The 130,203-nt window shown below is 33.9% G+C and overlaps 8 protein-coding genes and 1 long non-coding RNA gene across 12 annotated transcripts; 6 read left to right on the top strand and 3 right to left on the bottom strand.

Moving 5' to 3' along the window:
* The first annotated feature begins 2,579 nt into the window (after positions 1-2,579).
* Positions 2,580-4,588, top strand: LOC143913186 (uncharacterized). Its single transcript, XM_077432831.1, has 7 exons — positions 2,580-3,173; positions 3,259-3,326; positions 3,410-3,575; positions 3,653-3,783; positions 3,872-3,932; positions 4,019-4,121; positions 4,245-4,588. Exons 2-7 carry the CDS (start codon positions 3,266-3,268, stop codon positions 4,488-4,490), a joined length of 768 nt encoding a protein of 255 aa, XP_077288957.1. The 5' UTR covers positions 2,580-3,173; positions 3,259-3,265; the 3' UTR covers positions 4,491-4,588.
* Positions 4,589-7,923: 3,335 nt separating this feature from the next.
* Positions 7,924-10,595, bottom strand: LOC143913187 (uncharacterized). 3 transcript variants are annotated; one of them, XM_077432835.1, is made up of 6 exons: positions 10,554-10,595; positions 9,027-9,110; positions 8,823-8,949; positions 8,587-8,739; positions 8,361-8,512; positions 7,924-8,268 (listed from the first exon to the last, which is right to left on the bottom strand). In XM_077432835.1, the coding sequence occupies exons 2-6, from the start codon at positions 9,080-9,082 to the stop codon at positions 8,004-8,006; spliced, it is 753 nt and encodes a 250-aa protein (XP_077288961.1). In that variant the 5' UTR covers positions 9,083-9,110; positions 10,554-10,595; the 3' UTR covers positions 7,924-8,003. The 3 variants fall into 3 exon arrangements, with proteins under 3 accessions (XP_077288961.1, XP_077288959.1, XP_077288958.1); XM_077432833.1 differs by having other exon boundaries at positions 10,470-10,595; XM_077432832.1 differs by having other exon boundaries at positions 10,515-10,587.
* Positions 10,596-12,114: 1,519 nt separating this feature from the next.
* On the top strand, positions 12,115-14,287 carry Hacd1 (3-hydroxyacyl-CoA dehydratase 1). Its single transcript, XM_077432836.1, has 4 exons — positions 12,115-12,287; positions 13,395-13,518; positions 13,610-13,839; positions 13,917-14,287. The coding sequence occupies exons 1-4, from the start codon at positions 12,199-12,201 to the stop codon at positions 14,185-14,187; spliced, it is 714 nt and encodes a 237-aa protein (XP_077288962.1). The 5' UTR covers positions 12,115-12,198; the 3' UTR covers positions 14,188-14,287.
* A 2,171-nt stretch (positions 14,288-16,458) lies between these two features.
* Positions 16,459-19,041, top strand: LOC143913189 (uncharacterized). The gene is made up of 7 exons (XM_077432837.1): positions 16,459-16,592; positions 16,958-17,130; positions 17,207-17,378; positions 17,469-17,629; positions 17,708-17,876; positions 17,960-18,117; positions 18,191-19,041. Exons 1-7 carry the CDS (start codon positions 16,559-16,561, stop codon positions 18,722-18,724), a joined length of 1,401 nt encoding a protein of 466 aa, XP_077288963.1. The 5' UTR covers positions 16,459-16,558; the 3' UTR covers positions 18,725-19,041.
* Positions 19,042-19,826: 785 nt separating this feature from the next.
* On the top strand, positions 19,827-28,362 carry Gnf1 (germ line transcription factor 1). Its single transcript, XM_077432825.1, has 18 exons — positions 19,827-19,951; positions 20,121-20,264; positions 20,335-21,148; positions 21,221-21,330; positions 21,403-21,531; positions 21,612-22,032; positions 22,106-22,229; positions 22,357-22,481; positions 22,562-22,708; positions 22,786-22,869; positions 23,792-23,940; positions 24,007-24,201; positions 24,277-24,428; positions 24,504-24,612; positions 24,738-24,883; positions 26,480-26,690; positions 26,767-26,958; positions 28,017-28,362. The coding sequence occupies exons 1-18, from the start codon at positions 19,943-19,945 to the stop codon at positions 28,122-28,124; spliced, it is 3,369 nt and encodes a 1,122-aa protein (XP_077288951.1). The 5' UTR covers positions 19,827-19,942; the 3' UTR covers positions 28,125-28,362.
* LOC143913179 (uncharacterized) lies at positions 28,117-29,105 on the bottom strand. Its single transcript, XR_013260692.1, has 2 exons — positions 28,779-29,105; positions 28,117-28,700 (listed from the first exon to the last, which is right to left on the bottom strand). It is a non-coding gene; the product is annotated as an uncharacterized LOC143913179 (long non-coding RNA).
* Positions 29,106-30,773: 1,668 nt separating this feature from the next.
* LOC143912810 (uncharacterized) lies at positions 30,774-37,193 on the top strand. 2 transcript variants are annotated; one of them, XM_077432200.1, is made up of 3 exons: positions 30,774-31,796; positions 34,824-34,957; positions 35,234-37,193. In XM_077432200.1, the coding sequence occupies exons 2-3, from the start codon at positions 34,907-34,909 to the stop codon at positions 36,128-36,130; spliced, it is 948 nt and encodes a 315-aa protein (XP_077288326.1). In that variant the 5' UTR covers positions 30,774-31,796; positions 34,824-34,906; the 3' UTR covers positions 36,131-37,193. The 2 variants fall into 2 exon arrangements, with proteins under 2 accessions (XP_077288326.1, XP_077288327.1); XM_077432201.1 differs by having other exon boundaries at positions 30,778-31,796; positions 34,778-34,957.
* On the top strand, positions 30,971-31,795 carry LOC143912575 (uncharacterized). The gene has a single exon (XM_077431863.1). The coding sequence runs from the start codon at positions 30,971-30,973 to the stop codon at positions 31,793-31,795; it is 825 nt and encodes a 274-aa protein (XP_077287989.1).
* A 778-nt stretch (positions 37,194-37,971) lies between the features above and the next one.
* On the bottom strand, positions 37,972-118,877 carry Sulf1 (Extracellular sulfatase Sulf1). Its single transcript, XM_077432202.1, has 18 exons — positions 118,740-118,877; positions 118,388-118,504; positions 86,059-86,828; positions 84,210-84,349; positions 58,353-58,504; positions 55,348-55,517; positions 45,129-45,267; positions 44,845-45,032; positions 44,599-44,766; positions 44,239-44,515; positions 43,526-43,679; positions 43,279-43,451; positions 41,663-43,203; positions 41,139-41,247; positions 40,836-41,055; positions 40,491-40,754; positions 38,571-38,640; positions 37,972-38,460 (listed from the first exon to the last, which is right to left on the bottom strand). Exons 3-18 carry the CDS (start codon positions 86,712-86,714, stop codon positions 38,373-38,375), a joined length of 4,509 nt encoding a protein of 1,502 aa, XP_077288328.1. The 5' UTR covers positions 86,715-86,828; positions 118,388-118,504; positions 118,740-118,877; the 3' UTR covers positions 37,972-38,372.
* Between the last annotated feature and the right edge of the window lie 11,326 nt (positions 118,878-130,203).

Consider the following 130,203-nt stretch of genomic DNA (forward strand, 5'->3'; position numbering starts at 1 on the left):
AGTATGATTGCTAACATTCGATAAGTGGATATGGCAACAAGAAGAAGATTGTAGCTAGCATAGTGAAACGAGTGAAGAAATTTGACAATGGGTGCTTCATATGTCTAGAATAATTGACAAATGGGTCAAGAGAAGTACTCAAATGATATCCTAAAAAGTGTAAGCGGATACTTAAAAGCCTCATATGAGATTGGTTGACGATATGAAGAAAATGTATGGTAATAGGTGGATGAGTTTTATTCAAATTTTAGATTTCGCCCTAAGGGCGAAAAAAACAAACAGCGCTGCACGTGGCACGTGATTTTTTTTAGATGCTTTTAAACATGCAAAAAAATGGTCCGTGCCTTGCACATATTCATGGATCGCCCTGCACGCCCGGTCCCAAAATGAACCTCTAGGTTGTTTTCGGTAAAATTAAAATTGTATTAAAACAGTGATTGATAACGGTGTATCCCATATTTAAAGAAATTTAGGAGACCACCCATAGCGGAGAGCTATGCACACGATGGGCCGTTCATCGCTGTGTGTTTTCGCCCTTATAGAGGTCTTCGTCCAGCAATGGATGGTAAACGGCTAAAATAATAATGATGACCAAATAAATACAAAATTTCTGATGAAATTTTTTATCATCTAAGATTTAAATAAATTGATATTTTGTTCATTTCCTTGAAATCAAATATCATAAGATACATATCTTATGTATATCGTAAGACGCAAACATTCAACAGGTGTCAATTTTCAATCCGCAGTGCACACCTGTTCCCTTCACATCTAAATCTCTTATAATGAAACAATTCGTCATATCAACAGGTGCGAATTACGTGTTACAAAATATGGTTCTCCTGTTAGTATCGTCCGTGAAATGTACCTAAGTGTTGCACCTGCAGGCTAGCGTATTAATTTAAACTGATTAATCTTGTCGGCGCGTATCGCTTAATTGACTTTTATCAGCAATTCAACAACTTATTTAACAATCAAAATTAATGATAGCATCTGAAATGCGTACAATCGTACGATTTGTGACAGTGGAATTCATGACGTTAAAACGAAATAATTACCCAAATTTTAACCTCAGCTGGTGAAATTTTTATTCTTGCATATCTAATAAAGTCCTAATTGACTTCTAGTTAGAAATTTTGTACATATTTATATATTTTGTAGCAGACCAAACTATAGTGATGTCAAGCTATCTACTGAACTAGTGTGTTTTATAGGGGTGACCATAAAAAAAGTCGAAAATGTTCGTTTACCATGCATACATATGAAAAACGGTTAGTATATATATCAGTGGCGTGCGGTAAAACTCTCTCACCCTCCGTCGTACATCCTCACTTAATTTGCGCGAGCAGGATACAACAGGAACAAGAGAAACAGGCTTTTCCTCCCGTATCCAGCGCGCGCACATCAAACAAGGCTGTATGACAAAAAGAGAGATAATTTCACCGCATGCCACTGATATATATTATATATACATAGTACCGTTTACCATGCACCCTTTTTTATTGATCTTTCCACTCAAGATCTTTCGATTTTCGATCTTTGCAATCCAATATTTGGTTTTTCGATCTTTTCACTTTCGGTGCCGTGAGGTAGACCCGTTTTATAGATACTATAGATCTAGTGAATCTACTGAAAAAGTATGTATTATAGCACAAGGGTATCTAACCTTTTTGAGGATAGGAGCTACTTTTCACCTAAATTTTCATGGTGATCGACTTTTAAAAGAATCTTATAAGGATTTTGGTTTTTTTTTAGTTTTAAAAATTAAAAATATTCATAAATTTTCTTTTGAAGTATTTTTCTAGATTCAATTAATTTCAATTGTGTCAATGCAACGTTTTCGATTGGAAATTAAATCAACTGTTGTCCAAAATTTCCTATATCCATTGAAAAATCATTGCGATGGTTATTGCATTGAATATTATTTTCATTCATATTTATAAAGTTGAACATTATTTTCATTCATATTTTTTAAGTTTATAAGTTGATGATAAAAAGCTGCAAAATTAGTGGAAGTCATTAAAGCTAGTAAAGCTTTGTTAAATTGATTCAACATTTCTTGTTTTTAAAGCCATTTCTTGTTTTTAAAGCCATTTCTTGTTTTTAAAGCCATTTCTTGTTTTTTAAAGCCATTTCTTGTTTTTAAAGCCATTTCTTGTTTTGAAGATAGGTTGCATTATAATCCTTTCTATCAAATATAAATGTTCTTATTTCAGACAAAAATTCTCAAACCTAACAAAAATAAAGTAACTAATCTATTTCATTGTGAATCACCAAACACATCTATGTCTTAACTTCTTCCAAAATAATTAAAATATTTCTTCTCTGAAACGCTTTAAATCTTATTAACAAATTTAAATATTTCTTCACATTGCTATGTACGAAAAAAAATCTGAAACTTTATCGCACGTACCTTAAACGCCATTACTATAACGTCTCCAGTCCATTGTCGATGTTCTTTAAAAATCACTTCTAATGTCTACTATTTACTAATAATGTTATTATTTTGAAAAGATTTTATATATAGTTTTTATTAATTAATTTATTTTTTTAATTGTCAGACCATTGTGGCATTACAGGAATTCCTAATGCGCCACAATGGTCAAAAAATATAACACAAAAAAAACAAAATTTTGGCTTAAGGAGTATTTCCCAGATATTCCAAATCCAGTTTCATAGAGTAAAATACAAATTTCTTGCCGTCGTCATACATAAGCATAATTCACATATACATACATACATAGAATTTCAGATTTGTTCTGCTTTAAAAATATGTTGAAACTTCTACGATTAATGTGATTTTTATTTACTGAATTAAATCACTATGAAATTTTATTTGCCAATTCAATCACTATGAACAAATTGTTAAGATAAAAAAAGTTGGTTTCATCTAAATATGTACATTATATTAGTCTTTATATGCGTACAACTTCATAGATATTATCTTTTTTGACATACAAGTTCACTTTACATTCATCAGTGTTGATAACGTTAACTCTAATGATATGGTACTGACGACACATGTTTTTGTTACAATTGTACATAAATAATACAATTTTTCCTGATTTTTATCCTTATCAATAAAGGGTATATATATTTGACTAAATTCGATAGAACGTTACAGTAGATCGTTTGATTTCATTGCTAAGTGTTGTCGACAATCAAAACAAAAGGTTTGCCAATATTTTATTTTTATTTTCTTTTGTTTAATATATCTATGTGTTTTCCAATAAAAAACCACATTATAATCATTTTCAGAAAGAAAATGAAGTTCATCATACTTTTATGCTGCCTTGTGGCAGTATCGTCTGCCATGAATGTCCAACGTTAGTATTAACTTTATAGAATTTCATCATTAATTATAAAAATAAATTTCCATTAATTAATTGAGATGTTTGTATCTTTAAAGAATTGGTCACAAAGCAGGAGAGAGCTTTTGAAGCTGAATTGATGGCCGCCGCTGAAAAGTTCAGAGATATTATAATCAACGGTGATCCTGAAAATGACATTCCAATCATGGACCCGTACACAAATGACACAGCGAGCTTTGAATTATCCGTACCAGAAACAGCAGAGTAATTGAATTTTAATTTTAAAATATTAACAAGAACATTAATTTCCATTGTTAATTTAATCAAATTTATATTTTCAGAATTGTAGCCAAGCTTTTCGGAGTAAAAATGGTAGGCTTAAAAGATTTTGTAGTGCACAAACTCAGTATCAACGTTCTTAGATTTAGATTGGACTTCAACTTCACTCTTCCAATCTTGGAAATGTCTGCAGGTATACTTGTTTTCAATTTATCAATTTATTGCAAACACTATTGCATACTAGAGTTTGTAATATAATTTCTTTGTATTTTTTTTAACAGATGATTATGATCTTGATGGAAATATTGCAGGCACACCACTTTTCGGTAAAGGAAAAGCAAGGTAAAATTTACAATCAATATTATTATAATATTATGAACCGTAAAAATATCATTGTTTCTAATGCAAATATACTATTTATTCTATAGAGTGGCAATAACAGGCATTAAAGCTTCTGGATATGCAGTTGTTTCAGTCTCACAAATGACTTTGAAAGAATTCAAATTGGTTCTTGGTATCAAAGAATTCCAGGTATTTCTCTTTCCATATTATATGTAATTTATAAGGATAATTTAAAAATATTTCTCCATAGTTAAATCAACATAAGATATGATAAAATTACAGTATGAAATTCGAATTATTGAATTATTTCAGTCTGACATACAAGGATTGCTCGGTGGTGGGGATGTGAGTATCTTCATCAATGAAGTTCTACAAACCTTAGTTCCATCTCTGATCAACGATAATCAAGAGAAAATTACCAACTTCATCGAGAAGAAAGTTTTAGAAAGGGCCAATAGCATGCTATCAGGACCGTCGAATGACATCGATATTTCACACATGATAAAAAATTTCCATAGCATGACCGGTCTGTTCCTAAAAAATCTAATGAATTATTAATTCAAAATTAATAATTATAATTTTATTTAATCAATGACAATAATTAACTATAAGAATATAAATTATTTTGTTTTAAAAATAAAAACGTATCTACAAATATGAAATCTTTTATTTACCTATATAATATACATTAATATAAATTTTAACACATACATATTTGACCAGTCTCCGTGACGGGCCCGAATGTGAAACGCTCGAAAACGCAAATATCGGAAGGCAAAGATCGAAAATCGAATGATCTTAAGTCGAAAGATAAAAAAGGGTGCATGGTAAATGGTACATACTCACTTAATTTTCGAGAGCAGGGTACAACAGGAACAAGAGGAACAGGTTTTTCCTCCCGTATTCTGCGCGCGCACATTAATATTTTGCATGCGCCAAAAGGGAGACCAGTATAAAGCGTGAGGGCAGATCTATGTATTATACATCTATGGGCTTTAGGTGTTCTTTTGTTGTCGAGTGACATTCTGTCCACGGACAGATCTAAATAATTTTAGTATCAGTCGTATTTGACGCTTGGTGCTCGACGTATGTCCGATAAAAACTTATCTGTTTGTTTATATTACTCGCAATATGGGCAAGCATCGGTAAAAATAGCACAATACATTCAAAAACACACAATAAACAACATGGGATACATTTTTATAAGTAAATTGATCCGATCGTATTCCGTGCGATGTAGCGTATTTTTAGAGACGTACCGCGTAAAATTGACAACAATTATTTATTCGTAAGGGCCCATCTATTCTTATTACATCTCTCTGTTTATAGTAATATACGTTTAAAATTAATTAATTATTTTGTTTTAGAAATATTAAAATAAAACATTCAAATTAATTTTAACAAACCGTACAAATAGGCATTTTAATAGGCATAGAAAAGTTTTTTTGAAAAATTTTATTTTACACATTCTATTTCTTCTTCTTGGCACTTTTCTTTTTTGATTCCTTTGCAAGCTTAGCGGCTAATCTACGTCTCACCATAAGACCTCTCCACCACGCTTGCAATACAATTGCACTCCGTTGAAGAAGTAACTCACGCTCCAGTCTCTTATTACGTTCTTCGACAAACGTTAACCAATTATCAATATCTGTTTTATGATCTTCAAGCTATAATATAAAAAATACGAAATCAAAAATCTAAATCATTTGATTAATATTCCAAATGACTAAACAACAGAAACTATTTTCATCCAAACATTTTGATTGTATCAGTCAATTGTAATAAATAAAAACAACACATTGTAATCAAATGCGATAGCAAAATGACAATAATAAAAAAATATTTATCACAAAACAATGTTTCAATAATAACAAGTATTAATTATTATTTTACACAATATCATATGTTTAGTATTACTATAATTGGGAATACATACCAACTTTTGCAATGCCTTCGTTTTCTGACTTTGTATTTCTCGCATTGTTTTCATCTCACTAATTTCATTATCAATTTGTTCCGATTCTTCTTTGTATTTAATTTTCCAATGTTCAATTTTATTCGACAGTTCCTGTAATTTAAATACCCAATACAAAACTATTTTTTGAAGCATAAAACACTTAGAAATTTTACTCACCTCGATGGTCTTATTCATATATTTTTCAATTTCTTTGTTAATTTTTGTGTCTTGTTCAATTTTCTCTTTCATTTCGGTCAAACTGTCCGATAATGATTTTTCCGTTTGATCAATTTTCAATTTGTGCTGATCCATTCGAGCATTTTGCCATTCTATCACATAATTCTTTTTAATTTTGCAATTCCACTTCTCATCCTACAATGAGATTTTTTCAACAATAAAATTCAAAAAAAATCTACATAAATATTACAAAGCATTGAAAGCTATAAATTACAGCGAGTTCATCTCGCAGTTTATGAATCTGTAGATCACAATTTTGCAATGTGGTTTTATTAAGACGTGCCTCGGTACGTATTTGATCCTGAAGATTTTTTAACGAACTGTAAAAATTTAATCCAAAAGTTTCATTTTTGCACATATGTATTACTAATCATCAAAATTATCATTAAATTAAACCTCCTATTTTCATTGTGTTGTAAATCTAATGCCAAAGAATGATATGCTTTAGCAGCAATATCAGACAATTCAGCTAGTAGCGATGCAAAATTTGTATTCTTGTTCAAATCCAAATATACCTTAATTATCACCTCAGTGAGATAGTCTCTAAAAAATTTTAAATATTATATATGTAATAAATTATGTTACATTTATTTCTTATAATATTTATCTTTTTAATAGTACCTATCGCCGTTTACTTTTGCAATTTTATGATTGTCACTGGCCAGTTCTGCATAGTTGATTTTCTCCAGTTGATCATCAGGTGATTTAACATCACATTCATTTGACATTTTCAACTTTAAGTCTTTATTGCATGACCCTAAAGTAAATAACAACATAAAATTATCAACAATATCTCTACATACCGGATCAATCTTTCACAATTACATAGTATTAATTTTTGCAAATTGTTATGAAATAATTGTGTAATAAATAGCAAATAACATTCACTTTTTCATAAGATTTAATCTACTTACACAATATAAGCATTTGTCTAATACCATCTTCGAGTGCACATGCTAAATATCTGCTGTCTTTTTGTGTTAATCTGGAAAGAATTACATATAAATATTGAATCATATTCAATACCTTCATAATTTTTTGCATTATTGACAGTATTTATACATATGTACATACTTAGATCTCTCTACTTTCGATAAAAACTCATTTCTCTCGTGATCCAATTGAATATCTACATCGGAATGTAGAAAGTTATCGAAAGAACCAAAACTAGAAACCTATGTATTTTAATTTAAAAATAATTAATAAATATATCAATTAAAGCCTATAATACAACATGAATTCAATGTGTATACATACATTTGTACTACATTCGTCTGTGTTATTATAATCATCTTTTGATTTTTCCTGCGAACATTTGTCTTTTTCATTGTTCATCTTTTTATATTGATTTTTTTGACGATAAAACTTTTTTCTATACGATTTTATATCTTAAAAATATTATAAATTGACTCACAATAATCAAAGATACTGTATATCTGTATTTATTTATATACGTGTTTGTTTTAATTTGATGTACATGACGATTTCATTTATCAGACAGTATTTGTGTATACTATATAAAAATTTCATGTAAAAAAAAGTAAATTACCTTGATCACTAATAACTATTCCAGTATTGATTAAATATCTAAACTCGCTAATATCCTAGCAACTCAAATAGCTACATATTTGTTATTGACTAGTTTCCATAGTTATTACGTTCTATATACATATATCAACAAATAAATTTAATATTATATGTATGTCAGAGAAATGTAATATTTCTCTGTTATATGTATACTTACATAGTACATCCTTATATTACTACATTAAAGTTATATGCAATAAGAAAAATTTTCAATTAATAAAATTGATTTTGGTTTTAAAATTTATTCAGATTTTATCATACAAAAAAGTCAGCATATTATAAATAAACAATCAATATTGAGGAATAGCATAAATTTCTTGTTGCTGTTTAGCTTGCAGCCTCATATACTCGAGGGCCATCATTTCAAACTTCAGGGTATTGTGGAAACCAGACATGCTATTGTTAATTTCATCAATCTTATCTTGAAGAGCACTCTTCAAATTGTTTTCGATCACCTTCACAATGACGTTCTTGAACAATAAAGTGACAGTGTTGACGATGGAATTAGCCAACCAATCAGTCAAAATGTTTCCTGTCAATTTTACAGTTATCCTTCTGCAAATGGAAATGTTAATATAAATTCATAGTTTGATCATTATAACAATATTACTAAAAAAAAAATAATTGAATTCCATTTGAAAACATACCCAACATCGTGTAAATAAAATGCTTGCAAGTGGATTTCATTATTATTGAAGTCAATTATGAAATCGGCTACTCCTCCGAGTTTGGTAACTTTACCGACGACCCCACCTGTCGGTCCAATATTCATTACTTTTGCCAAGTAATTATAAGTGAACTGCAGAAGAAAATTGATGTGAACAAAACTCAGATGTAATTCAAGCCTAATTTCTAAAAGTTGATTTAACTCACTCCCAAATCTTTGAAGCCAAAGTCTCCTTTGATCCTAATAATCTTGTTTATGTATGCTACTGTGAAATCTCCGGCTCTGGCAAGAGATGATAAACCTGTCAGTTTACCTTTGGTCAACTCTAATTCACCATGGTATGTGATAAGCAACGGTCTCTATAGAACAAATATTAAACCATCTCATTGAAATTAATGATTACTACAAATGTACATTTTAAACTTAGTGTAAAAAAATTTACCACACTGAATCCGTCCTGTAGGTCGGGTATATCCATTGGCTCGAAGCCATTGTTCTTCAGGAAATCAACTATGTCAGGTATTATGTGGTCTATATATTCATTTAAGTTTGCTGTAACGAGTGCTCTTCTGAAAAAACATTAAAAATCAAAAATATGAGTAACGAAAAAATTGTTTTAAAACATATATTATGAAATTAAACTTACTCGCTAGCTTCTCCAAAGGCTGCTCCAACGAATAGGAACAGTAATAACAATTTCATTTTGACTTTTTTCAACAATCACGCTAGACTGCCAAATAAGAACAACATAAATTTTTAATTTCTTAATCCATATATAACAATATTTGAACTTTATCAATGTTGATTTTAATCAGTATTTTATCTCAATAACAATTAGAATGTACTGACTACTGTTGATTGATTAATTTTAAGGGTTTTGACACAAATGTAAGTTTAATTTTAAACATTTTCAGTTAAGTCAAAACATACCTAAGATTACATTTACATACATATGTTGTTACGTTAAACTATTAATGAAATAAAACACTTAAAATTTATAGTAATTACATGTTTATATTAATCGTATTATCGAGCGAATAATCTTAATAATCTCAAATCTTGGAACCATTTCCCTTATATTATAGCGAAAACTTGCCAAAAACCCAACTTCGCAATAGAATTTAAATTTTATTACTTTATTTCTATTCAGACCTTTATTACTAGATAGTGAATCTCATACTGCATAGTATCCGAGACTAGTTAGACAAGTTAGTTTTCATTAAATTACTAGCTGAACCCCGGCATGCGTTGCAATGCCATAATAACGCATGCAATTCCCGTTCATGTTCCCGTTCCCGTTCTCGTTCCCGTTCCCGTTCTCGTTCCCATTCCCATTTGTCGGAAAAAGCAGGTAGCGAACACATTTGAAATTATTGCGTTGCAATGACACTCATTCCCGTTTTTCCCGTTTCCGTTCCCGTTTTTTCCCGAATTTTTTTTCACAGTAATCTTCCCGGACATGCATGCAATAAATCCTGAAAGTTCCATCGTAATTGGCTGAGTGGTTTAGGAGCCTATTCGAGACACACACACACACACACACACACACACACACACACACACACACACACACACACACACACACACAGACATTAATTTATATATATATAGATTATATTAAGTTTAATCATTTTTCGTTTATTAGTTAAATTTTGTTTTCAGTATTAATTAAATTCGTATTAATTAAACGTTTTTGTGCAGAAGTAAATTTATAGTTTTTTTTCTATATGAGCCTGATTTGAAATATTAAATATATACATATATATTTGCGATAAATAAAATTAATACAACTGTTTATGTTTATGCATCTAATAAATAATATTGTTACTAACTTAAAAGTGACCGATAAAAAATTCCATTGCGAATTATTATATAAATAAGAGTCCTTGTGTATGTATAATAAATTCATAAAATAAACTTAATATTGATATTTAAAATACATATACATATATAAAAATAATCTTGACAACCTTGAAAATTTTAATTAATTTCGAAACAAATCCACATACAATAAAAAGATTGTATTGTATTATATTGCTTATGATATAATTATTTACTATGGATATGATATCAAATAAATTCATCTCACTGTCAAAAGGTTAAAGTAGTAAATAATAAGATAAATCTTACATACCAATATAGGCAGTATCTAATTATAAAATAAGAAAGTTACCCATAAGCGTGAATGATTAACGATTATACGACTGCATAAACCTAATTGATTCTAAAATTGAAATAGATAAACACAAAATACATGTAATATTAATTTGTGCCCACATGCATGTTGACAAGGCCATTGATTTTAGAGTGCGGTATTGTTTCATTACATTATTATTTTACAAAATGTACAATAAACATGCAATTGGCACTTTTTAACTGCTTTCAATTATATGTATAATTTTAATTGTAACTAGACGGAATTCTGAACTTACATATGCAATTAGTCCGAAAATTTGATCATATAAATCCTTTTTAAATGGGGGAACCGCTTTAACTATTAACCAGTGCACCCCAATATTCCCATAAAACATTTTATAAAAAAGTTTCTTTCCTATTTTTATTTTTTTACTTTCACTCACCTTGAAACCCTCAGATAATTATAATAGATATCGTTACCTTACTTTGAAAAAGTTCTAACTAACAGTTAAAGCAAGTGCAGTTAGAACCCCTTTAAAATTAGGTAACGATTAGTTAAAAGCAAATGTGAATTGTCAAAACTTTTTATGAAACTCAAGGTGACTACATATTTATACAATTTTTCGACTGTCAAATTTATAATTTTACAAAATTTAATTTACATTTTTCTCTCTTTACAATTTCTATCGTTATAAAAAAATAATTTTAACATAAATGGTGATTTTGGTTCAGTGATTCCCGTCGCACAGGAAAATTGCCGTACAGAAAATTGCTCAGCAAATGCTTTTTTACATTATCGACTACATATATGAAATTAGCATATTGATATTTATTTATTATTATTACAATAATAACAATACTAAAGACCGCTGTGACCTGACAGGTTACCCCAATGCGTCACAGCGGTTATATAATAAATTATACAAAAATAAAATTGTAGAAAATAAAATTAATAAAATAAAATTATACAAAAATAAAATTATGTAAAATACATTCATACATCTCATTCAAACAAACCAGTGTTGAATCTCATGAAGCTGACCAATTCATCAACACGACAATTAAACAAGTCAAGATGTTCCCCTATCACGTTGAGGAACCGGACAGCCTCCACAAGTAACGAGTTTCTGAAAGCAGACGTTCTTGTTACAATAAGTTGAAAGATTCGTCGATTACGCAGCGCTCTACCGGTCTCAGGAGCCCAAAACTTAAGCTCAGATAAAATCGAAGAATTGTCAACAACTCCATTTAAAACTCCAAAAAAGTATTTGGAAATGGCAACAATCCTTCTAAAAGCCAGAGAATCAAAGGCCAAGGTACCCTGCAGAAATGCTGTGGGAAATAAATATGGATAATACCCATACTTTCTCAAGTATAGGTAACGTAGATATTTCTTCTGAACTCTTTCAATCAATAGAGAGAATTTCGCCTCCTTGGGATTCTAATGACAGCGCCAAACTCCAAAATGCTTCTAATGAGAGAACAATAGAGTCCGTAACTTTATTTTAGATTTGATAATTATAAAAATCTCATGCCATGAAATACATTTTTTACGGCCAACTGATATGGGAGGGAGTGGCGCGCTCAATTATATCAACGTCACAAACGTCAGTTGCGGGTGGGCGGTCGGTGGTGTAGGTTGTGCTGTGTATTGATTATACATACAAAAAAAATATTTATCAATGGGTGGCAACGGCTCTAGTCGGTCGCGTGGTCCTCGACCTCTCATAAAAGCATATCTACTGGCATACAACCTCGCACAAACAGCAGGGTAAACTACCCCCTCTCACCCACACTCTTATTTTAATTCAACCCCTAACGTGTACCCTTTTCATACAAAAACTGGTGAAAAATCACCAACCGTTATTATGAATAAAAGGTTTGCCCTACCATAATTTTCACTTTTCTTAATCAGCTTTCACTACTTTCTATTCAATCTCGAGACCAGTTTATCAGTGGAGGGGATATCGTTCATACTAATAAGACTGTTTCATTATTTTTGCAATGCATAATTAATTTTCTACATGCCTATAATTATATATAGAACAAATTATTCAGTAACCGCATTTATAATAATATTTGTACATGTGTATGCATTTAAAATACATATATGTAGGTTTGGGTCAGTAAAAGAAAGCATACGTTTTACATATAAATTATATACTATTAACTTACTTAGATACTACCATGTATCAGATTGTATTATTGTACAGATTCAGCCTAGTAAGTCGAATAATTTCAGTGAAAATGTTTATGCTAATATTACAAACGTGTATTGCATTATCGAAGTGTCTCATCATCTTGTTTGAGAAATTGGAATTACTTAATCTTTTTTGTATTCAATAAAGCTATGAATATAATTGATAGCATTTTCCTTAGCGGTAACGATATATTATGCAAAGCGTATGCAAACTGTACACTTATATTTGAACCTTGGACTTGGTATTTTTTGTATGTATTTGCATACAATTATTTTCTAAATCGAAGAGGAAAAATAGTGAAGGTCAACCTTTTCAAAATCGCTTAAAAAGAAAAAAAAACACAAGTAATACATTTTGTATTTTGTATTAGTGAATTTCATTTTTTTTTGTTTTCATAGCAAATTTTATGTATCAATAATATATTATTATTATTTTGCCATCAATTTTGTATATTTTCTTATGCTAAACGTTTCAATTTCATATGATAATGTAATGCATATAGTATACTGATTTTTTGACCTTTAAAAATCGACATGTATAATTTATTGAAAAGGACAAATATTTCTCACCTTAATACAAAGTTCTCTTTTATTTCCATAGTATTCATGATATGCAGTCAAAATTTAAATTTATAACGTGATACTTCGACTGATAATACTTTCATATCTATATTTCAGATGGTCGTATATGCTATATCAATTAGTGTCATATTATTTAGTTAAAGATTTTGCTTCAAAATCAAGTTTATGGGACACAGTATGGTGGACATTGATGATTTTCCAAAATGCTGCAATTTTTGAGGTAATCCACTAATACCAACTAAATCCTACAATATGACTATGTATCTTAATCTTCATGATTATTTGATTCATTTCTTAATTTTCTTCTTTAGGTTATTCATGCCATAACTGGAATGGTCCCGTCGAATGTTGCAATCACACTGATGCAAGTTTACTCTCGAGTATTTGTTGTTTGTGGTGTTTTGCAAGCAACCAAAGCAGCACCTGCTGGTGCCGGACTACCTTTATCATTGCTTGCATGGTGCACCACTGAAATCATCCGATACGGATACTATTTCATGAATCTAGTCGGCGGAGTTCCCAAATTTCTAGTCTATCTCAGGTGTGATTCATTCAAATCAAAAAAAATTCAATTCATGTCATTTAAAATGTAACGTAATTGTGATTTTTCTTTTTTAGATATACTCTGTTCATCGCTTTGTATCCGTTGGGTATCACAGGTGAACTTCTCTGTATGTATCATGCTCAACGGGAAGTCGCCACCACTAAACAGTGGACAGTCTCGATGCCAAACACTTATAACTTCATATTCAACTATCAATACTTCCTGATAGGATATATGCTAACATACATACCTTTTTTCCCAATGTTATATGGCCATATGTTTGCACAAAGAAAGAAGATACTCGGTGGCGGTGGTGCAGTATCGCAATCCAAAAAGTCGAAATAAAATAAGTGTTACCATTTTTTTTTTGTTATGTGTGTATTTAATGTTAATAACGTATTTAAAAATAAAGTGAAAAATATTTTAATAAAATTTTCAATGAATGATTGTGGTTTTATTTAATGAATACCAAACGAGATTTGTAGATTTTGAAAATTTACAATTCATGATAATCGTTTTTGTGAGAGTTTTAATGCTCGTATCGGTGTGCAGATATTAGTATAATTTGCTGTCTTCCAATTAGAATCAGTGGCGTGCCGTGAAATTCTCCCTGTTTTTACAAGGGGAACAGATGACGTCATATCGAGTCCCCTTGTATCCTGCTCGCGCACACGTAAGTAAGGATGTGTGACAAAAACAGGAAGAATTTCACCGCACGCCACTGATTAGAATGTAACCCACGATAACAATACAAGTTCAAGTTCTTATGACCTTTCAACAATGTATTAAATTTAGACCTTGTATTGACATTGACAATTGTACCTACATATGTATGTATCAAACTGCATTAAATAATTGAATAGAATAATATGAAGTAGCAAAGTACATATTCAGTTGATATACAACTGATTATGTTTTCAAAATAAAATCTGTTTACTGAATCCATATTATATGTTAATTTGATTATTAATAGTCGTACGTAGGTAAGAATAATATGGTAAACGGATTATTGCCCAAATTGCGATCGCGCTCACGGCAATCGTTACCACAAAAATCGCGAATACGGAATAGTTAGCACTGGAGTTCTCGTTAGTACAATATTTTGATTGGTGGAGTTTTCCGATGCCAGATGTTCCGTGGTCGAGATTTTAGTAACGTGTGCGAGATCGCATTTTTCTGAATAATAATCGAACCAACTTTATGATGCTTAAGAAGCCTGTACACCCGAAACCTTAATTTTGTTGCCGTTCCTTTCTTCGATATATATATTGAGTGAATGCGACTGTTGCGCTTCGACCAGATGATACGTATTTTAAATCAAGGTTTCGTATTGTACAATTTTCTCCTCCAAAACTGGACCAATTTTTAAAAAAATTTCATCATCGGTATGAGAAAGATATTTTCTATGCAACTGTGCGCGTATTTTTTTTTTAAATCGACCGTTCAATAAGCACGCTGTACTCTTTTCGTGGGTGTAAAAAAGAGGCGATTTTATAGATGTTTGGCGGCTCCTAGCTCTTATAAAAAATAACTAATCAAATAAAAGCACAGATGCATGCCAATGGTGGATATCCATAGCATATTAAAAAATATTTTCTCTAGTGCCATAATTGAGGAAGGGAGAAGTGTAATACGTTTGTATGTACAAGGCGCTGGTGTCCAGCCCTCTTAATCGCTAGACGACGGTTCGGTGATTACTGGTCACAAATTACTCGTCACAAAGTCACTAAAATCTCTATAACGGAACATCTGGCAGCCGAAAAGTCCATCATACTAACGATAACTATCATAGTAACGAGAACTTGAGTGCCAAATATTGTGTATTCGCGATTTTCATGGCAAAAATTGTCTTTGTGACCACCCCAATGTGACGAATAGTCCAATTACCCTAGACGACATACTCGGCCTTTGTACATATACATACTTTGTTTTCAAAGGTACCTATGAAATGTTTCGTAAAAATCTACTTAATAAAAATGTGGATTTGATGAAAGTCAAGTAATAATAATTAATTAATAAATTGAGCAAACTTTTTCAAATCAAACTTACCAAAATGAAAAAGAAAACTATGATTTGTCTTGAAAAAAAATTCAACACCAAGTATATTATGCACAAGATTTATAAATATTTTTATTCTATAATAATTCGAAACATAAGATTTTTTGTTATAAGCAAATTAAACACGATCAAATCGTAACTACAGTGGGATAATAACTAAATATGAACTGAGAGAGAAATTCATATATATTTTATTCGAAAAGTTTATTACTCCAAAATTGTTTTCAAAATAATAAATTGATGTTTAACAAAAAAAATAAATATATTGTGTAAATATTGAACGACTCAAAGGGTGATAAAAGTATTATAAACATAATAATGCACTGTATATAGTTCCGACAGTTGGTCGGATAGTATAGTCGCATAGCATAGTCCGACAGTTAGTCGGGTACATATAGATATAAAAAAATTGTAAATTTATTTAATTATTCAATAAGCATTTTTATGAAGGCGAAAACGTTAAATTAGCAAAATTGTTTCGTTTTTAACATTTTTTGACGTTCATTAGCACGCTGGTAGTTGGTTGTGGTATGAGGTGCTACGGCCAACGTACCAGTAACAGTTCGTTACGTTTGAAATCAGAGGCTTGTCATATTTCTGTAACTGTCAGAGGAAAGTCGTCGAGTTTGTAGAGTAAAAACGAGGCATTGGCGCAAAGATGCAACCAAAACCGCAATTGCAACGAATTAACCGTTAGTTTAATTGAATTACATACACATTCTTATCATTGCATGCCCTAATTAAATTGCTAAATACCCGTCCGACGAGCGGTTTGTCAACTTCGTATTATTTTTTGCATGCGATTTATCAATGCCATGTTCAGTCTTAGAGTGAAAATATCACCTCAATCATTTTATTGTACAATAAAAAAAATTTGCGTACTGTGATAATTTTTATTTTGTAATTTTTATGATTGGTTTCAAATTATTACGTTTGTTTGTCATACATGTATAACATAAATAAAAATCTATGACACATCACTTACGTTATTCTTTTTTTTTATTGTGAATATTCAGTTGAATTCTCAAAATTTATTTATTTACATACATTTCAAAAGATGGCGATTCTCAAATGGAGGAACTGTTGACCGACCAAGGGAAGCTTATCAAATATCAGGAACAACTAGAAGCGCAATGTTTTCAGTTGAAGAAAAGTTGCCTCAAACAGCCGCAACAATTCAAATCAAAAAAATCAAATGCTATCAACATGCAAGCGACTTCCCTCGGAAATGTTAGTGCATATTTACATAATAGTTACCTTGTTTGTTCTAATTAAATTAATTCCTTGCTCACCTGCACTAATTTAGATAAGATTTCAAGCCAAAAGAATAAAATTGGAAAACATTTTGGCCCATCATTTACGTTACACTGGATATCAAGTCAAGCATTATTCATCAGACACTTGTCTTGTCGTATACGATGTTAGTGTGGTTGGAGAATCTGTCGCTCAATTTGCGATCAAAATGTGTAAAGTTCAAGGTAAAAAATTCATACTCTAATTCACTATGTATTATATTTTTTCAATTTAAAATCATTTCAATCACATTTTTATCATATTTTTTTTTACAGAACCGGATGATTGGGCTTTGAAGAAGTATCATCTCCCAATAGGTTTTTCCTTGGCTGCCATCAGTAACAAATATGCACCGATGACTAAAGAATATTTATGTTCAATACACCAAGCTTTGACTGCCCATTTCAACAGACTTTGGCAAATCAAATTGCTCAAAGTATGCAATTTTATTTAATTATTTTATTATTTGTATAGTTAGTGTTTATATCTATTGAATTAATGGATTAACTTTCAGGAAACGCTTCCAAAGTATGGTGATTTACAGCATTCCTTAGATGGTACTTATGTAGAACTCAGCCTCAAATTGAAACCTCAGAATAGTTCTGAACTATTAGATGTATCATTTAAACTTCAATATGATCCTTTTAAAACGAGGCCGTCAGATATCGAGATTACGAAATTTGGTATTGTTCATTACTCATTAACATTAATAGAGATGTATTTATTATACTTTTTGTATTTAATATAATGTTACGTTATTTTATAGGAATCACTGATACAAATAGTATGATTTTATTAAAAACTCAATTAAAACCGTTTCAATTGGCGACATTGCAAAGTGCATTCATATTAAGCTTTCAAAATGTAAATGATCCGTATACTTGCCTCACTGATCAGGATCTGACATACCACGATAGAAATATGGTAATTAAATAACTAATGATTTGATTCAATTTATTTGGCTATGTATGTATCATGTATTTTATTTCATTTACAGATGCCTTTTGATACTGAAAACATCAGATATCCAAATAGTTGGTCGGATAATGATGATGTTGAAGTGATTCAACATCACAGTAAAAAGAATGATAACTATTCAAATAATAAAGAATTCAAGAACGCATTTTCGAATGTGAACAACAAAAAAAGTCACCCAAAAAATAGAGACAGTTCTAGTGATGAAAGCAGTGATGGTTCAGAAAGTGACGAATCTGTTGAAGTTCAAAATAATAAAAATCGCAAAGAAAAAAAACAAAAAGTACGCAATAACTCAAAAAAAAATTCACCTCAAGAAAGTACTACAAGCAAAAATAAGAGAAGTGGAAATCGTGTTGCGAAAAATTCGAAAGTTGAAAAAGGTAAAACATCCAGAAAGGGCAAAAATTTGTCAACAACTTCTATGAGTACTTCGATCAATACTACTTTGGAAACTGATAAAGAAAATTCTCAATCTAAAAAGCAACGTGGAATTTCTAAAAATAATAAACGGCCTAATAAAGAAACAAAGAGGAAAACTCAAAAAGGCAAATAATATCAAAAGATATGCATTTACTAACTGGAATAGTATTACGCTTATTAATTAATAAAACAATCTATATGAAATAAATTCTTGAAATGAAGTGAAACTCACGTAATTTCAAGAATTTCAAGAAACAGCCAACAAACTGTCTACAATGTGTCAAATGTCAATATGTCGAACTTTCAAACTGTCAACAATGTGTTTTTTATACAAATTTAAAAAAAATAGGTGGCTGTTATATCGGGTTTTTATATATTTTTTTCATCAGCAATACATTTGATATTTTTTTTTTTCTATTTTATGTAACTTTAAAATATATTTTATTTTGTAAATACATTATTGGACTTTAATTTTTTCTACCCTCTTCTTATTTCGCTTTTTCGTCTGACGAAATTTTTTAAAATTAATGCCTCACCGCTTTAAACCTAATACTATGCATAATATCAGGAATTTTATTATTGTAATAATCGTACTTCATTAATAGTCATAATTTAGTCAATAAAGGCAAACTGAAATTCTTTTTATATATGTAGTTTTAAAATGGTATAATTTGGGAGCAACTTTGGTAGTACAATATTAGATTTAAGTTGTCATTAAACTGAAATGGTTAATAGCCTTCATAGTAGATAAATTGATTCAAAAAGAACTTCCTGAAAAATACAGAGGTAGTTAAAACAGTAAAATTAATTATTACTATACTTTTTTAAAGAAAAGCCTGTTCCTCTTGTTCCTGTTGTATCCTGCTCACGCAAATTAAGTGAGTATGTACCGTTTACCAGTTTACCGTTTACCATGCACCTTTTTTTTATCTTTCGATTTTTGATCTTCGCCTTCCGATATTTGCGTTTTCGGGCGTTTCACATTCGGGCCCGTGAGGTAGACCTTTGGGTTTTCGGGCGTTTCACTTTCGGGCCCGTGAGGGAGACCCCCAAAAAACAACTACAAAATGATCAACTCAACTATAAATCGCATTCTCATATTTTAAAAGAGTATGAAAAATATTAAATTAATTAGCTCGTCATTTTCACAGAGTTTACTAGTGAAATATTATTATTTGATTTCAAATATTGCATTTTTGTAATATAAGCTAACAGAGTCGGATTCTGATGTGCTACGACCAAAATACAAAATAGCGCGCTACTTTAGTTGTCAGATTGACAACTAGGCTGGTGTGTGAGGGATTTGCGTACAAAATTTTATTGCATTTTTGGTCCAGATCAGCTCTTCAAAATGTCCAAGGTCAGAATAATCGATTCAGTTTTTACCATTGTTAAATATTCATACATCGGAAATATTTTGCATTGACGATATATTTTATTTATGCAATCATGTTATCACTAAGTATTCCACACGATCGATAAGAAATGATTAATCAACTCTATAATATAAATATATTTTCCATTTCTAGGACATACGATCGTATTTCAGCATGGGTGCTAAAAGTAAAACCCAACAGACTCCTCAGACTTCTGTTGCCAAAAGAAAAAATTCTTCACTATCAGACGATGATGATGTCATTCCCCCAACACCGACTCCCAAGAAAGATGATCAGGTATGTCAGTGTTGTATAGTAATTAATTTTGTTTTGTATATTTGTGCAATTACAAATTCAAATATTTTAGGGGAAAAAGAAGAAGAGGAGGATGATTGTTGCTTCTGATTCTGATTCAGAAGAAGCGTTTGAATCAACCAAAAAATCAGATAAAACGAATCATGATGTTAAAAAAAACGGTACAGGTAAAGAAAAGTCTAAGGATGTGCCGAAACCAAAGATAAAAGAAGTCAAAGCCGCAGATATTTTTGGCAGTGCTCCCATACAACGAAAAGTTCCTCCGAAAAAATCAAACGATACTGATGAAAGATCCTTGAAAAGTGTGGGTAAAACTGAGGTCGAAGTACACTCTGACGATAATTTCAATAATACACTAATGCAATTGGATGACAAAAATAATAAAAAGGAAGAAAAAAAAGAAATAAAAATTAGTCCTATCAAAAAGCTACCTGAAAAACATACCCCAAAAGAAAACATTAAAAGTAGAGAAACTCCTAAGAAGAATAAACATTCATCAAATAGTACAATGAATAAAATTGACAATTTTGTTATTAAGTCTCCTGTTAAAACCCCACCTAAATCAAACGACGTAAATAGTTCTAGCAAAATTAGTCCAAATGATAAAATAAAATCAACAAAGGTAGAAGCATCAACACCTACAACTTCCAAAAAATCGTTTTTGGATCGAAAGAAAGACCTAAATGATAAAAATAAAGCTAAAAAAGATTTCTCAGATTTCATTAACGATGATGATGATAATCAATTAGCAAAGTTAGATGAAACACATATTGCCACAGATGAAAAACCAAATTTGCCACCGACAACTCCAGAAGTCAATAAGAAATCGAGAAAGCGAAAGATTTCTGAAAATGAAAAAACTCCTGGTATTTAATCATTTTATTTTTTTTGCAATTCATATTCAATCATCATCTAGTAATGTCTTTATGCAATTGCAGATGTCTTAGACGAGGAACGATTCGAGAAGAAGAGATACTCTGCCATGTTATATAAAAACTATCTCAATAGAAGCGGTCCAAAAAATCACGGAGCCAAGGAAATTCCACAGGTAAATTACTTTTAGATATTTTAAGCCATAAATTGGTAGTATTTTTTTAAATCAAAATTCTAATGTTTTTAGGGAAGTCCTGATTGCTTTAAAGGCTTGGCATTTTTGGTAACAGGAGTTTTAGAATCTTTTGAACGAGACGAAATAACCGATATCGTTCAGCGCTTCGGTGGCGAAATTAAATCAACCCTCAGTGGAAAAGTGTGTAATCATTTTCATTGATCTATTCGAATGTAAACGAAGAATAATTTTTATTTATAAATGTTTTTTTTTTTGTTCAGGTGACTCATCTTTTGTGTGGCGAAGATGCCGGCCCTGCTAAAATAGCAAAGGCTGAAAAACTTGGTACAAAAATCTTAACTGAAGATGATTTCTTAAGTTTAATCACACAAAGATCCGAATCTTCTGTAAAAAATGACAATAGCTCTAAAAAGAATGCGGTAGCATCATCAAAAAAGACACCTAAAGCTTCCGAAAAGAAGGCAAACATCAACAGTAACCATAGTAAATCACCAACTCCAAAAAAAGCATCCATTGTAGACTTAAAAAATAAATTCAGCAAGGATGCATGCAATAAAAAGATAAACAAACACACAAACGGAGAAGCGGAGACTGTTAATAATGCAAAGGGAAAGTCTGTCGAATTAAAAAAGGAACCTTCGATAAAAGTTGAAGAAAAAGAATGTACCAAAACCTCTAAAGGTATACAAATATTTTATTCAAACACCGAATGGTATAATTTTTTAAATGTAAATGTTATAATTTTAATTTATAGAAGCTCCAGAAGTGATTAGTATTAAAACAACCAATAGTTTAAATATGTCGTGGGTAGACAAATATCGACCCACAACAATGAAGCAAATAATCGGCCAACACGGAGATGCCAGTTGTGCTGCCAAGTATTAGTTTTATATATTTTCCTTCTTGTAAAGTGTGAATCTATATAAGCATAGTTACATGCATAAATATATGGACTCAGTTATATCGTTTATAAGCAAATTGAATCCTTATGTTTTCTAATTACAGACTAAACAAATGGCTAACAAAGTGGTATCAAAATAGACGTTTGAAATTAGCCCAACCGAATCCTTGGGCAAAAGGCGACGGTGGATATTATAAGGCAGCTCTTTTGAGCGGGTCTCCTGGAGTCGGTGAGAAAATGATAAATGTATCATTTCTTTTATGTATTATAGTGTATTTTTTACATTGAATTGGATCGATCTGTGTACAGGTAAAACGACGACAGTTTCCGTGGTCTGCAAAGAACTGGGCTTCGACACGGTCGAATTCAACGCGTCGGATACTAGAAGTAAAAATTTGATCAAAGAAAAGATCGCAGAACTCACTTGTACAAACTCGCTAGCGGGTTTTGTCAAAGGTGCATTATGATGACGCTAATTTTATTGTAATGTATTTATAATTTATTTTATACTTATATATTATTACATATTTAAGGCAAAGTTGGTAAAGGTGCCGTTTCTAAAAAGCATGTAATCATAATGGATGAAGTAGACGGAATGGCCGGAAATGAAGATAGAGGTATTGCATTGAATTCATTGCAATTTGATTTTAATACAACAGCTACAATAAAAGTTAACGGAATGGACTATTAAATCTTCAATAAATTTAACCTATTTAATTCGAATATGACAATATTTTTTGTTGCTTTTTTCTTGTTTATGAGATATGAGCATTTAAAAATTACGATTTTTGACTTTTACAGCCTCTAACTCAAAATCTAGTTTTGTTGTGCCAAAAGTGAGTATTAAAATCAATAGTCAGGTGTTTTTTCTATTGATTTTGATTTTTTATTCCTTTAAAATATTTCTAATTAATTATCTAGCGAATTTTAAAACTCAAAAATATACTTTTTTCTTACACATTTTTTTTCCGCCAATTTTTCAACCGACCAAATTTATAAGGATTGTTTTTTTATCGCGATATTTTATTTGTATTATCTTAACGTATCAATTCGAGTAGAAATGATTTAAAAAATGCTGTTGTATGTCTGATGCAAGAGCGAGATGAAGAATGAAGAATGCATCACTCCATCTTACTTGCTTACTCTCACTTATGAGCGATTCATATTGTAATTTAAAATCATTTACTACTCGAATTAGTACATTTAGATAAAATAAAAAAAAAATTAAGATTGAAAACCAACCCTTGTAAATGTAGTGAAATATATAACTAGTCCAATAAATGGATGATAGCATGAGAAACTTCTTATTTTATTTATTTAAGAATACTTGGGAAAGGTGGTTTGATAATAATACAGTAGTACATAAATACAAATATTAAATAAGATTTTATAAATAAGAAGAAACTAATAAAAAAATATTGTCATACTCGAATTCAGTGGGTAAAATTTAATAAAGATTGATCAGTCTACGCTCCGGTAAGTAAAAAACGTGTTTTTTTGTTCCGTGTAATTTATTAATTGACTTTTTTTTATATTTAGGTGGTATGCAAGAATTGATAACTTTAATAAAAACCACAGAAGTACCTATAATTTGTATTTGCAACGACAAGTCTTCAACAAAGATGAGATCTTTGGTCAATTACTGTTTTGATATATCGTTCGCCAAGCCAAAAGTTGAACAGATAAAGGTAATGCCGATTCTACATCAATCAAATGGTTAATATATACAGTTGAGTAATTTATTTGTTTTGTAGGCGGCCATGATGTCGATCTGCTTCAAAGAAGGTGTGAAAATATCGCCGAATTCGCTCTCGGAGCTCATTATTGGCGCCTCGCAAGACGTCAGACAAATATTGAACTTGCTGTCGATGTGGTCTGCCGATGAGAAGATAATGTCTGCAGATTCAGTGTCGAACGATTCCAAACATTCAAAAAAAGATATTAAATTGGTATGTACTGCATATACTGCGTTAATATTTGTTTTGATTTATTTAATACAATATTTAATGTATATTTACGTTCAGGGTCCGTGGACTGTTTGTCGTTCCGTATTCTCCGAAGAGGAACACAAAAACATGAGCATACACGACAAAAGTGACCTGTTCTTCCATGACTATAGTTTAGCTCCATTATTTGTTCAGCAAAACTATTTGAAAGTATCACCACACTGTCCCAAGTAAAATTCATTTATGTGTACATCTTAGTCAATTTAAATTATCATCGTAGATATTGATTCGACGCTTACTTTCAGGAACGAAGTTCTCGCTCGTTTCGCCGAAGCTGCTGATTCTATCAGTGCCGGAGACTTGGTTGATGCTAAAATAAGGAGAAGTATGGCTTGGGGTCTTCTTCCAACACAAGTAATATTAACATTATATTGTAGACTTTTCTGTAATGTTTATGTGTTATTTTTAAAGACTGATCTAAATCTTATGTTAACATTTCAACGTGGATACTAGAAGTCTTAGAACTGAATCTATTTCAGGCAATGTTCAGCTCTGTAATACCTGGTACGCTTCTCTCTGGACACATGCAAGGTCAGATAGATTTTCCCGCCTGGTTAGGACAGAACTCTCGTACGAGCAAAATGAATCGTCTTGCACAAGAAATACATTCTCATACAAGATTAAGGTAAATGTTTTGTGTATAAAATGTACAAGATGGGACAGAAACAATTATTTTAGGTAGTAATTTGAAAATGAACACTATAATTGAAAAGTTATCATTATTTAGCTAATTAAAAGCTAACCACATAAGTCTTTTTTGGAAGATAATGCCACTCAGTTAATATCCAGTGGACATAATTAAACCTATAATCCACAATTTTCCTCAGCTTAATATCTCAATTTTTTAAATTCTGGTATTCTGGAATGTTTTGGTTCCAACAATGGGCTATATGTGGATGGACTACAAATTTCCTTGCAATTCATCCAAAAAAAGTTTCCATATATCATATCTCTTTCTGAAAGACACTTGATTTATCAGTTTGCAATATCTTTCTATGGGCTATCTAGAGGAAGTGAATACTCATCGATCTAAAATTATCCAAGAGTTGAAGAATAGCTACAAATAATGAGTATTTTGAAATGTGGTGTTATCGGAGAATGTTGAAGATCTCCTGGAAGGAACATGTGAAGAACTAAAAAGTCCTCCAGCTGCTCCACAAAAATAGAGAGCTTCTTGTTACCGTAAAGCTTCGATAACTGGAATATTTTGGTCACAATTCATAACCCCGAGTATCGCCTTCTACAGATAATAATGGAAGGAAAAGTAGAGGGCAAATGGTGGCTTGGAAAAAAGAGGCTATCATGGCTTTGGAACATCAGAACGTAGATTGGGCTCGAAAAATTGTTTCAGCTTGCCCAAGATAGGGAAGAGTTTGCACAGGCTGTAAAAAATGTCTGCCCATGGTAGTCGCTTATGTCCGAATACGGTACAAAAAGTGTAAATCCAACAAATTTGAATGATTATGCTGGGAAATGTGTGCAACGTTCAACAAAATGCTGAGCCTTCTTGACTGACATTATTTTCAAAAGATTACTTTGTGGCATAATACTATTGTAACGTGGGAACACGAGAGAGAGTATCAGCTAAGTGCATTCGGGGATGAATAATGGAGACCCCCGAATTGGCTTAACGAGACTCAGCAAGTGCCCGCTAGAATTCTCAGAACCCAGGCGAGAGCGTGAGACTCACTTAAAACTGTATGTGCCCAGACAATAGATACATAAATGGATCGGGGAAGCTTTGGTGAGCAACTTGTTCTTTATATGCCAAATAAGATTATTCTGGAGCAATCGCTGGTTACGTGTGGAACTCCTGAATCATTCAATAGATGCTGTGAAGCGACTTTGGCCTTTCATTTGGATCCTGAACTCACCCCCTACGCAACACTATTATGGAGGCGAAAGGAATGAAATGCACGCTGTTTAATATGACGGCCAGGAAGGAAGTAAAGTGAGATGCACCAACATGGTCGAATCGGTCCCAACTTGCAGGATGGTGACCCAAACTCAACCATGTCGTAAACCACTATCTTATTTATTTATTTATTTAATAACAAGTTGCTAAAATCTTATGTGGTAAACTTTAATTTGACTAATGAATATTTAGTTGTCAATTAGTGTTCATTATCAAGATTGTTCACGAGATTGCTTCCGCTGAATTCTTTAATATGTATAGAGGTTACTTTCAATTTAGTTTAAATTAATTATATTTACTTTTTAGTACATCAGGTTCAAAGGAGTCTATACGTTTAGATTATGCCGCTCACATTAGAGACGCCGTTTTAAATCCGTTAATCCAAGGCGCCGATGGTGTCCAAGATGCAGTCGACACATTGCAAGCATATCATTTGCTAAGGGAAGATCTCGATTCGCTGATAGAGCTTAGCAAATGGCCTAGACAAAATGATAAAAGCGCTCTGATCGATTCTAAGGTTGTCGTCGTGTACTTAAAAATATTTTTGTTTATGTTTTTTTCAGGTGATGATATTTTTTATGTGCGGTTTTCAGGTAAAGTCTGCTATGACTCGGAAGTATAATAAAGAGGCTACGCCGCTGCCATATTCTCAAGTGAGCTTTAAGAAAAGTCAGTCAGTGTTGAGTAAAGATTCGGATATTGATGAATTCGTGGAATCTGAAAACACAGAACCAGCTGATGACGATAATGAAGATAGTGATTTGGAGAATGATGCCATGGTCAAGGTAATTAGTTTTTATTATGTTGTACTAGCCATATATACGCTTTTGATGTTCCTATGTGAAATAAAACACACCGCTAATTCTGTATTGATTTAAAACAAACTAATAGTCGTTTGTTCTTATATTACAGTTGTAATATATTTTGGCTAGTTGGAATATATTCCATCTAACCTGGTACCAGAGAATTTTTATATTAATAGAATTGGCTTTAGGCGTCATATTGTTGTCAAGTGACGATTGTCCACAGACAATTCTAAATAATTTTAGCATCAGTCGTTTTTGATGCTTGGTGCTCGACGTACGTACGATAAAAACTTCTCTGCTTGTTTATATTACTCGCAAGATGGGCAAGCATCGGTAAAAATTGCACAATGAATTCAAAAACACAATAAACAACATGGGATACATTTTTATAAGTAAATTGATCTGATTGTATTCCGTGCGTTGTAGCGTATTTATAGAGACGTACCGCAACAATTATTTGTTCGTAAGGACCCTTCTATTATTATTACATTTCTCTGGCTGGTATCAACTATAGGTATATTTGAAGTGTATTTTCATTTGTAATATATTGACTAGTTGAAATATATTCCAATATGACCTAGAACGCCAGTTGTAATATATTACAACTGAAAATACACTTTGACTGTAACATCTAAAATATAATTTCGAAAGAAGAGTAAGGTTGTCAGGTTTGATTGGGAGCTTCAAAAATAAATCAAAGTTTCTATGACGATGGTTGAATATAATTTTTTTTTTCGATTCAAATAAATTTAATAAAAAAACTAATGAATGTTTACTATTAGATTAATCATGTTTAAGCGGTTTATATAACAAATACCGAGTGAAGCCGGGTGACAACACTAGTATACATATATTTGCGTTATAAAAAAATGAGAAAGGGCAAAAAAATCATATTCATATTAAATGCAAGAGATTTTTTAAGTTGTGGGAGATAGTTTTTATGGCCAAATCGCACCATCGTATTTATCGTATAAAATTTTAATGTTCTTTTGTTTCAGAATTGAATAAATGTGTAATAATTTTATTTTATTTTCTAGAAAACGAAAAGAGTTAATACCACAAGTAAACCTGAAAAAGCAACTACTTCAAAAAATCCCAGCAAACAAAAGGAAAAGAAAGATAAAGGAAAATCAAAAAAAAAATAGAATAACATTTAATCACTCGTATTGAATCAGTATTTTATTTTATAATTCATTATTTATTTATTTGATAAAATGTTTAATCAGTTGTGAATCAACCCACTCTGAAAATCATGCACGAAGAAAATTTTGAATCGATAACTTACACATATTTTTATACCATTGTTTTGGTCATACGACTTTATAAATTTTTGAATGTAATGACACGTATTTGTAAATATTGCAACATTAAAAATATTCCGCCAAATGCATCGCATTATTTCAATATAACAGAAACACAAAATACATTTCAAACTTTTATTGAACGCAAATCTTAAGAGCTACACAATTATTTACAAAACTTCGTGTTCGAATGGGTAGGCGGGCTAATTCTTGTGGATGTATGCAACTCGCGGATCGTCTGATCTCATGATGACGATGGATTGTTTGTAGCGCCTGTTGTCGCCGTCGTTTTTTACGTATTTGTAGACACCGTAACATCCAAGCGGTACAGATACAACGGCAGCGCTGAAGGCTAACATAACTTCGGGAATTTCATTCCAACCTTGTCTCCACAGTGGGCCGATCTTCGAAATTAAAGACCTGCAAACGTCAAGAACAAAATTAATGTTTGATATTATCTACAGTTTAAATTTGAATGGACAAGGCCAAAATAAATACATTTCGACAAACTATTGATTGACTCAATAACACTAGGGAACGAAGCTGTCCACTCTTCTTATGCAACCAGAAATTGAACTGACAGGTGGTGGCCGTAAGTGATCCCAATACGACCATGCTGTAGGTAAGTTTTGTTGGTAAACGGACTACTAGTCATATGTGAACCAGTCACAGGACAATCGGTCACACGTGATCACCCGTCACACTAAAACTGGTCACGAGAAAACTGGTGACACCCTAAAATCGGTCACGAAAAGACTGGTTGATCGATTTTAGGGTGTGACGGGTGATCATGTGTGACCGATCTAGAGTGACCAGTTGTCCTGTGACCGGTTTACATTTGACTAGTAATCACCGAACCGTTTTGCTGTCATGCAGGAAATCATTTATATTTATTTATTTATTATTTATTATATAGCAAATTGCTAATGAATTATTTCACAATTTTACAACAATTGCAAACTTAAACTAACAACTATACTCTAACATATGTACTTGACAAAATTATCAAAACTATAATTAATAAATCTAAAATAATACAATAAAATTCAACATAGCATTTTATCAAACTTATTATACATATAGAATTACGTTTTCTTCCACAGATGTATGCATTAACACCCTTCAAGAAAGCACCAATGTTATAAGCATCTCTAATGCTCTCAGGAAGGGCATTGTATATTTGAACACCTCTGTTGAAAACACCTCCTGCAGTTCTTGCTTTCTCAACTTTTCCTATAATTAATTTATTCCTATTTCTAGTGTTATAGCTATGCAAATCTCTATTCCTGACTATGTAATTATTAAAATACTTGGTTAAATAATATGGTTCGGTGATTATTCCGCACAAAAGGATCTCACGTGCACGTCACTAGAATCTTGACCAGGGATCATCTGGCACCCGAAAATTCCATCCATTATGATATTTTACCCACGTGAAATATCATACTAACGAGAACTCTAGTGCCATATTTTTATTTTTATTTTTTACATATTCTAGTGTATGGATTTATTTTTTCATAGTCCTGCGTTAATTGAAGTATTGAGAAATATTTTTTTGGAAAAAAATTCCTGGTTTTAAATTTGAAAAAATAATGATCTCCTTAGTTATATTTATTTATTTTATTATATGTACACATACAAATTTACCAGGAAGGCTTAACAGGTAAACCCCAATGCGCCTTCCTCGTCAATTACAAACAATGCAGCATTTTTATTACATAAGTCGGTGAATTACGAGACACTGAAAACTCTAAACTAACGAGACATCTATGAATTTGAACATAAATTTTATTGTATATGAATCATACTTAAATAGTGGTGACATAGTAAGTAGGAAGGTTTTTAGCCAATTTAATCAGGAACCGTTTCAACAATGAAATCAGAAAAATTGGCAAACTCTAATAGGAAACGATTGACCTGGAGTCACAAATATCCAAGTCTGACCAGCAGCATTACAGAAAATACTCGGAATAAATTCTTTTCAATCGAGGTCGATCGGGATCGAACCCGGCGTCCTCTCGGTGCTAAGCAAAAGCCAAAGAGCCATACTGCTGGCTAATCCGTATTCGCGATTTTCGTCGCAAATATCGTCGTTTGCGCGATCGCAATGTGCGATAACGTCCATTTACCCATTTATATACGTATGTAAAGGAAAAAAATTGTTGTGTATCGGGTGATTATTCCGTACACGAATACTGCCGACAGATTTTTCCAGACACAGTGATTCTTAACACTCCCGATTATTTATTATTGTTGTGTATTAAAATCCATACGACCAAACATGATTAACGTATACAACGATTTTGTATTTTTTGGTATATATATAAATTATATATAAAAACTGGTTTGGGGATTATTCCGCACAAAGCGTTCTCGCAAAAGTCACTAAATTTAGTGTGACGGGTGATCACGTGTGACCGATCTAGAGCGACCGGTTGTCCTGTGACCGGTTCACATTTGACTCGTAATCACCGAACCATTGTTTTTAGAGTGGTAGTAAACGTGAGTCAAGTGCAGACACAACGTCAACAGATGGCGCAGTCTCACCACTGACGTTAAGCGTGCGTTTGTTGACAGCTCGGTACTAGTGCGTTTGCCAATAATTGTAGATGTCAATAGTGCGTTTCAGTACGATTGTAAATTTAACTTAATTGTTGACATTATTGGCCAATTGTATGGTTCTGGGAATAATGGCGTACATGAGCCTTAAATCAATATTTCGTTTAGTGTACGACGATGAAACGGCTGTAGCTTTTCTACAAATGCAAAACATACTACCGCGGGAACGACTGTGTGCAAACGGACATCTGATGAAATTGTTGTTTAACAATGAAGGCCAACTCTGGCGCTGCTATAAACGAGATTGCCGGAACAAAAAAGGAATTCGAAAAGATACATGGCTTCAAAATTCCAGATTACCCTTGGACACGGTTGTGCATTTCATCTATTGCTGGGCTAACGAACTGACGAGCATAAAATTTTGCGCAAGAGAATTGGAAATGTCACAATCAACAGTCGTCGATTGGAACAATTATTTACGTGAGGTGTGTGTGTGGCGAGTAGAGCAAGCATTCACCGAAATCGGTGGAGAAGGAATGGTTGTCGAAATTGACGAAAGTCAATTCGTTCGTCGAGGGACTCTCCCTCGACAGTGGATTTTTGCAGGACTCTGTCGGGAAACGAAAGAGTGTTTCGTCGTCAAAGTCCCCGATTGTTCGATCGAGACTCTCGTGCCGATTATCAGGGAACGAATAAGGGCCGGTTCTAATATCGTCTCAGATTGCTGGCAAGCGTACAAGGATATCTCGATGAATGAGTATTATTTCGTCGATCCTAAGAAGTTCGCCAACACCCAACAGATTTGGGGTCCTGTCAAATGGGGAGATAACCGGAGGCGAGGAACCCACAAGGACTTTACGGACTCGTATCTGGCTGAGTTTATCTGGCGATCGAAGCTGAATGGACGCGACCCCTTCGAGACTATTCTACAAGACATATCTTCGTTTCCACTATGAGGTAATAATATGTCAGTACGCTTACGCTTACGCCATCTGTTGACAGCGAATGCGTAACGTAACGAATGGTATTTGAGCGCGGAGCCAAGCTGCTAAACAAGTACCGTATTATGGTGCTTACGGACTAAACCAACGACGATTTTGGGCCAACTTTTTAACCAGCAGTAGCGTACAAAATATCGAAATAAAAATTAAATTTTAAAATTGAAATTAAATATCAAAATCAAGCTAAAGAGCGAGATTGAGCTAAAATTAGATCATCGTTGATGTTTTGAATTACAACAATGTTTTGAATTACGACGATACCGCATTTAAAACCAGAGAAATATTATAATTTCTCTGCGTACGAGCGAAAAAAAATAGTGTTAAAGTCGTCACGAGATGTTACTGTATTTCCACTTGGATGATCGATAAAAAAATAACAATTCATAAAAAAACGCGGTGTCGGATGTCGGTGATTTGTCAAAGGGTTTTTTTTCTTTCGTCGAAATAAAATTAATAATCACACATTATCCGATAAATTTTAACTCTGAAATTATTTAATTACTTGATTTATTTCGACGAGAGAAACAATTGAAGAATAAAAAAATCCGTTTGATGTGACTGACAACACCCCGGGTTAGCAAAAATCGTTGGATCACCCATACTAATACATGATATATTCTCAGTAACTGCGCATTACGGGGAAGTAAAAATAATAATTCTTTGATTTTTTTTCGATCTTAGTGCGTATCTTCGTAAGTCAAACAAAAGTCGAGGATTACCTGTATGTGATTGTTGATGATCTAATTTTAGGTCAATCTCGAAAATTTATTTAAATTGTGCATGTTCTGTTTTAACTTTCAATATTTAATTTTAATTTTAATATAATGATTATAATTTTATTTTGATACTTGAATTTAATTTTAATATAATAATAATAGTTTTAATTTTGATATTTAATTTCAATTTTTAAATTTAATTTTTATTTCGATATTTTGTACGCTACTGGTTTTTAAAGTTGGCCTGTGGGCCGTTCGTTGGCTTGGTGCGTACGCACCATCAAATGTATATATAGACCAGGGATTGCCAATCTCTGTGCCCGTGAGCGCATGTGCGACCGCGGAGCTATTTGTAACTACATAGCTCGATTAATAAACAGCTTTTTAAGAGCATTCAAGGCTAAGATACAGTTTTAGATAAATGATTTTTCATTTTCATTGTTTCTTTATAAATATGAAGAAATCGAAAATTCGGTACTTATTGGTTGTATGAGCGTAACCGAATATCAACACTTAACTTCTGATTATTGGCGAGCCTACCAAACAACTGAACCCAAGAAAGAAGGTTTTAGCTAATACAAAGTGAACTATAGCTACAATTTCGTTGACGTGCATGCGCAAAATATACTTACATAGAGGTAGAAAGATTATAGGGGTCTACAAAATGGCGTATCAAAAAATATCGCGATACGGCTCGTCAACACAATGTGTTGACGAGCCGTATCGCGATATTTTCCATGTCATGGAAAGTTATTTTGCAGAGTTTATGTGGTGGGATATACAAGTGTGTATACTGGATGCTCAGTTGCGCCCATATAACCGATAAGTACCGAAATTGTTAATGATAAAGTTTGTATTACTTAATGAATAAATTTTGATTAGATTGGCTTATTTAAACGTTCATGGGTAATGCGCTCACCGACATAATGTTTCCGATAAAAGGCTCACGCGGCAGTACGTTCACGGATGAAATTTTCATACGAAATAACGTTCACGCGACAGAACAAATACCCAAAAAACGTTCATATATTAAAAACCAAAAGAATTCAGTGAAACGTGTGGTGACGAAGATTTAAACGTTATCCTTTCACATCTGTAATTCGATTGAAAATTCTTATGATAAAGTTTGTATTTGCCAAAAAACTTTCGATTAGACTGGCTTATTTAATATACAAATGTCTATTAATCTGTGAAATAATAACGTGTAAATCTTTGTTACTACACTTTCATTGAATTCTTGAACTTTTTCTTTTTGTAAAAAAAATCGTTTTTTAATGTAAGAACGTTTTGTGAATGAATACTTTGTCGCGTGAACGTTTTGTGAGTGTTCGTTTTGTCACGTGAACGTTCTTTCGAGTGAACGGTTTCTCTGTGAATCTTTTATCGGGTATATTATGCCGGTGAGTGTTTTGTCCGGGAACGTTTTTTCGCGGAACCACTACCTTGTTAAAAATATACTAAAAAAAAGTTTGTTGACCGTTCATTATTATTTATAATTCGGTGATTATTTCGCAAAAAGCGATCTCGCGCACGTCACTAATATCTCGATCACGAAACATCTGGCACTCAAAAACTCCATCAATCGAAAGCTGTACACGCGAAATATTGTACTAACGAGAACTCGAGTACCAGATATTCCGTATTCGCGATTTTTGTGGGAACGATTGTCGTGTGCGCGATCAAAATTTGCAGAATAATTCGTTTACCATTATTTATATAGTACACCGTTTTTTTGAATCTTTATTTAGTTTTTTTTTAACTACTGATATAAATATACAATTTTTTATTTTCAAGTATTTTTCATAGAAGAAATTTTTTATTTGTATAACTGATAAGCATAGAAGTAGAATGCATAGAATGGTCATTGTTAACAAAAGTATCGTCTAAAAGCGAGCCTTCGAAGAGAGAGACGGAAAGTCAGAAGAGATACAAAAGAGAGAGAGAGACGAAGTTTAGCAAACAATGAACAAACTCTACCGCGCAGAGTTTTTGTAGCAACATTTTTGGAGGCTGAGAGCGATTCTATGCATTCTACTTCTATGCTGATAAGTAATGTTTATCAACCATTCATATACATACTTGATATTTTGGTAAGTTAACATATTTTTTTTATATTATAGTCCAAAGACCTAAACTGTACATAAACAACTGACAATTAACCAGATCGATGTCTAAAAAACCGTCAACGAATATAGTGTTTTTCTTAATCCTTTTATTGCAGAATGAAATTGATTGAACATGGCCGTATTTAAAGATGTTTCAATCAGTTTTAGCGCCAATGATAGCAAGCAGTTCAACTTTCATTTGACACTGACAGGTCAATCTGACATTTCGATTGAATTTGAACGCGATGGTGCAAGAGTTTTGTATTCTGCGATGTTTCAGATGCGAGACATTTCAGGTATTTTTTCAGACAGCAATTTAGAAATTTTGGAAATGCCATATCCAACCATAAATATAACAATTTAAATATCTTATTATGTCTTTCTGCTACTTACCGAGTACTTCTTAAAATTTTTTATCTTTATCCTTGAGCCGAAACCTAACCTATGAATTATTCAAGGATTCAAAACCAAGAAGGAGACTATGGCATTTACTTACCTTTGTAATATAATAGCTACTTATAATATGGTATTAATCTTATTTATTTTTACGCGTTCATTTGTCATTGTTACAGGTTCAAATTGTAAAAAAATCCAACAAATGGGAGTGCAAAATGTGCGGAATTAAGCAATCGCTCAAGCAAGTATATGGCAAGGGTACTAGCAAAGATTGTCGGCACCACGCACAGAAATTAAATGAACTTAGAATAATAGGAGAATTTCCTATCGCCAATTCTATCGATTCTGAAATAACTGTGGATTCGAATAACGTCACTGTTGATGATGCAAATAATAGTTCCGAAATTGGCATATCGAATCCTAAAGTACCCAATAAATGGAGTAAGTATATCGATGAAGAAATTGCAGAAAAAGCCAATGATGATGACGGTGATGTTGTAGATGGTGTTCGATATGTTTTAAATATACCGCAAAAAGATAGGAAAAGGAAAAGTAAGTCTGATGATAATATTGTTAAAAAAGTGTGTTTGAATCCAGAAAGTAATAATTACCAGAATTGCAATACAGATGATAACACCGAACAATCTCTAAATGAAAATTACATACAAACCAATTCTCAAACTGTGATGTGTGATGATGAATCTCCGGCAGATTTCAAACAGAGTGTAATTCAACATGAGAAAAATGTGTCTTTTGAAGAACCAAAGTGCCCTTCGACGTTTAAAGAGAAACCCATCGATAAAAATAATAAATGGGCCAAATATATTGAAGAATCAGACGATTCAGGTGCGGAAACGTTCGAAGACATCTCAATTCGTAACGGATATCAAGCAGGAAAAATCAATTCCGATGCTGACGTCGGTTCCCCAAAGTATCCTTTGCAACAAACTAATACGTATCCTCAAGATACATCGCTGATTAATAATGATATCCCGAAGAGCAGTGGCAGCAAATTATTCGACGTGTTTAACAATGATGATGATTTAAACTTGGATGAAATCTTCAATATTTAATTTTCGCTAACGAAAATTCGTTTTATGAAAATAAATTATATTTAATTTTTACGTTTCAATAAACAAATGAATATTTTTTGATTTTGCGGTTCATTTATATAAATATGTTTATGTATACTCGGCTTCGCTCAGTATTTATAACATGTATTTTGTTTTTTTTTTATTATATGAATTAAAAAAAATGAATATTTAACGAATTACACACACACAACGGTCTTTGTTTTATATATAAGATACAGGGGTGCCTATTGGTCAAACGGGCGCATTCGAGAATCGATTATACACACTTACTCTAACACATGTAAATACACAACAGTTACATGAATGACCTTAAGATGTCGCAAACAGTTTTAGTAAAGTGACAGTATTAACAGTATTAAATTATTAAAGTATTAATTGACAGTACGCAACCAGTGATTGTCGTTACATAAAATAATGTCGATAAAATTTGCAAACGCATTTCCTAAATTATTTTATTATACAACTTATCAGTGGCAGCGATGAATCGGATTGTGATAAAGCTCGTTGACCGAATGCAAACAAAAATATATCGTGAAGTTCAGTATTGTCTTATTGCAGGGAGAATCTCTTCAAATGAATCTTGATTTTGTATTAAGTATATGCCACCACATATATACATACATGGGTCCGTTACCGAAAGTTGACGCAATCAAATGCGCTTGTGTACTGTATGAATAGGTGTATAGCATGCTGTCACACTGCATTCAATAATAACAAAAAGACGTTCTGTTTCTTTCGCACGCATGTGCAGAGTATGAGAACGCGCCAACTCTCGGTAACAGGCCGTTACTGCAAAATAACTTTTCATGTGTTGACGAGACGTACCAGGATGCTTTACATGATTTTACTAAAACTGTTTGCGACACCTAGATGTCATTCTTGTAACTGCCGTGTATTTATATAAACCGGGCCGCACTCTGTGACTTTGTTGTTCACTCATCCGTCACCCCACTCGGGCAAATACATAGAAGCGATAAAGAATCTGCTCACTAATACCTATAAGAGTTTTCAATACTCAATAATACAGACACACATGTTCATAGTTTTTTCACTATGTGGTCGCCAGCAACTAATAATAATCGAGTGTTGCACCCCCCCCAATACAATGATGTACATTTTGAGGGACTGAGCTGGTCACTCAAGCAATACAATTTGACAATCAAGATTTTGAAAATTTTTTGAAAATTTGACAATCAATTAGACAATCAAGATTTCATTGCTTGGGCAACTAGTGAGTTGCCTTGTGTGCCATGTTCCATACAACTGCTTACATTTGATCTGGTCGCGTAACATTTGTGTGGCCGTGCTCTTAGTATATTCCATGCTCGGATGCGTCCGTATAACCAACAGATATCGATACGGGAAATATGTATGTATGTATATATAATATAAAAAAATATACTACAATCGTTCAACATTTATTTCTACAAGAATCAATTCAAAATCACCCATCGATAAAAAAAAAACATTATTTTTTTTTCTATACGTCAATTCAATTTAAATATTTTCTAAATTCATTTGCAACACGCACAACATTCACATTTTTTTTATAAATAATAATTTACATGGCTTAATAATATTAGATAACTATTATTATAATTAATAATAATACGTTTATATCTGACAATTTTGACCTTCTAGAAGAGAGACTTTGCTACGTAAAGCATCACTACGAGAAGTATCTAACGATATAGATAAATTTTCAAATCGATCATTCGCCTCATATTATGTATTATATATTCAAATACTCACACAAACACGCTTACAATTCGGCATATTATATGCATATTCGAGTGATCCTCATTTTTTCGAAAATTTTTGATTCAGGATTGCATCCTTTTAGGAGCGAGACACTTATCCCATATCTCTAAAAGAAAAGAAATCAAAATGTGAGACTCTCACCGATAGACTAGCACTCATATATGTATTTTCGCCAAAATAAGGACCTCTCTGCTATACACATACATATATATACAACAATACAACACTGCGTATAAATTAATTTTCTATACAATTAATAAAAGTCATTGAAACACCTCGTCAGACAAGCCGTTCCAATGAACACATTATATATCACATCACATCAACAAGACACCTCGTTGTAATACTGTAAACGTCGACGTCGGAAAAATCACATTTATTTATTTATTATATTTTATGTCTCGTCGATTCGTTTTAACGATTTAAATAGATTGTTCTCTGTTTTTATTGACGGGCTGCTTCAGTACTCCTCGCGCGTCTTGTGTCGATGCCTCAATCTCTCCTTCTCCCGTCTGCTGAGTTTCCACTGTTTGCGTTTGCGCCAAGGTCTGGAAAGTGCACATTTTTGATTAATACGATTGAAAATTTCGACTCATTAAGTACGGGACAATATTCCTATTGTATTTTGCACGAAACGAATGGAGTTGTTATGACTTACTTGACGATCTTTCCTCTTGAATTGACAGCTTTGTTTTCAGCGGCCACAAGCCTTAGAGCGGAAGGCGAAGCTAGTTTGTTAGTAACATAATGTTTTATTAGTCATAAAGAAAAAAAATGTAAACCAATCTATTTTTACTAATGCAAAAGAATTCATAAACGGTACAATCCAATGTAGAAAATTTAATTCGAGACTACTTTCAATGCATCTTATCAATATACAGTCGACTATTAAGATTTTTAAGCTGAAAAATATAGTTCAATATGTATAAAGATTCATTTATACTAACACAGCGCAGACTGGCAACTGCACGTAATCGCAGTATAGTATAGACATATTTTTATGTTCCGTAACAGCAGTAACCGACATGATCTATTCATACTATACAGCAGTACATGCATGGCCGACGAGAGGGAGGGGGGGTAAAGTTTCAGGGCCCTGACTACTCGAAGGACCCCGTGTCGGAAATCATACTTTCTTATTCAATTATTTAAAAAATAGCAACCAACATATAGGTATTTTTCTAATATTTCTAAATATATATTTAAAAGATTTTTTTTTAGTTTGTCATAGGGCCAGAAATTGTTTTTCCCAGGGCCCATGATTCCTCTCTGAAGCCCTGACATGTACATGTCACCGAAACGTATCAAGTAGAAGCGGTTTTCTTTGGCCACTGCAGTCGTGACGTGACGTAAAAGTGGCGAGTGCACCCGTACTAACGAAAGTGCTGCCATACGCATATGAATTTTTTTGGCAACGTCATATTGTGACAATATTTACTCACAATACGGTGCAAGCAATATTGCGCTGTATTGTCCGCTCTGTTATGTATAGGTAAGTCGATTTTGCTTTGAAATCGTCTAAAACAAGTATGAATGTGCCGAAAACAAGCGGTGCCGTATAGTTTGAATAGTAGTATTTTCCGTGCAGTGCTGTGCCAAGCTGTTGACATTTAGTGCTGGATAATACAAATAAACCTTAAGACTATGTCTCTAATACGAAGACTATGTCTCTAATACGGTAATTACTGTGCTAACTATTTATATAATTATCATGGATTTATAGTACCGAATATAGAGTAAAGCAAGGCCAATATACATAGTTAGACAGGTCTGATTGTAGACGTAAACATATGGTTACGTTTTTCAATACATAGTCAAATCATATGGTAAGTGAAGAGGCCTGAAGGCGTGTACTAAGTGATCCAATGTCTTCAATTGCTATATAGTACATATGTAATAATCAGTGGATTCAATTTACTATATGATCATAAATCAGACCTGATTAATCAGGTAAAGCCATTCAATAATAAAAATACGAACTTAAAAATTTGCAATTAGTTGTTAATTTAAATATTCAAAAAAGCGCTGAAGCAACATCTATATAAATGTATTTAAAAATGAAATTTAAATTTTGGATGTCGAAAGCATCGATGTCATGAAAATAATATAAGGCAAATAATAAGCTAAGGCAAAAATATATGGCGAAACATTGAACAGATACATATGTATGTGAAAATAAAGTTCAAATATACTCATTAAGCTACATTAGTCCGCTCTATAGTATAGTCGATCGTTTGCTAGCAGGTTTAAAAACATAAGATCGATTGCTAGAAATTAATTATTTATGTAGTTACGAGTTTGGCAGGTCTAACTAGTACTACATAAATATTTATCAAATGTTTTTAAACCTGCTAGTAAATGATCCGACTATACTCTAAAACAGACCCAAACTGTATAAATCATAATTACTCTATATAAAATATAAAAAAGCAACACTAAATAATATAACATATTTCAGTCGTTGGTATTGGTATGGTTGCTAGTGTGAAAATCAAATAACTACATATGTAAGAATTGCACATAGACTAAATATCTAATGAGCGTGTGTATAAAAGTGAGTTAAATGGTTAATATATACCCATTGCGACTGCAGCAGCAGCAGCTGCTGAAATAGGACTGACTTGTCCGACGACCGACGTATCTCTATACGGATTATTCATAGAATGGCTTCTTCCATTAGTCTTCCAACCGTTGCCTCTAGCGTTGACAGTCGTCGGAGCTTGATTGGGACCCTCGGAACACGAGCGGCCTTTGCATCTTTTCAATTCCTCTAACTGGTCATGCAGGAACGACTTCTCCTCTGTCGTTAGATATTTCTCTCTGTTCTGAGTCTCGAATGGATCTAAAATATAACACAACGTTGCAATGGACTTTTTCTTATTTATATATGTAGATATAACGCTCGATGTGAACCATAGCACACCTATTCTTAAGTTGTAGAATGTAACTAAGCCGGTGACGAATTCGCAGTAGAGGAAGTTGTGGGTTGAATTTATCGTACGCAGACAATAATATGTATTGTTGTTAGCGTTCATGCAGAAGCAGAATGGTTCTAAAGTCCAACGTGGTTCTGTTCTCCAATGGTCTTTGTCGTGACTGAAGCAGTTCATTTTCTCCGATAAGCATTCCTTAACAAGTTTTTCCTATAAAATTTAATTTTGTCTTTAATTTTACTGCATATAGTTCGATTCAATCGTAAATTTTGAATCACAGATTGTTATAATACCTTCCTACGAGCCTTTTTCTGCCTCTTCCGTATTCTTTCTTCTTTAAGACGACGTCTTTCTTCTCGTGCAACTTCTTCAGCCCTACTGATACTACCTCTTCCTCTTGGTCTAATAAAATATAACGTGATAAGTATTGATAATGTATAGTAAAATCCAACACATATGAGAAATATTTTGAGATGTATAACTAATAAACTTTTATATAAACAACAATATATGTACATAAATTTCTACAAAAAATATGCATAGAGATAAAATGGTAATATTATTCATGTGGTTTAGATCCTTTTTGCAAAAATACATACAAATATTGAAGTCTTATCGATAATATTAGAGAAAGGAAAATGTATTATTTTTTTCATTTTAAAAAGTAAATTTAAATTTTATATGAAAACAAAAGAAGTGTGCATTAATATTCGTATGCAACATTGAGTATTGAAACAAAAATGAACTTTATTGCCATACATTTTATATAAACAATAACATATTTTGCCATACACGATAAAGAATATATAAAAATTACCTGTCTGGTTCACAATAGCACATATGTTGATCTTCATTATGAATATAAAATGGCGGCAGCCTCTCATGTACCTCTTCGTTCCTATTAATTCCCAATTTGTTTCTATCGTTTCCCCGTATGTACGATTCCCGATAAGTAGTAATATCCAAACGAGCCGGTCCCAAAGACGAAATCCTATTGGAACTATCAGGATATCTAGCAGTACTGGCAGTAGTAAAAATATTATTACTAGGAGCTGTAGTGTGTGGCAACGGAGTCACGATTTTCTTATCTACGTATACCTTCACGGTCAGAGTCAGATTTGAAATATTAGTTTCGTTTGAATTGAACCGCGTGGCGTTGATCGAATCCCCGTCAAACAGCTCATCCCTTCCGTAACTTTGTCCAGTCTCGTTCTGAACAATCACAGCACCGAGCTTTTCATAGTCATAATCAGTGAAATTCTTATGATCAGCATTACTATCGTATGTAGGCGTTGATGTTGAATCGTTCGTCAACCAATAGTTGGGATTGTTATCGGGATAATATTGCTGTTGACTCTCACGCACTACGGGCAATCCTATAGAAAACTCACTGTCTATACTAGTAGTTGTACTTTGTAATATTATATCCCTATTTGTTACACTGTCATTGAAATTGCGTTGAATTGTATCAAAGTCATCAAAGGTTGCATTTACATTGTCAGTTCGATGCGTAACAGTTTGAACGTCATCGGCATCATCAAATCTTGAATAAACAGTCGAGGTTTCATTTGTTGCATATTCCCTTTCTAATTCATTCGAGTTAGGAAAAGATGATTCGCTATCATTTTTAAGCCCATCTGGTATTTTAGTATTGATTTCCAAATCGATTGATTTATCCAAATCTGAATTTGCACCCTCCGGACGAGATTCCTTCAAATGCTTCCGAATCTCTTTCAAATCCTCAAGTTTAATTTTCAAACGCCTAATCTGATCTTCTATAGATAGCCTATTAGCGTGCCAAGTCTTCAAATCTTTATATACGGCGTTGGAACAATTCACCTTACCGCTCAATTCAACTTTACACTCGAGATTACCAGTTTTGTTATTAAAAACAACACGTCTCCTATCGGAATATACATCAGTAGACCTCGACAACATTTTCCTAGCACTTCTGCGTATTCTTTTTACACGTTCATTGATCTTATCTCGATTCAAACTGTACTCGAATAGCTGAAGAGAATCTTGAGTCTCTGCGATGGTGTCATCTATGCTTTTTAGCGTGTCGTCGATGTTTTTTATGTCAGGATCGTCTCCTTCTACATCGTCATCGTAAAATTGAGTCAGATGCGGCGCACGAGGATGCTCTTTTAAGAAATCTTCTAATGAAACAGAATCGTCTTCGATATCGTTGCTCACGTCTTGTATTGAACGTTTGACTCGGGTGAAAGCGCTGGATCCAAAACTGTGCCTATTCTGCGATGGACTGTTCACGTAATGCCCATCAGTTTCCAAACGAGTATAAACAACACCTCCAGGAGTGAAGCAAGCACACTTCTTAGTGCTCAATTTAATTTCAGCCTGAAATTACAATAAAAAATGTTTAATTGGTACATTTATGTATAATGAAATATTCTTAACATGAGTTGGTCTTACTTCATATTTACACTTGTGCCGTCTCCAACGGCCATTCAAAAGGACACAACGCCAGCGTTGACCTTTTGTACAAGGACGACGAAGTGCCGGAGATGCGCAGACTTGAGCCAGACGAGCTGCACGTCCACCTCCAACGACACGTGGCAAAACATTATCCAATTGTTCACCAGCACCTATGTAAATACGAGCAAAATTAAACACACAAAGTGAATATGTAACACTTAAGAGTCTTTTTACAACAACAAACCTAAAGATAGACCATCAGACGTAGGACTAGACGAACCTTCAACGATGTTCACAAAGTTTACATCCGAATTCTCATCACCATGATTTAATTCTTCATGCTCCAACGTATCATCATCATCGTTATCGTCATCTGGATCTGCCACTTCTTCATCGATCTGGAAATTAAATTATCAATATCAAATAAATATCTTTTAAAATTTATATTTTCCCATGATGCCATTACGGATTGTCCCTGAGCGACACCTATGGTATTAAACTTGTACATTTATAAATTTATAGATTATAAATTTGAAATCATATTCAAATAGTGGTGACATAGCGGGTAGAATGGTTTTGCCAATTTGATGAGGAACCATTTCAACAATGAAATCGGATAAATCGACAAACTCAGATAGGACCAGCAGTATTACAGAAATACTTCTAAATAAATTATTTTCAATCGAGGTCAATCCAGAGCTTGAACCCTGGAACCTATTGGTGGTTAGCATTAGCGCAACTACCGGCTGAAGTGAAATAGGAAAGAAACCTTACTAGTGACATATCAATCAAGAATTGCAACTAAGCATCAGGTCTAATATAACAAACAAACAATCTAGTTTATACATAATTTATATGAATTTTAACTGCTAAAATTTATTTAACTGCAAACCAAGTCAATCAATGTGGTGCTTCCCCTATATAGAAAAAAATAATCTTAAGAAAAACTTCAATAACCTCAATTTCACCATCATCTCCTTCGGTGAAGATTTCATCATCTTCTTCATTAGAATCTTGGGTACCAGTAACGGAATCTTCATTATCTAAGCTTGTAATATTTACATTGTGCGTAGTAGTAGTAGTAGTTTTTAAATTAGTAATTGGGTTCGACGTTGATGTAAATTGGTCTTGTGCTGGATTCGGAGTAGCATTGTTCATCTGTTGGGAGTATTTGCGAGCTGCAGCTCTCGCTCTAGCCTCTGCCGCTTGCTCTGGAGTTTCACGACGGCCTGAACTAAAAAGGTATAATACCATACGAGCTAATTTCTAGATCTATAATTGTTACTTGACGTATAATATAATACAATAAAAAAATACCTTTCAATGAGGAACGTGTCTGATCTTGGAACACGCGATCTAGGGTTCCGATGAGATGCTGACAGTAAAGGTAAGAACGACCTGCCATCCATATGTGGCGGTGGGGTTACACCAGCCATATCTAAAAATGTCGGTGCCATGTCAATATTCAAAACGATATCATCCACACTGAAAATTACAAACGCATCATGAATAGTTTTGTTAACAAAATTATCAATTTAATAAATGTATTTAAATAATACAAACACAGTGCCGGGTTCGACTCCTGGTCCTCTCACCAGAAAAGGAACTCTAACGTCAAATTCAAATGGGAAACTTTTTCCTTTGATGAGCCCGAACTGTCCAAGATGGTATCCGTGATCCGAAGTGTATATTATGTATGTGTTGTCCAGTTCACCGAGTTGCTTTAATTCATGGTACACTCTCTCCACGGCCTATTATTTATTGTACAATATAAAATTTTTATAAATATATACATATATATATATTTTTTTTAATGCACACTTGTACATATGTACTTAATTAATTACCTGATCGACACTCTGCAGTGTCTGGAGTCTTTTTGTCATCAGAATATCAGTGAACTTTTTGTGTATCGGTTGCATTTTGTTGGTGACTTGGAGTATCCATTGCTTGTCAGGGTTTGGCGCATGATCGTACGTTGGAGTACTGTAATATGCAATTGTAAATATTAAAATCATTTTTTATAGAAGAGCTTCATATACATATATTACCGGTAGGGGCGCTACTTTCCAACAATATGGAAGCTTTTCAGATTTGCCAACGTTATTTTCTAATAGATAATTTCGGAAGAGACTTTGTAAATATGTAAGGTTTGTTGGGAGCATCGCAAACAAATCAAAGTTCCTATGACGATTTTTGAATATTATTTTTTTTTTCGATTCAAATAAATTTAATGAAAAAACAAATTGACGTTTACTATTAGATTAACCATATTTAAGCGGTTTATATTACAAATACCGAGCGAAACCGGGTAAAACCACTAGTAGTCTATAAAAAGGGTTTTTGAAAATCGATAACATGTTCAATAGCACTTTTGAAAAGCGACAAAAAATGCGAAGTGAAATTACATTTTAAGATAATGATCAGATTTAATTATTTTAAAAAGAAAAAAAAACAATGAGAAGGAATAAAAATACACTCAGGTCACTTTTTACGCGATAGATGCGTTCCATGATATAAAAAAATAGACGGCTTACGTAGAAAAAGTAGTAATGAGTTTTATTAATTTTAAGAAAAATTGGGGATGCATTCCAATGTTCTGGTCATTAACAGACTACACGTGGATTTCGCTACACGCTCTATTGCCAACACTATGTACAATTTTTGGCGCTCTTGCTTTAAATGCTGATGATTTTTCTAATAAAGTTACCATTTAGTCATCAAGGTTCGGAAATGAGAGAGGATATCTCCCAGGCACGCCCAATCTCGTCTGGTTTGGGCCGTATTGTACTGGCCGCGACCTGAGTTTGCATAAAACAAGACCGGTTGGGCTTACCTTCCATCTTCCTGAACACAGACACGGATACGTGACAATATCTTATTGCGACAAAACGCGGGGAATAAACAACTAAAACGATGCAACGCTATAGTAATACCGTCCGAAATAAGCATTTTTTTTTTTAGAATTAACATTAGATATGAACCACATAACTTCAAAACCGTATAATAATAGCCCTAAGTGTATTCGAAGGTATTAAAGTTGACTTTCCAGGTCAATATTATGTATATGTATTACTAGCTGAACCCAGCATGCGTTGCAATGCCACAATAACGCATGCTATTCCCGTTCCCGTTCCCGTTCCGGTTCTCGTTCACGTTCCTATTTGTCGGAAAAATGCAGACAGTGAACACATATGAAATTATTGCGTTGCAATGACACTCATTCCCGTTTCCGTTCCCGTTTTTGGGCGATTTTTTTTCACAGTAATCTTCCCGGACATGCATACAACCAATCCTGAAAATTCCATCGTAATCGGTTCAGTGGCTTAGGAGCCTATTTGAGACACACATACAGACAGACATTCATGTTTACAAACCTCCTTTACGTTTCACTTATTATATACATATATAGATATGTAGTTATGATATAAATGTATTATCAGAAAGTCCTTCATCTAATGAAAGTTCCTTATTTCCTGTCATATTGCATCTGTCACGTCAATTGTACAGAGAAAATGTGCAATCTTCATTGAGATAAATAAAAATGTCAATGGGTTATCCGTATACACAAACAAAGGTCCGAATTGGCTGTCTGTTTTACAGTACTTGTAACAAGACTGAATATAAACATTTAAATTTAACTGAAGAAACATTCACCGTTATCATCGATTGTTCGACGATTAGGTAAGTAACCAATTACTATGCGCATATATAAAGAGACGAGAGTTTACAAAGGAGTTTTGATCTTGATAACGGTTTCAGGGATGGCGCATATAGGAATGTCTTCCTTCCGGACGAACGAAAAATGGCATTGTGCGAGGTCGAGTGTTGTTGACCTCAAAATGGCCACGTGAGGGGAGACGAACCGTATACCTCTATCTGAGGAGAACACTCTGAATGCTAGATTTGCACCCCCCCGGACCCGCCAGGTCAAGCACCCTTGTCCTACTCGGTGTCACTACCACCCACGACAACCACCACGTACGGAAAAATTTACGTATTCTTTATACAATAGAATAAGCAATCATATCTATATATAATACAGTTCAATTTGATTAATAATCTCCATGTATGTATATATAATGGTATTGTGCAGTCAAGATGGCGGACGCTCTTGGCATTTGACGAATGAGTGTATTCGAAGCGCCATCAATCGACACAACATCTCTCTAATATATAATTTGGAAAGAGACTTTGTATGTATGTATGTAACCTTCGTTCGTTGGGTAGTAAATCTGTAACGTCATCGAATAAATAATTAAATTCAAAGGATTCGAAGTCTCCGCGGACAAAGGCACCGAGGGCGAAGCTGCCTTCGCGCCGAGGGCCAAGCCCTAGGGGGCGCAGGTGCCAGATCCTGGTATAAATATATTTTTTATAAGAGACTTATTATATATGTTTGTTTGTTCGTGACAGTCAATTTAACAAAAAAACAAATGAGTATTCAAATAAATTTATATAAAATAAAACTATTCAAATAAATTTAATAAAATGTTTACTATTAGATTGATTAGTCATGTTTAATCGGTTTATATTACAAATACAGAGCGAAGCCGGGTAATACAGCTGGTATGAAATAAAATTAAGACAACATTTTTTTATTGTACATGGACTTAACATTTAATTTTAAAAATCGTTGATCTGTGATATGGATTCAAAACTATCTGACAGCTTATTTTTAAACGCCGAGTCTTTTTTTTATTTTTTAAAAACATTTTTTTATTAAAAATGATTTCATCAAAATCGATAGGACTGTTTGAATTTACTTGTAGACTGTTTTACGACTAGTCTTTTCATGATATTGGCAAGTATGACGAACTTTATAATAGAATTTCAAGGCACTAAATGCAACTGATTGTAACAGCCAATAAACTTAATAAGGTGAATGCTTGTACATATATAACTGTTGATTCTAAGTAATTAATTCTCGTCGGGGAAATTTTGAACGTGTATACATACATACGTACGTATTATACGAGTATGTACTGTGTTTATTACTCAGACATTACATCGACTATTAAATGTCGTAAAGATGTGAACGTTCGTGGCGTTTAACAGCGTCACCATTGCCAACGTTACAACGAGAAATTCGAAGAAAATCATAAACAGAGAAATTGGCATCATTGTAAAACAGATACGATCGCTAATCACAGTCATTTTTGGACACAATAACCGAACCCATAGTACTATTATGCAAAATGGTAAAGGTATAGAGAAAAAAACTTGCTCCGAAAATATATTATTACATGTCAATTATTTACATGACTTATTATTTTTCTTTTTATTTATGAACATTTTAAATGCATACATACAAACATTAGGCGAAAAGTAAAAAAATCGATTATAAAAAAAATCGTAGTAGACTCAGTCTTAGCATGTCATCAACTTTGGCAATAAATTAAATGACCAATAACTTGTACGAAAATTTAGTGATAATTAAAGCCCGGATAACCAGCGTGCCGTTCATTGTTCAAATGTTGTAAATGCAATGTTAAAGGTTTGCCGAACCTTTTTTACAAAGCATTTACAACAATTGAACAATGAGCGGCGCGCTTTGGGTCCAGTGACCGATAATATAACTCACTGATCATCTATTTAGTGAAATCCAAGATTGTTGAAAACTCGGGATTTTGCGAGAAAATGGGTAGGGTTGCCAATTTGTTGAAACCGTTTCAATGAAAATCAGAAAAATTGGCAAGCTTTGATAGGAAATGATCGACCTGGAGTCACAAATCTAAGGTCTGGCCGGCAGAAACCAGTGGGATTTGAACCCGTGACCACTTTGTTCAATGCATTATATGCCAATCGGTAGTCTATGCTGCTGGTTATGCACACAAAAATCGATATTTTCTATATTATGATGATAGGAAAATACGCAACTTTGAAAAAAATACGTAACTTTCTAATCTACGAAATCTCCATTTAGAACGATTATCAACCATCCTTTACAGATTTAAAAATTCTATCTGTTACCGAATGAGGAAAAAAGCCGTGCTTAATATATTTTCAATATTGACTTTGATTATTTATTATTCACTGTGATTGTTTTGGTGACCGGAAAAATACACTCTCGAACATCAAGACTTTTAAAGATGCTCAAGGAGAACTAACGCAATAGAATTCCACAAAAAAGCGGCAAGGGGTATTTGTATGTTATCCGAGGGTGCTAACCTTTTTTGTAAAATTCTATTACGTAACTTATTTTTGAGCACCTTTGAAAATTAGGCTTCTCGAAACTGCGCTACTACTCAGTGCAATTTAGTGCATCTTTCCGGGAACCGAATTTTTTGTGCTCTTGGCAGTTGTGCATGTGCATGTGCAGTTGTGCTAGTGCTATATTGCTAGACAGCTTTTCGTTCTCCGACGAAAGGTATCTCAGACTGTATTCGTGGGAGGGGGGGGGGTTGATGGCCTCATGTAGGGGGCTTTATTGCTCGACTTCACTGACCTTTAAAGTGGGCTTATCTAATATATAATTTCGAAAGAGACTTTGTAAGTATTGTTGGTTGGTAATCGAAAACAAATCAATTAGTATGACGAATCGATATATATTTTTTTCGATTCAAATAAATTTAATAAAAAAACAAATGAATATTTACTATTTGATTCGCCATGTTTAAGCTGTTTATATTACAAATACTGAGCGAAGCCGGGTAAAACAACCAGTATTACAATAAAAGTAAAAATTTCTTTACACATCAAGTACTTGAAAGAAGTTCCTGCTATGAACAAGTTCGGTCTCTCTCACGGGCCCGAAAATGAAACGCTCGAAAACGCAAATATCAAGATAGCAAATATATAGGCAAAGATCGAAAATCGAAAGATCTTAAGTCGAAAGATAAAAAAATGATGCATGGTAAACAGTACTATGTATATATAATATATATGAGTGGCATGCGGTGAAATTATCTCTCTTTTTGTCGTACAGCCTTGTTTAATGCGCGCGCGCAGAATACGGGAGGAAAAGCCTGTTCCTCTTGTTCCTGTTGTATCCTGCTCGCGCAAATTAAGTGAGTATGTACGACGGGGGGGAGAGACCCTATTTTTTTATCTTTCGACTTAAGATCTTTCAATTTTCGATCTTTGCCTTCCGATATTTGCGTTTTCGAGCGTTTCACTTTCGGGCCCGTGAGGTATACCCGAATAAGTTCTGGCAAATGTGGAACTTCTAGGAAATGTGATGCATTTAATAAAATAATAAACGATTTTTTATCTTTCTGAAGATGTCCTCCCTCTTCTCCGCATGTGCATAAATACGGTCTGGGTCACTGCATCGAAAGTGACTTGAACGAAAGTCGAAAGATCGAAAAGAATGTATGCACGGTAAATGGACTATTTCACACATAGTCATAAAAATCGCAAAAAAAATTCGATCTTTCACCTTTCGCCACCGGTATAAATTCGTCACTGCTGGTGATGTATCGACAGTTGTTAGGAATGATTTTCAGAAATTAATACATTGATGTTAAGTTGAAAGAAAAATTTTAACTATTAAGTTATTTTGAATCACGAAAATGCTAAGCGTCACACTTCCGCCATTGAAGTATGCTTCCGGTGAAACCACCAAATCAATTAATTTTTGAATATTTTTTCATAAATTTAATATCAATACGCTAAACTACCTATGTATGTATGTATTTATATATTTACACCGGTTGTAAATAAAAGGTCTCGGTCTATTTGCCGGCATGCAACGAGAGCGCTGACATTTATAATGTAAAAATATAGAGCCTCATTGACGGCAAAATTGTATGCAAACAACCGACGGTCACGAATCTGACATGCCGAACGCAATTCTACAGATCGTTCGCCGGATAAAAACAGAGACCTATGTATCATATAACTGCGAGCGGAAACATTAAAAAAGTTTTATATTAAATTACTCGGCGCGTCACTGAAACTGAAATAATCAAACGTTACTCGCACGATAAACGCTAGTCGGAGACATTCGAGTTCCGCTATTAATTGCGCCGTAAACCATGGCCGTAAAATGCGCTGCTACGGTCCGGCACGCGATTCAATGATACACCCGCTTAACGTAATTGCGCTAAGCGGGTGGCAATCGATCATATTAATTTTACAAGTCCAATGACTCTACCAGAGTCGTTGAAAGGTCGAAAACGGTCACATTTTTATACGTACATACATAAGTATATTCTCAATGAAATCGTTGCTGCTGTCCCTGAATGTGATATTTTCCACCTTGGGAGCGTAGATTATCGGATATTATTTTAACATATTTATCTGGTAACCTGCGCTCATCATTACTTTCTTAATTTGAATGTGATGAATGAGTGGAATCTTAATCTACTCTCTTCCATTTGGGCCTCGCTGTGATTTTATTTTTATTTATATTTTGTTTTATTTTATTTTACTTTTTCTTTCTCCTTTGTATATTTTTATATACTATTTTAATTTTGTTCAGTGTAAACAAAGAATGGGATTTATGGATTTTATTTTTAATTTTTACACTTTTGTTATTTTTTTTCTCTCTGAATGATATATTATTTTCCTTTTGTTAGTTTTTTTTTATTATTTTATTTTACCATGTTTTCTGCTTTTGCTTTTTTCCTTTATTTACAGTTTACTTGTTTTTATATCATGTTTTTATATATTTTTCAAATGTAGGCCATTGTGGCGCATTAGGTTCATCCTGTAATGCCACAATGGTCCAAAACTATTAAATAAATAAATAAATAAATAAGTGCTCATTGGAACGTTCTATATTCTTCACCGCAAGATGGCGATTACGATTAATGTACATTTTACCAACTTGACCGATTGAGGCGATCGATGCGCCATCAGTCGGATTCAAATGTGAGTTAATACACAAATGCATATTACAGTATAAGAGCATTTATGTATTATTAGGTTATTCTCCAACCCTTGTCTTCTCGCTTGTTTTCGACTAGCTTGTGAGAAGCAAGCTAGAGTAAAATAGGATTGTGTGGAATCTGCATGAAGCAAATTACTCTTTAATGATTGAGAAAGTGCAAAAAGCATTTCTTCGTTTCCTATACTATACCCATATCTCTACCCTAATCCTTTCCTTTTGGGTATGATTGGGTATAATAGCCAGCAGCACAGTTCAGTCGTTAAGCTTCTGCTTAGCGTCGAGAGGCGCCGGGTTCGATCCCATGAGCTGACCTCCATTTGTTCAATTAATGAGGCTTGATTATTTTGTACATACATATGTACATAAGTACAGCAGCATAGCTCGGTCGTTAAGCTTCTATTTAACACCGAGAGGCGCCGGGTTCGATCCCATGAGCTGACCTCGATTGAAAATAATCTGTAGTGCTGCTGGTCAGACTTGGATATTTATGACTCCAGGTCGATCGTTTCCTATCAGAGTTTGCCAATTTTCTCTGATTTCATTGTTGAATCGGTTCCCGGTAAAATTGGCTAAATATCCTTCCTACCTACTATGTCATCACTATGTGAGATTGATTAATGTACAATAAAATTTATATAGATGTCTCGTTAATTTGCGAGTTTTTCAGTGTCTCGTAATTCAGCGACTTGTATAATAAAAAAAAATGCTGCAATGTTTGTAATTGGCCAGGAAGGCGCATTGGGGTTACCTGTAAGGCCTTCCTGTTATATGAACTATGGATTTTGACTTTGGAAACTGTGTATTATACTATTACATATGTATATGTGAAATTCATTAAAATAGTCAAGCTATAATCCAATCTGACAGAGACATCTCTCCGTATAATTGAATTGTGCAATTTAATTGCAGTCTCCTTATTGATTGACGAACAAGTTCATTAATACTCTATTATAATAGTAGACAATAAGTGCTTTATATAATTTGAAATAAACATGCATATAAATAATGATTGAAGAGTGCAACAATCATTTCTTCGTTTCCTATAAAGGAAAGAGTATGGGATCACCCATATCTCTACCCTACTCCTTTCCTTTTGGGTATGATTGGGTATAATTCCCTTGAACTTCGGAGAAACTTCTCATCAGTTCGTTTTGTTCTCCAGCTTCTACGTGTTAATCCGTCATGTCCTTCGTTGCTGGAACAGTTGGGACTTTATGACCCTAATAATTATGTGCGTGGTAGACATCATCATTGAATGGCTGGACCTTCAGCGTGCATAGTTCTTTATCGAATGACTCATATTACAAAAGCTATCCGACTTCTCAAAGAAATCGTTGCTGCTGAGCTTGAATGTGATATTATCTGGTAGCCTGCGCTCATAATTATTTTCATAATTGAATGTGAAATATCAATGGAATTTTGATCTTGTCTCTTCTATCTGGGCCTCACAGGGATCTTTTGTATTTGCGGCTGGTTCTTATAGTCTTATACATATATTGCTGCTTGCTATAGGTGCAAGACATTCCCTACTTTGTATTCTATTATTTGATATTTTTACTTTATGCTAATGCTATTATTTATTTATAATTTATTGTATAAATGTATTTATTGTGGGGTATTAGGGATTTCTGTAATGCCACAATGGTCGAAACTTGAACTTAAATAAATAAACATTATATACGCATGGCTACATACATGCATACTTTGCTTATGCCTAAGTGTCTCTAATAATTAATAACATTTCGTCAAATACTTATACAAAGTCGTGGGTATATAAGCACGACTGATTGGATCTATTTTAAAAAGTTGCGGCACGAAATGATGGAATACTAACATTTTAGTACACGGAGATATAAAAGATCAAAGGGAGTGGTTTTGATGTCATAGAAGTTCAAGTACATAGGTACTCCAGTAGTAATTTCTCAAGACTTTAATCTGCGCTTTAAATAAAATTGGTCTCTTGTTCATTTAATTTTATAACAAAATAGCCCACGGTAAAATAGGAAATGTACATATCTGAGTGGTTATCGTTTGCAACTGAGCAAATGAGAAATCCCAGATTTTAACCCTGATTAGAATTATATGTTGTATGATTTGAAGTATTTACGCGGTGCTGCTGGTCAGATTTGAATATTTGTGACTTCAAATTTATCGTTTTTATCAGTTTGCCAATTTATCTGATATAATTGTTGAAATGGTTCCTCACAAATCGGTTACCTATATTTTATTTGTCACCACTGTATGAGTTTGTCATAAGCCAAACTTATACACGTGTATAAGTTTGGTCATAAGTGTCGATTTGGGGCAACCTGTTATGGCGGTTTGGTGACTATTTTGCACAAGGCGATTTCACACATGTCCATACTTTCAAATGTGTGATCACGGGTTTTATGCCTTATTCTGCTAGCCAGGCCTTGGATATTTGACTCCAAGGTCGATCATTTCCCACCACGGTTTGCCAATTTATCTGATTTCAATAAACGATTCAAACAAATTGGAAACTCTTTCGCAAAAATTCGAGTTATTCAGCATCTCGATTTTCGTCGATTATAAAATGCTGAAAAAAATTGTCCATAGATATCTTTGTAGCTTTTAAGCGTTTGACTATATTTCTCGTGTTTATTAAATAGGTGTACATACCTATACCTGTTTAAATAATTAATAAATAATTTTTAATCTGTATCTGAAAAGCACACTCGTTGCATTGGAGCAATCTAACTCATCTAACAAGATGAGTGTGCATGATTGATGAATAAATTAAATTGAAAAAATAAATAAATTAACAATGACACGAAAACGTGCCTATCACTGCTAAGGGCGAAAACACACTGAGTGGTACCTACATACGTATTTTTTTTAGATACTTTAACATGAGAAAAAACGCAGCACCCCTAGTCCATATACATGGTACACAGTCCCAAAAATCTCCCCCTGGAGTATTTTCGGTGATATTTTATCCTTGTATTTATCCTTGCTTGACAGTGGTCGATAACGGTGAATCCTATGTTTGAAGAAATGTATGTAGAAAGATATGTACTTTGCACGTGCAACGACACCCTAATTCAGTTTGGGGAATACCCACTGTCACAGCGTGGTGCCAAGGACGTGACGTTCCGTACTATTCTGTGTGTTTTCGCCCTAGGGCGTGCCGTGCTGCACTTTTTAGTGTGTTCTTACCTTATATGTATATATAAATATATATGTGTATATGTATGTATTATGATACTTACTGATGTGTGGTGACATTGAAGAACAGGTGGGTGAAATGCGGAGCAGCATCTTCGGGTCCATGCGGGGCCGGAAAGGATAACACCAGGAGTACGGGTTTTCTCGACGATCTCTGTTTACTGTGCCGCAGAAAGGCCAAAGAGTCGTTCGCTATCAGATCCGGATAGTAGTCCTGCAAATGTGTATCACAAACGTGATATTATTATATTAATAATGAATAAATGTAAGTGGGTGCGGTGAGGCGAAACTTCGCGCGTGACTCGTCGAACGCAGACGATAAAGTCATAAAAGTTAATAAACAATCGGTAAAATAATATACGAGAGATCTTATCTGATGCAGACGTGCTATATTGCAGCAGTTGGCTACATTGTACCGCTCGCCATTTTTATTGCCGGCGTGGCAAATTCGCTTTTTGCATTTTGAATGTCTGCAAATTTATATCATTTACTAGCAATAAAAATAGCCTATAAAAGATAATATACATAGCAATTGTACCTATTAGAATATGTACATTTATACCGCCAGATTCACATATGACATCATCGGTTGATGTTCTTTGGTCAAAAGAAGATTAATTCATATTTTGTCGGAATTTATTTTTGACATTGGTAGATTTTTTTACATATCTATACATACCTGTATGTAATCTTTCAATATATGAGTATTAACAACCCCAAAAATAAAACTAATGTTTCTAAAATAAAAAATATTAATTGAAATAAACATAAATATTACTGCTATTAATATGTTACAATTGAAAGTAGCATGAGTCCACTTTTCTTCTATTCGTTAAATATCTCGCAAAACCTTAAATGTAATGTTTTGCGTTCAACAATATTTAAAAATACTATGGCCTGTAATACGTTTATTCTGATTTTCCGAGATCCTGGAAATATCGAATTAAAAGAAGTGATAACAATTTGTGAATTGAGTCAAACAGAAATATTGTTTTTGGAACTGAAAATTGGACTTCCGCTACTCAAAAATATATCGGCTCATATTCAAAATTAGTTATTATATGTACATATAAACACTACGAAATATCTTTGTTGTATGCTAATGAAAGTATCTTCGTTGACCAAACATTAGGGTGACCTGAAGTCCCGATTTGACCGGGACGGTCTCATTTTTCCGTGCTTTGTCTTCTTCCCGTAGTTTTCATAAAATTGTTTTTTTTTTACCTGTCCATTGATAAGAATTTTTTATCCCCTCTTCGTTTTACTCAGATAATCATAAGAGTCATAACCAGACTTAGGCGGTCAGGATGCTTTGACCCAAAAAAAAATGGTTCACTATTGTCAACCTTTTTTTGTAAGACAAGAATGAACCATTTTTATTGTATTGTGTAAGATATTTAACATTTAGCAAAATACCAAAAAAAATTGTAGTTGTAAATGACTGTCGATATTGCCAATTCATCCAAGGCGTGTAAAATTTATTTAAATAAAATCGGATATTCATTTTGTTCAACTGTCTATCCGTCTGTCACACGATGAATGGACGCTGTGATAAGTGCCATTCTTGTTGCGATAATATGACAGACAGGCTCACAGAAATTCGACAGACAGACACTGAACGTGGCTGAAATTATTGCTTATCGCGTTTGCTTGAATAAGGCTATTTATGTACTGAGTGGTGAACTTTTGTCGTGTAAGGCCGCGCGCACAGTGGAGTGACGCGACGCGACACGGCTACTTAAAAAAGTCAAAACAATAACCGAGTACCCTAGCAATGATATAAATATTATGTATTTGAAATGCCAATGGGACTTGCCAGTGATGAATGAACGAGTAAATAGGATAGGGGAATGTAGTAGAGGCGCAATAGCCGTTCAAAATAAGTGTACTGTAACAGAGATTTGCAGTGGCAGATCGTCCGTATGGGTTGCGGGGCTGCAGCCCTCCCAGTATAGTACACATGCATGTTATTTTTGTTTGCATTCGGTCACCGGTATGATCAACGAGCCCGATTCGTCTTTGCAGAGCCGTCACTGGATAATTGTATAAAAAAAGAGAATGACAAACAAAAATCAATTGGGAGTGGAGTAATGTATCTCTTTATTTGTATAATTCGAAGACTAAGATGGGCAGGGAATGTAGCAAGAATGAACAATTTTGGGGAAGGGTTTATTTTAAAATTTCAAAAACAAAATATTCCCCTAATTCGATATATTTAGTAATCATGAAAGAAAAAGCATGCACCGCAGGTAAAATTTTACAAAAAAGATTTTTTTAAGATTTCAATGTGGGATACCCGGTGAGTGTGGGTTCGTAATTTTCGATTGGTTTTTTTTTATGTATGTTACAGTGATTTCATATTAGCAGTGAAAGTATACTTTGACTGGTGTTTTAAGGAATTCATATTATAAATATTTTACATTTCTGATATTTCTAAAAATGTTGTGTATTCTTCTTCCACCTTCAACAAAAGTTTTTCGATATCTTCTTCAGTGTATAAATATTAAATTACATTACAAATTTGACCAACTTTTGCAGTTTTTCCAAACACAGCTTTATTTGAAGACGGTTGATTTCTGAATGCTGTATTTTTTGAAAATTGGACAACCCTCAACAATTGTTGCTAATATAATCTAGCATCCTAGTTGAAAACTTGCTTTCAATGTTTTGAATTTTGATTAGTGTGATTTGCTTTCACCGACAGATTTGTTGAAAGTATATTTCTACTAGTGAAAGTATAATTTCACTGTTGAATACAGATTCACTGTAGCATATACATATATGTATATATTTTTGCTACGATTTTATCCAGAATCGGGCCCTTCAAATAGTAAAGGCCCGGGAATTCGTTTCCTCTCCTCTCGTAAGCTCTAACTAGATTGTACGTAAGTACAAGATATTATAGTGTGGTCGGTGCATCTATTTGGAGGACAGTAGCCCAAGACAGAGAAAGTTGAAGTTAAATCTTGGAGCACAAGAAAAAATCTATTCATAGCGAGATCATGATGTATGTATGTATGTATGAGAATACATGAAAAATCATTCTAACCTTGTGGTAGTCGAACCCATGCTTGATCTTCTTGCCGTTCATATTGATGCTGTAGTTATAGTACTTGCTGTTCATGATGAGGCCTCCCCACTCGCGCCACCCAGGAGGTATGTACGACCCGTTGTACTTGTTCAGGTACTTGCCGAAGTAGCCTGCAACCAAATAACACAACCTGGATAAATCTGGAAGACATGACACTACCATACGATGACGATGCACCGGCCGGAAGCGTCCTTCGGGTAACACGGCAAAACCGGTCTGAAACTTTGCGACAACTACTGCAACACCAAAAGCATTCGAAATTTTATCAACATTTTTCATTAAACATTGTTCTGTCTCAAAACAATTAAACGTGGTTTTAATTCAATTTCGAAATAGACCACATACATAAATTCATACGTATGTACATATGTAAGTAATGTACAATGAAATATTGCATATTAGATTTTATGATAAACCCACGAAAACCAATTGACAATTACTCATCTAAAACCAACATATCGTTTGTGACTAGGGTTGTCAGATATTTTTGAGATAGTTCTGGGATAATTCACAAATTTAAATATAATACATATGTACAGAGTATGAAGCCACTTGCTCCTTTAAACCGAATTTTTATTAACTTAATGTATTAGTCTGGATATATCTGATTTTGAGGAATAATGGATTTAAAAGTTGTAGGCGTACTACTGGGTTTGCCGTTGGGGTACACGAAGTTTTGCTGTTTTCTGTGAGTGGGATAGTAGGGATTGAAAAAATCAATATATTATATTAAGAGGTTATGGCCAGTAAGAAGTAACCTTACTTCTGGTCGAATAGAAATATGCATCATAAATATATTACGATATATTTTTCTTAAAAAAATTATATTTCTGAAATTTCGAACACTTTTTACTTAAAAATCTTACGTGTTGATAAAATCTAGAAAGGAAATTGAGAATCAGTAGGAAAAATTCTATAAGACACCACTCTCTTCACCCTTTGAATGCTGATCAACGCCAATCGGCGTTTTGCCAACAAGTCTATGATCCTGAAATACTCCGATAGGCGTTGTTTTTTGAGTATGTAAATAATAAACAAGAATACTACTCGCTAAGCTTTTCCAGGTAGCATTGAAAAAAAATGCATTGAACATGGGTCGTGTTATCCGTGTCAATGTTTATAAAGACTGTTTTACACCGGAATTTCTGAATTTATAACCAAGCAGAATTTCTCGATGGAAATCCCTAACTGCTGAGTATTTTAGATTTAGATTACATTTTAACAAAAATGAAGAAGATGAACTACATAGTTTTGATAGAATAGACTTCTTTTGTTTATTTCATATTATTGCAATATATATTACAGAGTCAAGTCTAAACACACCTTTACAAAACCCGAAATCCTCGGCGGTAGTTATTTAGGGTTTGTTTGGGCTAGATACAATTTTTATATCTGCTTTCTATTGGATTTCTAAATAATTCTAGTTGGAAAATTTTAGCGTGGCGGGCTTTCAACATAAAATACGTCAGAACTCAAAGGGTTAAGTTCATGTGACATTCAAAAATTTTAATTTTGCATGTCAGTGTAATCCGAGGATCCGCCGTTCACAACTGTTTAACACATTTGTGATTCAACTTTTTTTTAAGGCTTTTCCATATAACTAATAAATAAAGCGTCCGACTAGAATCCTAGATAATAATTTTCATTAAAAGACCAATCTGTGAAAGATAGGCAGCCCTAATTGTAGCACATCGTGTGGGCAAACACCGACGAGTCGTACTTTTGACAGATTGCTCAATAAAAATCCTACACACTGAATCGAATCGGCAATTATAACAAACGTTCGTTATAAAGTGGTTACTTTACGGCGTTGAAACTCTATAAGGCCACGCTAGAGTTACATTTTCATAAGAGGTGTGTGTCATCGAAAGCGTTTAATGTCGCACGCTTTCCGCAAAGGTGTGGGATAAAAGGAGGATAGAACGGGACCGCAGCGACGAGATAAAAAGCATGTGTCGCAATGAGTGACACGTACGGTATTAATTAAAAATCGGCGAGTGACACGGTGACAGGAATGTGGGCGGTTTTGCCGCCACCCCCCTTGATGAAAGCCCTCGGCTGGCGACAATTAACAGCGAAGACATTCTCGGACGAGGGTCGCCGACGACAGCGAGGACAAAAAGTCGCGCGAGCCGCCACTGGAAATAGCCGTAATGAGAGAGAAAGACCGCCCTTGCCAAAACGAAATAAAAATTCGCACGTCACAACACTGTGCAGTGACGGCGCACTGTGCATATACTATGTAAATACACATGGAGATTATAATTTTCGAACCCTGAAGAACGCACGTTTAAATGATTCAGTTTGCATGCTTGAGTCGAGTATACGATTCAGTTGGTATGAACGAGAAATAATGGTTTATAGCGCTAAACGAGTCTCATTGACCTGTACCACGTGTCCCTTCACGAATTACATCCTATTTAATTTCATAGCCATTTGCAGTATGAAGAAAATGAAATGATTCCTATTGATCAACAATGTTTTGACAGCATTTTTCATATCTCTAAATCAGCATTTACATATTTCCATAGTATACCACGCATTTAGAGCGTAAATACAAGATTATTCAGGGTGACGCTTTAAGGTTCATTTATGTACAGTACAGCCCAATCAGGAAACTGCACGTAAATAGCAGGATGAAAAATATTCTTTAGTACATTATGTGTGGACACATAATTTATGTGTATGTGGCGTATGTGTATGTAACAGCAGTAACCGACACGATCTATTCATATTATACAGCAGACATGTCACCGAAACGTATCAAACAGAACCAATTTTCTTTGGCCATTGTGGAAATATTCATATTGGCGAATGCACCCGTAACGAAAGTCTTGGCATGTCTATGATGTTTAAGAGAAGGGGGGGGGGGGGGTGAGAAAAATTCCGAAATTAATTAGAAAAAACTTTTGTACCAAGTTCAACATACATTTTCATGTCCGAAAAGGACCCAGGCAATGCTATTCTAGGATATTTCATCACGGGGACAACTCGCCGACAGGTTTCATGCAACTATTTTTTAAGTATTACTATACGGCAATAAAAGGTTTCAACAAAATATATAATTCATTATTTTGTTGATAAAAGAAAGCTAGTAAGTTTTCAATTAATTTTATTAAAAAAGAGTAACTACGATGTAAATGTATGATTCTAAAAATCAGCTCTAAATATTTTAATAACGGTTTCAATATTTATTTATTTTATTTTCAATTTATACCAGGAAGGCCTGACAGGTAACCCCAATGCGCCTTCCTGGCCACATTGTACATTTGATAAAAGTATTATTAGTACTATAAAAATAAACACAGAGACATCTATGGTCAAATTTTGTAAATTTGCAGCATTTTTAAACAATTACGCGAAATTCATGTTAATATATGTACATATATCAATTAACATCTAAAAAGGCATTTATGGTCAGATTTGTAAATTTGCAAATTTTTTATACAATTCAGCGAAATTCGAGATTGCTGAAAACTCGAAATTTGTGAGAATAAGATGGAACTGTTTCAATGAAAATCAGATAAATTGGCAAAATCTGATAGGAAACGATCGACCTAGAGTCACAGATCCAAGATCTGGCCAGCAGAAAACAGTGGGATTTGAATTCGTGACCACTTTGTTCAATGCATTATATATGTATGTACATATACATATGCTAACCACTAGTCTATTCTGCTGGTTATGCATTGCAATATGTACAGTCAACATAAAAATTAAAGATTAACATTGTGGATAAAAAATATTTGTATGAAACCTGTCAGTGAGTTGTCCCTGCGATAAAAATTCACCGCGATGATATGGTCATGCGATGAAATGTCCGGACAATGCCGGGTACTATATTTTGAATGGAAAGGAATAATCTTCTAATATATAAATGTACATATGTATATACTTACATACATATGAAATTTTAACTGTGGATCTAGGTTAGGTTTCAGAAACAAAGACAATAAACAAGAGCCGAGTTTATATACTGCGACTGCGGGCTACAACAGCTGTAAATCCTTTCGATTGACAAATGTTATCATACAGAACCTGTCACGGTAAAAACAGTTCAAATCAGCCATATATTTTATACAGACAAGAACAAATTGCAAACGTGTTAAACCAACGCTCAACAAATTATACGAAACAGATATTGTTGTTCAACGTAGTATTTTATCTGCATTGCTTTATAAAGCTTGAACCGTGGTCTATGATTTATTCTTAAACTTATGGTGAAACTGAGTATTTTATGAGCATTTTTCCGCAACAACATATTTTAAATCAGAATCATAAATTGGGTCACGAGGAAGACACGAACTTCACTGATAGTTGGAACTATCAAAACTACCTTGTAAAAATGGCTGAAATTTTGAGCACAAAATCAAAAAATGAGAATGCACTTATCATTAAGGCCTAATGACTAATGCGTTAAGAAATTTCCGACAAGCTGATGACCCAGTTCTTACTATTTGGTATCTACATTGTTTTTATCTCACAAATGCGTATTTTATAATACTGTCTCTAGCAAAATTCGAGTTTATAGCAACTGGAATTTGTTGAATATGATATTAATATGTTAACCACTCGAAATATTAGTATTATAGAATTTGTCCATAGATGTCTCTATGATGCTATATAAATATAATATAAATATAGTTTACCCGTAATACCTATAAAATAATATGTAGAAATCTGCTTACTGGTAAAATTTTTATTACATATGTAGATGTTTGCAGTATGAAGAAAAATACACAATTCCTATTAGTCAAATAAGATCTTCTGACCAATAGCAATCGTTTGTAAAGGGTGTTTTTTTCAGGGGTTTATTTTTCGAATTAGCAACACTTTTTCCAGCGACAGCCAATTTGATAGCTGATTGGTGCCCAGTTTGGTTTACGATTTCACCGTGAATAGATTTACGCTAGAATGACACCTACAAATTGTGCAAGTTTCAGTTCAGTTCGAGAAACTTACCGTGCGCTACGTTCTTTTTACAGTCGTAAATTGACCTTCAAGATGATGTGCTTTATCACCTTTGGATTATTTTCTATTGGGATATCTGCTAGTCTAAGCCTATAAAACAGAGACGATGGACGACTTGGAAGCCTTTGCCGCGTTATTGCCGATATACGGCCCCAACTGCTCGAAAACTGTACATACGGCGGCGCCAATATGCCCGATATTATATTTAAACACTAATGGCAAAACAATATCTTTCAATAAAGTTAATACTATGGCCATTACCACAATTTTTATGTCTTTTAACACTTTGAGTGCTGACGTATTTTCGGTTGAAAGCCCACCATGCTGAAAATTTCGCCAACATTTCCAACTAGAATTATTTAGATATCCAATAGAAAGCAGGTATAAAAATTGTAGCTAATCCAAACAAACCCTATATTACTACCCTAGATAACTACCGCCGAGGATTCGAGTTTTGTAAAGGTGTCTTTAGACTCTCTAATATATCTTGCAACAATATAAAATAAACAAAAGAAGTCTATTAATGAATGTATTTTTCCAAAACTAGTTCCATCTTCTTCATTTTTGTTAAAATGCAATGCTCGCATTTTAAATGCCAAGCCACAATCTAAAATACTCAGCAGTTAGGGATTTCCATCGAGAAATTCTGCTATGGATATAAATTCAGAAATGGTGTAAACCAGTCTTTATAAACATTGACACGGATTACACGACCGATGTTCAATGCTGCCTGGAAAGGCTTAGCGGGTAGTATTCCTGTATATTTTTACATTCTCAAAAAACAACGCCTATAGGCGTATTTCAGGCTCATGGACTGGTTGGCAAAACGCCAATCGGCGTTGATCAGCATTCAAAGGGTTAATTCATTTTTAAGTTCTAGAACAAAAAAAAAACGATTATATGATTGAATTCGACCAATAAGAATCTAGATTCAGTTTTTTTGTCCACTGCTAAGACTGAAACGAAATATAGCCATTACCGTCAGTATTGTTTTCAGATCCTTTGTTTTTATTATATAATTAATCAACCAGCTAAAATTTAACCAGTTACAGCATTGAGACGTACATATTATTTATTTGACACAATCCAGCCCTAAAGAATAAGAGATTTTATTAAAATGCCTATGTATCAGGTGTATCACGGGATTCGCGATGACTCATTACTAAACCAAAAAGATTTCGAACCTGTCGAAATTTGTCATCGCTTGACTAATGTATTAGTCAGTCTGTCACCAATTTTCGTAAACATCGAACGCATATTATTAGTACCCATAAGAATGAATATCGATAATTAATACAAACGTGCTGTTTTATACTTTTTATTTTCGTGTGGCGAATCTGCCAGATCTGCAGCGATAAAAATGAATAGTGTACATGGTGAAAATACTATCAGTGTAATGATAGGTAATTTTAAAGTTGGAAAAAGCAGCATTTATGATCAATCCCATTCAGGACGTCCTGTTAATTTTGATAACGATTTCTTAAAAATCTTGTGGAGTCAGAGCCACAATTAACAGTGGATCAGATCGCAGAAAGGATGGATTCATCTCATGGAACAGTCTTTCGTAATTTTTCATTTAAACATTTAATGTCCGTCATTTCACTATTTAAAAATTTCCTGAAAATGCGCACGAACTTATGGACTGACCTGATACTTTCTACTCGTCGGATTAATGCAGGGCTGTGGAGTCGTTAAAAAAATCACGACTCCGACTCCGATATTTACCAACAACACGACTCCGACTCCGACTCCGACTCAAAAATGTTAAATTTTATCAGGTTGTTTTCCTATCTTTGCAAATATTTTTCATTTTGTAGGCATAAAAATAAAACAAGATCAAATCAAACTTTATTAATTAATTATTTGAATTTATTCTTAAAAACAACATTGCTTCTAATAAATCAATCTTCTAATAAAAAATAAATGTATTCATAGAAGCTCTCAAATCAGAATTAAGGATTTTAAGAGCGGAAAATAACCGCTCTACGGACACGGCAATGTTGTAACGATCAATGCTGATTTTTTTTATGATTTATGGATACTGCTGTATTGCCATTTTAACATTTAAATTATTAGATCGGTCAATTTTTTCCACCATTTTCAATGCATCGTAAAATTCATTTTGAAATTTTGAAATGGAGTCTTCTTTGTTTGCTATATTATAGCAAACAAAGTTTGGTCGGAGTCGCTCATTTTTCACGACTCCAACTACAACTCCGACTCCGGCCAAAACAGCGCGACTCCACGACTCCGACTCCACAGCCCTGGATTAATGATTGCCTTATGTTTGTATATTTCGAAAGGTAACGGGAAATCATTACGGGTTGTTTTGAACTTTTTCCGAAATTATAATATTTGATCAACAAATCCGCAAGGTGGCGCCACTGTTCGCCGTCTGCGTTATTACCGGAGCCAAAATAAAAGTGCGCGACGAGGAAGCTCGTTAAACGCGCGGAATTTCAGCGTGCGGCCCTAACACTCGAACGGCCGCCCATTAACCGCACATGATGCATTAACCTCCCAGCCAGACCCCACTGTTTAGTATACCAATTTCGGGGAATGAGTCTGCAACGCAAACTAGACCCCATCCCCGTCTCTCACTTTTCGCTGTCTATGGGAAAGGTCATCACCTAACCCCATCCCCTTCAGACCCTCACCCCCACCCCACTCACTTTCCTCCTTTTCCACTTAAGATTTGAGGAGCGCACAGCCATGCCACAGTGAACGGGATGAATTTTTAACAATGCAGAATGAGGGGATGCCGAAGAATTCGGCGAAGAGATTTTAACTGACACTTTCGAGTGTATGACGTGCCCTCTGATACTAAATTACTATTCGGAGATATTTTCAGATTGAGAAAATAAGAGCCATTTTGATTCTACATATACAGTGTAATATTGCTACTATTATTATTAGGTTTAAAAAAAATGACAAAAAATCTAATGCATACATTTTTTATCGTATGTAATCCACCATAGTTGAATGCTGTCAGACGTTCACTAAATAACATATAAGCAATCAGTACAAAACAGATGTTGTAAATCTTATGTCTGAATTATGATCAATGTATGTAAAATCTTTTAAATTTGAACTGGACACATGTACATACATACAAGTGCGTTTAGCACCTGTCTTACTGTGCTAAAAAAAATTCGCTATCCAGTTAAAAATGCGTTTTATTTAAAAATAAGGTTTTATATAAAATATTTTAATAACTGATTGTATTACATGTTTTTTTATTAATACATGCCTTACTGTGTTAAAAAAATCCGCTAGCCCCTGTGCTGGACGCCAAACGTCCAGTTTAAAATGTGTGTGTTTGATGTGTTGCGGGGTCAATCATTATAATTAGCTATAAAAATCATTTATCGTGCATTAAACGTCGAATAATATTTTATTTTTATTTTTATATACACATATATACCAGGAAGGCCTAACAGGTAAATCCCAATTCACCATTAAATAAGTACAAGAAATTAAAAAAAAATAACGACTGAAGCAGAGTCATCATTTCAAGGCGGATTTCATTCTTATACTAACCGTTGAGCGCAACGTACTAAATTCCCCCTCCCCGCATCTGTGATATGAAATAATTCGAATCATAGAGGTTTTTATGAGGAATACATAAAATAAGACCATGAAAGTATATTTGGAGATATATGTAAAATTAAATATAAGTCCTCGTCACTAGCAATCTATCACAGTGCGGTAAGTGTTAGTAATATAAAATACAGCCAGCAGTATAATTCAGTGTTTGCGTTAATGTTAATCACTGAGAGGTTCCCGGGTTCAAGCCCTGGATCGACCTCGATTGAAAATAATTTATTGCGAGTTATCTGTAGTGCTGCTGGTCAGACTTGGATATTTGTGAGTCCAAGTCGATCACTTCCTGTCAGAGTTTGCCAATTTATATGATTTCGGTTCTTTATAAATTGGCAAAACATCCTATCCACTATGTCAACACTATTTGAATATGATTTCAAATTTATGAACTATAAATTTATATACATATGTACAAGTCTAATACCATAGGTGTCGCTCAGGGGCAGTCCCTAATGACATCATGGGAAAATATGATTTTTTTTAAGAGAAAAAGATTTCTATACATAATTAAGGTGAAAAACATGAGTAAGATTATAAGAAAGGCATTGAAAAACCCCTGGAGTAGCTTTTCTTCAAATCACATCGAAATCTAGAGTTTGCCTTTTGCAATGAGGCATAGTTTGTTGACTGGTTATATTGCGTTCTCAACAAAGCAGAAAAGTTGTTGCTCTCTGAGAAACCAATACGGCAGATAAATCAACAGATATAAGTTTTTGGACAAATTAACTAAGTTTATGGGCAATCAACGTGTACAAAATCGCAATGAAACTTAAGTTAAGACGATGCTTTATCCACAAAAAGGTTCACTACTGTCAACCATTTTTTTTTCTATCTTGCTTTGTACGGAAATGGAAAGGTCTATTGTAATTTAAGGATGATTCGTCTAACGCCTATTTCTGCTTATAAGCTAAATAATTCAACATTTTTTCTAATAAAGTACAGCACTTAAAAATAATAAAAATAAAAATACAAAACGAAACGCGCAAATCATCCTTCACACCGCTCAACCCCCATTCGAATTTATCCAACACCATCTAATTTTAGAAAATAATAGTTCTACCAGTTGAGAACACCTGCTCCTAGCACCGAGAGACGAGGTAGCCAATTTAGCAGGTGTTCCAAAAATTGATAATGCCTATTTAAAAACTACAGTGCTAACAAAAAAAATAACATATATAAATGCATTTGAGGTCACAGCCTGGAGCGAAGGAGCGCCTAGAGTTGCTAATGAACAGGCAGGACCAGGCAGGCTGCAACCAGTCACAGGTACAGATATGTAGTATGGAAGTACGAGCACGTCGAACGTGACGTGACGTCCTCAACCCCCTCGGTACGTCCGTCCGTCTGTCCGTGCTTCGTCAGTTTGAAGGTGAGAGGTAACTGGGAGATGAGGGGAGGCTAGGGTCATGACCCGGCGCACGTCCAGCCACAAATCATGCATAATTGATCGGCCCCGATTGCGCTTTTGAATGTCAGATTGGTCGAAATGATAATGCGTGCGGTACGTAGTTTGTTACTTACCCATGTATGATTACATGTGTATTCATGTGCTTCGAACTAGACAGGGGGGAAAGCTCGCGTCAATCAAACGTGAGCTAGTGCGCTGTGTGATAATTGTTGGGTTAGGTTACAATTCCTCATATGAGCATATTTGAAAGCCTATACGTATCAGATCCCATATAATTTCGACTATTTTTATATGATTTTTTTAAGAAGAGTGTGTGCAGTATTATTTATTTCACATATACATATATCAGGAAGGCCTAACAGGTAAACCCCAATGCGCCTTCCTGGCCAATTAGAAATTACAATTACAATGCAGCATTTTTATTACTAGTCGATGAATTACGAAACACTAAAAAACTCAAAAGTTTACGACAGATTAACGGACGGCTGCTTTAAATGCAATTCTCGTCTTCTCGAATGATAGATTGCACATCAGATGACGGGTAATCTTTCGATGTGCACAGATGCAATTATTAAAATGGTAATTATTAAAATTGAGTTGGATCTTTCAGGCGAGTTTAATAAAGGAAGATTCGATAAGTTCCGAATCTTGCCTTATTAAACTCGCCAGAAAGATCCAACTCAATTTTAATAATTGCATCTGTGCACGTCGAAAGGTTACTTGTCATCTGATGTGCAATCTATCATTCAAGAAAACGACAATTACGTTTAAAGCTGCCGTTCTGTTAATCTGGCGATTTTAGAGCGGATGCACCAAACCCACATTAATCAGACTCAAATAGTGGTGACATAGTAGGTAGGAAGGATTTTTAGCCAATTTTTAAGCGGGGACCGTTTCAACAATGAAATCAGAGAAAATTGGCAAACTCTGATAGGAAACGATCGACCTGGAGTGACAAATATCAAAGTCTGACCAGCAGCACTACAGATGTACTCAGAAAACTTATTTTCCATCGAGCTCAGCTCATGGGATCGAACCCGGCGCCTCTCAGTATTAAGCAGAAGCTTAACGACCTAGCTATACTGCTGGCTATTATGTTGCGTGACACGCTATTCGAATGATTTCATTTGATTTTTACAAGGCTTATATGTATTAGTTATTCACTTTTCCATTGTTGGGGACAAAACTCTTCCGGTTGCTTTGAAACTTTGCCATTATGCGAGGTTTGGCTCCCGATAGTGATTTCAATTGTAGATATAATCGTAATTAACATGTTTGAAAGTTTTAAAAATCTCGAGACGATGACAGCTCTCGATTACATTCGGGTGATTGCCTATGCATGTTTGACTTCCCCCCTCCCCAATGGCTTTGCAAACGCCTAGAACTCTTTCACACTACATACGTATATATTAGTGAATAAAAATTACTGCTTGTATGTATATCAAAATAATACATATCTAAATATGTGACCTTGACCCGACTTTAATAGTTCGCAATGCTGTCGAATCCGTTTGAAGAATAAGAAGACAAAGTGGTGCGTGGCACGTGTTTTTTTGTGTAGATAGTTTTAGACATATAAAGAAACGTTAGAACGCCTAATCTATACTATAGCAATCCAAGCCAAAGCTCACCCCCTAGACTGTTTTTGGTGACATTTTATTCTTGTATTATTTTTTGTTTGACAGTGATTGACAACGATGAATCGCATATTTGAAGAAATGTAGGAGAAACTTGTCGAAATAATAAGATCGTACGAATTAACAATTACATGAAGACACGTCTATCACAGCTGGTCTACCTAGATGTGCTGTGCCATACTTTTGGGAGTATTCCACAAATTGACCTGGCCGGGCTATTTTTTTTGATCGTTCTAGAAATTTGCTGAAGTTTATGGTTATTATTTTCAGTTTTTGTATAAGTTCCTGGAACTTACAGCCAGGTCAGACAAAAAAAAACATTTCGGTTTGCTGGCCCCGAATTAACAATGACAACAAAGTTAAGGTTCCGTAAAAATTAACAATGACATGAGGATACGCCCATCATGGCTGGAGTTTACCTAGGCTAGCCGTGCCGTACCATTCAGTGTGTCTGCGCCTTTAGACGTATAACTTCATACAAAGTAAATTCAATCGCTTTTATAATATGGATACAAAATTTCAAGGCTTTCAGCTGAAATTCTGTGCCATTAGTGTTATAAAGCTTAGCATATATGTACACAACAACTATATAATTACACGAATAGAACAAGATGTCTCTAATGGAAGTGCACTTATAACTAAAACGTTACAGCGCGTTCTATTTTATGGGTTGTTTCCGTGTAATGCTCGTAAAATGAAGAAAAGAAAAAAATCTGCAATTTTCGTGTAATGTACATACATATTTCAAGTTCGATCGAATTACGTATGTGTGAACTTGTTGATCATAGTTAAGACTAAGAACTCAATACGAAGTATTTCTGTTAACAAAATCAAGAATGAATTTCAAGCGAAAAATAGTTTGAATTTCCCGACCCGCCTGAAAAAAAATGAAAAGGTCAAAAGCTCCGCGCCAGGTATTTTAGAAACGAACAGACAGATTAGAAGCTCCAGCAAGCAAGCTTTCCAGAAAGCACGCCCCACCGCTTACATCCGAAACAGTTACGAGTCGGAAAACGGGAAGAGTGGAGGATAAGCCAAGCTAGCAATTATCCTCGACATTCTCTCGATTTCACTCGACTGAATTTTAATCTGGCACTCCCCGATAACGAGAATTCGTTGCACAACGAAATACCGAACCGAAACGTTGCACGCGTACAACGAGCAGTAATGTTTCTAAGCCAGGGCTATGGAGTGGGAGTTCGAAGTCGTGAAAAAACTAGCGACTTCAATCTCATTACATTTTAGTCACTTTCTATTTACTCGACTAGTAACCAGGTGCACGCATTCGTGCGTTTGATAAAATGTATGCACCGTTTAAAAAACACCATCATCATCTACTGCTGGATTAAGGCCTCTCCAACACCCTTCCATTCGCCTCGGTTTTGCGTAATTCTCATCCATCTGACTCCACACATTCTTTCTAATTTCACCCACCCATCTTTTTAACGGCCTTTCTTATAAATATTAACATTGTCTCGAGTACCATTCTAGTACTTCTTTTGTCCATTCTTATGTGACCCACCCATTGCCATTTCAATCTCTTCATTCTCTCAACTATATATGTATGTACATTGTATGTATGTACATCCACTACTCTTGTTATACTTCTCACCCGCGTATTCCGTTTCGTATCTCTTTTCATTACGCCGAGCATACAGCGTTACATACTTATTTTTAATTTTTGCAACATTTTAGCGTTCAATGCACAAGAATCACATCCAAACGTCATCACTAGAGGTAGGACCGGAAGCGTACATTTTCCAGGAATTAGGGCGTTTTGGGTCTATTTACAAAGCTAGAGTGCAAAAAAAAAGCACGGCAAACAATTAACGGCACGCTTCCGGTCCTACCACTAGTCATCACAGGAAAAACAAATTGATCGAAGATCTTTTTCTTCAGGCAAAGTGACATTTTTTATTTAAATCCATGTCACGCTTGCAATTACATATGTACATACATATACATCATCAGTCATCGCCTGTACTTATGTATCCTCTGTCTATCAAAACGTCTATTCCAAACGCATCCAAAGTATGTATTATATATAGTTTTTTTTACTCTAGTCGGTTGTCAAAATTTTACTCATGTGGGTTGGTTCTGTTAGGAAAAACTACGTTCATATATTATCAAATCAGTATCATACTCAATTGTAATTACTGAGTTTAAATTAAAACGATGGAAAAGGGAGTGATAAAATGTCATTGAATTAGTGCGTGAAGAACAAAGTGAAGCAACATAACGCGATGCGACAAGACTGTTTTGTCACACAGCTTTACTTACGTGTACGCGAGTAGAATACAAGGTGACTCGGTGTGACGTCATATAGTTCCCTTGTATCCTGCTCGCGCACACTTAAGCAAGACTGTGCGACAAACACGGGAGATTTTCACGGCACACCACTGGTGCATACATGTGTATGTATTTCAAGACCATTTCACCCTCTAGCCTTCAATTCTCAATTGTGTCAGTCAATTAGAATCAAATTTAAATCACGCTTCTGAATATACATATGTACATATAAACACTAAATAAAAACGAAGGAAAGCTGTCACAAAGTAAGACGTCCCATCACATGCACTTGACACATCGATCGTTAGCGAAACGACCCATTAACATTTCACCCGCGACCTTTGATGGATCTATTCGCGAACGTTGTGTCATCGCCTGACCGGTTCAACTGGTCGATCCTCACGTATCGTCTTTCCGTTTTTTCGGACCATTCATCTTGTCGTCCCATTCAACAAAAGCGGTCTTCCCGCCGCACCACTTCCGGTGCGAAATGTTGACGATCCCTCTCGACTGCCGTGAGATGACTCTTAATTTGACACGACCACATTTGTCAATGCGACAGATCAACCGTGTCGCTCTTTATCAAAAAATTTCTTCAAGGGCAACTCTGTTTAGAACAGGGGGGGTGGAGTCGTTCGAAGAAAACTCGATTTAGATTATTTTTTTAAACATACATATTTAAGTACATGTTTTTACATATATCAGCTGCTATATTTGAAAGTGGCGGAAGTCCAATTTTCAGTTCCAAAAACACTATTTCTGTTTGACTTAATCCACAAATTGTTATCACTTATCTTAAATCGGTATGCCCAGAATCTCGGAAAAGCAGAATAAACGTATTACAGGCCACCAGTATTTTTAAATATTGTTAAACATTATATTTAATGTTTTGCGAGATATTTCTCGAAATGAAGAAAAGTGAACTTATACCACTTTCAAATACAACGGCTCATGTGTAGACCATTTCTAAGTATGTACATACATACATACAAACATCCAAATTTACATCTCAATATCATTAAGCAATATGACGAATAGGCCAATTATGGAATTTTGGGATATATCATACTTGTATTAGTGATTCAAACTGATATAAGGCGCAAACATATTGAATCGTACGGCATAGACGTACTCTTGGTTTCCATCTGGGAAGGGTGTTATATCAGGTCATTGTTAATTCTTACTATCTCATTATTTCGAAAAGTTTCTCCTACATTTATTCAAATATAGGAATCATCGTTATTGATCGCTGTCAAACCTATCAATTTTTTATCAGCTTTTTTGCATGTGCAAAATTATCTAAAAAAAAAACGCGTCGCGTATGATTCGGTGTCTGCACCTATAAGCCAGGATTTTTTCTTAGTAGCAGGGCTAAGCTTCTTGGGGAAGAGGAGAGAAGAAGCTAAGTATACTGTCAAAACGTATGTAAATAAGAAAACATATTTTAAACACTATAAATATAATATTAGTCTTATTAAATATGTTTTTCAATTCAATCAGATCATAAGCTCAAGTAAGTTACGGCTTAATACCGACATTAATACTGGACGATATTCGAGCGTTGCCACGTTACGAGTAACGTGGCAACGCTCGGTCTTAGTGCACTCGTATCGTATGAACTCGGTATAAGTGCTCTGTGGTCGTGGATTAAAATACCGGCTAGAGTCGAAAAATGTATGCTCAATGATTACGAGTACTTCTTATGCCGATGGCAAGATCTGGACAGTTATTAAATACAGATCGACAGTCTGCTGCTATTTTTTTTTTACCAATATGTATCTTAACTCTAATTAAATTAATTCTTGTAATGGATCCAATAAAAACGGCTTCCCCTTCCTCTCGCAAATTCAGCTAGTCCAAATTTGTTGATATATATTTGCTTGCGGTTTGTAATTAATATCCGTATACCTAAATTATATAATGTGTTTGGATATGTACGCATGTTATTTAGATTTCGATTTTAGGGTGATCTGTTATACATATTTTTATATTTTTTAGGCATATTTTTATTTTATTTTATTTCAATCAAAAATGTACACTCGCCTTGACAGATCGCTACAAAGCAACGAGTGTACTAAAACATATACAATACAACAATACAATAAATACAAGCATTTTTATACAATGCGAATTCAAACAAACATCATCGACGGTGATATCTATTGCATCATTTTTATTATAGAAATTGCCGAACCTCAAGACGCTGAATAACTTAAGATTTGCAAGAGATATTGGAACAGTTTCAATGAAAATTAGAAAACTCTGTAAGAAAATGATCGACCTGGAGGCACAAACCAAGGTCTGACCAGCAGCGGGAGTCCAGTGGGACTCGAACCTGTGACCACTCTGCTCGAAACATAATATGCTAACTACTACAGTACACGCTGCTGGTTGAAATAAATATATTCATACATATATGAAAATAAAAGCTTTTAAAAATAAAACACATCGACATAACGACCGCGCTAAAAAAACACATCGAGCACAAAAACTATGTATGTACATTTTCAGAATCATATCTGTCGTATAAGCGTACATACATACATAGCATGCAGTATATGTATGTATGTATGTACGCTTATAAGCGCATGATGGACAGGTGCTTAATCCCAAGGCGCGAGCCACCACTGGCAGCTTAAGTGTACAATTAGCACGGTCTAAGTAACGTACGGACACCCATTTCATAAAATAATGTATGGATAAAAACGAAATTTCAATATTGACATATCGATTATAGCTCGAAGGTATTTATATTCAAATGGGTTGTCTCGCCGTTTGTGTGCAAGTAATATAAATAATTGGTGGAAATATTGTAGGTAGCACACGCCCCCGGAATACACACCTGGTTATCGGAGTGCGCCCACGTGGACCGGAGCGGGTAAAAATCCATTCGTTACATCTCTGTTTGATGATACTAATTTTGTACGAATGTTAGAAAATCAAAACGAGATCTCAATCCCACGTCAGGCTCGATTTTAAGCAGGGCGGTGCAAGCTTTTGTGGTGTGAGGGCTGCTATGAAAGTTTTAGATCGCATGTTACATACGATTGGTTTGTTTTACTTCTACAGATAGTGGAAAAATTATATATGTAAATATATCTTATATGTTAGAAATGTGTATGTATAGTAAATTAAAAAAAAATCGTTTTAGTAAAATGTGATCGACCAACTCAACATAACTGGCATTGAAGAGATTTAAGAAATGTAACAGCTTTCGAGAAGGGCGAGTTTATCGGCATGTTTGTAGCCCTAATGGGCAACAAGATCTCACGTTTTCGTAAAACCCTATGATTTTACGGAGCCAAAAATTTTAGCTTTTCCAGGATAGAGCGATTGTGAATCTCTCCCTTTAATAATTTTATGAAATGCTTCGCAAGAAATCTCTTCTTTTTGTCAAGGAGTTGAACCCCAAAGATCCCTAGACAACGGCACTAGGGAACAGATATGGATAAAATCCAAATGTCTTCAGATATAAAAATCTGAAAATTTTTCTTTGGATTCGTTCCAACATAAGGGAGTGACGATCTTGATAGGGTGATCATATGGTGATATGGACCCGCCATCGTCCCCTTTTTCACACTCCTTTGGCTAGAACTGTGGCATTCAGTTATTCTCCCATTCCTCGCGGCCTCCGTTTCTTAAATTCACTGGATGGTGCCATTGACATTTGTCATGTCTCCCTTCATTCTCTGCACCAATTCCTAAGTTATGGAGGTCGCGACCATTTAGAATGGTTGAGTTAGTGTTTTTTAACTATGATTTTATTATGATTTCATGTTTTATTTAGTTATCCTTTCTTTTTATGTAATTTGTTTTTTAACTTATATTTTTTACTATTGTACTTCTTAATCTTTTTAGCACACTCGTCGCTTTGGAGCAATCTGTTAGACGATTGTGCTTGGTTAATTGATTTTTGTTAAAATAAATAAATAAATAATGGAGCCAGACTCAAGAACTAATGGACAATATACAATAGACGAATGGCAGCGAGCCCTAAATCTGTCGAATTACGGATCACGAATCCGAGGATTTTTTTGCCCTATCACAGATATTCCCAATATGGATGTTCAACCTCTAACTATTTTCGAAAATGATTCCCAGATCTGATATAAATAATTCTCTTAAAATAAGAGAATCATGAAGGTAGTTGCTACCAGGTTAGTGGAAGATTCCAACTAGTCAAAATATATTACCACTTGAGAATACACTTCAACTGAAACATAAATCCAAGACCGTTTGTTTTGTGTATGTATGTATGTACATAATTCATTTCTGATTTTCGTTATATATTTAATAAAAAAAATGAAATTTTTGTCAGTGGTCTATTACTTATGTATATGAGATAGAAAAACTTTTTCAATGCAAATGAGAACATTTTTGTATTTGTGAATTTTTATTGCACTGTATGTATGTACATACATATGTAGATGACAAATTTTGAATACTAGCCATGTACGTAATTGAAAGAAGATAAAATCTTAACTGGTCTCAAAATGCAATATTCGCTGGTGCCAAAAGATTTATATCTAAACCATAAAGCTACACTTACGTAGGACACGAAATAGTAGATGAAAACAGTTTGACTAATATTAAGTAAACAAGAAATAGCATTGCTAACAGCTGTAGTTAAATATAAAATTATATTCCTTGAACTCTTGAAGAAAAACAACTAGGACATGAAACTGGCTAAAAAGACATCTGTAAGCGGTAATACGTAGTACATATACATATGTATGAAGAATCTTCATAGAGAATTACAGTACTAATTTATTTATTTATTAATAGTTTTGGACCATTGTGGCATTACAGGGAGAACCTAATGCGCCACAATGGCCTAAATGTTGCAATTCCAATGAAAAATAAAGTAAAAAAAACGAAGAGTGAAAAAAATAAATGTTTAATAATTTTTTAACAAATCCAAGAAAAAGAAGAACAACTTAATTTTACATGTAAGTATCCCATCGACACTATGGCTAACTGGGTACATATCCAAAGACATTATACAATATAGGTAAACATATATTAATTACAAACCAGTTGACAAATGCGGTCTAGCCAAATTTCGCTGAGTAGAAAGGGATTTTATTGGAACCATCACAACAAATAAGCTAGATAAACTGGCAAACAATAACAGGAGACGGTTGAACTGGATTTAAAAACCATCCAAACATAACAGGCGTATTCAAAATTCACGAGAAAATCTAATCAATTTTTCGATTCCAGCCGGGTTTGAACCCACGACCTTTCTAATGGTAAATAATCGCTGAAATGGCGAACTACACTGTGGCTTAGCCACAGAAATGAAATCTTATGATCCTCGAAATACCCTATTCAGTGCGCCGCATGAGGCCCGCAGGCCGCAGCAAGAAAGTGTTCAAATTGGCAACAATGGCGTTGCATTGTCTATAAGGAAACGTTTAAAATTGGGCTTCCCGGGCGTCAGTGTTGCCATACGTCAAAAAACACCGTGGGCCGAGCAAGACGAGCCCACGCATTAAACCTCTTCTCTGTGCGCTAACTGTAATTAACGAGTGGCCCACGCACCTTACGCACAAAAGTCACCGGAACGCTTTTTTAACAAATTGATTATCTCCGTTTCCGCTTCTATTGTCTCAATTCTCCACTTCTACGTGCACCAATCGGCCACATTGAAACGGCCGCTTTCAAATTCCGGCCATTTTACGAACGATTCGACGAAATCGGTGATAATTCAGAAGCGAATATGGCGACGACGCGTTCATTTGAATAATCGCCCGGTTTAATGTACGTAAGCATATCCGAATCGTTCTAGAATCGGATTCATAGAAAAAGCATCCCCCAAACTATCACAAATGAATCAACGCACTGGATCATTTTTCTAAATGCAATTAAAATAAATAAAAGAAAAAGTGAAAATCTTAGGGAGATTTAATATCACCTATGCTTTATATATGTATCTATACATATCATGTTTTTTTAATAGCTTCTTTTTTAAAGCTTTTTAATAGCTTCACTCGAGTTGTTAAGTAACATTCTTACCCTTCAAAAATTGTCATCTTATTTTAAACCACTACCATTCTTCAGGTCGCTTTGATATCTTACCGACACACAGGGGTTAGCTAACATTGAAGTTAGTTAATGAATCCGACATGAATCTAGAGGAGTTTAATCATTAACGAACTCATTCAAAATTAAGTCGGAATCTTGTGTCAAATCGAAGCGATGACAGCTAGCTATCCGAACATGACTTTCTACCACCTCTATACAACTCACAGGTTGAACAGTTAAAGTTATTTTTTTCACTTATTTATATTTAAAAAAAATTGCACATGCACAAAAACGATCCAAGGCAGAACTAATCATAGTGTTTTCGGTGCATTTTATCCTTGTATTGACAGTGATCGATAACGGCGATTCACATATTTGAAGAAATGTATAATATACCGGTATTGCAATCCCTAGTTAGAACACTTTAGCTGAACAAATAGGAATCGCGTAATTTTCTCCATGCTGCAAACGGACATTAAAAAAACCAGATATATCAGATAAGTTCACATGTTTTCAACACACCTTTAATAATCACAACAAAAAGAAGAATTTAATATAAATATAAAGGAAATTCCAATGAGATATGTATGTAATATAATTGTAGAAAAAAGCCCAAAAGTGGATAAAGATTTCATCTCAGGACATTGAAATTGTGAAATTGTGAGTGAAACTGAAGAGGATTATTGCCGATTAATTTGGACACTGAAAGTATGTATTTAAAATTATTCGAACAATGTATGTAAAAAATTCGACAATGCTGCTTTAATTTAATACAAATAAGTATAAAATTGCATGCCAAAAATCTCTTAGCCATATTTTGCACACTATCAAGATCAAACGTTTTAAATTGTAACAATTTATTTATTTTACAATTTATACACTCAGTTGACTGAAAATTCAAAAACTTAAACACGTGCAGTGAAAAAAAACTCATGTCAAACGACCGTGTTGAATTTTATTATAAAATAATTCCTGTAAAGCCATATTAAACGTCAATTAATTGTTTTACAGTAAAGTAAATATAGCCCAGTCACAAATACAAAATTTCATTTTTTTTTACAATGCAAAAATCGATTTTCAAGAAGTGAAACGTGTAACCTTTCAACCTTCGACGAACAAAGTGGCAGATTGTTATCGTAAAGCACTCGGTTGCCGCAAATGCAAATAGTGCACTTCTCGAGTCATGACCCACAAACTGAATTTATGTACAACATAAAATCACATGAATAACTTGAGCATACGAAAATAGGTTGGAAAAGCGCAAACAAGCGCCAAGCCGTTAATTTGGTTCGGAACACTTTCAATAATAATAAGACACAACCGGAAACAGTAACAACAAAGACGAATAAGGAAATTCGCTTATAATTGAATATACGAGCTTCACGAGACGCGGCTTACAATTGAAGCAAATCGAATGAGAAGGGGATATAGCGCGTTTTAGTGATTCTGATGAAAGTGAAAATGAAATATACAATATTGTAATATATGTAGATATGTATATTATATAATATATTTTTTAAATATGATTCATGAAAATGAACTCGAGACTAAGAAAAAGGTCAATTTGTATTTGTAATTTTTTTTACCAAGATGTAGACAAGAAAATAAGATTATTCCGAGAATTATAAAGTTGTAGTCCTTATCAGTTCATATGTAAATATTAAATTAAGCTAAAGTAAGTGAAATGATGAAGTGTCAGAGACACTCCTTCAAAATTGTAAAGAGAAAAAAAGTTTTGAAAAAGTTTGTCTCATCTTAAAAAAACTCCCATCTTTGAAATCAAGCCAAGTACAGGATAATTTTTTTTAATGCTTTTACTACACATCTACATTATATATATAAATATTATTACATATCAATGCTTTACTATCTTAACGCTTGTCAGTGATTGCCGAACTTAAATTTATTCTATGATAATAATAAATTCAAACCGAAGAGAAGTTGATAAAAACTTCGTTATACCTTACTTTCGCTTCTACAAAAAAAATATGCGAATTACTATTTAAGTATTTCTAAGAAAAGCACTAATCCTTCACGCATATAAAAAGTTTCAAACTAAAATTTAAATTGAGCTGACCAGTTTTTTTACCGCGAGATTAATATTAAATTCATCTCAAACTTCAGACGAAATCTTTCATGGGAATTACAGCAGCTGCATCCAAAACACAACAAAATAAAATGATCCAATAGTTATGTGGTGTGATTTGCAATATCGGTAGACCGATAAACCAATTACAGACCAAAAAACATAAAAGTAATAATAACAGGAAATCAGAATTGTATAGAATATCCCTCGTTATACATGTATGCACTAAACTAAATAAATTGCCTGGGGTTGCTCGGGCGGATAAAATCTAAAAGTAAAAAAGATAAAATCTCAGACTTCGATGTCTTCAAAAAAAAAAAATTTCCTGTTTAAATTAGATATAATATGCCTAATTTGGTAATTGGGAATCGAAATCTGTAGATTTAGATAGTGAAAAAATGAAACAAAGAAACGACGCCCTGCGAACCAAATTTTTTTGGTTTGGCCTGGCCTTAAATTTTAAGAATTTCTATAAAAACTAAAAATAATAACCATATACTCCAGTAAAAAAGCAGAACCGATCCCGGCTCAGTGGTCTTATTGTAAGAACAAACTCAAAAGTGTGGCACGGCACATCTACGTGACCTCCAGCTGTGATAGGCGTGTCTTCATGTCAATGTTAATTCATACGATTTTATTTTTTTTCATAACTTCTTCTTACATTTCTTCAAATATGGTAATCGCCTTTATCAATCACTGTCAAATCTATGTAAATACAAGAATAAATCATTGAAAACACCCCAGGGGATGAGTTTTAGGAAGGGTCGTGATGGTATAGACTAGGTATGTCAGCGTTCTTGTGCATGTGCAAAACTATCTAAAAAAAAAAACCACGTGTCATTATGTGTCTCTGAGGCACTTTTAGTATTCAAGCATATTCCTATTTGGTCTCGTCCCAAAATGTTTAGAGACCTTACAAAAGAAGATAATCAACTGAGATCCAAGTTGATATATCTTAAAGTGTGTTTATATCCCTTTCATTACGCTCGCCTCAATGAGACTACACAGGAATAAATTGTGAGGAAGAAATTGGTGCGTTTCCAATTGCGACTGGTTGGCAATAGTGGAAGCCCAAATTAAACTCTTCAGAGGAGTCCTTCAAACGAGTAGAGGACGACGAGGAAGAAGAGGACGTGTGTTAGCGCGTGTCGACCGCCCATTGTCGGTCAATTGACATTCTTGGTTGATGAGGAGTCCCAAGTCGGTCCCGGCAGGAAGTGTCCAATCAGGACTGACGGAGCAGACCGAGCTGGTCACCCACGCGAATCTTCTTCAGAAAAGAAAGCCACCAGCACCGTCACGAAAACCACACCCACACCCCTGAAAATACCGGAACGAGCACACGTCCAATACCCAGTTATCGAAAGCCCCGACTCTGGACCGGGATGTTTTCTGATTAATTTGGAAGATTGTACGATCGCCGAGGACGAGACGGTGGGTGGGTAATTGTGTAAGCTCTGCAAACTGTGAGCTTTCGAATTCCGCATGTGTATGTTCCGGTAACGGCAAACTATGCGGATTAAGATTTTGCGCTAGGTGAATTAGTATAATAGGACACATCTTGAAAATTACGACACAATGGCAAGTGGGAATATTCGAGTCCTTGAAACAATTAAGCAATACTCGATCTTATTATATGTATTTGCATATGCTATGTTATATGGCTCGTTAATTGTACGATAGGAAGAGATTTACGTTATGTGTACTTTAAATATTGTACATATAAATGTGACTGTGTGATATACCAGCATGTAATATACCTACATACATATGGGTGCTACTTTAGTATGCGGTCTACCTTCACATATCTATTTTAGTATGCGATCTACCTTCACGTTTTTACTTTAATATGCGGTCTCACTGTCTCAGTTCTCGCGTGTGATACTGAGGCTGAATAATACCGACCCTAATAACCTAATCTTAAATGAATAGAGCCAACCTTAACTTAACCTAACCTAACCTATCCTGACCCTTAAATAAATAGGTGTTGGCTGCTTTTTATTTCATCAATATTTTCACAAAAAAAAAATATGTCTTAGCAGCCAACACCTATTTATTTAAGGGTCAGGATAGGTCAGGTTAAGTTAAGGTTGGCCCTATTCATTTAATATTTGGTTAAGAGATATGTATCTGCTGACGATATTTTGATAGAAATGCTTCGACAACATTATGGGGCGGCAGGAAAAACGGAAAACGCAATAAACATTTCGTTGCTACGATACAAATTAAAAGAATAGTCGACTGCGATTCAAAGGTAGATCGCATGCTAAGGTAGACCGCATACTAAAGTAGCACCTACATATGTATGTATATCACAGATTATAAAATATTTCCTGAAATTGAAATGTTAAGGTGTAGCCAAAAGTATCTTTGGAAACTGAAATAAGATACATTCATTCAAGCAGATCATTTTTACATACCTCTTATTACCTATACATACATGAGACATATTTACTAACCCAGTCTGGATCTAACTCCAGGTGATTTTGTCCAAAATCAAAGGGATTTTTGGTTTTAAAGCATATTAATCAACATTGAAAGATTCAGCTGCTGGGACAAGTTTTATGGATGAGTAAAACAAATCTTTTGAAGAAAGAGTATGTAGATGTTTATCAAAAAGAAAAGGTCAGTAAGACAACAAATAAAACTGACTCCAGTTGATTTTGTCCAAAGTCAGTCACGGTGCGATTTCCTGCATTCTTATGAAATTCTGATAATTGTTGTACTGTTTATTTTTGGAAATCTCCATACTTGTCCATGAAAAAAAGCATATACATATGAGCCGTTATGATTGAAAGTGGCGGAAGTCCAATTTTCAGTTCCAAAAACACTATTTCTGTTTGACTTGATTCACAAATTGTTATCACTTCTTTTAATTCGGTATTTTAATAAGCATATTACAGAGAACCAGTATTTCTAAATATTGTCAAACGCAAAACATTATATTTAATGTTTTGCAAGATATTTCTCGAAATGAAGAAAAGTGGAATTATGCCACTTTCAATTATAACGGCTCATATGTACATATGTATGTATTTGTACATTATTGGGAGAAGTTATTATCCAGACTGGAAAGTTTACTATTTATCTATTATAACCATCAACCCGAATAGGATAATGGAAAATTAAAAAAAAAATGAATCCATAACGTTGAAAAAGTTAAGTTTGTCTAGAAAAGACAGTTAGTTGTGTCAATGAAACTTACAAAATGAATAAAATTATAAAGTACCTCATAACATGCCTTAGTTATTTTTACTGCAATGACTTCTTCATGTACAAAACCGGTAATTAAAATAACAATATTTCAGTGTTTTTATTTTTTGACACACGGCAAGTATTTAAGTTGTGTAAAATACCACAAGTAAAAGTGAATACAAAATTATAACCAAACGACATTTTTATGTACTATAAATTACAACACGTACTAATTAGTGTAAAACGCGCAACTTTCCACTTGAGAAAATCACATTCGACGGACCATTTTACGCCTTTTCACTACCGTATAAGATCACACCGCTCACTTTTCCATATTTCCTCTTAAAAAGCACCTCAGAATCCGCAATCTTCCATCTATGAAATCGGGCGACCGCATCGAAAATATCCCACGGTAAATCAAAACGTACAAGCCGAGGCACGAAAGTTGACACCGTGTTAAATTTCCAATAAGAACCACGTGCAACTTTGGCACCGAGCTTAATTATAAATCGGCTAAACTGAAAACATCTTCGGACACTTCACTACCGGTAGAAACAAATACAGACGTACATACGGTAAAACTAGAAATAACCACTTACCAGTTCTGTAGCCGGCGTTGGACAAATAAGCGGCGAACGAACGGGGCTCGTGGTCTGCCTGCCACGCTGGACCACTGCAGTTGTCGTTGTTTGTGAACACGTTGTGGTTATGAACATACATTCCAGTAAGCAACGAGCTCCTGAAAACGACAAACAATCATAAATGTAATCAGAATTTCAATAACGGCGCGTTTCAAACAAAAGCATCGTCCAAACTATGGATAGCTATGCTTAAAAAAAAACATTTTTTTGTCAAACTCGTAGTATAAACTCGCTATATAATAATTTTATGTACATATGTAATATCATGGATGGACTTTGTTCCGCAGCCAGATCAGATGTATGCAATTATATGGAGCATGCCATACCGGGCGATCCACTGGTTGCCCAAGACATAAAATCACCCGACGCCCTCGGTCTGGTCACGGTGATTTTGTTGCTTGTATTGGGGGACGTAACACTGTGTCACTGTGGACTAACATCATGAAAAAACTTTGAACACGTGTGACTGAATAGTCATATATTGAAAACTATTATAGGTATTAGTGAGGGGAATCTTGGTTACTTCTGTTCGTCCGAGTTGGGTGACCATGAGCAACTACGCTTGGGCCACAAAATCACTACTAAGTCACCTGGTGTGATATTTTTTCACTATATCATCGCCGATGACAAACCGCCGAGTGTGGCACCATCCAATACAACGCCATACATTTTGAGGGATCGTGTTGGTTGTTCAAGTGATAAAATTTTCGAGACCAGAACCAACGCCGGCGACCGATCTCGCTGGTTGGCAGATTTAACTGCTTGAGAGACCGATGAGTTGTACAGTGCGACATGCTCTATACAGCTGCATACATTTGATCTGGTCACGCAACTAGTCGGCCGACAAAGTCGCTCGCAAGTCGCTCGGTGTGGCCCGGCTCTTACACATACAACAGTCGTTGGCTATTTGGATTGAAATAATGCATAAACGCTATTGACGGTTAATAACAATATACACCTATTGGTTAGTAGTCAACAAGTATTAAATATTTAAGGGTTTGTATTTTTTTAATATGACATTCAAGTGGCCTACGATGTATAGTATACGCTAAGGACTTGTCAAGTATATTAAATTAATTAATCATTTTCCAATTCAATTCCATTACTCCTGGTATTATGGGCAAGCACAAAAAGTCGTGAATTTAGAATAAAGTCTAAGATTACTAGCTGAAAACTTACTAAGTGAAAGTCAAAATTGTACACTAACAAATGTTCTACTGTCTGCATGAAATGCAATTGGCCGAGAGGCGATGAAAGAGATAACATAAACGTTTTACCTAAGTATGTACTATAATTTATGTATTATGGTATACCAAATTTGGTTCTGTAAATAGGTTGAGCATTTTGAGAATTATACCTTAAGCGAAAACTTGATTATGTACTGTAGATTTGCTTAGCGACATAATGAATTTGTAAATTACAATCTTATTATTTTTAACTGATGATGCTCGATCGGTTACAATTTATCTTATTTTTTCTTTAGTATAGAGTTATAGACTCATTTGTGCAGTATAGAAATAGCTTTAGTATAGAGTTATAGACTCATTTGTGCAGTATATAAATAGCTTTCGTATAAATTGTTTCAAGGATAATAAATGGAAAAATGAATGTTCAAAATCTACATAGATTCCTATTAAGACTATGAAACACGCTACTATTCAATCTTTTCGAAAGTGAAAGTTTATTTATGTGTTTCCGTAAATTTTAAACTTTGAACAAAGGTTTGCAAACAGTCTTCAAATAGTCAGTCATATACCACACATGGCATTCAAAAATACTATAGGTACATAATTCAAAAAGAACTAACCTTGAAGGACAGCACATGGGAGTCGTCGTATAAGCGTGCCTGAACTCAGCACCGGCGTCTCTTATAAGCCTCATAGTTCTAGGCATAAAATTCAAACTGCCCAATTCTACATCTTGATCGTCGGTTAGGATCAAGATTATGTTTGGTTTGCGCTCTTTGGGGGGTGGTAGCGGGATGAATCCACCGCCGCGACTCGCCGAATCTCTTCCACCCCTTCCTCCTTGGTTTCTATGTCTGGCACTTCCATGATATGGAAAATCGCCTCCTATAGGTCTTGCATATTCTTCTTGAGCGTGCCTGGAGTACGGGTTGCGTCCATCTCCTTTGGGATCGGTGAAGTCCTTGAGGATCTCTTCCGAACTCCTTCGCAAGTTGGTGAAGTCCTCTGCATTTAGTCTGGCTGTGGTTATCTCTGCAGCTTTCCTTCTCGTCAGTCTGTTTCTTGTTCTTTGGGGTTTTTCTCTAGCGAAATAGTCTTGTACTAAGTGTTCCGAACTTTGGTGGGCGCTTTCTGAAGTTTGGTCCAACGGCGATGGTCGTCTCCGCGACGATTCTCCGTGGTATCTGGGATTCGATTGATCATCGGACACTTTTCTACACGAAATTATAATAAATAAGTTTGAGATCACGACTAGAGTCACTGGAATTAAATTCATCTTGATTTGTTTATGTCTATTTCTTAGAATTGCACTAATACGAGTATTTGAAGCAGACGAGTCAGAGCCGCACTCGAACCGCTGTTGTTTCCTTTGGTAGATATCTTCATTTTACTGCAAAGAGAAATAGAAATCATCAATGGTAATCAAAAATACGAGCATTAAATTACAAGATAAAAGATGAAACTGGAGATAAAAATCAAGTAAGTTCAAGGACGATATTTCAATCGTTAAATGCGTTCAAAGAACAAAGAAACTAAAAACTCAACACCGTGAAATTTTCATACATACTTAGACATTAAATTATTGCTGATTTTTTCTGGGTATTATATTTTGAAAAAAATCTAATTTGTTTTACGTGTAAAATAACTATGTATTAGATTAATAGTAACATAAATTCGTGGAAGTGAACGCTTCAGTAAGTGCAAACGTTTGAAATTTTTTTAACTGATTTAAAATCGAAAATCATAAAAAGGTTGCAAAAAAACCACTAGCGCTAGTACATTCTGATTTGATATTTAGATATTAATAACTATTTAAATACATTTTATGTATAAAGCCCGGTCCAAATTAACATCCATGGAGACACAGGAGTAAACGGAAACACAAGACGTGCACCAAAGAACCACTTGATGGAACCCATTATGTTTCTGTGTTCGTCGGAGCGCGCCTTGTCTTTCCATGCGCACCTTGTATCCTAGTGTTGACGCCACTTGAAGATCTATTCATACTAACACAGCAACTGCACGTAACCAGCAGTAAGAAAAGTATTATTTGGTACATTTTATCTGAATACATTCATATCTAACGTACCGTATACGTAACGGCAAGTAACAGTAGTAGCCGACAAAATCTATTCATACTATAAAGCCACTATCCATCTATTCATGTCACCGTAAAGTTCAAGCAAAGCCGGTTTATTTTGGCCACTATGGAAGTATTCAGGCACGACGTGACGTCATAGTAGCAAGTGCACGCATACTAACGAATAATTTCGGAAACGTTGTGACAATATTGACTTGACGATAGGACGGAAGCAATATTGTCTTGGAGGATTGGAGGATTTTGCCTTGCACTCGGCCAAAATTTGTCTGAACGTCCGTTGCTGTATAGTATGAATAGAAACTGTCGTTTACGTGAGCTGATGTGCTGTGCTGTAGATAGTATGTGAACTGCTAGATAGTATGAATAGACCTTTTGGCATATAAACGCGTTTGACAACTTAAAAATATCAGGCCATAGAATGTATATAAAAAGGCATTAACAAATTCAGCTTCCAATAAAAATGTCGGATATTGATATATATTTGTAAATTAAACTCTCCGTACATTATTGCCCAATAAAATGGGGTAAAACACAAATATACATATATTATCATTGGAAAATTAATGCTTGGGGTTTACATATTGAATGTATTCCATTTAATCCTACAGCATCGACATAATTCAGAGGAAAAGGTCGTTTGGATAAAGGACACAATGTGAATTCAATTACGGCCAACATCGTCGAAAAATAATTAACCCCAATTTAAATGTATTTAAAGATCGCACGATCAATTTAAATGCATTGATGACAATATCAATAGCATTTGAATCCCGTCATCCCTTTTTAACTAGTCAAATATACAGAGAGAGAAAACAAACCAAAATTCTATCAATTAAATATCGTCGTAGAATTGAGAACCGATAATTATATATATTGTGAAACGGTCGTGAGTAAATAATTTTTTTTTTAAATCTGTATTGAATTTCTATAAAGGATTAAAATGAAATAAAATATACATAAGTATACAAGCGTGAAAAAGTCGTTTGAAAATTTAAATTCGGATAAAAAAGGTCGCGGCATTGAAAATATTAAAATAAAAATATATAACATCTGTAAATGAAAGACGGAACGTTGAACGTAAAATTACAATTTTCCAAGTAATTAACTTTGAATTTTTCAAAGTAGATGATTTAAGGTTGTACAAACCATAAATTCGTACAATATTAAAATGTAAAAAATACGTATTAATACTTTTAATGAAAAAATGTGATTAATATAAAGGTAAGTCTCGACGACCTTGAAATAAGAGCCCATTGGAGGATTGCGCCTACATCACAAACCAGCTCACCCCTCCCTCCTATCCTCTAATAATCACAAAAAGTTAATATTGAGTGAGATAAGTGACATGCTATTTCTCCATATCCAAAAAAAAGCCATACATAAAATAATATTTGAAGATAAGCGGTAATTTCCATTACCCAACTTTAAACTGCTTACTTACATAGTACATACATAATTAGGTGACTCACATTATGTACATAAAAGTCAAGTACAAAATTACATGTAGATTTCACTTTATTACAAACACGTCCTGTGCTTATAAATTACGCATATAAATATCATCACATAAACACATCTCGTTAGTACAAAACTAACATTACATAGAAGAATTACGTGACTCGCGCTCAGTGCAGCATTATATTGCACAATGCATTTGTAATATCATCTATTTACTTTACATATTGTATATAATCAGCGGCGTGGACTAGTGGTTAGTATATTATGCTTTCGAGCAGAGTTGCCATGGGTTCAACTCCCACTAATCAATCCCACCGCTAGCCAGACCTCTTGCTAATATCAAGTTATTCAGCGTCTGCAGGCTCGCCAATTTGATTATAAAAATGCTGCAAAAATTTCTCCCTAGATGTCATTGTGGATGTTTGTATAAATTTGCATTGTATAAAATGCATATGCATATTGATTGTATTGTGTGATTGTATTTGTATAAGTGCATTCGTCGCTTTGGAGCGAGCTGTAGAAGCGAGTGTTCATGTTCTATGATATAAAATTAAAATATTGCACTCATGTAAAGTTTCATTGAAAAATGTATTCGGGATAATTGCGGGAAATGGGTATGTCCGAAACGGTACATAGGATATTTTTAAATCTGAAAGCATCTGGTCGGTCTATGGAGCAAACTCCCGATAACATAACCGTGCAAATGAAGCTTTCTTCATATGCAAATTTATAATTAAAATTCAGATACGAGCGACGTGAACCGCACGACGCTTATATATTTACAAAATTGTCTAGATAGAAAACTGTTAGGGTATCTACATACATGTATGTATATATATGTATATGCATATCTATTGTGTCTACATATGTATTATAAATAAAAAAAAGTGTTATTGTATATATGCTATCTATTATGTCTACATATGTATTATATGTATGTATGTAAAAAAATAAGTAAATTATTGCGAGAGGAATATACGTATGTAAATAATATGTAGAAAATTTAATTTTAAAGTGCATGCCGAGAGTGCACGTAAAATGGAATTAAAATGAAAAATGCACGATGTGCAGTCGTAAAAACCCTTTCATTACAGACTATAAAAAACTTTGTAGTAGTCAAGAGATATGTATATGATATTTGAAGCGGTGGTTTATAATTTCCCATGTGGACCCATTTTAAAATCAAAATATATCTAAAGTGTGCCAAAGGCTAATTTTTTCAAAAAACGAGTGCTAATTAATTATAACGAAGTGCAAAAGCAATTTTTTTCGTGATAAGTGCATGTTTTCATTAGAAGAAGTGAAATACGCCGCAGGAGAAAATTTTAAGAAATGTTTTCAAAGAAATGGAACAATTTTCTTTCGAATATGTCTGTGATTACGGATATATTTTCGCACAATACGTAATGAGATGAAATTATTTATTTAGCTGTCGTTTGGTGTCTACTTTTGATATATATATGTATAAAGCTCACAATTCATATATTGCATGACTGAGTCAATTATGATAAATTTTTATTGATTAACGAGAAGTCGCCATTAAAAACGCGCTGCGCTTTGTAGTGAGTGTTTGTATAGAGGAAGCGTTTTATGTATTCGGAAAATCGTCATTATTTTCATGTTGCCGTGATTATTTTGAGAATAAAAGCCGTTGAGATATATGTATGTAGTTTTAATTTGAACAGAAAAAATACTCAAAATATTTACAAATTTTATGAAATAGAAAAGCCAAAATGATCTACATATTTTGATGCAAAATGTCATGTAAAAACAGTTAGTAAAAATTTGGCCTCCTAAACGTAATATGTATACAGATGTATCTACATACATATATAATATCATGAAATGTACAGAATGAGGATATTTTTAGCACGTATGTACATACATACATACATATGTATGTGGAATTGTCTTAAAATCAATAAAAATAAACAGGAAAACTCGTCCATAATTTGGTTTTGCTATCATCCTAATCGAAATATTAAAAATTTCTGTATTTATTTGATCACAAACTTCGTTTGATTTGGTCAGTAAATACATACATATATATGTAGAACAGTAACTTATTTACAAAAATATAATATCAGCCACTGACTACTTGACTATTTTCAAGTAGTCAGTGGCTGAGTGTTGGACAAAAAAACTTAAAACAATAAGCGGTTTACTAACTGTCCATTTTAATAAACATATGTTACAGTGAAACTATTATTTCGAGTGAAATTATAATAATTATAATTCAATAAATTGAAAAATATTAACAAAGAGAGTAAACTTCAGCGTTATTGATTATTAAAACTAGATTTTGGAAAATTTTTAAATAAGTAAACTCAAAATGTTAAATGAAAATAAAATCTTCTTCTACATATTTTGACAATAATATCTTTGTTTAATTCAATTTAGTAAAAGCGTCATTCGGGTCTTCAGAAACTTTATTTTCATAGTTTTATTTCACACTATATATGTATGTATGTATGTATAGTAATATCAATTAATTATTGAATCATAAAGCATTCTATAAAACAATCTTAAGTTGATATTTCACTATCATTCAACTGTCAAAATTTATAATTTCACTAATAGCAGCAAGTGAATATGTAATTTCCGTAGTGAAAATATAACTATACCCGGTAAAATGTAATCGGATATGAATTACACGTAATTACAATTTCAATGCTGTCATAATTTCACTGTAACAACACTGTACATGTACACACATAAAATGTTAAACTTATTATCATAGAAGTTAATGACCATTTACCGAAAAAAATCGACCACTTAAATTGTCGCCATTAAAAGCTCAAAACTAAAATATATGCAATAGAAGGGAAAAAAAACTTGATAACAGTTGATAAAAATCGACATTTTCCTCGCAGTCATGAATCACTTTTTATACGTAGCAGAATCGTATCACACTATAAACGCAGTTTATAATACCGATAATTGCCCGCGATACTGACAACGAAACGCGAATCTTTTATGTGACGTAAGATCTCGACGCGATTGAAGATAATGCGAGGGTGGGTTGAGGGGGGGTTTAAGATACGTTTTGGCGCATTTGAGGGTTAAATCGTTTCCGAAACGATGCGACCGGAAGCGAGCGCGCGACAAACGCCGCGATCGCACGACAGGGGGCGCTATTGTCACCCAGCTTCCGGTCGCGTGTTTCCCGCCAAAACGCGACCGACTTTTCCAGCCACTTCCGACGGCGATACGAGAGCATGCAAAGTACTTCCCCCTTCTTCGGGGATGTTTTTGCGTTGTGACCTTTGTCGCGTACCTGTCCTACACAAGAAAGAAAAGCGACGACGATGACCCCGTTTTTTCTCGACGGGGACAATTCGACAATGCGGCAATAACGGGTGTGGTGAGCGTGTCATGTTAAACGAGCGTTATTTTATGAATGAACATTTTGCGTAACGCTTGATGACTTTGGACTTTGTATGGTGTGTCAGCTATGCATATTACTATATTTTGTGTTGCGTCAACGATAGATAAATTTAAATTTAGAGCTTTTGACTAGGGCAGTGATATGAACTCTTCGAATGCATCATCGACTACCTATAACTATTTACATAGCATTGGACAAAGGCCTGTCAAATTATTCTATAATTTATATATACGCAGTTTTTCAGAGTTCTACAAAAACTCCACGAACATATGGTCCAAAGACTATAAAGGTGCAGGCACATACTGGTTGGTACCCGGTGTTTTTTAGATGAAAAACGCCGGCAGTCTATACTCAAAACACACCCTCAGGAGTGTTTTCGCTGACATTTTATTCTTGTATTGACATATGTACATATGTATGTAGGTTTGGGTGACCGGGAAAATGCACTCGAGATAGTTGCACTGTCGAGACATCCAAACTTTCAAAGATGCTCAAGGAGAACTAACGCAATAGAATTCCACAAAAAAGCGTCAAAGGGTATTAACTACCCTTTGACGAATTTTGTATGTTATCTGAGGGTGCTAACTTTGTTTTGCGCTACTATTTAGTGCATCTTTCCGGGAACCGTAGGTTTGATATTCACCCATAACAGTGATTCCCATATTTTAAGAAATGTAGGTAAAACTTGTCGAAATAATAAGATCGTACGAATTAATAATGACAGTGAAAAAAGAAAAAGAAAATCAATGAAAATTTAAGAAAACATGATATGTACATCCTCTTACATTTTTTTTATTGTCATTTCTTACGCCTTTTGGTGAACTGGTCTGGAACTGGAACTACTTTATTTTATTATTAGCTAAACTTGGCATGCGTTGCAATGCCACAATAACGCATGCACTTCCCGTTCCCGTTTCTCTATGTGTTTCGATAAGTGAATTTCAACACTTCCAAATTAATACTTAATAATCAAATTAAATTATAGTAATGATACTTTGTCGGAAAAACGCAGGCGGCGAACACATTTAAAATTATTCAATTGTTTGTTTATTTTATCTTAACAAATCAAATGGCGAACACATTTGAAATTATTGCGTTCCCGTTCCCGTTTTTGGGATAGGAACGCAAACGTGACAGACACACAAACGTTGATTTTTATATATAATATATATGTACATATAAATATGTATGTATATACCACGAAGACCTAACAGGTAAACCCCAATGCGCCTTCCTGGCCAATTATAAACAAAGCAACATTTTTTTTATTACAATCAATCAGTTTTAACTTGTACAATAATCATACTCAAATAGTGGTGACATAGTAGGTAGGAAGGTTTTTAACTAATTTAATCAAGGAACCGTTTCAACAATGAAATCAAAAAAATTGGCAAACTTTGATAGGATACGATCGACCTGTAGTCACTTAGTATCTAACATACCACTTATTGTGAATGAGATAAAAACATTACATATTTTCAACATTGCTATCCAAAGTCAAACATATTCATGATTTGTCTAATTTTATTTGATGGATGAAAATCCGACAACGTAAAAGCATACATATATATATATATATATATATATATATATATATATATATATATATATATATATATATATATATATATATATATATATATATATATATATATATATATATATATATAAAATATTAATAGGTACCCAGATGAAATACTTCAATGACTTTCCATGTAGCTAATGACTGGAAAAATTGCCGACGCGTTATCTTTCGCGAAACCCACTAATAAATGGAGGCGAGAATCGAGAGGCAATTCAAGCAGAATGTCATTATACATTCTAATTAATCGAACATTCATTTTTAATCATATATATATATATATATATATATATATATATATATATATATATATATATATATATATATATATATATATATATATATATATATATATATATATATATATATTAATTATTTATTAATAATCCAACTTGTTGCAACTAACATCAATTTATACAAAATCTATGATTTTCATATGGCATATCACTTGCATAACTTTCACCATTTCTGGATGAAAGCCTCTCCAATTCCATTTACGTGCTCACGATTTTCTTCCTTACGTCCATTGTCCATTCAACTTTCTTTTACGTCACCCAACGATATAGTTGAATTGAGATGCATGTGAAATTATGACACTAATCATACAGTTCATAACAATTAACTTCATAAAAAGCACATTGAAGTGTCGAGGATCTTAATAACCGGTGATATAAGAGATCCTAGCCGGGATTTTTGAATAGTGATTCTTGGTCTGGACAGCTCATTGCCCTACCAATTCAGTTACGCCCATGCTTGTAATTAACACATCGGGTCAATTGACTCGTAAATACGTTCGAAATTAATTTTTACGAACCGCAACAGTCTCTCAGCGAGGCCATTAATAAAAAGCACATAAAGCGTGTACCTACCACCAATTAATGGATATTTATGTCCGTTCTGGTTTAACTTTTCACCAAACGCACACACACAATGGCCATCGGAATCGAATAGCGTGAGTCCAATATCGACGAAAAATAAGGCACAAGAAAATGAAAATAAAAGGAAAAACACAAATGCTAAAAGATTGTAGATATGAAAAAAGTTAGGCTACAATGCCGAATCGATATTGTTTTTGCGAAACGTCACGCTTACCATATTCTATACACGGCTGAGAAAAAAAAAGGAAAACCAACGGGTCATTTACACCGATTTATTTTCGATACATTTTATTTGTTTTTAAAGTGGTGTATTTGATTTAAAGAATTCCCTAGTCACTTTTTCATTAAAGTTAGTGGCGTAAAACATGGCATAAAACACAAGCTGCACGCGACTTTTTGCGCATTTGTTCAATTAATGAGGCTTGATTATTTTGTAAATATTTACATATGAGCCGTTATATTTAAACCAGCGGCGTGGACTAGTGGTTAGCATATTATGCTTTCGAGCAGAGTGGTCACGGGTTCGAGGCCAGACCTTGGTTTGTGATGCAGGTCGATCGTTTCTTATCAGAATTTGCACATTTTATCTGATTTTCATCGAAACGGTTCCTGTAAAATTGGCATCTCCCTTACTATCTCTCTTGCTAATCTCAAGTTATTCAGCGTCTATAGGTTCACGAATTTTATTATAAAATGCTGCATACCTGTATAAAAATAAAAAAAATAAAGGCGCAGACAAACAGAGAAGTTCGCAGCCAGTGTTTTTAGTTTTGCACATGTAAGAACACACACCTTATCTATACCACGCCAAAACTCACCCCCAGGAGCGTTTTCGGTGATTTATTTTCTTTGTATTGACAGTGGTCGATAATGGTGATTCCCATATTTGAAGAAATTTAGGAGAAACTTGTCGAAATAATAAGATCGTATGAATTAACAATAACATAAGACACGCACATTCACAGCTGGAGTTTACCTAGGCATATCGTACCGTGCGATTCTGTGTGTCTGCGCCTTAACGATGTCCACAAAAAATGTGAAAGATTAAGGTGACAACAATGAAATAACATAATCCTTATAAAGTATCAACTAAGGAGGTTCTATGCTATATGTATACGCATATCTATCTACCTTTCAACAAAGCAGAAGAATCCAATTCAGCTCCGATATGTTTTTAGTCTGAATTGAGAATCTGAATCACATGTTTCTTTTTTTATAAAATGATATGTTAGAAAAAAATCGGCGACTTCTAACAGAATACATATATGTATCAAATACCTATTTAGCTATGTATAGGTACATAGGAACAGGTATACTAGTGGGTATAGAAGCATATTATATGTCCAACGGGTAGATACAATTCTCAGGAATGGGAGAAGGACGCTCGATGTGTGGTCACACTATTCTTCGGGAGTGGATGCGGTTTTGCGGTGAGAGTGCAACTCGTCGTGCAAGATTCCCAGAACGTGAAAGCAAAAAAGTGTAAAAAAAACCTGCATTAAGTGCATTCGATACGTTGGGAGTTGCACGTTTTACACCATATATGTATGTAAAACAATAGTGATGATTGCTGCAAGTGTCGGGCAATTGGATTGGATAAATTAATAATTAAAACCGCAAAATAAATATTTTGGAAGACAGCAATTTTCCGAATATACATTATAGTAAACACATTGTTGCTTGCTGTTAACAACTATTTTATGTTCGTTTTTACCTTGTGCGAAATATACGCAAATTTTGTGTGTTGAAATTTTATATTCAACACGTGGCTTAAATCTATTATGCATAACTATGCCCAATAGTGGTGCATGAGCATAATTATGATCAATGAATAATGATTTGATTTGAACCTTATAAAAGGAGTACATATAAAATTTTATGAGTTATGCTATGCAAAATTTTGATAACGTAAGTAATATATTTATGTGTCATGAATCAAATCATATTACTGAAACATAATAAAGGATATCGAATTAATTACATACACTAAACTTGTTAGCCTCGTACATCTGCTTTTGCTCCAAAAGAGTATTTTTATTTGTTTTTGTCCTTTATTTAACACAATTTTAATTTAATAAAATTTACGAAATTTAAACTGCATAAGTATATAAAAGTCCTCAAAAATCATTATATTTTTTAATGCTAGAAACACCTATATCGATATAATAATGTGACATATTTTTCATCAAATCACAATACATATGTGACTATGACATAGGCACTTCTTACATTAATGTAACTTCTTACATTCGCTTATGTATGTATAAAAAATTGAAAACCATAACCATATTGTATACATATGGTTACGATATATGAGCCGTTTATTTGAAATTGACGTAAGTCCACTTTTCTTCACATTGAGAGATATCCCGCAAAACATTAAATATAATGTTTTGCATTTTACAATCTTTAAAAATAATGGTAATACGTTTAATCTGCTTTTCCGGGATTCTGCACATATCGAATTAAAAAAATTGTGAATTAAGTCAAACAGAAAGTGTTTTTAGAACTGAAAATTGGACTTCCGCCACTTTTAAATATGTTTAATAGAATGGCCCATACATATGTAGAGGTTGATCAAACAGTTTTCATTATCTATTGAATACAATGTGTACAATTTTAGATTTATTTCATTAAACATAGCTCAGTAGTTAGCGTATAATGCTAACAACTGAGGGTTCGAGCCCTGATCTAGTGTTGCTGGTCAGACCTCGATATAGGTGACTCCAGATCGATCGTTTCCTATCAGAGTTTGCCAATTTATTTGATTTCGGTGTTGAAACGCTTCCTACCCTCAATGGAGACAAAATCACCATTATTAGAATTAAATTTCAAATTCATAATTCAATAAATTTATATACAGTACATATGCATAAAATTGGCCACATGTGTCACATTGGGGCAACCCATAATTGCACCATGGTTTATATAAATAAAAAAATAATTTTAATTATATAAATAGTATGAACATGCTAACATTTCAAATTTAAATTTAGTAAATATGTATGTAAGTGAAGCTTCAATAAAGTAACAAAAACGCAGAACCGTAAAGGAGCTGTTGAAAACTTTGATTGCTCCAAAAAAACCTTGCAATCTCATCGATGTAAACGCTCTACTATACACGGCTTTTCAGATACATTCAAGTTTTACTCCATTATGCTTTTTTATTCCATCCTATGTAGGTATATCGTATTGCATATTTAAATTCCATTATACTTTGAGTTGTTCTGCACGTTCGCATTGTATAAAGTCTGCCGCACACTCGGCGATCAAACGCGAGACGCGTCAACACGCCTGGTCTATAAATTTACCCTCAAACCATCGAACATAAAAAATACCAAATCAAATCGAATACGCCATAAATATTAAATTATAAGAGCAAAGAGGGGATAGTGACTTTGAGCGTCACCACGGCACAATTTATATAGTTTAAATATGGTAATAGCGAATCTGCGACGGAAGGTAAACACCTACGGCACCAAATAGCGTCAATTAGCAAGTCGAGCCGGTCGTTAGGGGTGTATTCTCAACCCTTTATTTATGCGATTGGAGAGCCGATAGCGATGGAATGGGCCAAAAGTGAAGTGTGAAATGCGGGATGAAAGTGGCGGGACGGAGGCGGGGTGGTAAGCAGCTTTTCTTAATAAACTTGAGAGGAATTCTTGGCGGCGGACGTGTAGACGTATGCCCACGTGGAAACTTATAGGTCCTTAATGGCCCTACCCGAACAAATGCCACCTGGCATTCCGGCCCCCACATAACTCCCGATCTTGGCTTTTATTAAATTCTGGAGACGCTCCTGTATCCACCCGCGCACTCACACAGAGTCAGACCTCAACTGATTTATAACAACACGTTCCGAATGTAGGAACAACGCGAATAAATAACTCATCGATCCGGGCCGAAATCGGCGATTGAAAATTCGACACGTCATACACGTTCCGAATATACATACATATGTACATATGTACGTAAAGTAAAGGTGGCCTATAGTTCTAAACATCTAAAGATTTTACAAAAATCCAGAAAATTGTCTGAAAATCAACTTGTAAATATGTATATGTAGATGGCGCGGACTTTGATACTTGGCCGAACGAACATTCAGCCAATTGTGTATCGAAATCACTCAATACTAACTTAGGACAGATACATTATTCAGAAATCATTTTGAACTCGTTAAAATTTGACATTTTTGATAAATTTAAACAATTGAAAATTTCATTCGGCCAAGCGTCCAATCGGCTAATAGTCCGTCAACCCAATATATTGTTGACTTTTTAGGACTGAAAATCCAACTGAGTTATCAGTGGGAGGCTCACAAGTTCGAGACCCACCCAGGGCGAAAATAAAATTCTCTGGTTTTATGTTGTGTCTTCTTTTGTTATTTTTACTGAATTTTACAATTTTATTCTAATAATATACCCGATGATATTTAATCTGGCCTATCTTATATCTAATATATAATTAGGAAAGAGACTTTGTATGTATATATGTATCCTTCGTTCGTTGGGTCTTAGAAATCCATGACGTCATCGAACAAATAATTCGCTTTTTTCCATGATTCAAAGGATTCGAAGTTCCCGGGGGCGTAGGCGCCGAGGGCGAAGCCCTAGAGGGGGTAATACAGCTAGTAATATATAAAACTTATTATTATAGTAAATAATAATATAATATTAGTAATTAACTTTAATTTAATATTTAATGTTTTTTTTTTCTTATATGCGAAAATTTTAAAAGGGTTTATCTTTTAATAATTATATTATACTAAATAAAACCGAAAACGCTTCTGAAATTCGTTTCTGATTGGCTATCGTAAAAGTCGTTTCTGATTGGCTGGATTGGTCAGACATTTGTAATTGGTCGGTCGTTATTATATTTTTTTTCGGTTCAAATGAATTTAATAAAAAAACAAATGAAGATTTTTTTTCATCGGGTCATTTCATTTCTATATACCGAGCGAAGCCTTGTAGCACTAGTAGTATATCAATATAAATACTACTCAATGGTAATTTAATTGAACAATTTAGTAGAGACTCCAATTTATATATTCATATTATTTAAGAGTTGATAACTATGTACATAATATTTTTTTTTGATTCAAGTTTTTAGATATGAACATATATGTATGTTAAAATTTTAGTTGTTAAAATGTATGTAGTTATTTAATAATGGAATCAAACTATAATTACGATACCTTTTTTTCGACAATGAGGTTTACTATTTTTTACTATTTTAAGAATAAATATAATTTTAACCATAATTTATTTGTCAAGGGAATTTTTGGTTCGATAAAAGATTCTTAGAAGTCGAAATATTTATCTCTCGTAGGGTCATTCGTAGCATCTACATACATGTCTATAGACAAGTATACGCGAAAAGCTTTATCGTGTTATATAAAGATTTATATATGTATACATATTTGTAGAATATTAATATTTCGAATTGTACAAATGAAGAATATTATATTTTGATACGCACCCATATAATAGTAATTGAGCTTTTTAGACACCATAATAAAAATACATCTACATACTTTGTAATCAAAAAGTTCGCAATCAAGAATGTCAAAAAATCAACTCCCTTCCATATAAGTAGCGTGTTTGACTTCATAGTAGTCAAAAATACTTTTCTCAGAAGCATTCCTCATTTTGCCTTTTTTAACTTAAATTTAAGTGCCTCAAAATAGAAAGCAGGGCAACTAACTTATTATAGGACAACTTCAATGGTACATACATACATATATACACACTTATATATTCTCTTATGGGTGATGTATGTATGTATCGTATGATTTCAAATATCATGAAACACTATTCAATGAAGCCTCGTTTTCTTTGAGATATAAATAAATAGTACGACTAGACTGAATTAAACGTATACCTATGAGAAATGTAAGCAACTTCTGAGTTATTATCTTTGAACGAAACTAAGATACACCTTTTAAAAATCACAATATCCCGATTTAAACTCTTACTTTCGACTAAAAATAGCCGAAAATCCACGACTCCTACTCTAAATCTTATAGTTTTATAATTAGTTATACAAGTGTTACTACCATATTGGGAATCGACCCACGAATCATCAGTTCATCAGTTCAATGCTCTGTCTACAACGGCACGAATTGTAATATCGGTTTATTTTCTGAAAGAGTTATATAAGAACTTATCATACATCAATGTTGTTAGTATTGAGGCTATGATCTAAATAAATTATGCACATTGTTAAGACATAACGGTGTGCTGACTCGTCCCAATTTCAAAACAATCATTCAATATTAAAGGAGATTGCCACACGACCACGGCGATCGTTTGATGTGTAATATTATCATATGTGAATTTACAATTGGTTTTTGTGGTGAATTTATTATTTATATCCATAAATATATCCCAAAATAGAACTACATATATAGACGCTAATTTCGTTTTCATCGCCTGACCGTACAAAAGTGCATGCGCTGTTTAAATTCAAATATAGCCAATGAGCTAACTAGTTTGCAGACAAACCACGCGAACTCAAAATCTATCAAGTCGTAAATTTGACTTGGAATTAGGCGAAAAAAATATCTGATTGCCAATGGGGTGGGGAAGAAATTAGCTCTTGTCACGCACTCTGCTCGTTTTCGGCGATAAAAAGAGGATTTAATTGAATACGAAAAAATAGATAAGTCGAAAAGTTCACACAAAATTTATACTGCATTATAAATAGCTTTAAACTCATCCGGCCTCGCAAAGCCTACAGTTCTTTAAATTAAATTTTTAAAAACGTAATGGGCAAAAACTCAAATTCAGAATTTTTTCAAATGTAATTACGCACACACATGCAATAAAAAAAGGATTCAAATGAAAACGCTACTAACGTACTACTAACTACCCGACACTGTTCAGACGAATAAAAGTGGAAAAAAATTTTCAAAGAACACCCCTTCCGAAATCCGTCTACTCTACGATCTTACGTGCTCGTGGTTTCGACAAGTTTCTCCTACATTTCTTCAAATATGGGATTCACCGTTACATGTACATACATATGTATATACATATGTTAGATAGATAAAATATATTTAACATTTCATTAACTGATTTTATGGTATATGGCTATCAATACATTTTTTAGACCTGTTAAATATTGAAGGTAGTAGAAGAAAGAAAAAAATTAAATAAGCGCAGAATAGGATAATAGCAGAAGAAAAGAAGAAAGCGAGAAATATGGAAGAGGAAGATAAGAAAAATGACTCGACTGAGAAAAGACAAACTGCAGAACACACGCCAAGATATATAAAATTTTTTAAAAGAAATGAAGAGTAGGAGGATAATCAGAGAAGAAAAAAGGTGGAGGAATTGAAATGAGTAGAAGAAAACGAGCAAAAGAGGATTCATAGCAAAAGAAAAGAGGGAAGCGAGAAACATGATAAACACGGAAGAGGATGATAAGAAAAATGACTCGATTGAAAAAAGACAAACTGCAGAACACACGTTATGCAGAAGATAATTAATGGAGAAAAAAATGAGGAAGAAAAAAGGTAAGAGAAGAAGAAAAAAAGAGCAAAAGAGGATCCCAGATCGGTGCTATGGGTTTTGCCCCAAGGCAACACATATGTACATATGTACTTAGGTTGCCAAATTGTTTGGAACCGTTTCTATCATACAATGAAATCAGATAAATGGGCAACCGATCGACCTGGAGTCACAAATATACGAGGTCTGGCCAGCAGCACCTGGCCAGCGATTGAACCCTTGACCCTTCAGTTCATAGCATTATACGTTAACCACTGAGCTATATTGCTGGTTTAATCATTCCTAAATTCAAACTTAACCTAAGCTAACACCATGAATAATATACATACATACATACATACATCCTCAAATCCAAAATAGAATACTGTTTCCAAACGCATTGCCCACAACACACAACCAAACATTTGTGGAACATTTTCAAACACAAACAACTTTATCGTTACACCGAATTGAAACATCAAAAGTTTTTTTTAAAATCCAAATCCAATTTTACAACCGCGAAGTTCACCGGAATAAATCAGCACTTCCGGTAGTCCATGACCAGTTTAATCCGTTGCGCAAAACTACATACATCACACACACGCGTCTACATACATACATGCAGGTTATGTCACCGCGGAATTTTCATTTTCTATGGGACCGAATGACGCGCGAATAAATCCCGCCATTGTTTAAAAGCGCTATTTAAATCTCTTTGTTATCGAAAATTTTGTATTTGAATTTAAACTCTTCGGGCGTGCGTGCGACGTGTTCGCTGGACCGTTCGTCGGCTTGACGTACGCCAGTGGGTACTTTGACGAAGAGTTCCATCACCAGATAGGCCACGAGAGTAATTGGTGCCATTATCGCTGGCGAAGTGGGTCTTGTTTGATCGTCTTATTACCGACTACGTGTCTACATACAAATAACAAGGTTCAAAATCCCATACAACCTTACGTATTGTTTGACGCCCCATATAATAACACGTAATTGGTGCTCATGGCATAGCCATAGACAGCCACTACGAAATTCTTTCACGTCTAACCAGTGTGTGGAAAAGTGAATTAACACCACTTTTACTGCAATATTGTTTGCTTCATCGCACTCTGTGTCATGTCTATGTACTGATAAGCATTCAAATTAATATGGTGAGCATCACTCTTGGCATGTACATATAATACTATGAGTTGGCAATATACTGGGAAAATCCAATGAAATTAGCACATAAAACAAGGAAAATCTTATTAGTTTGAGATGAATATAAACCTAAATATTCCTTATATAAATAGCATCGACAAAATTTATGTGTTTTGCTAGTGATGGCGTATGAATGTGAAACTTGGATATTGAACGCCAAAAATGCACTCAAAGAAGTATGGAACGCTTCATGTTCGACGTAACGCGGAGAAATAGGAAACGGAATACGTAGGTGAGAAGTATAAAGAGGGTCGTTGATAAAGTAAAGGGCGTGAAGAAATTGAAATAGCAATGGTTGGGTAACGTAGTTAAAAAAATGAATGAAAAAGGTGGACAAAATATGTAAGTGCTGAAATGGAACCCGAGAGAATTTGAATAGGTAAATAAAAGGCCGCAAAGAAGACGGATGGGTGAAATTAGAAAAAAATGTGTGAGGTGAGAGGCGCAAAACATAAACGAATGGAAGCGTATTGTAGAGGCCTTTATCCAGCAGTGGATGGTGAATGACTCTAAATGATGATGAATTTTTAAACAATCTTCGTAACGGTTTTGTTTTAAATCATTTTAATTTACGACCAAGTCTTCAATTAGTGTGTATATTGAATTGACGCCACAATTATACAAGGCATATGCATAATTGTGAGGTTTAATTAATGTGTAAACGTAGAAAGTCAATCTAATATATGTATATGTATGCTATGAGGAATAAAGTCAATCAATTACAACACATAGGTTAATATTAGTTATTAATCGACTTAATTATTAGTCGACTAGCATTCAATTTGAAGTATTACATATTATTTAGTACTAATACTATAGAGTTCAAAATAATTAATAGCTAATACTCATTTTTTAGATATGAAGCACGGGAAGATATCCTAGAGCAATTCGTCGTGATTGGTGGTGTGGAGAGAACAAGAGGAAGGGATTTGCGACTGACTACTCTGGCAATAGCTCTTTATACTGCTGAATACCAAGACAATTGGGTAACTACATACTATAGGAGGTCTTCACATGGTACATACCGGGTAATCGTCTTGTCAGATCTAACATAATGCATTTGTTGTGGGGAGGTGACCATGTTGAGGGTTTTGTAATTTTTTTTTAAATGACAAAAACCAATTACGTGTTATTATTTTGGAAAGACGGTCTAGACTGAACTAGCTCTTTATACTGCCGAATACCAAGACAGTTGGTAACTAATATAGGAGGTCTTCACATGGTGCATATCAGGTAATCGTCTTGTCAGATCCAATATAATAAACATTTGTTGTGGGATGTTGACCATGTTGAGGGTTTTGTCATTTTTGTCACGTGTTATTATTTTTGAAAGACGGTGAGATATAATTAGGCAGATTTCTTGAATGAAATATTTACGATTGGACTTTTACTTTTACATTAAGAGATTTGCATATTGTAATGTAATACGTATAATCAATGCAAATTCAATTCTTTTCGATGCAACTTTTTCCTGCTACGAAACAATAGCGAGAGGATCTCATAATAATCGACCCAACAAAAGTAAAAAAGTCGAGTGATGACTACCCAAGTCAGAAGAAATTCGAATGCAACGAAACCAGTTCGGGGTGAACGGAGTAATAATAAATAAAAAGTGGCGGCACAAGGAGAGTAAAAAAATACATATTGTTAAAAAACGTTCACAGAAGAAAAAGTGTAGTTATGTAAATATTTAAGGATGCATTCTTGGGACGTCGACCTATTTTTTTTAGATCCACCGACCGACAGAAAGAATCTCGAACGGTGACCGGCGATGTATCGGAATTCATGAGCTCTTCACCCAAAAGACGAAAGCCTTCAAAGCAAACAGTGACCTTCCACACGAACAAGTACACAGACACACACACACACACACACACACACACACACACACACACACACACACGAACACACTCCGGATGATTAATATTCAAAAGATGCAAAAAGGCGAATCAAAAGAGCCGTCAAATTACCAGTACGTACATATGCATATTATATATACTATGAGCTCCCAGACCGAATGTGCTCCGACTCATTAGAACAAAATTGAGACACACACCCAACATGTAAAAGGAAACGCCGACGCGGAGCACTGGAAATGATGCAAATCGAAGACGGTGCATCTAAAGTCCGAAATATCCAACCAGATGGGAACATGAGAAGACGAGGATGCATCAACACCCACGTTGCCTGTTTAACTCCAATAACAAACGATTGTATGAGTGGCATATGTCCCGATCCAGATCTGAAGCGGTCCGCGTGTCGCAATTGACTGTGGTGCTTGCTGCTTCTTGCTGGGTAAACGGACACCTTTGAGTGTTTTTTGAAGATGCGGAAGCGACTTCTGAAATTCAAAGCCATAATAGAATACCGTGGATTAAATCCGTCGAGTTCCCTGAACTCTGTCGTCGTTGAATAGGTTCTTTGGCCCGGTCGTATCGGAGCACTTCAGTAACAACTGAAGGATTTCCCTTGTCACAAAACGTTTAGAGTAATTGACAGAAGAGACAGTGAAACGCAGACGATAAGAGCTGAACCATATTTTATGTTAATTATTATTGACCGTTAGTTATCTTGCCGTGGATCGTGAGTGCCACTCGAGGTTATGAGCCTTTTAAATTTTCACTAATTCCGATATGGAGTCATTCAACCCAGTTTGGCACGAGTAAACTTAGCTAGTAAGGATTTGGAACCATTGTATGTAGGATCTTAAATGATAGCTATGTATGACATATGTATGTATATAACATTGGTTAGATATTATGAAAATCTACAATTAAAATGGTTAATACTCATCATTGTTGTGAGCAACTTCGCTGCTCCACTATGCACGCTTAATTGTTTAACTTTTAAGAAGCGAATCTTAGCAATGATCCTATTATGTATCTAAGCCAGTTCAAGTTTTGCTTAGAGATTCGATTATGTATAAAATTTCAATTTCAACACGACTCCACGTCTCTGCAATGTCTACCATCAATGACCATTGCAAATCAACTAACTTAAATTGTAAAAAATAAAAAATAAAATACAATGTAATTATAGTTATTTTTTTTGTAACCACATTGATAAGATAAAAATGAGAAACATCAATAGAAGAAGGATCATATTTCTTAACATTATTTATAACATTATTACCAAATTTGTTTCATTATGAAAATTATGTAATATTCAATTTTTAATGATTATATGCAATAAATATGATATTATTTATTATTAAAATAACGTAATAGGCCAATTTGTAGATTAAGTAGAAGACACAAGAGTGGTGCCCGGCACTTTTTTTTAAATAGTTTGGCAGAAGCAAAACACTGCTAGCACGCCTAATCTATATCGTCGCGATCCTTGGCAAAACTCATCACATAAGTGTTTTGTATTGACAGTGATTGATAACTGCGATTCCCATATTTGAAAAAATGTAGGACAAAAAATTTCGAAATTTTTTTTCTGCGCTTCAAAGCATCCATCGACCGCCTAAAACTGGTTATAACTAGTCTTCGGCGGTGGAGTTTCCATTTCCGAATAAAAAGGGTTAACTATTGTTCTACAAAGCTAGAAAGCAAAAAAAGGTTGACAATAGTGAATCCATTTTTTTTGGGGCAAAACCAAAAGCAAAAGATTATGTAAATAAGTTGCGTGGGGGTGGTGAGAAGGCGCGACGTATTCGTCGCGTTATAGAGAGCTGTCATCACGTCGATCTGACAGAGGGTCATTTTTAAATGATTTCGTTGATGATTAAATTCCTCTAGCATCATGTCGGAGACATTTGCCTAATTCAATAATAGCTAACCCTAGTATGTTGGTAAAGTATCAAATTGATTGGAAAAGTAGTGAAAAATTTTTGAAACAAACTAACTAACACAGTGAAACTAATAAAATGCTGCGAAAAGCAAAAGTTTAGTCCCGATGAAAGTATGTGAAAATATATAAACATCCAAGAATTCAAATTTATTACTACGCACTAGGTAAAAGGCACTCAGTAAATTCGTATTAAAAGGTTTTCCCGGAGAGTTCTCTTTTTATATACAGGGAAGGGGGCGGTTGGGCAAAACGAAAGTACGTGTTCATTCAGAGATTGAGTAGTTGAAAAATTCATCGAAATGCGATGGAAGTTACGTTCTTCGCTCACATAATGTCCATCTGGAACACACACACACATACCCTAATAAATAATTTATTGATGAGGAAGACGAAGACCTCTGAAGAGGGTCGAATCTTCAAAACCAGGAAGTGTTTTATGCACACTTTAGTGGGTCACTGGTGATTCGGATTCGTGGATATTGCTTCGCTTGAAATTCAAACGTTTCGCCGATCAAAGTGCGGCAGATGTTCGGAAAATTGCGATTTGAATGGAAATTGGTTTATTAAAAAGAAAACTCTGACAGCGAAACGTATTCCGCAAGTCCTCGAATCATTTCTCTGAGATGAAACTGAAATTGATAAATATAATAAAAATAAAAAAAGGGTTTCAATACATGGTGAACGAAAAGCGAACGCGCATTCCCAAACTACATATAATACAACTGTCAAATACAATGATGGAAAATGGATACAATGATATATGTACTGTTGGCATTTTCAATTTATTATGAAACTAACTTTCCAAATTCTTAGAGACAATATACATACATATTTTTAAAACACTGTTGAGGAATTTATTGCGCAAATACCAGGCTCGGCTCAGTCAAAAGTGAACAACAACACTCCAAACGGTGTCAGCTTGAATGATCATTAATTAGAATCATATAGGATATGATCAATAAAAGCAAATCTAAAATATTTTTATTCAACTAGTAAAAATACATGAAACTGTAGTACATTCGCTACGGGAAACACATTATCTATGTCTTCAACTACTTTTCTGTCGCGGCGGATGACGTAAAATCTGCGTCTTTGCATTTTTAATAATATTTAAAAAAAAAACGCCTATCTTTTGAATTTAATAAGATTTTACGAACCACTCAAAGACACATTTATAAAACATTTGCATTTGCGTGCACAGTGACACGACATTCTGGACGGTCGCGTTGCGTCGCATCATGTCGTACCACAACGCGCTAGTACCACGAAACTTTTCAGTAAGCACAAATGTACGCATTGCTTATACACATATACATTTTCGTATTCAAAACTTATATTATCAAACGAACGAACCGGCGATTATAAAAACATTTCAACCCAAAACTAGCCAAAAATCTGATAGCCGAGAGGAAGGGCGGAAGAGGGTGGTGAAAAACAATCCAGACGCGTTTGCGTTAATCGCCATTAGGCGAGGAGGCCATTTTTGAAATTGGTCCGTTTCGAACGAGCAGTGGCGGCTCGCCGTGAAAACGCGCCCAATTATGGCTATAAATATTCGGCCGCGCTTGTTCGCAATGAAAACGTTTTCCCATTCAGACGTATATATATCTGGGTTACGGAAAATCGATCTACGCCGTACGCTTTTCCGGCTGCAAGACTTCCTTTCACCTCCCTATCACCCCCTTGCCATTTTCCACGAGCCCCGAATTTCCAAAATAGCCGCCAAAAATATGTATAGGCGTATAGGTAGATTTCATTCAACCCTTTCGCGGCGTACCATAAGCCACGGTTACTATACACTGCGTTACATAAATATGTACTTTTGATATTGTACAAAGTTCCTATGTATAAATATATGGTATTCTACATCCAAAAAGTTATATACAATAGTGTTAGCAATATATAATATAGTGTATTATCATTAATTATAAATAAATCATTTTTCTATTCAACCACATTACGATTAATTAATAAATAACTAAGTTAAATTATAATGCATTGACAAACTTCTATTGCCATATTAATATTTCGACACTTGTTGCTTTTAAGCAATGGACAACTACATATGTAACTTTTCAGCATGTAAGTATGTATATGCATCAAATTATAATCCCATAATTTAGTTAAACTTTAAACCAAACTATGTATATGTAGCCAGCAGCATAGCTCATAGTGGTTGCGTTAATGCTAACCACCGAGAGGTTCCTTGATTGAAAATAATTTATTTGGAAATATTTCTGTAGTGCTGCTGGTCAGACATGGATATTTGTGACTCCAAGTCGATCGTTTCCTATCGAGTTTGCCAATTTATCTGATTTCATTGTTGAAACGGTTCCTCATCGAATTTGCAAACCATCCTATCCACTATATCACCACTATTTGAATATGATTTCAAATTTATAATCTATAATTTTATATATGGACAAGTTGGTATCATGGGGAAATATAAACATAAAATCAATCAAATATGTTGTGATTTTCATACATTAAAATACAATTTGAACTGCTCAACATACTTTTTGACCAAAATGTGAAAAAAATGGTGGTCGATTCACACATTATTTGATCATACAAATTGAATGAAAAACGATAATAAAAAAAACTAAACGCTAAATCTAATAAGAATAATGATGAAATAAAAACTATTTTCCAATAAGAATGTTTTCAAAATGGACAAAGATCAAAAGCAAACCTTACACGGTCAATAATACCGTCATTACTGCACGCCATCAGCATTAATGACAGCATCCCCTCCACCCTCCAATACTGAAGCTCTGATATCAAAATATTCAGATATAAACGTCATTACTTGCCGTCAACATCGAAAGTTTTCACGATCAATAATTCTGTCTATATTTGATAGTAAACTTGATGAAAAAGTGAGTAATATGCAAATTACATTTACAAAAATATCTACATTTTCAATTTCGATTTGTACACGCGCGATTAACCTTAACGTACACGCTCTCGACAATATCAGAGAAATCTCAAGAGCGCACTTGAAATTACAGGGACAGATTTAAAATAAAAATGCTAAATTATTACAGTCTTTGCATTCGATTATCGTTAAAATTCCAAAGTGACTCCAATAAGGCACACTCAAAAAAATAATCAAAAAATTGAGCACATCGAATCGAGTTTTTTTCCCAATCGGACGACTCTATGTACATAGTAATAGGTAGAGACACGTATTTTGGGCACTTTGCTATTGATGCTTAATTGATGCTAAAATTCGTAAAATATGCGAATAGATGCTAAAATAACAAACAAAAGTGAAATTTGCATAAAATTTATAAAATTAATAGACAATTTATAAGGGTCTTCCTATCCCTTTGCGCATTTATTATGTGAAGAATTTGAGGGGATAACAGAGCTTGCAGTTTACCATAGACGGTGCTTTTCCTGTCGAAACCAAGCAACTGCTTTTGTCTACTATGTACTGTAAACAAAAGAAGACAGTTGGAGCTGTGTTTCCAAAAGGCTGCTCAAAAAAGCGTCTTAAAACTAGAATCGCACTCAAGACTATATGAGACAAATCTATTCCTCCAAATATTAAGTAAACTATTCAATCCATCTGTGGCAGGTACAAAATCTAATATTAATGTTAAAGAAACAGTTTTGTTTTTTAGAAACCTGCCATTGTTTAATGTTTTAACAGAGGCTCAATGTTTGGAAGGATATCAGCACTTTTTTAGATAATTAATAGAGTATATAAAAAGTGAATCCACGCCGGATATATTGCTATTATTGATGGCAACAAAAATAAAATATGAAGAGTTTGGTTGTGCAGCTCTAAAATTTATTTGATGTCCCGTCAATAGTGTGGAGGCTGAAAGGTATTTCAGTAAATACAATATATGTAATTGTTAGCGATCGTCGCACAAATTTCAAAAAATAATCTGTAGAAATATGCTCCATGTTGAGTTTTAATAAATTTTAATTGGTATTATATTTTTATATTCATGTTTTTTTCATTGTAATTTTGATTCCAAAACATTTTTGAATTTTTCTATTATTTTTTAATTGTTGTGTTGTCTTTAAATTGTATATATGTATATACATTTCATTAAAATTCATCGAAATTTTTTATTATTTAAAATTAAACTCTTCATAAAAATATGTAGATGCTAAAATTGAACATTTTAAATGTCCTAAAACGTTAAAATGTAAAATGAAAATGCTAAAATTGACAAAAATAGATGCCCAAAATACGTGTCTCTAGTAATAGGCAATTACGATATTACAAAACCTACATTTCAAAACAAAAAAAATGTTGGCAGCTTCTGCCAGACAAAAAGCGCAACGTCTCATTAGGGTTGACTCACAGGGTAAATCGGGGATGGGGTCTGCGTCACCCCAATCCTCTTATTGTGACGTCACCGGGTAAATATTTGTGTCATCCCCCTCCCCATCAACCCCCCAATCTATTGTGCGAACGTGTGATGAATAGTTACGGTTGATAAATGCTGCATTCGCCACTTGTGCACCCCACTTATTGGTATAAATACATATATCTATTCTTATTAACCGGACGTTCTCAAAATGTGACTAAAATAAATATACATACATATGCATAGTAAAAAAACACAAGAACAGTATCTATTTCGTTTTGGATAGTTTCACATATCACAATATCAACTATCGTAACCCAGGCCAACGATATGAGAGATTAAAGTTATATTACAAACATATGTCATGGTTATATCTACGAATATATGTAGTTTCAGATATAGAGAAGACCTTTGCACGCGCACATCAATTGTAACGTCAATTAAGGTTGTAGTAAAAAAGGCGATGTAATATAATCGCAATTAGGAAATGACCTCGACCCATTTTAAAAACTGCAAATGAAATGATATCGCTTACACATGGATGTGCTATTAAGTCGAGGAAACGGAAAATGGAAATAGGCAAGTTATTCCCAAAGATCTTCATCTAATATATAATTTCGAAAGAGACTTTGTAACTATGTGTATATGTAAAGTTTGTTGGGAATATCGAAAATTAATCAAAATTTTCTATGGCAACGATATCTATAGCGTTAAATATATTTTTTTTCGATTCCAATAAATTTAATAAAAAAACAAATTAATGTTTACTGTTATGTAGATTGTTTTGACATGTTTAAGCTGTTTATATTACAAATACCGAGCGAAGCCGGGTAAAACCACTAGTATAATATAAGTATACTTATACGACTACCTGGTGAATAATTTCAGTTGTTATAATAAACGATAAATGCAGTGGGTTTGGTTTGATCGGTTAATTCGGCTATTTGGGAAAAATCCCAATAAACGAAAACCAAATGAAGAAATTAAAGGTAATCCTTCAACTTCGTTTATTAGAAATTAAAGGTAATCCAGCTGGCTTTTTGGGACAAAATATTTCGGCCTGATGTGTCCTAATTGATCGGAGTCCTCCGTTATCATAATAAACGATAGATCATTATAATTAATGACAAATAACTACGATAAATGGTCAGTACATTCAGGTCAGTAAATAAATAGCTAATCAGTATTTTATTTGTATTAACTTTTTTTGAATGTTTAATTTCATTTTGACAGCTGGTTTGTAACATGACATACGAAATTCCAAATACCTTACATAAATAAATATTCTTACACGGCTACTGACAAATTGCATTTGATAATTGACCAAAAATTTTGTTTGTCCAAGTATAATATGAATAATTAAGATTGATTAAAGCCTTCAAACGAGTTCTGAATAGATTCTAACGAGTTTCTCTTTCCAGATATACATACATACACATTTATACGACAATATTGATGTTAACTCATTATGGACCGCCCGAGTTTGCAAAAAACTCTATGAGAGTCCGTGTATTTTTCGCAAAAAAATAGGTATTGTAAATTGAACATAAATCCTAAATCTTTCTATCAATTAAATTAAAAATTAGAATACAGCTTTTTTGCAGTTGCCTTCGACCGCATGAATTATCACATCAGTATATCTCAAATTGTGGTGAATTATGTATTAAATTTTGTATAAAGTTTATATACATTTTAATATATTTTCACGAAATAAACGATATATATCTTATAAATCATTGTTATTCTTTGAATTTAAGAATCAATTTGAAAATTAAATACACATGTATGTGATGCGAAAAAAAAACAATTTCAATATCTGGCGATTTGAAATCTTTTCTGAATATTATCTTTTTGGAATACTATAGAATTTACATCCTTGGAGAAAAAAAAGCCAAACTTTAAAAAGTCAGACTTTTTCTTAAATCTATTTATCGATATATTGAATAAAGATATTCTGGTATGATATACATGTATGAATGAAAGTTTAAAACAAAATCTTTGAAAAAAAGTTTGAAGGATTTAAAAACACACGCTGTGTTTCAGCCTTTGAATAACGTTTTATCAAAAGCACAGCGGATGTATTTACAACGCATAATGAGTTAATACACCACACAACACATGTATGAAGATATAATGAAATTTTCATTATTTTATGGAAAAAAAATCACCGATTACAACGAAAATCTATAAATATGTAATACTACATACTATTGTACTTGTTGCGAACATACATACATATAAAATACTAGAAATATTATAGATACGCAGATAAAAAGCGAAAGTCATTCTATCCAATTATATATGTAACAATGTAAACAGTACCTACATACATGATACAGAATTCGATAAAAGTAAAAATCTTATCTTATGTATTTAGTTTACATGCGTGTCAGTTCTAAAAGGAAACTTGCAACTTCAAGTGTAATTCAAATAAATACTATACATCCATAGTGTAACACTATGAATAAAATATTACGCACTTGTATTACGACTTATATTCATGTTCAGAAAAAAACTTTTTGATAGAAGCAAATTAAATATTGACAATTCACATCAACTTTTTCAAATATTTATCTACATACATACATAATTCCTTACCGATAACATTTTCGCATATTGCAAAAGGGTCGATCTTTTCATGATCTCCTGTGGAAAATTAACTTTTACAACCCGTCGTATATCATCAAAGCCAACCCACAATAAATACCTGGACGGACAAGACAATACCTAAGACGATAACGAGCGGCAAAGGTGTAAACACTATTTTCGCAGAAGCACTTCAAACGGTGAACGTCTCAATGGCTAAGCAAATATCGTTAAAATCAGCACTGGACCGACGCATTGTCTAGCTGCGGCATTCATTGTACATTTGGATAGCTTTTCCGGGAAAAACGAGCACAGGTACATATATACCAATTGAATCGTCGTTTCAACGGATAGCTTTCATCGAAGCCGTTCTCGGAAGAATCACCTGACGGTTGTTAAATCTCAAACGAGTGCTAGAAATCGCAGATTATAATAAATCGTGTCGGTTAACTTTTAGCCGATCATTTAGAGGGGTTTTCGCGTTGACTGTTTACCGTTATGGAAACTGCAATATTGTATTCGTATAATGATTTCGGATGGTTGTTTGTAAGTTATCTTTTTACCGATTCCAGTTTCGTTTGTTATTTTTTGCTGACACGCAAAAACAGAAAATGATCGAATTGTAAACACGTCAATATATAAAAGCTCGTTTCACTCGACTGATTCTTTTGGTTCAAAATGATGATTAGATTCGGTGGATTTTTTACAAGCGAATTTTTTTCACATAAACTTGCATTGGTTGATTTTAACACTTTAAATAAACCACATGCAAAAAAAATATCCTCTTCTTATCGCTTAAATGCTTTCATCGTGTATAAGATTTTGTAAATATGTATGTATGTATGTATTATGTTCCTTTATCGTATCACCGATTGAGACACTAATAATTATAATTTATATATATAATCTATTGAAATTTAAAAATAATTTAAATACAACGAAATTTAGATTTTAATTATTAAATCAATAATATAATTTTAATACTCATCAGAAAAATACTTTTATTTCATTTTATACACTTACATATATATATAACATTTATACGTTCATATACATATGTACATTTCTGCCATAGGTGCCATGACAATTCGCCCCAAGGTGTATGGCAATTTCTTGTACTAAACAATTACAATACAATAGCGTCATATATGGACAAACTGGTACAATTAACAATCAACAAATTCGACATACGACGAATTTGCGAAAAACTGCAGCCATAATTATATACTTATATCCGGCCGGGATTTGAACCCTCAATCTCTCCTGGTAAACAATGGCTACAAAACACTGAACTACGGTGTGCCTATATAACTTTTATAATACATGCTACACGACTTCGCTCGGTAAAAAGAAATGAAAACCATGAAAAAGTCTATTAAATTTATTATTTGAATTGAAAAAAAAAATATTACTTAAAGACCTACCAATTACAAACGTCTTTGACCAATTCAGCCGATCAGAAACGACTTTGACGACAATCAGAAGCGAATTACAGGCGCCGTTTTATATACATATGTACATACATATAAGTATATTTCTGCCAAACTATTATTTTTTTATACAAACACTTAATCATATAAATAATATATGTAGATTGCTATATATTTGCTAGATTTATCTAAGTCAAATCATATGAAAACGTTATTCTAAAAAAATACACGATAAAATAATTTTTTATCATATTCGCTTTCGGTTAGCTATTAATTATAGCCATGGAATTTGTTACAGATAATTAAAAGCTTCAATATAGTATCATAACATATGTAAATATAAAAAAATAGACAAAGGTTCCCAAAATTAACTGTCTTGAAGCCCTTATTGGTATTCAAAATATTAAACGATAAAATTAAATATTCCGCAAATTATTATACAAATCTTGCGATAACTGAAACAATTGATTTAATAATCCTCTCTATTGATTGATTTATTTTGTTATTGTACTTAAAAATAACAACATTTAAACCACAATAAATTCATCCTATTATAATCTACAAGGAGACGAGCTCTAAGACTTGACTATTTAAATAAAACATATATGTACGTATATTATATTAAAGCGAAACATATAATATGCACGTGCGTACGTGACACTGGTAACATTGAAGGGAATTTGACCACAATTTCCAAAGGGCACCGGTATTAATTAATAGACCAAACGTAATTATTCGAATACGCCAACGTTGACGTACATTTGATCCCGCGAGGAATCATGGATGGATGCGAATAATTTTCGCATGGATGACAGCTAATTTGATTGATTCCCACAATCTATACACTGACTAAACCGATGTAGCCAGCGAAGCTTAGGGGAACTCTAATACGACCTATGTATGTATGTACATATGTATGTATATATATAAATATATATTGGCGACCACAAATAATGAAAAATTCAACATAATTCTAATAAATTTCCCAGAAAAAAATACTTTTAATATAAAAATGTATACCTACAACGCATGTATGTACATATGTTCATACATATACATATATCGCATTCTAAGAACGCAATGAAGAAGTCTTTAATATAATACCCAACTATGTATTCAGGACAATGTTTAAAAATTTCAATATATGTATCAGGAGGGTAATTTTTCAAAATTCATGCTAGTGTTTCAATTGAAATTCAGGGCCGTGCAAAGATAAAGTTGCGCCCGGGGCAAAAGCTTGAATTTGCCGCCCCCTCCTACTCATATTAAAACTTTTTTATTAGTTTCACTCTGTTAGTTACATGAATTTCCTGCCCGTAAAAATTTTTGATCTGATTTTGAACCACTTCCACTCTTTAGATCGCTTTGATATTTTACCGACATACGGGGGTTAGCTAACATTGAAGTAAGCTAATATCTCCGAAATGGCGCTAGAAGTGGTTAATTATCAACGAACTCGTTAAAAATTACATCGGAATCTTGTGTCAGATCCAAGCGATGACAGCAAGCTATCCAAACGCTGCTTTCTATCGCCCCGTCAAAACTCAGAATTCAACAGTGGTAAAAGTTACTTTTTTCACTCTCATATATGTACTCTCATCTCATATCATAAAAACTTAATATAACAAGCTTTCATACTTTCTCATGTAAGATTTTAATTCATAAATTTGATACAACAAATTACAATTTAAAAAAAATAGTTCCAATTTTCGTTAAATCTAAGAATTGTATTTCCTTGTTTTCAATTGAAAAATTCAGTTGAAATTTATCAATTGAAAAATTCAGTCTGTTCCGAGCCATTGAAGAATTTTAACCTTGGACTATTTTAAGTTTATATTAAGCTTTTAAACTTTCAGCTCATGTGTTTGTTACTGAAAATTATATATGCTATATGCATACTTTCATAGTTAGTTTACAAATTCTGCAATTTAGTTTATCTGCAATTTAATTTTGGCTAATTTTTTTCAAGAATTTTCATTTAAATCCGGAAAAATATCTTTGCATTTATTATTTAGCTAAAAAATTAGTTGAATTAATTTCCAATTCGTATTCTAAATTCTAATTTGGGTCATCACCCCCTTCAACCCCCCCCCCCACTTCCCTTCGCATGGCTTTGGTATTAACCCTTTGACAATTCAACGAATAGTCTTGGAATGGATTTGATCCAGGATTTGAAATTTAATTTAAAATTAAAATACTTATGTACATTATGTTGCTAATAAAAAGAGACTTAAAAAGTAATAACTTAAAAAATAATAAAAGTAGTAACAAATAAACTCCGATAAAATATGACAACTCAATTTAGTCAAATCGTCACTTATGGAATTTTAGTGGTTTTACCCGGCTTCGCTGGGTATTTGTAATATAAACCGCTTAAATTTATTTGAATAGTTTTATTTTATTCAAATTTATTTGAATATTCATTTGTTTTTTTATTACATTTAACATCACGGATTCTACGAACCAAACTTACATACATATAAAGTCTTTCGAAACTATATATTAGATTTTTATTCCAGACGATAATTACATAGAATAGTGCAGTCCTTATCATCCACAATAAATAAATATGGTATATATCATTGATGTATAATAGTAAGTGTATTATATATCGATAATGAACATACAACAATATGTAGATATAGTGTAGAGAGAACGCGTTATCCGACGGAAAATGCGGTTAAATATAACGATAATAATACTGTCGACTTACCTTGAAAATTTAATTGTACATCTGAAGTCGACGAAACTTGTTTGCGATGCGTTAATTCTCCCGAGAACATATTTCACTGATCAGTCCGACAAAACTCACTTTTTCAGCACAGGATATCTATCAAAAAATGAAACAAATCTTTTATAAAAATATGAGAATATAAACTACGTATCGGCAAAGGCTGATTTTAATAATAATAAAAAAGAAAAAACAAAAAAAAAAAAACGGGGAGAATATGTAAATGAAATAATCAAAAATCGCTTAGTATCGTCGCCTGTGCGTCAAACTCGCATATATGTAACTTATACATTATCTAATTTGATATTATGGATTGAAAATTCATATATTGTACCTATAATTTCTTTTAAAATGAATTTGTGATTCTTTTGTAACGTTGCACGTGAACGTAAACGTCAAACACGACTGGCTAGTGGCTCGTTTACAACGCACGACCCACAACCGATCTCTACGGTCAGCCGAGACCGACTGTGGTCTTCGTACGACTCTAGTCGTTGAAATGCGTTCGCACTCGCCAGACACCTACGCTGCATTTTTTTTATTATTTATTTATTTATTATGTGGGTGGGGTGTGTTTACGTGAGTTTAGTTTGGATTTTCTAGTGCAAGGGTGATCGACTTGCATTCTAGGTGTATTTTTTATTTGTTTTATCCGTATTATATATGAAGTGATTCAAGTTTATTAGCTTGATTAAAATGTGCTGAATAGCATTTCAGAATTGCACAAGCAAGGGTGTGGAGTCAATATTAAAAATTCCGATTCCGACTATAGATTACAGTCACAGATAAGATTCCGTTTTAAAATCTAATATTATTTTTTTTTTTTTCACATATGTAGATATATGTATATATGTACCAAGAAAGCTTGACAGGAAGACCCCAATGCGCCTTCCTGGACAATTAATTACAAACAATGCAGCAATTTTTTTTTTATTATTACATAAATCACTGTATTTCCAAAAGCTGAAGAATATGAAGTAACAATTAATTTAATTAATTAATACAGAATTAATGGATTTTATATTTTATACATACTTTTTACAAATTATACTCACAATAAATACAGAATATTTGTGACAACAGGAAAGGATTTTTTTGGCAATTTGTGGAATCGTTTCAACAATGATCAGATAAAATTTGCAAACTCTAATAAGAAACGATCGATTCAGAGTCACAAATATCCCCAAATCTAACCAGTAGTTTGGCGGATCGAACCCACATCACATGGTGCTAAACATACACGCTACCACTAAGCCAAACTGCTGTTTGCAAACTGAATATATAATTTCGAAAGATACTTTGTATGTAAGTAAATATTGTTGGTTGGATAATGGTTGCGAACTTCGAAAACAAGTCAAAATTTCCATGATGACATGGGGACGGGGGACGGGGGTGAAGGCCCGGGGGGCGCTGAGGGCATTCGCCGGAGGGGAACTTCGAAAATAAAACAGTTTCTATGACGATTCGATATATTTTTTTTCGATGCAAATGAATAAAAAACAAATGAATATTTACAATTAGATTCGCCATGTTTAAGCTGTTTATATTACAAATACTAAGCGAAGCCGGCTAAAACAACTAGTATATAATAATATCACATTTTATAGTAAATATGTATTATGTTGATTTTAATATTACTTTTTTTTTTATTAAAATTAAGTCGGAATTATTATATATTTCACGGCATTCAAATACAGAGTGGCATATTTAATATGAACCACGGACGTAGCCTGGATTTTTTTAAGGGGGGGGGGCTGCAATACAATTGTAGGTACCCCCCCCCCCCAAGAGATCTAAAAAATTAAACTTCTTTTCGTTCCAAATATCTTCGGAAAATTACACTTAGTGTATATAAATATTAGGAACATTGAACAGAAATATTTATACCGAAAGTTCATACGACTAGAATATCAAGTTGAATAGAATAATCGATTTTTCGTTATATTTATGAATTTTTCGGACCAAATTATAAAATTAATTTTGCTATTTTTCGAAAAAAATTACGTCTGCAGCGTCTTAATACGTTTTTCTTGTTTATTCAATAAAATACGCGTGTTAAATTCAAGGCGCAAATAATTCATTCACGATGGTGTGATATACCTTGAGATAATTCTCACAATTATAATATATTACTTTTCAATTTAGGGGGGTCTGGCGCCCCCACATACCCGCCCTGGTTACGGCCGTGGTATGTAAATATATTATAAACATATATATTGCAATGTATTTATAGATTTATTTGTTTAGACTGCGATCAAATATGAGCATAAATGACGTGACGGGCACAACTTGGTTATTAATTCAACGATTTCGATCATTTATTTTTATTCATCTATGACTACCTATTTCGACCATCTCTTCAACCTAACCTAAACTATAATAATACATGTATGAACGATTAGGCTGGCATGCACGAATTGAATAATGGTTAAGTTGTCATATTGATATTATACGTGTAACGCGGCGACCAACAGTTCATTGTGGCGCTCTTTGAAATAAACAATGTTGTAAACTGCCCAAGGAGTCTTATTTTACCGCTTATGCTTCCTCACAACCAGATCCTACATCAGTAATAGATGAATCGATAAATATATTTTTGTGGTCATACGAAATACGAATAGAAATTTTGGGATCATACGAAAATTCGAAATTTTGACTATTTTAACTCAAAATGAATCACTGATGACTAGTCACCGGACCCAGAAGGTGCCGCGTATTTTCAAAGGTTGTAAATGCATTGTTGAAGGTTTGCCGAACCTTTTTAACAAAGGATTTACAACAATGGAACAATGGATAGCACTGTGACTATCCTACCTCTTCTGATGACTTTTCATAGTTTAAAAAGATTTGTGTATTTATTTTGCAGATAATTCAAATACCCTTTCACACTGAGACATAGTTACTGATGTTTAATTTTTTACATATCGGTTACTGATGTTTAATTTTATTTTATTTGAAGCATCTTATTCTGATATGTCAAATATTCTAATTAAATGATTGCATACAAATGATTAAGAAACTATGAATCAACTGTAAAAAGTTTTATTATCCTGTCTCACTTTTTAAAATAGTAAAAATACCAGATGTTTCAATCAATTACATAATTATGATCACATTATATGCCTATTATTTTATTTTAATTAACGACGAAATGCTCATTCAGAGCGTGCTACTTTGAATTATTAATACGTGTTAAATTATTCTCAATGGTTCGCTTTATTGAATTTAATTTAACGAGAAAAAAATAATAAATAGCTTTATTAATGTGAGAAAATAATAACAGGTTAAAAATGTAACTAACCGCAACACGAATGCTTTCAAGTCACGAAATATCACACTGGAGTGCTGAATATTTTACAAAAAAAAAAAACTGGCATTTTTTATAGTATACACACATATACTTATTTATGCATACAAGCCGCAGACAAGGAGAAAAATCTTGTCAGACGCCTTTCTTTCTGAGATGAAAGTCAGAAGAAGGGACGAACTAATTAAAAGGTCGGCTTGTTGACTGAAAGTAAACAATTCTGACGTGATTCGCTCAAATTTCTTCCGGGCAAACCGTAGTATTCGCACAGTAGCATTGCGTATATTTGCACTGAAAACAAATAAAAAACAAACTTAGCATGTACGTATTGAACGTCTATTGAAAAAAAAAGTATTTATAGAAATCGAAATGACTCAAAAAAGTTCGGCCTTTCCCAATCAAATAACTTACATACCTTTAAAGTGACATTTTTGAAATGGGAAAAACCAGGAGATACGATAGTAGTTAACTGCAAAGTATATTTATAATCCCTTTGCGGGTTACTAATCCCTCATTCGTGGAAGTTGACATTCTAAGTTTAATACAACATTGTTAATGCCCGTACATATGTAACGCAGTATAGTGCAAAGGTACGGTGACCGACACTTCGCGGCAAAATCATCGAATAAAAATAACATTAAAAAAAATGTTAAATAAACGAAAATGCGGCGATAAAGAAGTGTAATGCGGAAAAAGTAATTACCAGATAAGGACTACAACCTCAAAAATATCACATTGTATCGAATGTCGGCAAACTTATCAGGTACTCGACCGGTGAGAAAAAGTCATTTTGAGAGTGGTTTCTTCCTAAAAAAAAGGTTTTAAAATATATCACTAATAATCCGCTTAGCAAACACTAATCTGCATTATAGCCTTGCCTTAAAGTTAAGTTTCGTCCGAAATACATTAATCGTTGTGGACGATGCATCCTTTCGGATCGCTAATTTGCAATACCGCACTAAACTGGAATTAATTCCGCGAATCGTGTGCAGAAATTTCACGCTCGAAATACCTGAGAATATGAATAAGACGTATGTTGGACCACCCATTTTATGTTTGCAGTGATAAATAGCCGAGGCTCGCAATCTATAAAATCAACTAAAAAAGATCATCTGAAAATTCTTCATGTACCTATAGATATGTATTGTAGATAGCGAAGTTGTAAAGATACCGCAAACTCGATCTGAGTTCAAACCTATTTCAGAAATTAACAGAAACCTATAATGATAGATTGATAGCCCATCAATCTTCAAAGTTGGACTGCCGAACTATCATGTACATATATATCTACACTGACACGTGTTAGACTTTTTTGCGAAAGATACGCAAAGCTTTAGATGAAGGGCAATGTGTGAGTTGCAAAAAAAAATTATGCCAGAAAGTTTTTCTATTGAATGTATGTATGTAAACAGTAGATTTCAACGCATAAGTAAAGCGAATTATAACAATTTCAGTTGTTACTGTCTGTTTACTTTAGCAAACGAGTACAAATATGTAGGTATATGTAAGTTACGCGACATGCCATTCGTTCTAAAATTTTCGTAAGAGGTTGTGTGATACTGTTGATTAGATGTATCTATAATATAAGAAGCTCATTAAAAAATAGACCAACGACTAAAGTGACCAATTTTCCAAGCTCTATGCAGTTCGTTATGTAAGTTTGTTTTTGAAAAAGAAAGCTATCTATCAAAATTTTGGTCATTGATGATCTATAGATGTTAAGCTTTGCTCTTAAATGCTATTTTGCTGCATAAGATTCATTCAAGTCGAATAAGTATAACCAGCAGCATAGCTCGGTGGCTGCGCTAATGCTAACCATCGAGAGGTTCCCGGGTTCAAGCCCTGGATTGACCTCGATTGAAAATAATTTATTCGGAAGTATTTCTGTAGTGCTTCTGGTCAGACTGAATATTAGTGACGATCGATCGTTTCATATCAGAGTTTGTCAATTTATCTAATTTCATTGTTGAAAAGGTTCCTCACAAAAATTGGCAAACTATGTATGTCACTATGTATGTCATCACTATTTGAATATGATTTCAAATTTATAACCTATAAATTTATGTCGTTCAAGGGCAACCCGTAATGCCATCATGGAAACATATAATTTAAATATATGAATAAGCAGAGATGGCGAAAGAGTAGTGTGGAGGAAGTCCAGATTTCAGTCCAAAAAACACTATTTCAGTTTGGCTTAATTCACAAATTTCTCTAACTACTTTTAATACAGTATGTCCAGAATCTTGGAAAGACATAATAAACTTATAACAGACCACAAGTATTTTTAAATATTATAAAAAGCAAAAGCTTATATTTAATGTTTTGCAAAATATTCCTGAAATGAAGAAAAATGGACTTACGCAAATTTCAAATATAACTAAATTAAATCAGATAAGTTCGGCAAACTCTGATAAGAAAGATGGACCTGGAGTCACATACTAAATCCAAAGTCTGGCCAGCAACAGCGGACCAAGGCTCGAACCCGTGACCCCTCAGTTTTAACATGATACGCCAACCACTGAGCATGTTGTTGGTTAATATATAAAGAAAATACCAAGTACTTACGTTGTGCAATACGCAATTCTTACAAAATTTGTAACTTTCACCAAATTTAACTAAACATGATTCCCAGAAACTTGATACTTTGACACTAACCCTTTTATACCCAAGTTGTATATAACTGACATAAAATATTCCATTTAATAATTACCATCCTATTTCTAAACCGAGACGCTAGAACACGTCTAGAACACATTTATTTATATTTATCTTCAATCAAATTTTATTTATTCCGACAACTGTAATGTTTATGTATGTAGATATACACACATAAAATCCAGTAACTTTGAAGTTTAAATTTGATAAACTTTCCAAGTTAAATAATCGATAGAATGAAACCAATTCCCAACACACACATACTTTGCACAAATTCGAGCCGTGAATTTGAATAGCTGAGAAGTTTCCTAGTCCAGGTAAACGAAATCAGATCGATCACATTCTGAAGGTGTTGACCCAACGACCACAAAAAACCGTTGATCCGAGATAAGATAAGTGAAACAGTTCAACCGCATACCTACGACCGAAAGAAAAAAAATAACATACATACATACATACATGGTAACCTTACTATTGTGTTACAACACAGAGGACATCATAGAGCACCTGGAATTCGAAGAGCCCGTAATTAGAGGAGGTGACGTGTCTCCTTTCTTCGAGGGGTTGAAGACTTGAATGGACCGGTCGAAGCTCGTTTTGAATGGTTCGTTTTTGCATCCCATCCCATACGTTTCTTTCGGGTAGGAGTCCTGGTCTGACCAGGACCGGTTTCCCAGTCCAGACGGCGGCGGCCATCTGCCGCCAAGGGTGACCCTCCAGCACTACATGTGTGCATTGAGTATTGGTACTTGGTACCTAGAGAGGATGGTGCATATCGTACATATGTAACATATTCCATTTAACCATAAGCGACGATGGGCTTTCATCGATTGGACCAGTTCGACGAACTTTCGACTGGATGAATTTGAAAATAAGAATCGATTCAGTTCAAATCGGACACAGAAGTTCTCAATTTGGTTCGCTCGCTTATTTTTCAGGTGGAGCATTCAGAATGAGAGGTGGAGTAAAGAAGAATACAATCAGGGGTTTCTTTATCTAATGCAATAAGATTGACAATCCAATAAATTGCTTAAAAACACTAATTATAAATTGAATCAATTACACAATTTGTTTTAAATATAAAATTCCAAGTAGTTAAATAAAATAATTTCCTATTTAATTGCATTCCTTTGAATAGATGAATTTTAAAACACCATTAAACTAAATTGATAATAATAAAATTGACAGACTAACTGACTTATTTCCAAAGGACGATGATAGAGAAATCCTCTAACGAATCAAGAATTACCTGAATTTTGTAGGCATGTTTAACCTTTTCCACTCTGGATCAGTGGCGTGCGGTGAAATTTTATTTTTTTGTCCAACAGCCTTACTTAATGTGCGCGAGCAGGATACGAGAGGAACAGGCTTGTATCCTGCATGAGCACATTAAGAAAGGCTGTATGACAAAAAGAAAGAAAATTTTACCGCACGCCACTGCTCTGGATATACTTTTTAAATTATAATTTTCCATGATGTCATTATCTATGGTATTAAGCTTGAAATCATATTCAAATAATGGTGACGTAGTGGGTAGAATGGTTTTGTCAATTGGATGAGGAACCGTTTCCACAACGAAATCAGATAAATTGACAAATTTTGATAGGAAACGATTGACCCAGAGTAGAGCTGCCATACGTCCCGGTTTATAGATACATGTGTTCCCATGTCCATGAGTCAGTTGCCCAGGTATTATATCTAGCAGTCAGTTAGTCAGACAAAAACAAGTACATGTGGGAATGAAAGGTGTAAGGGCGGCAGGGGGCCAAGGACAAGTGCGAATTAGTAGTCGGATATGAGTCGCCAGATCTAATAACATGCTCATATCCAGAGATCTTCCACTATTGTCAACCTTTAAGAGGGCTGGACAGCAGCACCTTGTCCATACAAACGTACTATACTTTTCCCTTCCTCAATTATGGCACTAGAGAAATTATTTTTTAATATGCTATGGATATCCACCATTGGGGTGCATCTATCGTTTTATTTTTTTGATTAATTATTTTTTATAGGACATAGGAGCCGCCAAACATCTATAAAATCGCCTCTTTTTTACACCCACGAAACGGGTCCAGCGTGCTTATTTAACGGTCGATTTAAAAAAAAAATACGCCGATAGATGCACAGAAAGTATCTTTCTCATACCGATGATGATTTTTTTTTTTAAATTGGTCCAGTTTTGGAGGTGAAAATAGTAGAATACGAAACCTCGATTTTGTCAATTTAAAATACGTTTTATCTGGTCGAAGCGCAACTGTCGCATTCACTCAATATATATATTGTCGCATTCACTCAATATATACATACACTCAATATATATATCGAAGAAAGGAACGGTAACAAAATTAAGGTTTCGGGTGTACAGCCTTCTTAACCAACCTCTACCGACCTCTAGTCCACTATTGTGAACGTTTTTTGTGCTCCCTTGCTTTGTAGGATAATAGTAACAGACAATTAAATAGTTTAAATTACTCGCGAGCTAAGAATATTTAAATAAAACTGCAAGTTTGTCGATTGAAGTTTAAATCGTGAGTTTTTCAATTCTACCTTCTATCTTTCAATTCCCAAGCGGCATCGATAATTACGGCAGCTTAGAATCACAAATATCCAAGTCTGACCAGCAGCACTACAAAAATTCTTCCAAATAAATTATTTTGAATCGAGGTCAATCCAGAGCTTGAACCCGGAACGCGGAACCTCTCGGTGGTTAGCATTAACACAATCATCAAGCTACGCTGCTGGCTAAATGTTAAAATGAACAAAAAAAAACGTTTATAAAATAACATATGTACATACATATACATGTAGATTTCAATGTGGGATACCCAGCGAACCCAATCAGCAGGATTATAGAAATACTTCCGAATAAATTATTTTCAATCGAGGTCAACCCAGTGCTTGAACACCGGAACCTCTCGGGGTTAGCATTAACGCAACCACTGCTGGCTCACCCTACTTGTGCCATTTGGTGGTAAAATGCGTGTACGCATAAGCGTAAGTCAAATCAACAAAGAATTAAAGTTATGTATACTCTTAAACTAAAAATGATCCAATCGCATCATCGTAATTAGCGAAGTGACACATAGAAAAGCTTTGTAAAAAGTATCACAGATCACGTTTCATGATTAACGAAATAAGAACTACAACACAAGTTCAAACATATGTACATATATGTAAATAACGAAACTACCGTAGTAACCTGAAATTGATAACGAAGACCAAAAAGCACACAGTATAAGATTTAGGATTAGCTCTGAAAGAAATCTCATCAAAACTGATCTTCCTATACTGAAGTTTTTAATTTTCATTTCAATAATATTAAATAGCTTAAGGTTTGCTACTTGAAAACTTCTGTACAGTCATGCAAAGTTACTCTAAATATAGAAAAGTTCAAACTTACGTACATACATATATAAATTTTTCAGAACTCATTTAAAATTTATACAATACGTACTTCATGTCTTTAGTCACGTACTCTCCGAATCTCCGCTTACTAAAATAATCGACATACTGCATACATACATATTCTGATATACGGGACGAATTTCGTAACAAAATACGCAATCTTAATCCAAAGATTACGTGCTATGCTTGAATTTCAAACTGTTCAAATAAAATGCACTCTTAGAAGTCAAATAAAGCTTTGTTGACTTTTCACCAAAACTTAAGTAAGATAAGCAAGCTACGATTTCGCGAGATTTTTACCAAATTTCAAGGTAATTTTAAAAGTTAAGCTTCACACTTAGCTGTGAAACCGAATATAGCACAATATACATACATATGTAGGATACGACTTATCACAAGGACAGCTTACATACATACATACATACATGTGTACATAGCAATACGTTAAATCCTCAATCATCCGAAACTGGATTCTATATACACAAATTTGACCAATGTCACAATACACGTTTGCTTTTTCAAACGATTCGTTTTAACATTATTATCTAACACGGTAATCGAAATAAAAAAGTGTCGCCAAACAAGGAACGAGGTCGCTGTTAAAAAATTGCACAAAGCGAATTATTCAACGGATGTATCGCGAATCCATTACCATATTCGTCTGTTCGAATTGGACCGAATTTGCAGATTTTATCGAGGAAGTATGTGTATGTTAATGTCTACGAATTTGTTATTGTGATTCGAGAGCGTCTAGACGAGAGCCGTTGTCTGAAACGTCGTGTTTGTTGTCATGAGATTGCGCATGTAACGAAAATATCAGTCAAGGCCTCGGAGTCTGCGTTTTTTGCGATTAAACACAATACATAACCTAACCTAATATCCTTCCTGTTTGATCTTTATCTGAAATTCCAAACACGAACCTTATCGAGGAGGTTAAACATGTAACGCGTGACAAACGCATACAACAATGTAACGAGATAGAAAATATCTGATAAAAGAATTCACGCATGTAATTCTTATTCATATATCATCTTCCTAAGGTAAGATTGGAGTCAATGCGACTGCAACGTGGAATGTTGACAGCGTGGCTGGAAATTAGTGCAAATATGCGACACAACTAAATTTTATTAAGTAAATCTACGGTAAAACTAATGTACCATAAGCAGTGGCGTTGCTAGGGGTATTGTCACCTGGTGGGTGGTGGTGTCACCAAAAAAATATTTCTTATTAATTATTGATATTTGTTCATTGTTATGACTAGAGAAAAGCGCCAAAAAAAATCTAATTTCACACGTTGTTTCTGGATTCCGTCTCCGTCTGACTAAATCAGTTAACCTTCTTACCTTTAGATACATACACTGATTTCTCAGGAATTCGAACAAAAGCCAATTATTACTCATATTTAATGCTACATATAGCTGCACCAGACGGATTTCACGATAGCTGTTTAAATACAGAAAGCTGTATATATACAGAAAGCCGTATATATACAGAAATTGCAATGAGACGTGTAGCCGCTCGAGGACCGTCATACAACGAATATGTCGAATTGGCGTTTTTCAATTTGAACAATTTGGTGTCAGCCGGTGCAAACCGCAATCTCCGCACGAGCCTAGTGACGTTACTGCCATAAGATCAAGATGAGCAGACATCCCTTACTCAGAGGGTATATTTATTATATTTTTTTTACATTTTATTCGTCAAGATAATTGGCAAACTCTAAAAAGGGAGCGACTTGGAGTCACAAATATCCAAGTCTAACCAGCAGTACTACAGATTATACTCGGAATAGATTATTTTCAATCAAAGTCGACCTACGGGATCGATCCCGGCAATCTCTTTATGTGGTTAGCATTAACACAACCACGAGGTATGCTGTTGGCTATTGAAATATATCGTGCATCCCCGTACAATAAAAGTGGAGAGCAGTTTAGGACTGGAGATAATACGAAACAAAATATAACAAAAAGAAAAATAACAAAAATAAAACGAAGTTTCTTTCTGTGTTCCGATTCAGGACTCTGAACTCTGAAGAGCTCACCGAATTTGTTTATCTGGGTACATTGGTCTCAAAAGGTGGAAGCTATTAAGCATATATTCGAAGTGGAATTGGAAATTGCAAAACTAACATTGACTGGTCTGACGAAGATATGGAAGAGCCGGTCCATTCTGGAGAAAGCGAAGACCCATCTGGTGAGATCCTTAGTGTACTAGATCGTAGTATATGGAGTTGAGACTTGAAAGTTGAAGAGGAAGGAGAGAAACAACATGAAATGTGGCACTGAAGGCAAATTCTCCACGGGACTGGGAAGAGTGGAGTTGATTCGTCCATCAGGTCTGCGGGACCATGGGACCGTGATGCTCTGTGTTGAGCAAACGAGTAAAGACTACAATATGTATTACAATGAGACAGAATTTTCTGAAAATATTT

This window comes from Arctopsyche grandis, chromosome 6 (genome assembly GCF_051622035.1).
Source record: "Arctopsyche grandis isolate Sample6627 chromosome 6, ASM5162203v2, whole genome shotgun sequence".
Taxonomy (NCBI): Eukaryota; Metazoa; Arthropoda; class Insecta; order Trichoptera; family Hydropsychidae; genus Arctopsyche; species Arctopsyche grandis.

Bases quoted from the DNA above. Each gene is read 5' to 3' on its own strand.
- Hacd1 (XM_077432836.1), top strand. From the start codon at position 12,199: ATGGGTGGCAACGGCTCTAGTCGGTCGCGTGGTCCTCGACCTCTCATA. The intron at 12,288-13,394 runs GTAAACTACCCC...TCTATATTTCAG, and splicing joins AACCTCGCACAAACAGCAGG to ATGGTCGTATATGCTATATC. The intron at 13,519-13,609 runs GTAATCCACTAA...TTTCTTCTTTAG, and splicing joins AAAATGCTGCAATTTTTGAG to GTTATTCATGCCATAACTGG.
- LOC143912810 (XM_077432200.1), top strand. From the start codon at position 34,907: ATGGTGCAAGAGTTTTGTATTCTGCGATGTTTCAGATGCGAGACATTT. The intron at 34,958-35,233 runs GTATTTTTTCAG...TCATTGTTACAG, and splicing joins TCAGATGCGAGACATTTCAG to GTTCAAATTGTAAAAAAATC.
- LOC143913186 (XM_077432831.1), top strand. From the start codon at position 3,266: ATGAAGTTCATCATACTTTTATGCTGCCTTGTGGCAGTATCGTCTGCC. The intron at 3,576-3,652 runs GTAATTGAATTT...TTATATTTTCAG, and splicing joins TCCGTACCAGAAACAGCAGA to AATTGTAGCCAAGCTTTTCG. The intron at 3,933-4,018 runs GTAAAATTTACA...TTTATTCTATAG, and splicing joins TTCGGTAAAGGAAAAGCAAG to AGTGGCAATAACAGGCATTA.
- LOC143913187 (XM_077432835.1), bottom strand. From the start codon at position 9,082: ATGAAATTGTTATTACTGTTCCTATTCGTTGGAGCAGCCTTTGGAGAA. The intron at 8,950-9,026 runs GTAAGTTTAATT...ATGTTTTTTCAG, and splicing joins GCCTTTGGAGAAGCTAGCGA to AAGAGCACTCGTTACAGCAA. The intron at 8,269-8,360 runs GTATGTTTTCAA...TTCCATTTGCAG, and splicing joins TTTTATTTACACGATGTTGG to AAGGATAACTGTAAAATTGA.
- LOC143912575 (XM_077431863.1), top strand. From the start codon at position 30,971: ATGGCGTACATGAGCCTTAAATCAATATTTCGTTTAGTGTACGACGAT.
- Gnf1 (XM_077432825.1), top strand. The intron at 22,482-22,561 runs GTGAGAAAATGA...ATCTGTGTACAG, and splicing joins GAGCGGGTCTCCTGGAGTCG to GTAAAACGACGACAGTTTCC. The intron at 26,691-26,766 runs GTTGTCGTCGTG...TGCGGTTTTCAG, and splicing joins GCGCTCTGATCGATTCTAAG to GTAAAGTCTGCTATGACTCG.
- Sulf1 (XM_077432202.1), bottom strand. From the start codon at position 86,714: ATGAATTTAATTCCAGTGACTCTAGTCGTGATCTCAAACTTATTTATT. The intron at 43,680-44,238 runs GTTATTGAAGTT...TTTAATTTCCAG, and splicing joins GAGATGATGGTGAAATTGAG to ATCGATGAAGAAGTGGCAGA. The intron at 41,248-41,662 runs GTAATTTTTATA...ATATTTTATTAG, and splicing joins TGCTATTGTGAACCAGACAG to ACCAAGAGGAAGAGGTAGTA.
- LOC143913189 (XM_077432837.1), top strand. From the start codon at position 16,559: ATGCAACCAAAACCGCAATTGCAACGAATTAACC. The intron at 16,593-16,957 runs GTTAGTTTAATT...ACATTTCAAAAG, and splicing joins GCAATTGCAACGAATTAACC to ATGGCGATTCTCAAATGGAG. The intron at 17,379-17,468 runs GTAAAAAATTCA...TTTTTTTTACAG, and splicing joins CAAAATGTGTAAAGTTCAAG to AACCGGATGATTGGGCTTTG.